We start from the raw sequence: 120061 nt of genomic DNA, 5'->3' as shown, positions 1-120061 counted from the left end.
GAGGAAGATTTCGACCAACGAGATTTAGTGACTTTTTTTTTTATAAGAAAGTATTTGTGTCTCCGTTGCCCAAAGTCTGAGCATTTGAGACACTGAATATTTTGCTATAGTTATTTAAGAGGAGATGGGGAAAGGAGAGGAGAGACGCCACAGAAAGAACTAGGTTGATGTTTTCTCCAACAAGCAGCACCTTAGCCACATCTGGAAATCTTGTAAAGATACCCGTGGCTTCCTTCAGCTTCCTGTGACCTTTTGAACATTCACCTGCCTGGTTCTCTGCTTTCTGTCCCTCTCCACCCCTGCACCCATTGTGTTCCTTGTAGTCTCTGTGGCACCAGAGACTATGTTTCAACTCCACAGGAACCTAGGAAGGACTACTGACCAGTAGCTAACTGGAGAATTTGATTGGACTAGTTTTACCAAAGGATGCATTTCTTGCCCCTCAGTTTCGGCTAGGGTTTGATTCTATGTCCCCCAAATCCAAGGATATCCAAAGCCTCTGTATAAAATGATACATTTGAATACAATCTATATGCATCCTCGTGTGTATTTTAGTCCTCTCTGGATTATAATGTTTAATAAAATGTAAATGTCATGTAAATAACTATTGTGCTGTAAACAAAGGACTATAAGTTCAGTATAGACACCAGGGTGGTGTGTTGTTATGCAAACTCTTTTTTAAAAAAAAAAACTATATTGTTTAGAGAATGACGAAAAGTCAGCAGGGGTCTGGACATGAGTGCCTAACTACACGGTTCATAAACAAGATGGTGTCCAGTACTCAGACACACACACACTGAAGAAAGGCTGGGGGGTCTATGGGATGGTATAAGGCCACCGCAGGGTATGTAGTGTGTTACCATTCTCCTGGGTGTTCAACTGAGTGCTTTTTGTGCACGTTTAAGTCGTTTCTGTCGTTTTTTATCTTTCTGTGCCCTTTTCTGCTAATATTTTCTGCTCACTATTGGTTGAAAAGAACCCAGCAGCTCAAATAAGATGTGCTCAGAAGGCCGTGGTGGAGGTATGTATTTGCTGGGATTGTAGTCTATATCTCTGTGCCCCGAAAGACTTCTGGGTACTTCCCTGGCAACTGCCCAACACTGTATTCCTCTTCATACTCCAGAGCAGAGGTCTGCCTTTTCCTGAGTAACCTGAGTGACATGCTTCTGGCTGACCCATTGCCTCTGGCTAAGTATTTCTGAAAGAAAAAGTCTGTAATCTCTCTGGTCAACCAGTGCTCCTGAAGCATATCCTGGTGGCTGGGATGCTCGCTATATATCAGATAAATGTGGAGGATTTCAGTGGGCCTCCACATTATTATTCATTTATATTCTAGGTGTTTAGAAAGCTGAGCCATTAACCACTCTCTTCTCTTTCCCACCCCCTCTCCTCCTTTTCTTCTTTTTCCTCTCTCAGACCTTGATGTTTTAGATCCCAGCAAAGAAAAACAGTTTATTTTGGCATTCTCTCCAGGATTTCTTCATTATTACAAATATGTGATTTCAGGTCAACTGATGCTTTGAACATTATAAGTAACATTTCAAACATGCATATATATATATACATATATATATATATATATATATATATATCCAAAGGTTTAAATATTCCTGGTTATCCCTATATGATAGGATTTTAGATAATCCAAGATTTAGTTTTCTTTTCACTTCTTTTTTTTTTTTTCAGTTTTTCTACAGACAAAATGTCAAACATAAAATAAATACTTCATATGCCAGCATTTTTTCTGGCTCTTTTTATATGCAAAGTTGTGCTCTGAGTTTGCCTGTAATGCACATAAAGTTCCCTTCTTCGCCATTTCTCACTTCAAGGTTGAGAGCTGCTCCATTCTTTCTTCTATGAAACACGGCATTCACATACAACAGACACTGAAATCAATGATTTTTCAGTGTAAGCTTCATATAAGTACATACTAAAAGACCAGTCAGAAACCAGACCACACACCTTTAATTCCAGCACTCAAGAGGCAGAAGCAACCATATCTCTGTGAGTTCAAGGCCAGCCTGGTCTAAATGGTCATTTCCAAACCATCCAGACTTACAAGGCAAGACTGTCTCAAAAAAAAAACAAGAAACAAGACTGTCTCAAAAAAAAAAAAAAAAACAAAACACAGAAACCTTTCTAACGTCTAGTTTCTCAGGATTTAGCCTTTATGCCTGAGTTGAGTACTTGTCCTTTTGTCTTTATATCCCCTTCCCTAAAGACTACACCATCAGCTCTCTTTTTTTTTTTTTTTTTTTTTTTTTTTTTTTTTTGAGCTGGGGACCGAACCCAGGGCCTTGGCGCTTCCCTAGGCAAGCGCTCTACCACTGAGCTAAATCCCCAACCCGCCTTTTTTTTTTTTTTTTTTTTGAACTCTCACAAACCACACCATCAGCTCTTGCTTTCCTTGTACCATCTCCCCAAAGCTTCCTAAGGCCACAGCCTAAGTTCTGGTCTCTGGAATGTGTTACCTGTTTGTGTGTGATCTGGCTCAAATGGGCTGTGGAAAAGCTGTCTGTCCAACCAACCTCATTTATTGGCTGTCAACGAAACAGCCAAACTAGAGTGCATGTGTGTGCGTGTGCACACACAAACAGTGAATTTATTTGCATGAGAAATTAACTTGCACTGGATTACACCGCTGGGACTGTGAAGGATCCTCTGGATGAGAAGTTAATATCAACACTAACCTTGATGAGCGAGCCACCTCCTAGAAAATGCTGGAAGATGTTTTACCACAGAACGAGTGCAAGACATTCGTGTCCCTGCCGTCAGACAAGCCAAGCATTTTGACCACTACTCCATTTTGTACAAAGTGGCGTTGACCTTTTCAGGCTGTCCAAGAGGCCAAGGAAAATGAAAAACAAGGAAGTTGAGCAGCATCTAAAGATACCAAAAGCACTGGTTGAAAATGAAAAGGTTAGCTAGCGAATGTTGTTGGGTACAGAGAGTCAAACTGGTGAGGACACACTGTAGACAGTGGTCCAAGGGGGCAGGGTCCCCAGAGAAGCAGCTCTGAGAGTCTTGGTCATCGGTCAGGGTGCCAGGAGGAATGGGTTCCATTTGCTGTTAGTCCCTGCCTGAAAGCTGTAAGTGAGGATGTAACTCAAGCAAAAAGGAGGTACACAGACACCAGGTCAAACCCATCCCCACACAGCACCCCACATTTGCCAGAAGCCCTCTAAAAGCTTCACAGCTACCAGGCTGGTAGCATTCTATTTCTGGTAACTCCCCAACCTTGAGGAGAAGCCTTGGAACTCTTTGCTGTTTCCTCATTTTTCTATGTCAGGACTACTTACCTTGAGACCCTTTCTCCTGCCACGTGTGGAGTCAGCTAGGCTAACTGAACTAAGGGGCTTTTGTCCCAGTGACAGAAATCCCATGCAATATTTTTTGGGGATCCCTGTTGCTGTGTGGTAAGATGAATGTGTTTCCTATACCAGACTAACAAGGGTATACTAGACCTCTAGGATGGGTTCTCTTGATATTTAGGCATAATTTCTTACAGAAGGTAGCTCCTGAGTTTTCGCCTCCGACAAATTGAGGCCAATATAGTCAGCTTCTTCTTTTGGAGGTCCCTCCTGAAATTTTTTTTTTTTTGTACACAGGGTTTGTCTTAAGATGGAACTTTTTTTTCCAGATTTGGAAAGAAAGGCAAGCTAGAACATCTAACTAAGCAAATCATGGAGGTTCCAAGGAATGAGGAGGAGACTTAGCTATGATACATTTCCTATGATTAAAAGTCATTAAACATCTACAGTCAAAGTTCAAACGCACATTTATTTATAAATCGATAGCGATTCTTAAGTTAGCGATCTGTTTTCGGTGGCTGTGCTGGCTCGTTTTATGCCCTCTTGACACACAAGCTAGAGTCATTTGAGAGTGAGGGAACCTCATGAAAACCCTCGCTGAGATCAGGCTGTAGGCAAGCCTGTAGAGTATCGTCTTAATTAGTGATCAATAGAGGAGGCCCCAGCCCATTGTGGGTGACGCCAATCCGGGGCTGATGGTCCTGGGTTCTATAAGAAGGCAGACTGAGCAAGCCAGAGGGAGCAAGCCAGTAAGCAGCACACCTCCATGGCCTCTGCATCGGCTCCTGCCTCCTGGTTCCTGCCCTGTTTAGGTTCCTGTCCCGACTTCCCTCAGTGATGGACTATGATGTGGAAGTGTGAGCCAAATAAACTCTTTCCTCTCCAAGTTGCTTTCGGTCATGGTGTCTCACACAGCAATAGTAGCCCGGACTAAGATGGCAGCATTTATAAGGACTGGCTTAACAAACAACAAAATGTATCTCTAGTCAGGATTTATTTTAAAGACTTTGAGTTTTACCTGAGCTTTATCTAAAAGTTACACAACAGTCAAAAGTGCATGGAGCTAGAGATGGTTCAGTGATGTAGACCTTTTTTTTTTTTTAAAGAACTCTGGTTCAATTCCAAGACTCCACATGACAGCTCACAATTATCTATAACTCCAATTCTAAGGGGATTTGACAGCATCTTCTGACTTCTGCAGGTACCAGCCATGCATGTGGTGAATACAAATACACGCAGGGAAAACATTCATACATGTAGAATAAGATAAATCTTTTTTAAAATGGAGAAAAAAGTTAAAAGTACCAGACTGGTGCAACCAACATTCTGGGTGTTCAATAACCATGATTCGCAGTCATGCCAGTAGTTTAAGTAGTCACAGCCAAATAGTTTAGTCTTTGCTTTCCACAATCAACTAGGTAAAGGAGACTATAGGCCAGCTGCCAAAGACTCCTGAAGCTCTGTCACGTCATCCGTGTGATGAGACCAGAGGCAGAAGCTGCACCTCACCAGTGTACATTTTTCAAAGAAGAGAGTCAATGCAGAAGAAAAATGCAGCCCCCATGCTTCCAAAGGGAAGACTACAGTCAGTGAGAACCTGATCCTTCCCCAACAGGTGACACAACTGGAGAGAGGGGTGGGGAAGAAAAGAAATGAAGGAAGGAAGGAAGGAAGGAAGGAAGGAAGGAAGGAAGGGGAAAAAGTTAAAGAGGAGAGAGAGGAAAGAAATTAAGGAAAGGGAAGAAGTTCAGAAAAAAGAAAGAGAGAGAGAGGGAGGGAGGGAAGGAAGGAAGGAAGGAAGGAAGGAAGGAAGGAAGGAAGGAAGGAAGAAAGGAAGGACAAAAATAAGCAAGCAAGGAAGACGGGGGAGGAAGGAAAGAAGGAAAAGTAAAGGAGCCAGGGTTCCTCTGAAGCTCATGTAATTCTTGAGAACCAGAGCCTCAGCTGGCTCTCAAAAGTGGGTCCGTCTCTTCATCTACACGACAGTCAAGAGTCATGGGGAAAGAAGTCCTGGAGCAGAACACAGAGTCATGATGGAGGAATAAAGCCAAGAGCAGTTAATTTTAGTCACCTCATGATCTTAATACCTACCGGGAAAGAATAACCAATATTAGAAAGAATGATTTTTCACAGTGTAAGGAACCATACTCCCCTGACATTAGGCCTACGTTAACCATATGAGATGTTATATGGGTGACCATTTCTCACTAAGGATTTTCTTCTTGATGAGGAAAACTCTGCCCAGATACAGGACATTTGGCCTTGGCTCAACCTCATGATTGCTTCACCTATAGGAGAACCTGGTTCTCTGCCTAGGGCTTGCATATTAAAGGTTTCCATTAACTCACGCCATCTCCTATTGGTATGGAGTCATTTCTTCTTCTCAAGGGCCAATGCTTCTATTTCTATTTTGCAGGCGTGAAAGCAAGAGAACTCTTTTTGTGTGTGTGCTTATGTCTGTGTGAGTATATGCACATATGTATGAGGTGTTCGAAGAGGCTAGAGTCAGGCATTGGGTCCGCTGGAATTGAAGTCATGAGCCATCTACGTGGGTGCTGGGATCTGAACTCTGGTCCTCTGTAAGAGCAGTAAGCAAAGTGGTCTCAAAAGTTGATATACCTTGGTAGCCACAGAGAGGGAACTCCTCCAAACTTATTCTACATATCCAGCATCCCCTTGCTACCAGATTAAACTGTAAGGAAGAGTCCTCTCCTACTTCAAAAGCTTCAAGCCCCCCCCCCCAGCATAGCCTCTGAAGTCCTGTGACTGGGACTCAGTCTACCTTCCTAGGCTCATCTCCACTTGTTCTGTCCGCTATCCTTTTACTGACCCAATCTCACTGCCTGTTGTTTGATGTAGGGCTTTCCTATCCTGACTAGGACCTAATGCATCTAACGATGCTGTGAAGGAAATAGTTACTTGACAAAAGCCCTCCTGAGGGGGAACTTGGGTGCTGTATAGCAGGAATAAGAAAATGTGGGCACCTTACGAGATTGTTTGGGGTGTCAAGTGAATCACCATTATATAAGTGGGCATAACTTTGAATGCTGGCACGAGTTCTTGCCCCTTGGGAAAATGAAGAATTTCTGTTCTTGACCTGAACCCTGCAGCCTCAACCTCTCTCTTCCGTGACTACTGAGATTACTATATTTTAGTGAAGCAGAGCTTTGCATTTATAAACTTAAACGAGACCTACCCATTGTCCTTTAGAAGCCGATCTAAGTGTATCTCAGGATACACTAACAACTGGTATTCATTCTTTTTCATTTCATGTCTTGCGATGTTTTAAGCTTTATTGAGACAGTTAAAAGATTCATCGAGACTTGGAGTCAGCCCTTAAATAGGCAAGCCAACTGGTTCAGAAAATGTTTCATTTGATTTAGGATGTGTGATGGCGTTGCTTGAGGAAATGTACTTAATAGATATTAAAGCTTGATAAAATAAACATTAAACAAAACTTAGTAGCTCTGTGTACTCTGCTCTCTTGCAGCCTCTGAGATGGCGAGGATCCTAGCAACAGAAGACACAGCTCATGTACTGTAGATGTAAGACGCTTCCTCAGAGTTGGAATGAAGCTTGATGCCCAGTTACTATTACTGAAAACAAATCCTGCCTAATATGCTTAGTGGTAGAAGAGCCAGTTAGGGACAACATGGGTCACTTCTGTAGTCATGTCCTTGACAGGCAATCAAAATCTGTGGTTACTTTGCACTTAGACTGCAGCCAAATGTTATTTTTAAAACTATATACCTTTAAGTCTCTTAGTAGTAAACGTCAGTTTTGTTCCCTGAAAGGTTCTAAGACCAAGCTTTCTAAAATGGAGGCCGTTGAGAAGGGAGACTTTTAGGGAAGAGTAGTGAGAACAGCCCAGGGGTTCAAAGGGCTTTCAAGAATCGGGAAGAGTTTTGTGTGTGTGTGCATGTGCGTGTGCGTGTGCGTGTGCATGCGTGCGTGCATGCGTTTGTGCGTGTGTGTGTGTGTGTGTGTGTGTGAATGTGTGTGTTACATGGAAACTAAAACCTTCTGTCTCCCTGACCCATGCTCACTGAAATGGTTAAAGCTGCTATATGCATAGAAACAAAACCCCTAAGTACTTGATGTCTGTACACAAACCACCCCAATAGCTATCACGGAAGAGCAATTTAAAGGCGCTGCCTGCGCTGTTATAAGGTAACCGGTGGAGCAGTGGCGATTCTTCCTGGCTGTGGGCAGAGGCTGAGTTATTCTTCTGGGATAGACACTGCCACCTGACTCCTGCCCGGCTGCTCAAAGAGTCTCTGAGGACTTAGAAGCTAAAAATGTTGAGGATTTTGTGACTTAAAGCACTCCTTAATCCACTGCTTCCTGCCTCCCATAAGCCAAGATCTCGTGCATCCCAGGCAGCTTGGAAGAACTACTAAGCAACCTTCCTGCTTCTCTTTTGGGGATTTAATGCGGCTTCCTTGGTGATTTTTGACCAGGATGTATTTCCTCGTTATGCTGCTCAGGGTATCGCTCTGAGGAACCCTCCGCTCTGGGTAGCAGCAGCAACACAAGCCACAACATGGGGGAGATCAGCCAAGATGCCGTGGAGCGCTACCTGGAGGAGAACCCTTGTTTTGCCAAGGAGTACTTTGACAAGAAGCTGCGGGTGGAGACACCGGGGGCGATCTTCAAAAACAGCCATGCGGGGGTCCAGGCTGGCTTGTCTCTCCCCGGGATGACACAGGTGGAGGAGTCGGCCTTGTGCCTGGAGCTACTACAGCATATGCAGGACGAGACAGGAAGCGCCGAGCAGGTGGCTCACAGGGCCCTGCAGAGGCTGGCTCGGCTTCTACAGGCTGAATGCTGCAGTATGTTCTCGTGCCGATCAAGAAACGGCATACCGGAGGTGGCCTCCAGGCTGCTGAACGTCACCCCAACTTCTAAGTTTGAGGACAACCTCGTGGCCCCTAACAGAGAAGTTGTATTTCCGTTGGACATTGGGATAGTTGGCTGGGTCGCTCATGTGAAGAAAGCCCTTAATGTCTCAGATGTCAAAAAGGTAGGTGGCCCCTCCCTGTAGTGGGGCAGAAGTAGAGGGGCAAGGGGGAACCGAAGGGTAAAGTACCAGTAGAACTGGGATTTCAGAGAAGGCGGATACAGCATTTTGGTGCAAGTGAGTCTTGATGTGAATTTTTGTCAGATATTCCTGACTAGGCCTAGTGTGTTCCTCCATTGCTTCAGAGACTTATCCTGCCAAGACCACCAGTAGTCAGCACAGTGAAGGCTGGCCTAGCACAGGGAGCCTTTCCATGCCTCTAGTCACAACCCTTGGAGATTGTTCTGGAATAAACTGGCTCACAAACAGATTCTTTCATCTATAGGTCCACATTGGGGGGGGAGCATTTCTACTATTCAAATGTTAAAATATTTTATTTGAATCATAACAAATGCGTATTCAGGCGAGTCAGTGTAATTGGCCCCTCCCCCACAACTGTGATGGTCACAAATTCCAATTGTCCTGGATTCCGATCCTTTAAGGAGGCATGTGCACTTCGCTAAAGACCAAGTCTGCACAGTGCTAGGACAAGGCATTGGTGTCTATGCTCCTTGTGAAAACAGGAAATCAACTCTTTCTTCTGACCACCGCGCCTCTCCTGGTCCTTTGGCAGCACGGAGAGATCACACGCCTCGGTTTCTGCCTTCTGTTTTCCTGCCTACACCCCACTCCTGTGATTTACTATTGACAGAAGGGGTCAGCACGGATGGAGAAGATGAGTCAGAGGGCAGCCCCTGAAGTGCTCTGTGCAGAGTCCATAACCTGGCTCGTGACTAAGGGCAGCTGAGAGGTTGGAGCTAATCTCCAAATCCCTCCTGAAGCTGATTACAGAAGGCTCGCACAGACACGGGGGAATCAGTGTGTCAAACATTAGCACCGCTCTGCAAACAACTGCAGGGCGCTCCTCAGGTACAAGGGTTGATGTGTGCTCTGAAGACAGCTTCTCTTGACCCCAGCTAACAGGCTATGTCCGGACACCTGGAATGTTCTAATGAGAACCCGCTTCCTCCCATCTCCACGATTGCAAAGGCTTCAGAATCTGACGTGCACATTTTTTTTCTAAGACCTTTTCCCCCCTAAGGAGAACGGGGTAAAATGATTTCTGGTAGGGAGGAGATAGCAACGAGATGTTGCTGTGTCCCTGAGCTGTCTTGTCTGTCCCCAGAGCCTTGCTTTAAGGATGGTGAGCTCAGGAAGAAAACATCTCCCTTTTCCTTCCCTAGAGGTGCGGAACAGGATGGGGAGGCATGAATGGTAAAGACGGACATACTGAGCTCAGTGGGAGACAGACATCTCATTTGCTGTCCCTGTAGATTATAAGCCCTTCGTCCGCTCGCTAGCGTGATACTTTTCGACTCCGGCTATACATTAAATCCAATTAATAATACGAATGCTTGCGACTCCCAACAGAACGGCTATAGCAGACTCCATTTGGGAAGTGGGCTCCTCAGGTGGTACTAATAGGTAACCAGTGCTGAAAACCACAGGTCTATTGGGTGAGCAGATGCAGGAGGATGAAGAGACCTTCCCGTTAAATGTGGGAGATATGAGATGGCAAGGCTTGGTGACTCTGTAGCTCCACCCTTTCCTGTGTCAGATGGGAAGTTTGAGGTCCTAGAACAGTGTCTCCTCCAGACCAAGGTTCCCAAGGCCTTCCCTCCTCAACACACCACTGACCACAATCACCCGTGTCTACACTGCTACCCAGACGAGAGGCGTGTGTGGTCAGTAGGTAACACCCAGACAAAGATGCAGAGTTGGTTACTCCTGACCGTGGAGGCCCTAAAAGGGGGTAACAGGGAAGCCGTGGCAATGCTCTGAGGTCACTGTAATGGACTGAGTGTCCACCCCTGAGAATGGAGACAATCAAATAAAATGGTTGACTTGCAGTACTCGCTCAGTTAACCACAGCGAACGTATGATTATCTTGATGTGAGCAGGAGTTCGGAGACCTGGCAGGCAAGGTCAAATAAAAGGATCAGTGATTGTCCGTGGTTGAAACTAGGTTAAGAGGGGGAAAACTTTCAACAACAGGAATCTGAGAGATGCTCCCCTTACGCGGCTTCTTTTCCTGTTGGGGAAGCCGGTTATCTGCTTAGGCGCTGCTCCATCAGACTGGTTGGGAGAAGGCTGCACGAGGCTGATGTTTTCAATAATTAACTGGATGTTTATAGACCCATTTCCCCCCTTCTCTCTTCCCCTTCCTGCCTCCTCTTCTGCCTCCTGACCTCAAGAGTTAGCAGTGTTTAAGTAAGTTCTGGCCTTTAGACCCACTGAGTTAGCGGAAGTGGTGTCTTACTGCTCCCGCGTCCTCCAGTTGTTTTCGGGACCTTCTTTGGAAAAACAACTTTGGGAGAATTTGGGAGTCTGTAGAACAAAATAAACTTAAAAAAAGTCTAGAAAGCCTCCCTCCCTACATTGATGGGCAGTTTTCAGATGTGCTAACAAGTTAGCACTAAATTTTGAAAGTTAAAAGTCACCTTTTCAAATGGCCCAAGAGTATTTGGGAGCCCATGCTTGACTTTGGTACCTATATTAAAGTAATGTCAAGTGGGACACGTGTTTGGAAAGACACACTACCTACCTCCGATCGCCGGGCTACGTTTTTGGAGTTCCATTTTTCTCAGTTTGTGCGTGTGACCGCTGCGTAAAAGGAAGCTGATAGAAGCTGTAATGGGTAACAGTGTTGAAGGAAGTAGCATCTAAGCAGCGAATCAAGAGAAAGAACCTAAAGGAGTTTGGAGACATTCTGACCAAGGGTGAGGATGGCGCAGGAGCAGAGGTAATAGGTAAAGGGGCCAGCAGAGCACTGTGGCACCCAGCAGAGCACCGGCTCCTACAGGAAGGGAACCTCGGGCACAGGATGCCTCTACCCTGCTGAGTACCTAACTTCTTCTGTGACTAGAACTGGTGAGAAAAGTGAGGACTAGGAAGCAAAGCAGACACCACGGGGAAAGAACTGCTGCTCCTTCCTGTGAATGGGTGTAGGGGGAGGCTTCTCTTTTCCGTGTTTATCTAGTGCATGCTGGGGGCGGGGCATTCTTCTCTTTTCCGTGTTTATCCAGTGTCTGATGTGCGCAAGACCTTTCTGCCAATGGTGTGTCTCTCCATTTTCACACTGTGAACTCTGGACTTGACGCAGCACCACTTGGCTGTTTTAGATTAGAAAACACGGAATCACGCAATAGTGGTTTGCATCTTTAATCCCAGCTCTCAGAGGCAGAGGCAAGTGGATCTCTGAGTTCAATCTACGGCATGAATTCCAGGACAGCGAGGGCTACACAGAGAAACCCTGTCTTGAAAAGAAAAACAAAAAACAAAAAAGGAAAAGAAAGACAAGACAGACACAGAGGGTAGAATAGGATCACAGAGCTAGGAAAACAGGGAAACCAGAAAGCTTATTCCAGAACCTTCTCTCTCATGCATGCAGCCTGCAAAGGAAATGGTGTTCTCTCAGAAAGATCATACTATATATGGGTGAGGAGAGGCAGCCAATTGCCCAGCACCCCCATTTGTTTCATGAGCAGGCCCATTCCAAAGATCTCCCAAAGCAGCCCTGCGTCCTAGGTTGAGCATGGGAATTACACAGCACATCTAAATACCTAAATCATGTGTGGAATGTAGATGCTTGGATTTTAAAGGTTACAGCAATCTGATCTACCTGATGGGGTCTCCCATGGCACAACTATGAATTGATGCTCTGACTTGAACAGTGAGTGACATTGGCCTTTGAGGCCTTTGTCTGGGTGTGAATTCCAGCCTGTAAACCACACTCCAGTGAACTCTCACATTTTCACTTTGGGAAACTAGACAGAGCAGACTCCAAGGTCTGTGCTGCTTCTAGAAATATAACCAATAAGGAAATGAAAATAATTCCATTTAAAAAAATGAATGGACGAACAAACAAAAACCCCCACGTATTTTGGGCCAGAGTTTCATCGTTCTAGAGAGTGTTCTCTGGAATTACAGAGCATATAAATGCCTCCACAACCCATTTATCTTGATTTTGAGCACTTACATCCCCCAATTTACCTCAACTCTTGTCATGCTAGTCACCAACATTACCTTTGCAGCTCCTATAGGAGGTATATCCAAGATCCAGTTTTTTCCTCTTCTCTCAAAAAAAAAATTATGAAAGGAAAGACTTTAGCTTGAGATGGCCTTTGAGGAACCTGTAAGTATTGACAGAGGTAAGGTGACCTTTTCACACAGTTGAAGGGGTAGGAATTTTTAATGTGCAAGACATGGTGACATATGCCAGTCTGTACTTGGGAGGCCAAGGCAGATGGATCTCAGAGTTCAAGGCCAGCTTGATCTTCATAGCAAATTCCAGACCAACCAGGGCTACATAGTGAGATCCTGTCTTTAAAAAGAAAAGAAAAAAATCAATCACTGAGTGGTGATGGAGCAAGCCTTTAATCCTAGCACCCAGGAAGGCAGAAGCAGGCGGATCTCTGTGAGTTTGAGGTCAGCCTGACCTACAGAATTATTTCCTTCCAGGAAAGCCAGGGCTACACAGAGAAACCGTGTCTCAAACAAACAAACAAATACACAACATACCCAAACTTTCGGGACACAAGGTGACTCTAAGAGGCAAGTTCATAGCACCAAATGCTTACATTAAAAAATTGGAGTGATCTCATTCTAGTAATTAACAGCACTCCTAGAAGTTCTAGATTCTAGATTCTAGATCAGTGGTTCTAAACCTTCCTAATCCTGGGACTCTTTAATACAGTTCTTTATGTTACTGTGACCCCCTAACCATGAAATTATTTCATTGTTACTTTGTAACTATAATTTTGCTACTGTTATAGATCCTAATGTAAATATTTGATATGCAGGATATCTGATATGTGACCCCCAAAAGGGTGGAAACTCATAGGTTGAGAAACACTGTTCTAGAACAAAAGGAATACATCACACCCAAAAGGAGTAGATGACAAGAAATAGTAAAACTATTTATTGAAATAAGATTAAATTAGAAACAAACAAAAAATAGAAAGAACAATGAAAGAGTTGGTTCTTTGGAAAAATCAGCAAAATCAAAACCTTATCCAAATTAACTAAAAGGCAGAGAGAGAAGATCCAATTTAAATCTAGAAATGAAAAGGAGGTGACCACAACAGTCACCAGGGAAATCCAGAGAATCACAAGGACATACTTTAAAAAACTCCACCAAATTGGCAAACCTTTAAAAAATGAAAGTTAAATCAAGGTCAGGAGAGCAATTTAAACAGACCTATAACCCCTCACCCCAGTGAAATAGAAGTTCCCGGTGAATTAAAAGTTTCCAAACCATAAAAGCCCAGGGCCAGATGGTTTTAGTGTAGAATCCTACCAGACTCTCTCAGGAGAGTTAAGGCCAATGCTCCTCAGATTATTCCACAACAGAAACAGAAGGAACCTTGCCCAGGTGATTCTCTGGCCACATCTACCCTGATATCCAACTGCATAAAAACTCAAGAAAGAAAGAATGACAGAACAACCTCAGACAAAGTAGCAGGCTACAGAATGAGAGGGTTAGTATCCAAAATAAATAAAGAACTAAAAAAGAGCTAGATCTCAAGAAAACAATTAACTCAATTTTTAAAATGTGCCAAACAGAGATTTCTCAAAAGAGGAAATGCCAGTGGCTGATCAACACATCAAGAAATGTTGAGCATCCTCAGTTATCAGGAGAAAAGCAAACCAAAACTGCTTTAAGATTTCATCTTACTCTAGTCAGAATGGCAATGATCAATAAAGCAAGTGACAGCTCATGCTGGCGAGGAGGTGGAGTAAGGTGACCTCCATTGCTGCTGGGAGTGCAAACTTGTACAGCCACTGTGGCGATCAGTGTGGCGGTTCCTCAAGATGGGAATAGATCTACCTCAAGACCCAGCTACACCTCTTGAATATCTACCCAAAAGATGCTTCATCCTACCACAAACATGCTTGCTCAACCACGTTCATTGCTGCTCTATTCATAATAGCCACAAACTGGAAACGACCTACACGTCCCTCAGCAGATGATTGGATAAGGAAGCCGCCATACATTTGCACAATAGAGCATTACTCGGCCATTTTAAAAAACTGAAATCATGAAATCCCCAGTTAAATGGATTGAACTAGAAAATGAAATTATTCAGAGTGAGGTATCTCAGACTAGAAAGACACACATGGTATGTATTCACGTATGTACTGATATTAGTTATTAATTCAGTGATAATCAAGCTGCATGCACAGAAGCACAGAGGTTAGGGATAGAGTCAAGGACTAGGGGTGGACAGAGTCGATTTCCACAGGAGGTGGAAATAGGATAGTAGTTATGGGTAGATTGGGGCAGGGGCTGGGACAGAAGGATCAAGCAGAGAGAGAGGGGGGGGAAGGAAGAGGGGGATAAGGGAGGGAATGTGGGGAGAGACAGCTAAAATTAAGGGCCATTTGAGGCGTAGTATGGAAACCTAATTCAATAGAAGCTTATATACATATATGGCGGTGATCTAAATGAGATGGCCAAATAATGGTGGACACAGAGCCCCAGATGGCCCTTTCTTGTCACCAAATGAAGCTTCTAATACTGAGACTGGGTGGCATCTAATTGAGTTCTTGGCTAATGGATCCCATGGGAAGCCCCCAAACAATCAGGTTGTTGCCAAGTCTTTGAGTTGCCCTCCACAAACTGACTTCAAGGGCCCATTGTTTAAGACAACACTGCACAACTTATTAAACATGGAGGTGTTGAGCTGGTGCTTATGTAAAGCCTTCACTCCTATGTTCTAGTATCTTCGGCACAGGAAGGTACTCCGCACCCTACCAAAAGAGAAATGCAAACCCCAACCCAGCCACCAACCCGTTAGTTACAGTGGTGTCCTGCCTGCAAAATACACTAGGGCAATGGTGGCACAAACCTTGTGGGAGTAACCAAGCAATGTTTCGTTTGACTTAAGGCCCACTCCATGAGATGGAACCCATAGCTGACACTGCTTAGGCAACCAAGAACCTGCAAGAAGATGTCCCAGGGACCCAAGATAAAAACCAAAAACCACTGTTCTGAAAACAAAACAAAATCCTAGGAATAAAATGACTCCTAACGACATTCTGCTATACTCATAGATCAATGCCTCGCTCAGCCTTCGTCAGGGAAGCATCCTCCTGTAGCAGATGGGAACAAGTACAGAGATCCACAGCCAGACATTATCCAGACAATGAGAGAGCCTGGAACATTCAGCCCTAAAAATAGGTGTCTCTATCCAATCGTCTCAGGGTGACAAGAGTAGCTGCAGAAAAGGAGATGGAAAAAGTGCAAGTGCTGGAGGGGATGGAGGACACCAAGAAAGCAAGGCTCCCTAACAAGACGAATGCGTATGCACGCACAGACCGAGGCAGCAAGCACACACAGGGCCTCATGGGTCTGCACCAGATGGGGTCCTAGAGCTGAAAGGAGAAATGGACACAGGCCCCCATCCCTCAGAAGCTATCTCCAATTGATAGCCACTTGCAAATGAAAATGTATTTTCCTCCAAAGGAGTCTCACGGGGGAAACAAGCTACTGTAAATGGTAGCCCACATGGCCAGCAGTGGACAGCCAACAAGATGACCTCAGTGCTGTCCTTAAGAAGTTCCTTGACTTATAATGTATCAGGGATTGTCATATATATATACGAGTTTAATGATTTTATGTGATTTGTGTATGAACAAGTGGGTCTCTGTTTCTTGTGCTTTCTGTTTTTTGTTTCATTTTGTTTTGTCCTCTTCTAATGTGTTAGTTTTTGTTTTATCATATCATATCATATCGTATCATATTATTCTCCCTTAGAAGCCTGTTTGTTTTCAAACGAGAGACAGAAAGAGGGCGGATCTGGACTGGAGGCAAAGTGGGGAGGAGCTGGAAGCAACAGAGGAAGGGAAACCATATTCAGGAAACATTACATGAGGGGAAAAATCTATTTTCGATAAAAATAAAAACAGATTGTCTTCAAAAATAAAAAAAATTAACATTTCCAAAACAAATCTGCTTAAATAAAAACTTCATAAGACTTGTTCCTCCAGCCAAAGGGGCCTTCATTCTGAAAATCTCAAAAAATCAAAAGCAGGAATGCCAGGGACAAATTGTTCACAGAGAGAACTGTGGACCGACTGTTCCTTAGAGGACAGCTCAGCCCACACAGGTACAAGCATGGAGTGTCGGCTGAGAATCCAAAAGTGGAGTCCACAGCTACATGCCTCACTGTGGAGGGAAGTCTCTAAGAGACAATGTTAAAGGTTAAGACATCACATAGAGCTAGGAAAATAAACTTACAGGAAACTATAGTAAAGCTGAACTTTTACTAACGTTATGAATCACAGTGTAAATATTTTTGGAGGCAGACGTTTGTCAAAGGGGTTGCGACCCACAGGTTGAGAACCAGTCCTCTTGAAGGCGTGTTGATTTTTTTTTCTCATGTTTTGCTAGAGAGGTTCGTGGTTCCAACTGTACATTTTGCATTTGCAGTTAAATAACGTCCCTATGTCCAGCGAGCTTTCCCTCCCTGCACATACAACTGTAACTCCGCTCCCCCTTTCATCTCCTTTGCACCTCACTTTCTACCAGGTTGTGATACCACCTCTTTCCTCCTGATCCAGATAAGCTTCGTCTTCAGTGGGAAATGCGCATTCCAAAATGGTAGAACCACTGAACTGGAGCCATCTGTTGGTAGGATTTTAAATAGAGCGCGTCTTAGGCTCTACGGTTCCGACCTATTTTGGCAAACACGTGAACTTTCTTTTTTCTCTTCAGAACAGCCATTTTTCTGACTTTATGGACAAGCAAACTGGATATGTCACCAGGAACCTGCTGGCAGTCCCCATCATGACGGGCAAGGAGGTTCTTGCTGTGGTCATGGCAGTGAACAAAATCAACGCTCCCGAGTTTTCCAAACAGGATGAGGAGGTACTGCTAACCTGGTGGTTGGCCAGACACACAGGAAGTGACTTGTACAACCAAAGGAAGGGATCCCAACCGTAACTTGTTCCTCTCTGTGACCTATAGGTCTTTTCCAAGTACCTCAGCTTTGTTGCGGTCGCTCTAAGGCTGCAGCACACCAGTTACCTGTACAGTGTGGAGTCCCGGAGAAGCCAGGTAATGGGACAGTAGCTGTAGTCCTCCCGTGCTCGTGTACTCTAGCAGAGGGAGCCAAAAACAGCAGCAAGCCAGGACCCTCTTATCCCTCGTGGGGCTTAAGTCACCTGGAGTAGATTCTCAAACCGTAGTCCCAGGTGTCCTCTCACAGTCATCCTTCCACCCAGCCGTCCTCCATCTGTATGCACAACCGGCTGGGCTTGTTCAGTCTGTTCTGGGTGCCTGCGGGCTCTTCACCTATGATGCGATGATTACAGTACCCACCTCATACAGTTGGCATAATTATTAAACAGTCATTAGTTCTCATTTAAAGCTTTTAGTTCCTGGGTCACCATCAGAAAAGAATCACTCATTTGTGGTTTATTGTTTCCCTGGGATAGAGGTTAAAAGAGGCATATCAGCAGCCATGATCTTCGGGTCCCTCATTCGTATAATACAGTAGTGGGCCCTAGGATGAATGCATTTAGGTCCCTCCCCATTCCGACTTTCCAGGTTAGGTTAACTCTGAGTAGCTAAGGATGCATGGATGAGTCATGTGACTTCCTTCCCACGAGGGCCAGTGGCAGCCCTCTGATACTGGAACCTTCAAAAAAGATTAAGAACATTTGTCCTTTGTGCTGGCTCCATCCTGTGTCCTCCTTTTCATAATCCCATGGTTTGGAAAACGTCTACCCATCACCCCACTTAGAGAACCCATAATGTTTGTTGGTAGTTCAAACTAGAACTGCAGTTTCTTGTGAGATGTGTTCATTTTTTTTTGATATACTTCATGCTTTCTTTGAACTAATATTCACTTTCTGTCTCTGTCTCTCTCCTTCCTCTTGTTTGTTGTTGTACCTCCTCCTCCTCCTCCTCCTCATCCTCCTCGTCCTCCTCCTCCTCCTTCTCCTCCTCCTCTTCCACCTCTTCTTCTTTGCTCTCTTCCAGATCCTTATGTGGTCAGCCAATAAAGTGTTCGAAGAGCTCACTGACGTTGAGCGACAGTTTCACAAGGCCCTGTACACCGTCAGAACATACCTGAACTGCGAGCGCTACTCCATTGGTCTTCTGGACATGACCAAGGAGAAGGTTTTCATGTTCCATGTGCATCCTCTCCCCTCGGTCACCTAGAAAAGGCATACCCGAATGAAACATGGCCCATGGATATGCTATGTAAAAAACCAGATAGCAGGAAGAAGCGCTGTGAAGGCACAGCGCTAGTGGGGGCAGTAAGGAGCAAAGTGACACAGGCTTAATTTAAAGTTTGTCTTTTCTATTCTGCACCCATATCCATCACCAGCAAGTCTCCTGTTTTGATTAATTAATAGCCTTTCATTTTAGACTAGCTTTATGGTTATAATAAATGGAAGAGAAAATGCAGAATGCCAATATCATCTACCACTCTCAACTCCAGTTTTCCTGTGGTTAAAAATGTTGGGTTGGTGTGGCGCATATAGAGTAGCTCAGCTCTAAGAACCATTGGGATAAAGAAAGGCTATTGGGATCTTTGTGAGTCGCCACTTTGATGGGTATCCTGTCAGCTCTAAGGATTTCCTGGTGGAGCCTTTGAAGCCATTCATGTCATCTGCAAAGTCATGTATGCTGACTTCTTCCTTTCCTGCTTGTGTCCCCTTTCATTCATTCTTTCGTCTTAGTGTCCTAGCTAAGACTTGAAATATTATATTGAACGGGAGTGGAAAGAGTGGACATTCTTGTCTTGTTCTTGAGCTTAGTGGAAATGCTTCTAGATTTTTCCTCATTAAACACAATGTTGGCTGTAGTTTATCCTACATTTTCCTGTATTCCTAGTTTTGTCAGGGCTTTTATTATGAAAGAACGTTGGTTGCATTTTGTCAAAAGTTTTTCTGCTTCTATTAAATGGCCATGCAGTTTCTGTACTTGAATTCATGTGTGAGGCAGATGCATCACAGTTACTGATTTACATGCTTTGAGCCATCTCTACCCTTCAAGCTGACTTGATCACGATGAATGATCATTTAGATGTGTTCTTGAATTCGGTTTGCAAATATTTTTTTTTTGGAGCTGGGGACCGAACCCAGGGCCTTGCGCTTGCTAGGCAAGCGCTCTACCACTGAGCTAAATCCCCAACCCCTAGTTTGCAAATATTTTAATGGGAATTTTATCATCTGTGTTTATTAGAAAAACTGACCAGTATTATGAGAGAGAGAGAGAGACAGAGAGAGAGACAGAGAGACAGAGAGAGAGAAGGACAGAGAAACAGAGACAGACAGAGACAAAGAGATGATATTTTATTAGGATATCAGAGTAATATGGTAATATTGGCTTTGTATAATGAGTTTAGAAACCTTGCTTCCTTTTCTGTTTTATAGAATTATTTGATAGGATTGGTGTTAGTTTTTTGCAGAGGTCTGCTAGAATTCTATAGTGAATCCACCTGAACCTTTACTTTATTGTTATTATTATTATTATTATTATTATTATTATTATTATTATTATTATTATACTGCTTGAATCTTATTACTTTCTATAGACCTATTTAAATTACTGATCTCTCTTGATTTAACTTTGATAAGTAGGTCATACTCATCTAGAAAGTCATCTGTTTCTTTAGGAGATTTTGTTGGTTTTGCTTTTGTTTTTTGTTTTTTTAGTTTAGTGGAATTTAAGTTGTTAAGGTATGTTCTTAACAATTCTCTGAATTTCCTTGGTATCTGTTGTAACCTTCCTCCTTTCTTTGCTAGTTTTATTAACATGCCCTCCTCTTCTCTTCTCTTTCTCTTTCTTCTCTTCTCTTCTCTTCTCTTCTCTTCTCTTTCTTCTCCTCTCCTCTCCTCTCTCTCTCTCTCTCTCTCTCTCTCTCTCTCTCTCTCTCTCTCTCTCTCTCTCTCTCTCTCTTCCCACACACACATCTGGTTGGGTTAGCTAATAATTTGTCACTTTTAGCTTTTGAAAGAACCAACTCTTTGTTTCATTGATTTTGTGTTTTTAATTACTTCTTTCATTAATTTCTTTCATGGTCTTAATTATTTCCTTTTGTGTACCGCTGTTGGGTTTGCCTTGTTCTTTATTTTCTCAAGGCTCTAAGGTGAATCCTTAAGTCATCTGTGCAAGAAATCTCTGACTTTTTAAATGTAGGTACTTACAGCGGTGACCTCCCTCTTAGAACTGCTTTCTTTATGTCTCATAGGTCTGGGTGTGTCTTTATTTTCTTTCAGTTCTGGGAATAATCTAATTTCCTTCTTGATTTCTTTAGTAACCTGCTCATCATTCAATTGTAATCTCCATAAGTCTGTAAATTTTCTGTTCTTTCTCTTGCTGTTGATTTCTTGCTTTACTCCATATGGTCAGATATGACACAAGAAGCTATTTCTATTTTCACATATTTGTTGAGACTTACTGTGGTGGTTTGAATTTTAAAATGTCCCTTACAGGATCGTGTATGTTAACACTTGGTTTCCAGTTTGTAGTAATAAACCTTTAGGAGGTGGAGCCTTACTGGAGGAAGTGTGTCACTGGTGGTATGGGGATGGTTGAAGTTTGTCGTCTGTTCCACTTCTCTTCTCTTCTTTTGCTTCCTGTGTGTGATTGAGTCTTAGTTAGTCTTTCTATTGCTGTGAGGAGACACCATGACCATGGCAACTCTTATATAAGACAACATTTAACTGAGACTGGCTTCGGTTCAGAGGTTTAGTCCATTATCATTGTGAGGAAGCATGGAGCACTCAGGCAGACCTGGTGCTGGAGGGGTAACCAGTTCTATATCTGGATCAGCGAGACAGTGGGCCTGGCTTGAGCATCTGTGCCCTCAGAGTCCACCCCCAGTGATAAACTTCCTCCAACAAAGCCACATCTGTTCCAACAAGGCCACAACTCCTATTAGTGTCACTCCCTATAGGCCTATGGGGGTCATTTCCTTTCAAACCACCATGCAGTGAAAATATAATCAGTCGGATTCCTGCAAGTGCCACCAAGCCATGGCTTCCCTGCCATCATGGACTCTGTCCCTCTGGTTTTGGTCATGATATTTTACATAGTAACCGAAAAGTAATCCACTTGCATTGTGTCCTAATATGTGACCTGACTTCAGAGAAAGTTCCATTGGCTTCCGAGAAAAATGTATCTTCTGTAGTACTTGGATACAGTGTTCTGTAGGCATCTATTAAGTCCATTTTATCTAGGATGTCATATGACTTCTTGATTTCCATGTTTTTTTGGTTAGGATGGCCTCTTTATTGATGAAAGTAGGATACTGAAATCACTTATTATTACTGTGTTAAGGTTTATTTGTGACTTTATGTAGTGTCTTATGAAACTGTGTGTCTCTATGTTTGTTGTGTAAATATTTAGAATTGTAATGTCCTTTTTTTAAAAGAAGGAAAGTTGGTTTGTGGTTTCTGTTATCTAAATTGCTCTTGTCTTACTTTTCCTTATATAATTAATTTACAGAAATGAAATGCCTTTTTGATGGATTATTCCACTGATCAGTGTGTGACCTTCTTGGTCGCCTATGAGTTAATTTGATTTCAAGTCGATTGTATGAAATGTCAAGATACTGACTCCCATTCCGTGGAATATCTTTTTTTCATCCCTTTCCCCTAACCCAGAATCTCTCTTTGAAGGCATAGTGTGTTTCTTGGAGGCAGAAACTAGATAGGTTCTGGTTTGTTTGCTCAATATGCTAGTCTGTGTCTTATGATTCGGAAACTAAGACATCGAAGAGTTATTATTTAAAGGTGTGTAATAATTTATGTCATTTTGTTGATTTTGTAGTGGTTCGTGTTTTCTTGGTCCCCACTTATTTAGCTATGATCATGCCCCCTTTAATTTTTTGTCTCCACTGTCCCTGACTGTGTTTATCGTTTTCTTCAGCTTGAAAAATTCTGCCCAATATTTTCTCCAGAGATGACTTAGCAGTCACAACTTTTTTTGCATGCTTTTTTTTTTTTAAAAAAAAAATCATTAATGTTTTTATTTCTACACCAATTGCAAAGATAATTTTGCAGGGTATGGAAGCCTGGGTTGTCAGCCGAGGTTTTTCAAGACTTAGAATGCGTCTTTCTCTGCCCTTCTGGGTTTGTAAGTTTCTTTTGTGAGTATTGCTTGCAAACCCAACTAAGACCCTTGGGGTGGAGGTAAGAAGGCAAAGAGTCAATGAGCAGACTCGGGAGTCAGGCAAATGGCAAAAGTAGACTCATTTATTGTAAGAACTGGGCAAACCTTTATACCCACCTCCCAGAATCTCATTGGCTCTCAAGTAGTCAGATGTGGTGCTGTCTCTTTCTCATTGGCTCGCTCCATTCCTGATTCCAGCATCAGCTGTTTCTATGCGTGCAGGCAGATTCTAGGCTGGCTCAGGAGGAAATATCAGCTGTGTGTGCCAGCATTGTGGCTGGGCTTGCTTGGCCCACATGCAAGTTTGGCTGTTACACTTATGGGCCTGCCCTTATATGTAACCTATTTTCTCTTGCCACTCTTAATATATGTTCCTTTTCTCTCTTATTTACATTCCTTGTGCTATGTATTTAGTGTTTTAACTGTGATATGATGTAGGGAGTTCCCCCTCCTCCTTGTTTTTCCTATTTGGATTTTTCTTGCCTCTTCTACTCCGACAGACCTCTTGTTCTCTAGGTTCAGGCAAATTTCTGCTGATTGTACTGAAAATACTGTCTATGCTTTCTGCATGGAGTTATTCTTTTTCTATGCCCATAATTAATACATTTTGTTTCATGGTGTCTCAAAGTTCTTGCATACTCTGTATGCCTTTTAATAAATTGACTATTGTTTTCAGCTGAGTGTACCGATCTTGTCTTCAAGGCCCACTGTTCCGCCCTTCCTGTGAGCCACACTATCAGTGAGGCTGTCCATTGAGTTTTTAATTTGAGTTAGTAAAATCTTTATTCCCAGTATCGTTTCAGCTCGTCTTTTCTTCCGTACATTTGTCTCTTTATCAACCTTGTTTCCACATCGTACACTGGCTTCCTTTCTTTTACACAGTCATTTAAGAGTTCTCCTGGAATTGATTCAGGCATTGGTTTTTGTGTTCTTTCATTTCGTTAAACATTTTTATCTTTACTCCTTTGGAAATTTCTTGTCTGGAATTTCATCTAAGTCACTGTCGTTGAGGGGCATTTATGTGAGATTTTGGAGGGGACAAGTGGCCTTGAGTTTTCATGTTGGGTATTGTTTTGAGATCTGTGTATCAGGAATTGGATGTTGATTGCATTGAAAAAAAAAAAAACCTACTTTGAACTTAAGTCACCTTTTCACCTTCGGATGAAAGTGAGTGCAGTGTTCAGAAGAGAACTGGCCATAGTAGGTTGAGGCATCGCTCTCCTATGTAAAACACTCAGACACCAGACTGTATTCCCAGCCCGACCCTGTGCCAACAGTCAATACGCAGAGGGACTATAGGGACTACCTAGGGAAATAGTGACGGTTGGTTGTGCAACAACTGCCCCTTAACTACTCATTATTTTAGGGAGTAAGAGGGTATTGATAACATCGTGTGCGCTAACAGATTAGTCATCATGGGTGTAGTCAGTGGCAGGGAGAAGTAGAAGAAATCCCAGTAAGATGGTTGTACTGGGATGATAGAAGAAAGTGGAAGAGAAAATGCATCAGGCCTTGAAGACAAAATATAGGAAAGGTACCTTCCATTGAAAACAATAATACATTTATTATTTGTAATAAATTGAATTTATTTTTATAAAATGTAAACTTTTTATAATATATCTTATAGAATATAAATTTTTAAATAAAATATATTTTTTATATTTTATAAAATGAAAACATTTTATGTTTCATGAAATATATAATTTTACATTTTTATAAAATATATTTTAAAATATTTTAATATGATATAATTTTTATATAAATATAAAATTTTTATATAAAAATGAAATAAAATTATTTTTAACACATTTATTTTGAAATCCCTCAGGGCGATGAGGGAATTTAGGTGACAGGCAGACTGGAAAGAGAGACAGGCTACAAGGTGGTGTAGATAGCCTTGTCTCTCAGATGACTGAGGCACTAGGACCCTACGGGCTAGGCAGATAATGTTCTTTGGGAAGAGAAAGAAGCCAAGAATAGGAAGAGGCAAATCTGAGAGGAGAAGAAAAGCAGGCAAGCAGGAAGCAAGCAATCTACAGCAAGAAGAGAGCCGAGATGGCCTGCTAAGATGGCCTTGGGTACTAAGCAGGAGGGACAGATGAGGAGGGAGAGAAAGACGGGTGGAGCCAAAGGTTGCAAGACTGATGGTCTGAGGCTGGCTCTCCCTCATGCTCCTGCCTTTTGCCGTCCTTCTGAGGCAGCATCTTAGTATGAATCCCCGACTGGCCTGGTACTATTTAGCCCAGGATAACCTCAAATTCAAACAATGCTCCTACTTCAGCTTTCTGAGTTCTAGAATACAGGCATGGACCACCACGCCTAATTTTTTGGTAACTCACAATTCTTATCTTTTAATTTAAGGAAGTGATGGTTGTACATATTTATGGGGTACAGTGTGATATTTTGATATATGCATATACATAAATTCTGAAATGGTTACACTAATCAACATGGTGATCGCTTTACATAGTGATACCATTTACGTCTAGTCCCATGACAGCTTTGAAATATATAATACATTGTTTTTCTGTAATAAGTCCTGAGAATTTACTGCCTGGCTGGAACACTGTGCTATTTGGACAGCTCCTTCCTGTCCAGTTGACAATGGCTCTACCCATAACCTCTGGTGACGATGTTCTGCCTTCTGCTCCAGTGTTGGATGCTTTCAGATTCCACACGTACATTGCATGTTTGTCTTTTAGTGCCTAGCCATCTCTCTTACCACCAGATTTGCTGACACTGTCAACATCTCTCTCTCTCTCTCTCTCTCTATATATATATATATATATATATCTTCCCTCCCTTCTTCTCTCCCTCTCTCTTTTCCTTCCTTCCTTCTGTCCATCTGTATTTCTATCCTTCCTTCCTTCCTCCTTCCTTCCTTCTTCCTTTTTGAGGCTGGATAGTATTTCATTGAGTACATTCAACGTTGTCTTTGTTCATTCATTGATAGATATGTCAATTCCATGTCTTGGCTAAAGCTCATATATTTTCATTAGAGAGTAATAATCTGCCCTAAGGCGGCCTGATTCTCGGTAGTGAAGGCCATTGTGGTTGCTTCTAGTTTGGGGCACTTATGAATAAGGCTGCTGTATCCACCATGTACAGGTTTGTGTGTACATACACTTTCAACTAGCTTGAGTAAATGCCAAAAAAAAGTCGGATTATTGGATCATCCAGGGAGACTGTTCATCTCTATAAACACTGTTAATCCGTCTTGTCTTCCCAAGTGACTATCATTTTCGCATATCTGCATTCTCACCAGGTCACTCTATTCAGGTTTCATCCATTTCGTGACATGTGGTACTGCGTCACCATTTGGATTTGCAGTTCCAGCCGCAGACAACATTGAACGGTTTTCACCTGCGTAGTTCCCATGGTGTTTCTTGTCTGGTGAAATGTCTGTTCCGGTCTCCTGCTGGTTTATAGGTGGAGCTTTCTGCTTCCAGATGGTTAGATTTCAAAAGATCTTTACAGCCAGAAGTGATAGCACATGTTTACAATCCCAGCACTCCCGAGGCCGAGGCAGGAGGATAACTTAAACTTAAGACAGCCTGAGGAAACTGGAGACTTTGAATACTCTGGATACTAGTCCTGCAATTGCAAATATTTTTCTCCCAGTCCCTTCATTCTTTTCTGAGAAACATTTCTGGAGCAGACATTTTAAATTGCAATAATCCCCAGTACTTTTCTCTCTGTACACTGTGCCCCTGTGCTGTGTCAAAACAAAACAAAACAAGGAACAAAGCCACCTGCAAACTCAAGCTCATCTGGATTTTCTGTGTCCACTTCCAGAATTCTTATAGTTTTGTGCTTTATATTTAGGCCTATAAGTCATTCTGAGCTTTTTTTTTTTAATTAAAGAAATAAGATTTCTTCTCTTAATGGATGCCATGGTTCCAGTACAATTTGTTGAATAAACCAATTTGCCCCTGTGACCTTTGCTCCTATGCTAAAGATCAGTCGTGTGTGTGTGTGTGTGTGTGTGTGTGTGTGTGTGTGTGTGTGTGAGAGAGAGAGAGAGAGAGAGAGAGAGAGAGAGAGAGAGCACACTTCTCTCCAGTCTCTTCTGCTTGCTGATTTCTCTCCCCGCTAGTCGCACACTGCTGTGGTTGCTACAGACCTGACGCAGGGCTTGAAGTCAGGCACTGCCAGTTCTCCGCCTTGATTTCAGCAAGATTTTCCATCCCTCTGGTCCTTGGCTTTCTCACCAGCAAAGTGGGGACATCTCTTTTATCGGCTTTGAAAATCTGATATACACACGGTATTGAGTACATTGTAGGTACGTAAGGTTAGTAACTATTTGACGTTTCGTATCTGAAAAAAAATCTTAAAAGTAGAAAGGAAAGAAATTATCATTATTCGTAGTATGATGCCCTCTCTCATCTTTAATTCTCTTGGAAAGCTGAGATTTCAAAATCCATTTGTCTTTCTTGCTATTCGTGTAATTGGCAGTTGTTTTTCAAGGTCACTGTTCCAAGTGGGCAACATAAGACCCTGCAGCAGAAGAAGAGCAGGGTTCTAACCCCTGCTTTGTGACTGCAGGATGCTTGGGGTGCTTTTGGCCACAAGGGAAACACCGCTTTTATCATTTTTCAAGTGAGAGACACCTTGATCCTGTAGCCCCTCAGCTGACTCCCCCAACCCCATTCACTGGCCCAAACGGAACCACATACCTGCCCTTACATTAGCAGAGTGCTTCACGTAGACCTCCAATAGACTGGGCCACAGACTTTCCTGAACAAATTACCACCTGACATCTAAGCAAAATGAGGATCAACTGTCAAGATGGGGGGGAAAGGGTGTTAATTAAGGCGACTGACACTGCAGGCTGCTGTGAGCGACCTTAACTAAGCTTCTTAACCCACCAGGCTTTAGTGCTTGCCTACAAAGCAGACACTGCACACTGCAGGCATTGTACATAGAGTGCTTTGAACGGCATGCAAGAGTGTGGCATAGGTTGTTTATTTAATCTTGGCTATAGGCGGAAGTTGTGCTGTTCCCATTTAGCAGGTGAATACAAGATAAGCAACTTGTATACAGTCACAGGTTCGTAAGCAATATTGCTGAGAATTACAGGTTATTTTTTCAAGCCTAAAATTGCCAAACTATGTAGAGTAGCATAAAGTATACGAGTGCCTATAACTCATATAAGTCATGGACAGCTTGTTCGATAATGTTTAAATATAATTGTCTCCAGGAATTTTACGACGAGTGGCCAATCAAGCTTGGAGAAGTTGAACCTTATAAAGGACCAAAGACTCCAGATGGCAGGGTAAATGCGAATGTCTTCTGTGCTGTCTGTGTATGATGCCAAGAGACTGAAGTGCACAGAGGAGAGACCCTGCCTGTCCTTCTCTGTCCTGTACAGTTGGGTAGACCTTAATCTCGCAGGAAGCTATCGCTTTCCTTTTCCACAGACCCCAAGCTTTCTGGGTGAGTCTGTGTATCTCTGCGTGGACGGAAGCATCAGAGTCAATGGAACAACATTCTAAGATGTGCTTGGTCCCTTTTCAGCTGGGCAGGATGACTTCCTGGGGGCTGGGTTATATTTACAGCCACACTCAACTGCAAGCTTCATGGGGGAACGGGGAGAGGGAGTGTGTTTGCTTCTGTACCACCATATCCTCAGACCACGAAAACCAGAAATTGACAAGTTTGTCAGGGCCTCAGATTCTTCATCTGCCCCATTCAACTTCCAGCATCAGCAAGGCATCCATTAATCTCTGTTGTGAAGGTGCCTGCTGAGATTAGCCAGTGAGAAGAGATCTGTGTGCTTTCCACATGATAAATGTCTGCTTGCAGTTGATCAAATATGTGATTTCTTTTTCCCTAATGAAGTCATTAATGTCAGCTCCATCTGGACAACGAGAAGTAATCAGTTAAAAGTAAAGACACATTTCTGGGTGGTTTGGTAGTCAGACACACCCAAAAGCTATTTGGGTAAATTTAACTTTTTAAAATGACAGTGGGGTTGGGGATTTAGCTCAGTGGTAGAGCGCTTGCCTAGGAAGCGCAAGGCCCTGGGTTCGGTCCCCAGCTCCGAAAAAAAGAACCAAAAAAAATAAAATAAAATAAAATAAAATGACAGTGAACCCACTCGTGTGTGTGTGTGTGTGTGTGTGTGTGTGTGTGTGCAGTCAATACTGTTTCTTATCTGATTTTAGGACTGTAACTTATATATGAAGAGTTTAGTAATTTACATTATACAGAAAACTGTGGCTAGGAAATTAGATGCTATTTATAAGACTTGTAAAGCACACATTCTTCGGTGAAGACTATTTTGGGGGGGTGGAATAATGTTGTGCCCACAATCTCCTTCCTTCCTAGGAAATCATCTTTTATAAAATCATCGATTACATTTTACATGGAAAAGAAGAGATCAGCGTGATTCCGTGCGTGTTTCCCTGAAGTAGTCATGGGAGTTGCCACTGGGGTTTCGTACCCGATCAGTATGTTCCAATGACTTTTCTAATCTTCTCCAAGGTCACCTCCAGCAGATCACTGGACGCTTGTTAGTGGATTGCCAACATACGTTGCTGAAAATGGATTTGTAAGTCATTAGACAAACTTAAAGGCTACAGTGCATTATGATGTGCAAAACACTTACTAGTTACAAAATAAATACAGCCACTGAATCACAAACGAACGAGGCAAGGGTAGATGGCTTTCTTGGCATAGGAGAAAGGGAAGAGGAATCTAGGGAGGGAAATGTTGGTTAATCAGGATGTTGAAATTATATCAAAATATTCAGTTAACTTGAGAAAGATTCATCCATTTCTCCACTTTCTACTCTGAAGCCATACGCCTTTCAGACATCTGCTTTAAAGCCAGGGATATTAAAAGTCAGTGGCTGTGACTCATGATAGTTTCAATTCCATTTCAATGCTCAGTGGTCTTAATATGATCGTGAATGTTTTCTGTGAGGTCTCAGGTAAAGGCTGGAAAACACGTGTCCATGTCAGAAAGGCTAGGGGAAAAAATGAAAAAAGAATTGATTGGTTTGTATCTTTAAACCACATTTGGGGGATCCACAGTTCAAGAAATAACATTAAATATTCAAGTTAGATCATGAAATTAAGGATGGCACCAAAGAGTCCTCGGGTTCTTAACTTATGACTGCTCACGGGAACAGCAAGATTCTATAATCCCAACAGTGCAGGGGCTGAGCAAGAAGACTGCTAATGCTATGCCATGCAAAGCTACGTAGGGCAATCCAGACTCAAAGAAAGAAGCAAGGCGAGCAAACAAGCAAAAACCCCCAAAGGAAATACCCACAAATAAAGAAACCAAAGCTTCAGAAGGGTTCCACGTTTTCTTTGTAAGGCTAGAGGACAAAGAGTAGACATGTTTCATCCACTCCTAGAAGACACTTAACATCAGCTCACAGAGCTTGGAGGGCTGGGTAAGATACACTTCGACCTCAACACAAACTGTCAGGTTTTTTTCCCCAGAATTTCGTGAGTGGGTAAATGCTGGTAGAAGTATTTACACCAGAAGTAGTCTCCATGGTAGGGGTATTTGCACTAGGGTTTCCCCTGACCCTTAGTCAGGAGAGCCCATCCCATCAGCCCATCCTGTCAACCTCTCTTTGGAGTTTCCAAATCATGATTCAAGTTTCACCCAGTGGATCTGAACAGAGCACTAAACCTTTTTGGACTTCAAAGCCCTCATCTTTTAAAGGAGACAATGACTCAACCATTACCACCCAGACTTGAAATGCTATCATTTTAAGTGGAACTCTGCTAGAAGGGAGAATAGAGTCTTGCATTAAGACCCACCTGTGCATACGACCCAGGGAGACAATTCAGAGCAACTCAAGATGGGTATGAGAAACAGTCTCCGAATTCTGTCAGTAAGCGCAGTATTTCATACGGAATTCTTACTTTAGAGCGGGTGAAACATCGCCTGGCCTTTTCCCCTTGCCCCTCAAGCCACCTGACTTTTTTCCCCTCCATCTTTATTAACTTGGGTATTTCTTATTTACATTTCAATTGTTATTCCCTTTCCTGGTTTCCTGGCCAACATCCCCCAACCCCTCACCCTCCCCTTCTATATCTATATGGGTGTTCCCCTTCCCATCCTCCCCCCATTACCGCCCTCCCCCCAACAATCACGTTCACTGGGGGCTCAGCCTTGGCAGGACCAAGGGCTTCCCCCTCCACTGGTGCTCTTATTAGGCTATTCATTGCTACCTATGAGGTTGGAGCCCAGGGTCAGTCCATGTATAGTCCTTGGGTAGTGGCTTAGTCCCTGGAAGCCCTGGTTGGTTGGCATTGTTGTTCATATGGGGTCTCGAGCCCCTTCAAACTCTTCCAGTCCTTTCTCTGATTCCTTCAACGGGGGTCCCGTTCTCAGTTCAGTGGTTTGCTCAAGCCACCTTACTTTATAAACGAATAAAGCAAGATCAGCCCCCACGCTCAAACCTGCCTCAGCAGGGCAGTCTTTCTCTTTTGCTTGGGCTGAGGAGTTGTTTGGTAGTCGAAGGGCATCACTTGGATGATGACATCACTTGGAAGTGGGAGAGTGGGGAGGAGCAAAGATAGCAGGAAATGCCACTCAATGGCATAGCAGAAGAGGAGGTCACTTCAGTTAGCAAATATGGCCTAATGTATGGAGCATGCCTTACTGTGTTTACCAAGCAGCCAAGAGCTTCGTGGGAAACTCACCCCCAACATGCCTTCTCTCACCCTCCTCCGTGGGCTTTCGTGGTCTTAACCTCACCATGTTTCAGAGTGACTCTGTCTCTTACTTCACAGATCTGTAACATGATGAACGCCCCTGCAGATGAGTACTTCACATTCCAGGTAAGGGTGGCCATAGCCCTGCCTCATCCCTCAGGACCGGGAGCTGGGTGGGTGCTCCCTCTTTCTCCTCATCCGTGGAGTCTAGCTTATGTGTGCCTTAGGTGTAGTCAGCTGCCACGCACGGGGCCCAAGCTCCAAATCTCTAGCTTGGCCAATGACCATCAAGACGATTCAAAGAAGGGGTCTGAGAGAAGAAAGATAAGAGAAAAGCGGAGGTGTGTATGTGTGTGTGTGTGTGTGTGTGTGTGTGTGTGTGTATAACTGTGTGTGTCTATGTGTATGTATGTGTATGTGTCTGTGTGTGTCTATGTATATGTGTATCTGTGTATCTCTGTATGTGTGTATATGTATTTCTGTGTATATATATATATATGTGTGTGTTTGTGTACGTGTGTGTATAACTGTGTGTATGTGTGTCTGGATGTGTATGTGTCTGTGTGTGTCTCTGTATGTGTGTGTGTGTAAGTGTGTGTGTGTCTGAGTGTGTGTATGTATGTGTGTCTGGATGTGTATGTGTCTGTGTGTGTCTCTGTATGTGTGTGTGTAAGTGTGTGTGTGTCTGAGTGTGTGTATGTGTGTGTGTCTGAGTGTGTGCGTGTGTGTGTATGTATTCTGTATACATGTGTGTCTGCGTGTGTGTGTGTGTGTGTGTGTGTGTGTGTGTGTGTGTGTGTGTGTGTGTGAGCACATGCATGCACACTGCCATACCTCCATCCCCTCCTACTCTTGGTTCTGTAGGGGCAACAGCTGAGCCTGGTGCATGGCTGGTGCTCTTAGCCCTAATTTGCATGACTGATTGGCTGGAGACATTGTATGGCCCAAATCCAGCCTTGTGGCGCCTTTCTCGGCAGCCCTTCCTACAGTATATCGTGACCGTGATCTGAAAAAGAAAAAAATTCTTAGCGGGTCCCTGGATTTTATCTCCTTTCATCGCCACCCAGGAGCCCACTTCCTGGAGAGGAGAGCCCCCAACCAGCCCCTCTGTACTCACCGCTTGGCTAACCCACCGCGGCCCACCGTCACAGCTGTGGCTTGCGTGTGACCCCTTAGGGTTCACGTGTTGAAAGCTAAATCCCCCAGTGCTTGTACACATTCTTTCTTCATGGCTATACTGAGGCACAACAGAGCAGATGAGGGTGGAGCCCGAGGCACGGGAGGGACATCGCTAGAAAAGGAAGAGGACTCAAGTTGGCACCTCCAGCCCCTCTTGTCCACTGATGCTCTCTAACATGTTATGATGCAGGGAGCAGCCTCTCTGAGACGACGGGGCCATACTCTTACACCTCTCGCTCTCTCAAACTGCAGGAGACTTAAATTCACTTCTTCTCCTTAATAAACCACCCAGCCCATGCTCGTCTATGACGGCAACAGCAAAGCGATCGTAGCGTCGACTAGGAGCTCGTCTTCTTCAGAGCTTCGTCTAAGTCTCCGTAACGACCCGGCCACTATCTCTGCTTCCTGGTCCCTTTGAGAACTAGATGAAGTTGCTGTGCCAGCGTGCCGCAGTCTCTCCTCTCTGCACGCTGGCACTCCCTGTCCTGCATTTCATAAACATTAAATCCCCGATCGGGGTCAGAAGTACAGACTTCCCTCCCAAGGGCACCACTAATGTCTGTCTTTCTCTGTGCTGTTTAGACCTGCAGAATCCCATCAATGCTTAAATGGAAGAGATAGCTTCCTCTGGGTGTGGGTGATCCCTCCCCAGCAGCGACTAAACCCTGCCTTGGGGAAACCCAGACACAGCTGTTAGGATAAACAGAGGCTTCCCCCGGCTCTGCCTGCCCATCCCTTTGCTTACTGATGCGGAAACACACAAACACCATATGGTCCTGCTGTTTCTTGTACCTCCCTTCCTACAACCAGAACTTGCTTGTGGTTATGTTGTACCCAGCGGTGGCCCCTAAATCTATAGCAATTGTGTGCCAGGGTAGACTGCACTGATAAGAAAGGTGAACGGTGAATTTTTAAGTATCTGGACCTGGAGCAGCTGCTGTGGAAGCCGAGGGTGAGGGTTGAGTTCATTCAGCATAAGTAGGTGCGCACTGAGGCTTGAGGAAGCCTGGAGCAACACTATGAAAAGGATGGGGGCCCCTCACTGTGGTTTCACGAGTCCCTGAAATGGAACAGATCTCCAGTCTACAGTGATTTCCCCCAGAATCCCAGCACATTTCAGTATGGTACCCCTGGAAGCATGCTTATCAGAACAGGGCTACTGTGTTCTGCACTCACGTTTGCTCCAAGGCCCTGCCTCCCAGATAGTTACTGAACATGACATGCCCATCCCAGGAGGCAGCCAGACTCCTCAGATGGGAAACATTGGCCTAGGAAAACCCAGCAGCTGTACAGATTGCTCCAGAGCTGGGCTGAGGTGACTTTACTCATGCTGTGTCCGGCATTTTCGTCATAGTCTGGGTAAGACTCTTGTCTATCAAATAGTCTCTAGCTCTCTCCTCAAATCCCACCTCCCAAGAATGGACTAATACAGCCAGAGAAGGCTTCATGGTGAGCTGAGACTCAGCCTAAACCTCTGTGGAGGGCTAAATCAACCATGAAATGTTTGAAATACCCTCATTGTGGGGTGCTGAGTCTTTGGATCCACTTGCCTTAGCCATATACTTATAAATATACTCCGTGGATCTCTTACTTGAGAGGGCATTAGAATTGCTGAGAGAGGAGATATACCCAGATTCCTGAGACTACATAGGCTTAAAAGGAATCTGTTGTGGAGGCTGGAGAGAGAGCTCGGTGGTTGAGTTTGTTCTTTTCTTTCAGAGGACTAGAAATGGATTCCCAGAATCCATGTTGGGCAGTTTACAGCTCCCTGTAACATCAGTGAATCTGGTGCCCCCTTCTGGTACCTGTGTGCACTTACACACACACACACACACACACATACACACACACATACACATGCACACCTACCCACTTTCCACCCCACATGTATAAACATAATTTAAAATTTTAAGTATATATAAAAAGAGAACATTTTTTAAAAAAAGACTCTGTCGCCTTCAGCCACACTTTGAGAAACACTTCTGAAGGAATTGGTCCTCATCTCTCACCAACGTGGGAGCATCTTGACGTAGGGCCTGTGGTTGACTCTCACTTGCCCTAGCAACAACACTAGCAACATGGCTTGGTTTTGGCTTGTCAGCAGGCCTCACAGGTTTTTACTATAACCACAACCTACCATAAACTAAAAGATTATTTGATGGATTAGACAAAAATTATACTAAGTTCTTCACTAGAGAGATCCTAATGTCAGAAGTTAACTTCATTGGCATTGCAAGATGTTAAAGAGCAAAGGGAACAAAGAGGTCATGTAGAGATAAGAAGCTCTTTCCATCCCCAGAGCTGGGGAGGGGGGTCAAAGGAGAAAGAGTCAGAACGCAGATGCCCTTGTTCTGGTTTGTTTGAATGGATGGCTTAGAAACTTGTCCTAACCGTGTTCTGACCCCGAGACTTTAAAATAAGCCAAGCAGTGGGTGGGACGGGGTGGTTGTAGGTGTAGTGGAAAGGTACCTTGTGCTGGTTGATTCAGTTGATTCTAATAATAGTGAGACCGGAATAAGGTCTATGGGTTGTATATTGTCTGTTCCATGCTTTTGGTACTGTACCGAAGTTACATGAAATGTTTTCATTGGTGAGAACCGGATGAAGGGTCCATGGACTTCTCTGTACATTTCTTTCTTTTTTTAAAGATTTATGTATTTATTTTATGTATACGAGTACACTGTAGCTGTCTTCAGACACACCAGAAGAGAGCATTGGATCCCATTGCAGATGGTTGTGAGCTGGGAATTGAACTCAGGACCTCTGGAAAAGCAGTCAGTGCTCCCAACCACTAAGCCATCTCTCCAGCCCTCTACATTTCTTTTGAAACATCCTGTAAATCTATACTTATTTCAAAAATAAAAAGTGAAAATGTTAAAGTAACAATTTCCCTTATTGTTTATAGAAAGGACCAGTCGACGAAACTGGCTGGGTCATTAAAAATGTCTTGTCCCTGCCTATTGTCAACAAGAAAGAAGACATCGTGGGTGTGGCTACGTTTTACAACCGGAAGGATGGGAAACCCTTTGATGAGCATGACGAACACATCACTGAGGTAAGCGTGGGAAAGAACGGCAGATGTATCTGATCATATCACAAAATGATGCCAGCCGTGGAGCTACTCCTGAGTCTGCAGGGATATTGTGAAGAACATGTAAGACACGAGTCTCATAATTGTAATCAGGATATCGTTACTGTGCCATTTCTGTTTCCAGATTGCTATATACTGCAACATTTTGTTTGATTTCACCCAAAGTCTTTCCAATCCTATAAAAACATTGAAGAGTACTTTTTATTCCTCCCTTTCTTTTTATAATCTCTCTCCTTCTCAGCCTCAAACTTCTGTCTAATTTTTAGCTCCTACTTTATTTTATTCTGTTCGGCATTCCTTTCCTGCAGGAGAACATCCTTGAGGCTTGGCACTTTGAAAAGCAAAGCTTAGTTAATTTTACTGTCTGGGCAATAAATTCAGTTTTTTCCCCCTTAGGTTGATACAAAGAACTGGGTTGGCATTGTGAGAGAAGGAGGGCTCCTGAGTCCCAACCCTTAGCTGAGGAGCCATCGTTAATTGATGGCTGCTGGAGAAGGGTCAGTTTTCTTTAGGAAAGAGCCCCTGAGAAGCTACTTATGCTCCAGTAGCTGGTTCCACACCCACGCACATACAGGCAGCCCTGAGTGGATCTGAACACACAGGTCATGAAGTCAGGAAGTCATCCTTGATAGGGGAGGAACTAGAAAGAAGAGAACAGAGGTGAATTTGATTAAAGAGATTATATGCACATATTCATTTCTCAAGCAATAATAATTTTTTAAAGGCAAGAACTGGGTTGGTGGTGGTGGAAGGAAGATCAGTATAGCAAAGTATGCGGGGTTTTGTCCACAAAGCAATTTTTATTTAACGTTAGAGGATCTGAGTCACCGTTCTTCCACTTCAGACTTTAACCCAGTTTCTTGGATGGTCTCTTTTAAACACCGATACCTATGAGCGAGTGAACAAGCTGGAAAGCCGAAAGGACATTGCTCAGGAAATGATTATGAACCTCACCAAAGCCACCCCTAGTGAAATAAGCTCTATTTTGGTAAGTGGGGAATCCAGGCCTGTGAACAGCAGGTGGCATTGGACTTCAGTTTCTGCAAACCACCGGTGAGCAGAGGCTTGCTTCTGGGGTCAAGAGATGAAGATGGAGGAGAGGTCGGGGAGGAAGGAGCCCTGTCAGCTGGTAAGCTTTTCTTCCTGGAATTCCAGACCACAGTGTTACATTAGCACTTTGTGAAAAACAGCTCCTGAGTTTGTAGGAGCAGAAACAATGTATCTGGATTCATGTATATCAGTGAGGAAAAGAATATTGTGAAGAAGAACAACATGTCAACCATTATCCTAGCAGGCTGTGTAACAACCAGTGTTTCATCTCAGTGGCCTTCGTTAATAAGCATCTATCTTCTCCTTACTAGCTGTGGGTTGAGCGGGCTCTAATTGACCTTGGTGACCCAGCTGTGAGTCTCGTTTGCCCTATGGCCTCTTATCTTTTGTGGACCAGCAGCAACCTGGTGATTTTAAAGTCTTTGCTCACATGACAGTCTCTAAAATTCTCACTGGCTAAAGCCAAGTCAGGCGATCGAGTCCAATATCATTTTCTGATGAGGAAGCCGGTGGATTTTTGCTGAAAATGTTCTAATTACCACAAAAGTAAGGGGAAAACACCCCACAATCACTTTTTTTCTTTTTTGCTCTTTTTCCTAATTTTTAGAGTGTGTATTTAGATGTAGTCTGGTGTTGTTGTCTGGTTTGGGTTTGCTGGGGCCATTAAAAGTTAAAAAGATTTTTGACTAAAGTATTTGAGATGATAAAGATGAGGTCATTGGCGGGAATCCTTGAAACTGCTATTGGCAATCAAAAACAAAACAAAAATCCAACCAATCAACCAACCAACCAACAACCAAACAAACAAACAAAAAACCCTTTTCCTTTTTTGCCTACCTATAGCCCATAGCTTGGTTTTAAGACAGCTACTGCTACATTTTGGAGAGTGAGAGAACTCAATTGTTTTAGGGTATTTCTTGGAAACAATTCTTCCTAATCACTTGCTATCAGTCTTTCCTCATGCAAAAGGTCTTCATTTGTAACAGATGGGTGGCCTATTTTAGATATAGCTCGACTGGTTTTAGCAATAGAGCCATCAGACAGAAATCTCTGTAGGAATTCCATACTTCCATTGTGTTTCCATTTTAGAAATTTAAAGAGAAGTTAAACGTAGATGTAATTGAAGAATGTGAGGAGAGACAGCTCCTGGCCATATTGGTAAGTGTTTCCTTCTGATCCTGGTGCCCTTTTAATAAAACCTGTTTTGAACACAGACTCTCATTTTTCAAGCAAATGTTGATTTTCTTCTTCTTCAACATTATCCAAGACTAAAAAGAAAGTTCTTCTGTTGACTGACTGTTTTAGTCAGGGTTTTTTTTTTTTTTTTTTCTACTCCTATACAAAACATCATGACCAAGAAGCAAGTTGGGGAGGAAAGGGTTTATTCTGCTTACACTTCCACATTGCTGTTCATCACCAAAGAAGTCAGGACTGAAACTCAAGCAGGTCAGGAAGCAGGAGCTGATGCAGAGGCCATGGAGGGATGTTACTTATTGGCTTGCTTATCCTGGCTTGCTTTCTTATAGAATCCAAGACCACCAGCCCAGGGATGGCACCACCCATAGTGGGTCCTCCCACCCTTGATCACTAATTGAGAAAATGCCTGACAGTTGGATCTCATGGAGGCATTTCCTCAAGGGAGGCTCCTTTCTCTGTAATAACTCCAGCCTGTGTCAAGTTGACACACAAAATCAGTCAATACACTGGCCTTTTGGTTTCCTGCTTTTTCTTCATCATGGTTCGATATAGTTCATCCCACAAAGACCCTTTACAATTGCAGCTAAACTAGATGGCTGCAAGAGTTACCTCAGGATCTAGGGAGACTGGCTATGTTTATCGTCTTAGTAGCTTTGGGTTGCAGAATGGCCATCCCAGAGGGCCTGCCTGCCAGGGTGACAGAGCAAAGCCTTTCTCAGGCCAATGACCATGACAGGAGAGAAAGCACGAAGAAGGAGGAGTTGGCAGCAGCTGTGTGGTCTACCTCAGACCTACAGGGGAACTCATCTCAGTGACAGTTGGCCAGGTGCACTTTTTACCCTCAATACCGTGAAAGTACAGGAAAGCAGGTCACTTCCCTCCATGAGTGAAGGTTCCCCTGAGCTCAGTTTCCATACATTTGAGCACCAAATGGCAGGCATATGCTTGCTTTAAGTAACACTGGTTTCCGAGGGCTGGGCTGCTCCTTGTTCTCTGCTCCCTCCTGATAGTCCCAGTGACCTCCTGTGTCCCCCTCCTCACCACTATTTCCTCTATGACTTGTCTCCTGCCCTGGCAAGTCCTATCTCCTTCTCCCTTCATCCCCTCCTCTGTTCCTTTTTTCCTCCTAGTAGCTCAGCTTTGGAGATGTCCCTTCAGCATCTCCCTCATTCGATTGATGGAAACCTGTTCCCAACCATTGTTTCTCCCATAGCACCGAGAGCATGGTACCGTTCTCTAATAATCCTGAGCCGGCCTTCCTTGGCCCGAGTTTATAAATCATTTCACTACACTAAACTCCTTGTTGAAAAGATACGACTTTTTGTCTCCCAAGTCACAGCCATGACTATGTACCTCCTTTACCTCTCACCCCCACGTATCCCTAAGCCCTTTGAACCCACGACAGGAATCCCCACTGTAGAAAGAAAAGAGCCCCTGGGATTAGATTGGAGTCAAACCCACTGAGAAAATTTTAAACGTGGCTCTAAATTGCAGCTTTACTGGTTATCGGGTGCTAGTGTACACGGAGCTGGTATAAGCAAGAAGGGGAGTAGAGACAGAAGAGGGAACGGAGGAGAGAAAGAGGTTCCCACGTGCGTGCGTGCGCGTTCGTGTGTGTATGATATAGGTATGGATCATGTATCCTGGTGCACATGTGGAGGTCAGAGAATAACTCATGGAGTCAGTGTGGGTTCCAGGGATTGAACTCCAGTCATCAGGCCTGGGGACAGATACCTTGAGCTGCTGAACCACTTCCGCATCCCCTCCTATCAACCCTTTACCATTGATAATGGGTGTTCCGCATGGCGGGCTCTAGGCTGGATGTATTATGAAACAATCTGTCCTTCCAACAGAAGGAGGAGCTGCCGGACCCAAGAGCAGCAGACCTGTACGAGTTCCGTTTCAGTGACTTCTCCGTTACCGAGCACGAGTTGGTTAAATGCGGGCTGCGGCTGTTTTTGGAGATAAATGTGGTGGAGAAATTCAAAGTACCTGTCGAGGTCAGGTGGCATTCTCAAAAGCTGACTCAGTTGCTGGGCTTCCGTGATGTTTTCTGCGGTTCCAAAGATTAGCTCAAGTTAGGATTTCAAACTATCATTAACTTTGTGACTACACTGGCTTAAACTCTGTCAACAGCGCCAGCATACCATCTTAGATAAGTGTGCCCCGGGCCACCTACCCTTTAGAGTTCTGTTCTAAAGTCTGAATGGTGTTGTTGCCTTTGGGTAACAGGTTCTTACACGGTGGATGTACACAGTTCGGAAAGGGTACCGCCCTGTCACCTACCACAACTGGCGACACGGATTCAACGTGGGGCAGACCATGTTCACTTTGTTAATGGTAGGTACGGATGCTGGAAGCCACTGAAAGTCCTTGCAACTGTGAATAGTTCTCCTCTTGAGAAATAACAAGAAAAGGATATGTCCTGTTGTGTCGCCACCCCTCAGACTCTAACCCTTCTGCAGTTGGCTAGATTATCGACCAGAAACTCATAGGCTTACCATTGTAAAGGAAAAATGCAGGTACCTGCTGGGTTCTGAAACTTCCCTGGGATGCCACGAGACTCACTAAATAAAAACCTAATCTTTGGTAGAAACATGGTGACCGCCCCTTTCCTTGCAGGCCAACTGGGCTATACCTGGAGTAGCACGTATTGGCCGCTATAAATGTGTTCGTACATCTTTCTAGACTGGGAGACTAAAGAAATACTACACAGACCTCGAAGCTTTTGCCATGCTTGCTGCTGCCTTCTGCCATGACATTGACCACAGAGGAACCAATAACTTGTACCAAATGAAGTAAGTGAGGGTGCGTGCTGTGCTGACGGAGGCTGGAAGATGCTGGGGAGGGATGGACGCTCCCCCTCCTGTCCTCTGTGACCTGCAGCCCAGTCACTTCCTCTGCTGCTTTTAGTCTCAGGAGTGTTGTATCCCTCCCTGAGCTTCAAGCTCGGGATATCTGCTTTTTTCCCATGGTGTCTGCCCCCCCCCTCTCTCTCTTCCTCTCTCTCTCTCTGTCTCTCTCTTTGTCTCTCTCTCTGTCTCTCTCTCTGTCTCTCTCTCTGTCTCTCTCTCTTCTCTCTCTCTCTCTCCCTCTTTGTCTCTCTCTCTGTCTGTCTCTCTGTCTGTCTCTCTCTCTCTCTCTCTCTCTCTGTCTCTCTCTCTTTCTCTCTCTCTGTGTCTCTCTCTTTATCTCTCTCTCTGTCTCTGTCTCTCTGTCTCTCTGTCTCTGTCTCTCTCTGTCTCTCTCCCTGTCTCTCTGTCTCTGTCTCTGTCTCTGTCTCTGTCTCTGTCTCTCTCTCTCTCTCTCTCTCTCTCTGTCTCTCTCTCTCTCTCTCTCTCTGTCTCTCTCTCTCTCTCTCTCTCTCTCTCTCTCTCTCTCTCTCTCTCTCTCTCTCTCTCTCTCTGCTTCCACTTCTCAGGTTCCCAACTTTGTTCACATAACTTTAATCAGGGAATCGCATTCAGTTTTCCTAGTGGATTAAATCTCCCTTGCTCAGGTTAGAAAACACATCTTCTGGGGCTCCTAATCCTTCACTTCCTGGTCCTTTGGTTCCTCCACTCCCTCTCTCAGCTGGTTTTCTAGGCTACCGTCCTGCCACCTCCTTCTCTTGTCCCGAGGAAGGAAGTGTAAAGATACAGGTGCGGACTGTGTCGGGCGGATTCAGATTCACAAGTCATTTATTTCCCGAACCCTGAGTTCCTCCTCTGGGCGATAGGAGTTACACTAATGATCTGCAGCTGCTAAGATTGGATGGCATCAAGCATCTGAAATCCCCAGCCACACGTCAGCCTCAGCTCTACCACGTGACCATCCTCCAGCAGTAGTGAAGTGTTCCAGAGACCATAGGCTTGGGTCTGTGGGTTCATGGGTTCCGACTATTTCCTGGTTGAAACGTAGGCGACTCACTTATTCCCAGACTCAGTTTCTTAACTTTAAAATGGCTCTAACCTTGGCCTTTCAGAGATTGTTGTGGGGGTCAGGTGAGATTACGTCCATGAAACCTGTGTGTCAGGGACTCGAGATAAAGGCCAGTGAATGAAAAGCACGTTCTAAATCTGAACGGTCTCTTTGCACTTTGAACAACTGGGCTGTCAGCCTTCATCTTGAAAGCAGCATCTCTACTGAGACTTGATCCCAGGACATCATGCCTGAGCTGGCCATTCTGTCCTTACTAAGGCAAGGGTCATGGGGCCAATGGAGTCCTCTCTCATTCTGTTCTCATTCTGTGCCAAACAAACAAACAAACAAACAACCCTAAGACTTATTGGGTATCTTATCGGATATCTCTTTTTCACTTAATTTTTTTCTTTTATTCTTTCTGTCTTTCTCTTTCCAAGATCATGTTGCCATCTAGAATAGGCTAACCTTAACCTTATAATCGTCCCACTTCAGTTGGGATCACAAATGAGTCCCACCATGCCAGCAGTGTGGAACACCTAAGTCTTTGTAGACCTTGTCTGGTTCCACCTCCTGCTGCCTCACGTTATTCTCCTTTCAAGGATGAGTAAACAGACTCAGAAAGATGATGTCAGGCCTGCTTTAGGTTACAGTCAGCAGCAGAGCTGGATGAGGCCCCTTCTTGCTTGTGGGTTTTTGAGATGGATGAGGCCACATCCTGGCCTCATATTGCCCTGGTATCTAAGCTGTTGGTGCTTCCCAGATATTTCTGCAAATTTGGCAGAAGGAATGTGTGGTGGCAGAAGAGTTTCTTGACATCAAGACCAGGGACAAGCCATCTTCTTCAGCCTTAGCACAAGTGACACCCTCTGGCAGATTCATTAAGTTCCTCAATCAAATGCAGCCTTTAACTACCTGTTTTTAAAAAAGGCCACAGCGAGCCCCTTTATGTAGCCCTGGAGGGATTACTCAGAATTCCCCAGAGAGACTGCTACATTGGCAAATATAGTCATTGGAAAGGCTGACTAAGACTGGATTGTTCTTCTCGCTTTGATGGTAGCGGGAAGACCACCTGCAGAGTGCCCAGAAGCTATTGGGACACAGGGGACACCTCAGGCTTGACCCTGTGCCTTTGGTCTGATCACTTGCCTCCAGGATGTCTGACTGCCTTATCTCACAGACTATGCCCTCTGACAACACCCAAAAGCTCCTTTTTTTTTTTTCCACATTTTTATTGCCCCTCTGAGTTCCTGTGGACTCTGCTCACTTGTTTCTGCAGCCAGTTGGTTTTGTTTCATTCTTTATATTTTTAGACTTCTTTTCCCTCTCATCCCCTTTGCTGTTTTGTTTGGGTCTCTGACATGTCCATCTCCTTGGACAAATGCAGCGATAAGAAAAGTATTAAGAATTATGAATGCCCCCTCTATACCTTCCTGTATTTTGTAGTCTCCACTTGACTGTTTTGCATAATGGAGAAGACATCTGCTCACACAGCACAGCCCTCTCTCTATTCTTGGATGATTCTAATCACATCTAATGATGGTGTGTACTCCATGATATGGAACTGGAATTGATCTCTCTATATGCATTTTCTGCTTCTCCTGGTTTGGGTCTTTGGATCTGCAGGAATAAACATAGTCTCTCACCCATTGGCCCGTTCTCTATATATTAGAGAGAATTAAAACATCTTTATCCATTCTTCCTAAAGTATTTCCTTCTCAGGTTAAATACACTAAGTTTTGAAAACTTCGAGGGGTATGCTGCATAGTGCAAACTGACTCAAACTTATAACCCTCCTGCCTCAGCTTCCTGCATGCTGGGATTATAGGTATGCACCACACCAGCTAGCGTGAGCTGCTCTGTGAACATTAAAGTTCCCACCACAGAGTTTGTTTACCATGATTTCCCCCACTCACTTCAGCGTTTTTAATGTCATTTCCAAAGTGTGAATCCCAAAGTTTGACATGGTAATCCAGACATGTCTTGAAATACTTTATATTTAATCCTACTGAAATGGAATCTCCTAAAAGTCTTCAAAAATGTTAAAATTACATTTATTGAATGTGTGTGTGAGTGTCTGTGAGGGGGGGGTGAGCACCACAGTACACATGTGGAGGTCAGAGGGCACCTTTGGGGAGTCAGTTCTCTCCTACCTTGTGAGTCCTGTGGATATCAAACTCAGGTTTGGTGGCAAGCACCTTTACTCACTGAACCATCTTCCCAGCGCTTAATTCTTTAATGTCTTCTTAATTGAAATGTCCATTTAAGCCACACTTGTCAGACCACCACTTAAGTTTTTCCCCCCAGTTATTTTGTCATGTGGAGATCAGATAGTCATGTTTCATTTGAGTCTGGGTAACATCGTGCTTCAGAACAGAGCAAGGACACATGACTGGAGAGATGTTTCAGGGAATCCACCGTGAAAGCGTAATGAAGCCACACTCTTGGCTGTTTCATCCCAGCCATTTGAGTAAAAGCTGAGTGACCACAATCCCTATCCCAACACTCGTGGGAGAGTCCGTGAGGTGCCTTCCCACCTGACTGGCAGAAATCCCCACCCAGCCATCCCTAGGCTTCCGCAGAAGGACATCTCCTGCTGCCTTGGCCTGGCTTTCTCTCCTCAAGTCTTCTCTGAAGGTCTCAGTGACTGCTTATAGACCACCTGTTTAAACAATTACAGAACCAATCTACTTCTTGAATTTTAAGACAAATTTGGTTTGTGTCCAGCCTTTGGTCACCAAACTATCACCTCAGAATCTCCTAGGGAATATTGTAGATGGTCTCCTAACAGCACACATAGCTTCAAAGATCTGTGGAATGATTGGAAGTCAGTCATTTGGGCAGAAGCATCAGCCCTGTTGGAATTTTAACCTTCAAGGATTAGTCTCTAGAAGATAAGGAAAACCAGAGGGTTAAATGATCAAACTGCACACATCACTTCTGTGGTTCAAGCTTCTCTCTGGTTATTTTTGCCTGCCCAGTTATACAACATCAGTCTGAAATAGTTGGTTTGAACCTGTCAAGCTCACTGTGGCCAGACGTTCTAAAAATAGAAAACTATTATTGAATCTTACATTTTTTCTGAATCCTTAAGATATCTTCAAAATCCCCAGTAACTTCTCCAAAAATCCCCATTCTTGAAAATTACCATGTCAAGTTATTTTTCTTCCATAAATACACATATATGATATATACGGATATGTATCAATTCTTTTCTGTTACTGGAGTATTTGTGAGTTGTCTGCAAATGCCCAGGCATCGTGTTCCTAATTATTTCAACAAGTGCTTTCCAAGCATAAGAGGGGTAAACACAGAGAAACATAGCAGCCCCACCCCCACCCCAAGGAAAATTTCCAGTTGAGCTGTGTCCTATTAAGGTGGTACAGACTAATTGTCTGGGCTTTTTGCAGTTATCTTAAAGCTGTCCCGCACTGTGCATACCCCATCAGTTGACTTGAGATATAATCACAAGTCCTTTGTGCCATATCATTGTTGAATATCTCTCGTCTCCTTTAGTCTAGGGTAGCTTCTTTTTGTCTCTCAGGATGTTGTTTTTGAAGAGCCTAAGCTAGTTATTCCCAGTATCCCTTTCCAACTGCTGTACACAATTGCTTCCTGATCACTATAAATATTTTTATCAGTTCTTTGTATCTAAGAGCCCAGGTATCAGTGTGCCCGTTTTCTGAGCTTTTAAACTGCGTATAGTTTAGATGGACATGCTGCTCTCTGTCGTCTGGCAATCTCTCTGTGAGGTGAAACATTCCCCAACTCTGTAGCAGTAATATGTCAACAGTTATTTAACTCCCTGATAACAAATTTGACCAATTAAAAGTTTTACAATTTGTTACTAGTTCTCTGAGGATTGTGTCCACATTTTAATCATATTTAACCCCTCTTCTTCCAGCTCTTCCCAGATCTACCCCTCTCCCTATCCACCCAACTTTATGTCTTTTTTTCTCATCAAAACCAATTTGTACTGCCCAAATATTCCTCAGTGTGGTCTTCTACTAGAACCTGATCAGGGTTTGCACACTGAGAAAACTGACCATGATTTCCCAGCAGCTGACAGCTGCCAATATTTCTACACTTAGGAGTGGGATTGGATGCTCAACTTTCACTCCATGCTGGGAGTTGGTCTGGCTTGGGCTTACACGGTTCAAATGTGCAGTTGCCCTGCTGTGTCTAGAAGTCAGTATTTCCTGGTAGGAATCTACTGTCTCTGGTTCTTAGACTCTTCCTGACCTCTGCCTTTAGATATCTGTTTCATTTTGCATAGTTATCCCTGAGCAGTGGGAGGAGAGGGTACAGAATGTTCACCCTATTTAAAGATGAGAAATCTGCAATCTCTTAAAAGATTTAAACATTTCATTCTTTTCTAACTGAAACTAAACTTAAAAAGAAATCTCTGGTGCAGACATAGTGTAGATACTGACGAGTTTGTTTTAAATGATCAGTTCTAATATTGGTTTACTGCACCTGTTGGTGATGTAGCAATCCATCCTCCCCAGCAAAGTTCTGTTCTTTGTGAAGCAAAATGAAAGTTCTCGAAGGCAGCCAGCCATGCTTCTGACATCTTTCTTAAAAATGTTTATTTGTATATCCATGGAAAATTTTTCCATGACCTGCAGAATTTTGGTCTTAGCCTCTTGTCACTTTTTCTTCCCTTTATCTTTTTATGTTCATTGTATCTTCTCCATCTAGCACAGGGTCACTAAAGACAAATGGTACTAGGAGTGGGGTCCTCGCTCCCAAAGAGCTCTCCTTAGCTCTTAACAAATGGAGATTGTTAGATGTCCATTAGTGTCTTAGGGAGGAAAGAAAGGACACTTTACACTGATTTTCATTTTTTTTTTTTATTTTGTATATTTATTCGTTTGCTTTAAATTAATTTATTGTTTTTTTGAGACAAAACATCTCAAAAAAAAAAAAAAAAAAAAGAGCGGCTATATCCTTCTGTCTTTTGGTTACAGATTTGTGATGCCCCCTCCCCGCCACATCAGGCCTTGCTTGGAAACTCTTTTTTTTTTTTTTTTTTTTTTTTTTTAACTTAACTTGAGTATTTCTTATTTACATTTTGAATGTTATTCTCTTTCCCGGTTTCCGGGCAAACATCCCCCTAATCCCTCCCCTTCCCCTTCTTTATGGGTGTTCCCCTCCCCACCCTCCCGCTTGGAAACTCTTAATGGAAACTTTCTATGCAGAGAGCTTGGTGACTGCCACAGTTACTAGGTTATATAATTATAGAACACACATCACAATCACAAGCTCAGAGAACCTATAGATTGTATATCCATGAGATACACCACACTTAACAGTTTAAATCATTCAATAACTTATACATTGGAGTCCCACTACCTTTTTACTATTTATTATTTTGGAAATGGTTTTACTATGTAGATCTGATTGTCCTGAAACTCTTTATGTAGACCAGGCTGGCTTTGAACTCACCAAGGTCAATCTGCCAGCTTCCCAAGTGCTAGGATTAAAGGTGTGTGCCATCATGTGACACATTCTTATTTTCTAAGCTAAAATGTTTTTCCCAATATTTGGCTATTTTATCCACATTGAGTAGGGAAGGAGACCAGACATGAACATTCTAAAAGAGTAAAGACACTGCTTTGTATGGATTTCTGTGTAATCTCCGAGCCAATGAAACTCTGCCGTATCCTCTTCTTCCTAGGTCCACATCTCCACTGGCAAGGCTTCATGGGACTTCCATTTTAGAGCGACATCACCTGGAATATAGCAAGACTCTCTTGCAGGATGAGGTACGAGAGTTCTTCTCTAAGGAAACTTTCAGGTTCTGGATCTAAGATTACCTCAAGTACGTGAGAAGACTTCAGTTATGACACTGGCAATGTGTATCCTTGTACCAGGATAGTTCCCATTTCCCTGATTCAGGCCATTGACAGAGTTGCTATACTGCATTTGAAATGCCAAGGTGTAGGTAGGAGAAGAAAGAAAGAGGCACGGAAAGTCATGGAATCTCTGGACCCATAGATAAAGAATGTTTCCGGGCTGTGTGAGCCTTGAAGCATGTATTTATAAATGTGAAGGGGGGACAACAGCTATGCAGCCACTGCTATTCTTACTCGTGGGGCACACCTTGCAGAGTGGGTTTGGACCTTGGAGAAAATCAAATTTTGGTAATAGATGTAGGTTCGGATCAAGATAAACTGCTTCTGCAAGAGAGGCCCTGTATCAGGGTCCATTTGTAGGAGGAAAGGGGGAGGGGTCATGGATGGCTTAGGCAGGATGAACGGACTTGAACCCATTAGGGCTGCCACTCACTGTATATCACTAACTTTCCATAGGGAGAGGCCTGGTGCTGCCCTTTCTTAACTTTGTTCCAAGGGTTTATGGGCATGTGGAAAGTCATGGACATGATCAAAAACACTTTATTAAGACAGCTCCAGACCAACAACAGCTCAAAGGACTCGTTTTTAGAATGAAGGAAGTGGTGTTTTGCGTAGACAGAGAATTTGCTTAGAGTCACAGGTTCATTTTTCTCAGCTTCTGTAATAAGGTCTTATTAAAGGCTTATTAAAGGAGCCAAATAAACAGACCCAGTCTAATCTAGAAATAGAACCCAAGTCTTTTAAGTGATGAAGGCCATGAAAGCCAAGTGGAGACATTTTGTAAGAAACAATGATTGGACATAAATGTAGAAAAAAGGAGAAAAAAATGACATGACTGGTTCTAATAATCAAGGATCAATACTGCACCAAATACCTTGTCTACCCTACACCTGCCATGATAATGCTTTAGCTACAGTGCTGGTGTGATGCACTAATGTTATATCTATTTTCTTTTTCTATAACAAAATATCAGAGTCTGGGTCATTTACGTGGAACAGAAGTTTATGTTGGCTCATGGTCCTGAAGTCCGGAAACTTCAAGATCAGACAGCCACGACTCCTTGGCCTCTGTTAAGGACCTTGTGAGGGAAGGTCAGGCGGATACACACAAGGGAGACAAAACACAAGAATCCATCCTTTTCTAACAGCTTCATGCTTTGGTGACAACAAACCCAGGCCCACAAGAAAGACAGCAATTCTTCCTAATGATACAGTTACTTCTTAAATACCCCAAGTCTCCTCCTAACACTGTGACACCAAGAATCAAATGTCAGTGTGGGCTTGGGAAGGGCTAAACTATCCCAGCCATTGATTCTTTGTGAGTATAGATGGTGGGTCTCAGAGAAGGGCGCCTGACCCTGCTGCTCCAGGATCGTCTATTTAACAGGGTCAGTGAGTAAGAGCACAGACCCAGGCCTCTCTCCCACTTACTGACCAGACTCTCCTGAGTTGGAGCCCAGATTCTATGTTTCAACCACTCACTGTTGTCCTGATGTGCAGAGAGACTTTCTCTCCACACAAAATTCAGGCCACAGATGACACCTGTTTTAGGGTAACGGAAAGAAGGAGCAGATGAAAAAGATTCAGGGAGGTGAGACTCAACTGTCAATGTCTTCATGGGAGCTCTGGAGAAAGTATTTTCTGTGCATTCCTCTCTATACCATAGTGAGGCAGTGTCAGTTATAACCCATAAGCCAGACTGTGCTCCTTCTTTTTATTAAACTTTTTTTAATGATTTTATTTTTTATGTGTTTTCCCTGCATATATGCCTGTGTGAGGGTGCCAGATTCCCTGGAACTGGACACAGTTATGAGCTGCCATGGGGGTGCTGGGAATTGGAACCCAGGTCTTGCAGAAGAGCAGCCAGTGCTCTTAACCTCTGAGGCAACTCTCCAGCCCCTAGAGAGCTAGTGTGGCTTGTTGTTGTTTGGTTTTGTTTTGTTTTTTGAGACAGGGTTTCTCTGTGTAGCCCTGGCTGTCCTGGAACTCACTCTGTAGACCAGACTGGCCTCAGACTCAGAGATCTGCCTGTCTCTTCCTCTGCCTTCTGAGTGCTGGGACTAAAGGCATGTGCCGCCACTGCCCCGTTCACACTGTGTTTCTTGAGGCAAATAATATTTAAAGACCTTCCGCCAAGGAACTTAGAAGGCTCCTTGTAGCTTACATGTTTTGCCCTCTGGGGTTTGACAGTTTATAACAGAAATGCACTTTTCTATCTCTGTTTTTTTTTTATTATTTATGTTATTTATTTTACTGTCTCACCTGGTGTGATGGCTACTCTTGGCCCACCTCAGGGCTGTGAACCTCAGTTGAGGAATCACCTCCATGAATTTCGCCCATGTGCCTGTTTACGAGCCATTTTCCTGATTGATAATTGTTGTAGGAGAGTCCAAGCCACTGCGGGCTGTGCCACTCCTGGGTAGGTGGTTTTGAGTTATACAAGAGAGTTTGCTGAGAATGAGGCTGAGGAACAAACCAGGAAGAAGTGTTCCTCTGTCAGTGCCCACCTCCAGTTCGTGCCCCAGGGATGAACTGGGATCTGCAAGCTAAAACAAACCCCTTCCTCTACATATCGCTTTTGGTTAAGGTGTGGATCAGCTTCGGAGACGCAAACTGGCACACCTGGCTTTGATGGCTACGTAAATGATTATTATTCTTTCTGAAAAGGAATATTGCCTCTCAGTAGTGTACACCGTCTTTTCAAGGACCTGTCGACAATGCTATTTAGCCTCTAATTGCAAATGCTTAAAGCTCTGTCAACATGGTTGCTAGACAACACGATCCCACAGCCCGTTTATGAGCAGTCAAGTTGACCACAAAAAATTGACACTTTAGTTAATAATGCATGCCTCCTTTTATTATCCTGTAAAGAAATAAGCTCACTAAAAGCTTGCTTATGTTTAACATAAGAAATTCTTGGAATTTATTCAGCAATCTTGGCTCTTATGGGCGAGATTCACTCAGACATTTTGTTTCTCGTATTATAATACACTGAACTGAAATGTCCTCATTTTTCGTAGAGTTTGATGAACAGGATTTCCTGTGTTCCAAACCAGACAGGAATCAGCTTGTGATCTGAGCAAATAGGTGGAGACATTGTTAGTCAAATCTGTAGGAACACACACACATGCACATACTCAAACACATACATACACACACATATACACACACATATACACTCACATACACACACATATACACACACACTCATACACACACACACACACTCACACACAGATTCATACATACACATGCACACACACTTTCATACACACTCAAACACAGGCACACATAGACAGACAGACAGACAGACCCACAGCAGCAAAGCAACAGCTAATTAGGGGTTGGTCTAGCTAAACCTGGGCTGGAGACCAGAACTCTTGGTTTGTTTTGGCACACCTGCCTCTCTCTACCTAATGTTTCCAGAACAATGTGCAGGGATAGGGAGATGAAATGTTGCATGTTTATATATTTTAAGAATGAATTGCCTAGGACTTTAAAAAACACACCTATGTCCACTATAAATATTCAAGTAATAGGTAAAATGTAGAAGAAAAATATGAATGGAAATTGATGGCCTTCATACCACCCAGAAATGGCCATTCCATTAACACTGGATGAACTTCGCTGACATAGCAGTCTGTTGGCATAGTGCTGGATGGCATGCCTAGCATCCCAACACTTGGAAGGTAGAGGCAAGAGCATCAGGAATACAAAGTTATTCTTGGCTACATGACCTGAGCTACATGAAACCATGCCTCAAAAGAAAACAAACAAACAAAAAAGCAAAAAACAAAAGCTAGGGACTGGAGAGATGGCTCAGCGGTTAAGAGCACTGACTGCTCTTCCAGAGGTCCTGAGTTCAATTCCCCGCAACCACATGGTGGCTCACAACCATCTGTAATGGGATCCAATGTCCTTTTTTGTCATGCAAGCATGCGTGTAGAGCACTCATACACATAAATAAATAAATCTTTAAAAATAATAAAATCATTTTTAAAAAAAAAAGAAAATAGTCAAAACCCACATTGGACTGGACTGAAATGTCTTGTGGCGCCATTGTGAACAGTTCCGAGTAAGAATAGTTTTTTCCCCTTTAATCTGGAAATTTGCTGGCCATTGCTCAATTCTACCCATCTAAAACCATTGACTATTGTTGCAACAATGAACACAGTGGGTTTTTGTTTGGTTGGTTGGTTGGCTGGTTGGTTTTTCGAGACAGCGTTTCTCTGTGTAAGCCTAGCTGTCCTGGAACTCTCTCGGTAGGCCCTGACCTTGAACTCAGGGATTTGCCTGCTCAAGTGCTGGGATTACAGGTGTCACCACTGCCCAGCTTGAACTCAACATTTTACCAGAACAAATGCTAGATTCCTGTCCGCCAGTCACACATGCCCTGTGAATTACCAGTTCTTGTTCCAAATGATATGAAATGATGGCCTTTGTGAAAACTTAGTTTGTCTAGAACTTGAGTTCTTGGGCAAAAACTCAAGTCTTTGGGAATGACTGACAGCCAGATTTGGATTTTGGTTTAAAAATTTGTTTACTTTTATTTTAACCTGGAGCTGGTCTCAGAACTCTATCTAATACTATTATCAGATCCAACAGTGAGTTAGTTTGCAGAACTTTTAGTTTCTGAGGGATTCCCCAGGTTTGCCTCATGGAAGTGACCTTGTACAGGTCTTTATTGAGCACAGACTAAGTAAGTGTTAGGCAGTTGGAAGGACAAGTTTACCCAACTGAGAAAACAAAGGCAGATGTTAGAGTTGTGTCCAGGAACACAGCTATCAATACTGGGGCTGGGACCTGGTCCTGAGCATCTTGCCAAAAGGCATTGTGGGTAAAAGACTGAGACCACCCACTGTGTGGACAGGTCACATTGGTTCAGATACCAGGTCTGCCGTGTTCTGGCTGTTTAACCCAAGGCAAATTGCTTAATGTCTCTGTGCTACGGTTCGCCATAGATTAAGAGCATTCACGAAGCTCGTAGAAGCTGGGAGTGGGTAAGAAATACTCACGTCCCTTATTACTCTGGAATTCTGTTCAGTATTCCTTTCTACAGCATATTCCTCTTGCCTCTCCCACAGGCCTACAGGCTGTTGAATAGTCCTGTGCCTTGATCACTACAACCTTCATTTAGCAACACCATTGCACATCTGGCCACTGCCCTGCATAACTAAAATGCTCTGTCCAGAATACCATGGCTTTTAATACCCAGTCCGAGTTTTATATTCTAGTCATCTAGAAAATGAAAAACGAAACAGATTCATATATGAAGAGATTATTAATGAGAAGTTCAGGGGGAAAAATCTACTAATTCTTGTAAACTATTGTAAGAAAACAGTTTAAGGACCAGGGGAGAGGTTTACTATTTTTCCCTGCATACATAATTATTAGTGTAGTTGGCGGTTTCTGAAAAATGGGTGGTTTCGTGGTTACTCTAGAGTTAGCTGGTCAGCGATACCCCATGCCTAACCATTGGGCATCCCCAGAAATCCTTTATTTCTGTGCCTCAATTAGTAAAAGTAAGCTTTGATTCTGTTGTTTTCGTTTTTTCACACGGTCCTGAAAGAGAACAATTTATTTATTCCAAAGAGGTAGACGTGGAGTTTCTGAGGCTATTCTTAGATTTTGAATGACCTTGCTCAAAGTAAAATAGAGAAATTTACTCAAATCAGGAGATTAAAAACAACAACAACAACAAAAAGACCAGATGTCGGGCTGGAGAGATGGCTCCATGACCGCTCTTTCAATTCCCAGCACCCACATGGCAGCTCGCTCCAGGGCATCTAACACCCTTACAGACATACACGCAGGCAAAACACCAATGGGCCTGAAAATAAAAATAAAGAAACTATTAAAAGAAAAACTCAGACATTAAAAAAGGTAGACAGGCTATTATCTCATTAAGGATAGTTTGTGTTGTTTCTTTGTTTGTTGACCCAAAGGCCAAGTGGCGGCTGCATTTCATTGTGGATTGTTTGTCTTACAGAGTTTAAACATCTTCCAGAATCTAAGCAAGCGGCAGTTTGAAACGGTGATCCACTTGTTCGAGGTTGCGATAATAGCAACTGACCTGGCGCTCTATTTCAAGTAAGTACGAGGCTGGGTGTCAGGCCCTGTGTTCTGCCTGCTGGGAACTATACTGAAAGTCCAAGGTCGTGGAGAAACCGCTCATTACTTAAGAGCACTTGATATTCTTGCAGAGGGCTGGGGTTGGGCTTTCAAGATCCATGCTGGGTGGCTCACGATGGCCTGTAACTTCAGCGTGAGGGGTATGATGTCCCATCTGACCTCTGTAGTCACACACACACACACACACACACACACACACACACACACACACAATTTTAGAACAGGCGCACAAATCTGTTTTCTTTTTGGAATGCCAGTTTCCCCCCAAGATAGTTGACTGCCAGTGAACTTACTCTGTTTTTGGAGATGTAGTTTTGAAAACGCCAGCCTCTCCTGTTAAATAACCTGTGACCCAAAGAAGCTCAAACAGAAGGAATCAGTGTGCATTGCTTAAAGAACGATATCACAAAATTGCACCCGTGGCTTTGTATCCCTGTGACTCACCATGGTTCGGAATCTAGTATTTAACTGGACTTGTTCAGTGCTTGCCCAGATTGTTCAGTGGTAGAATGCTTGCCCGGAATCTGGTATGTGGTATTTCAGGCTCAGAAATTTGATCCTGTGAGAGTTTTGGGTTGAACAATCTTGATGATTCTACCACACAAACTAAATTCACAAGACGTGAGCTTTGCACAGCAGAGGGCCAAGGAGACTAGACCTGCCAAGTGTCTGCACACTTTCTTCTAAGTAAAATACTAAGTTTCGTGGCGACCATTGATTAGAAAGAGGTGGGCTATTTACAGGATCTAAATATTAGGCGACATTTTGGCTCTGTCAAAGTTTGCCTTGCTAATCCTCCTTTTAAAAAAAATCTAACTATTAAACAGAATACATATTTAATAGTTTTCAGATAGTATACAAGCTAGCCAAGATATAACATATAGATGTTAAGTCTTTCTTAAGCTAGGATAGATAACAGAATGTACTATTTAATTGACAAAAAATGATAGACTGGGTATTGGTGCATTTTATACTTTATAAATCACAGAATGGTAATAGCTGTGCTCAGCTTACATTTGAGAGAGAAGTTCTCTTTTAAATAAGACAGAAAGGGTGAAATGTGGGTTGATGTCTGTATGCAGGTGAGGGCAGGCACAAGATAAGGCAAGGCCTGTGAGTGGGCAGTGAAAAAGTAGGGCGGGGACAGAGTTTTGGAGAGAGGAGAGAGGAAGAAGGAGAGGAAGGAAGAACCAAGATGGAGGAGGAGAAGGACGACCCAGATCTGTGTGGCCTTTAAGGGCCACAGGTAGTTATGAATATTTCATAAAGGATGGATTTAATAGGACAATTTGTCTTATCTAGGTGGGCAGTTTGTATTAATATTAATTGGTTCAGAGTTTGTTGTGTGGACGTTTTGTGCGGTGAGGATTTACTGATATAAATCCGACGGATAAATAAAAGCAACGACGATGACAACAAAGACAACAAAACCAGTCCAGCTGTGACAAGTGCTTAGAATAACATGGTTTCCAGATACCCAGAGCTCACCTTCCCCCAGCGGTGACCCACAGTGTCTCATGTGCTTCAGAGTTCTGTTTTTAAGGACAGAGAGGAAAGTCGTGATGCAGTTGGGGTGCTCCACCCCCGTTTTATCATGAAAAGTCCTCTCAGCTTCCCAAGAGAGCCTCTGATACTGATACACCCCTTCCTTTCCACTCCTGTTCCTATGTGTGTTGAGTGTGTTTCAGTATTTTCCCACGTATGACACTGGACTGACACCGGACTGTTTGCAAATACCTTTCTGCAACTCACTTTCCCCACACAGCGTTGTGGAAGGATTTGCCTTTGGTGACACGACTCTTCTAGATTAAAATATTCCTGATGAGGAACTACCACTGGTTTATAAGGCATTCGCTAGCACATCAGATTCAAGATGTAACCTTGATGAAGCCAAACAAAAATGCAATTAAGAGCTAATTAAAGGGCGGGCCAGAGGCTCAGTAAATGCTGTATAAGCATGAAGTTCTGAGTTTGGATCCCCTAGCACCCATGCACAAAGCTGAATGTGGCGAGGAAGTACCTTTAACTCTAGCATGGAAGGAAATGGTAGAGAAGGTGGCTGGGTAGTGACCCATCCAGCAAAGACATCTGATGCCCAGCTTGGCTTTTACACACAGAAGTGTACTCACCTGCCTCCCATCCCTACACACGTACACACACACACACACACAGACATACACACACACACACACACATACACACACACACACACACACACACACAGACACATACACACACACACACACACACACACACACACACACACACACACACACACACACACACACACACACACACATACACACACAGACACACACACACACACACACACACACACACACACACACACACACACACACACACACACACACACACACACACACACACACACACACACAGACACACACACACACACATACACACACACACACACACACACACACACACATACACACACACACACATACACACACAGACACATACACACAAACACACACACACACACACAAATACACACACTCACACACAGACACACTCACACACACAGATACACACACAGACACACACACATACACACACACAGACACACACACACACACACACACACACATACACACACACACACACACACACACACACACACACACACACACACACAGACACACACATTTACACACGTACACACACACACGCACACACACACACACACACACACACACACACACACACACACACACACACACACATACGCCCCTTCGCAGCATCAGGTCCCACCACTGACATCCCACCTGCACTATGCCAGTGTGTGCTCTGGATCAGGGCACATCTGGATTTTCATTTGCTAACCGTTTGAGTATGAGATGATACCCTCTTCCTTAGATCTGTATTTACCTAATTGCCAGTGAGGTCGGCCATCCATGAAGATCGGCTTCTGTGTTTCTGTTGGGCGTGTGTGCGATGCTGGTACAGCTTGTGGCCTCTGAGTCTCTTTTGCTCTTTTCTCGTCTGAACTTTTTGGTTTTTATTGTACTCAAATGTCCGTGGGTTCTCCCCAGTCTGTGGTTTGCACTTTTTCTGCCTCCAGCCCTTTCTATGCCAGGGATAGTCAGAATTGCCTGCTCTCTACCCTGGCTCTTGGCCCGTGCTCGGCAGACAGCCTGAGACAGAGTGGGAACATAGAATATGAAAGGCAAGCGTTTAAGATCATTTTCTGGGGTAAAATTGTTGCATAGCTGTATGTTTTCCAGGAAGAGAACCATGTTTCAAAAGATTGTTGATACCTGTGAACAGATGCAGAGCGAAGAAGAAACCATCAAATATGTAACTGCCGACCCGACCAAAAAGGAGGTCATCATGTGAGCAGACGGAATGTTTCTTCCTTTGGGGCAAAACAGCACATTTTGTGTTTTTTAGCATTTCATATTTACAGTTTAGTCATTTTTCTTTTCTTCATAAGGGCCATGATGATGACTGCCTGCGACCTGTCTGCCATCACCAAGCCCTGGGAGGTGCAGAGTCAGGCAAGTCCCACAGCATTTCCTTCCCTGTTACACACCTGTGACCTGTCAGTTACACACCTGTGACCCATCACACACCTGTGATATGTCAGCCACACAATCTTCCAGTTACATACCTGTGACCTGCAACACACCTGTGACCTGCCACACACCTGTGAACCATCACACACCTGTGATATGTCAGCCACACAATCTTCCAGTTACATACCTGTGACCTGCAACACACCTGTGACCTGCCACACACCTGTGATCTGTCACACACCTGTGACCCATCACACACCTGTGACCCACCATACATCTGTGACCTGTTAGTTACACATCTGTGACCTGTCACACACCTGTGACCTGCCACACACCTGTGATCTGTCACACACCTGTGACCCACCACACATCTGTAACCTGTTAGTTACACATCTGTGACCTGCCACACACCTGTGACCCATCACACACCTGTGATCGGTCACACACTTGTGACCCATTACACACCTGTGACCCATCACACACCTGTGACCTGCCATACACCTTTGATCTGTCACACACCTGTGACCTGTCAGTTACACACCTGTGACCCATCACACACCTGTGACCCATCACACACCTGTGACCCACCACACATCTGTAACCTGTTAGTTACACATCTGTAACCTGTTAGTTACACATCTGTGACCTGCCACACACCTGTGACCTGCCACACACCTGTGACCTGCCACGCACCTGTGATCTGTCACACACCTGTGACCTGTCAGTTACACACCTGTGACCTACCACACACCTGTGACTTGTCTGCCATCACCAAGCCCTGTGAGGTACAGAGTCAGGTAAGTCCTATGGCATTTCTTTTCCTGTCACACATTAGGTGCTACCTAAATCCTATGAAAGGCCACACAGTGAACGCTGACAACTCCAGAGTCCTATTCTGATGTTCACAAACAGCAGCAGGCCATCAGGTCACTGGATCATGTCCCAGAACAAGGAAAGACACAGACGACTTTGGGGGGTAGCAGAATTTGTTATTATTGGACAAGCTATAAACTTTTTATTTAGAATTCACCAGACATGATATCTCAGTCCTATAATCTGACTACTTGTGAGGAGGCTGAGGCAGGAGGATTCAGGATTTGGTGATAGCCTGGGTTACTTAATAAGACCTATTAAATGAACTCGCTGTGTGATCTTCTCAGAATGGGAGATAATCAGAAGAGGCCACAGTAGAATGGATGGTTCATTCTACTTAGCTGGCCTTGCTCCCATGGTCTCTTTACTGAACCTGGAACTTGCTGTTTGAGCTAGACTCATTGGCCAGTGAGCTTCAGGGATTCACGTGAATCCCGATATAACCACTGTGTGGGGGTTATTCCTAGGTTTTTACGTGGATGCTGGGGATTTGAACTCAGATTCTCAGGATTCTGTTGCAGGATTTTGCCCGCTGAGCCATTGCTCCAGCGTGTGTGTGTGTGTGTGTGTGTGTGTGTGTGTGTGTGTGTGCTTAAACCAGACATCCAGGATCTCCCTTGAGCTCATCATTTCTAAATCTTTTCTGTCTGTCACACCTAATATGGCCTCTGTTAAGACTATGTCGGGGGGAGGAGAATGAAGGGAGGATGGGGAGGGGAACACCCATACAGAAGGGGAGGGGGAGGGTTTAGGGGGATGTTGGCCATGAAACCGGGAAGGGGAATAACAATTGAAATGTAAATAAGAAATACTCAAGTTAATAAAGATGGAAAAAAAAAAAAAGACTATGTCCAGGACTAAGGATGTGTCCTCAGTCGGGAGAGTGCTTGTCTAGAATGCAGATTCCAGTGCCTCATAAATTGGACATATTGGTAGGTGCCTCTAATCTCACTACTTGAGAGGTGAAGAGAATCAAAAGTTCAAGGACATCCTTGGCTACCTACTCAATTTGAGGCCAACCTGGGCTACATGAGATCACATCTTAAAAAGGAAAAAAAATTGTATCCAGACTTTGACGGGAAGTCTGGTGTTGGCCTCCCAGCTGATCTTCATCTGTGACTCCCTGTCCTCTTCTGTCCTCTGACCAGAATTATCTAGAGAGCTCTTCTGACTGCTCCATGGCTGGAAAGGGTTGTCAGTGATGCACTGCAGAAATTTCCAAATGCATGCACTCATTTGTTCTTAAGAAATGCATTTTTTGAGCTGGGCACGATGATGCACACCTCTAAGACCAGAACCTGAGACACTGAGACAGGATGACTGTGAGTTCAAGCTGCACGGGTTAACATAGCAAGACACGGTCTCAACACACACACACACACACACACACACACACACACACACACACACACACACACGAAGTCTCCTTTCTTCTCATAACACTTGTACAGAAAAAACCTAACCATTTGATAAAGAAGGAAGCTTTGACCTGGAGATCTGAGTTCAACCTCCCCAATAAAGTACCTGCCTGCCATTTATTACCTGTCCCTACCTCACACTCCTAGGGTCATCCCCATCACCCCAAGCTGTCACCGCACGCTCTAAACTCTTGGATAAGCCTCAGGCCGTCTGTTTCTCCTGGGGCATCGCCTTCTCCACCTTTATAATCTAAAGACCTATTACTAGCAGAAACACTGCCACCCTCCCTCTGGCGTGAAGTGCCACTTCCTTCCCCCTCCTTCATCGGTAGCAGTACACCTATTAGTGTTGGAGTATGTTCACACTGAGGGCAAACTGTCCTCACTGCACCCTGAGCATCAGAAAGACAACACCTCATCTCGTCCTTCTTGGCAAGCCTGGTTTACGTCGCTGTTGGTCAGCAAACCAATGTCCATCATTAGGGTGTATTCATTTTTCATTATATGAATTAACCTCTCACTGCTATCAAAATGTGTGTATCTCCTCCTCTCTCTCTCTCTCTCTCTCTCTCTCTCTCTCTCTCTCTCTCTGTGTGTGTGTGTGTGTGTGTGTGTGTGTGTTCAACATATGCAGACCTATGCCAGATGGCCACAGCAGATTAAAACAGGATTGGAAACCATGAAAGCCCAAGGCAGTTTGGTTTAAGAAACTCAACATCCTCCCATCCCCCTCTTCACTGAGAAGTGATGGAAACGACTTCAAGAGTCCTCAGAGTTGGTCCAAAACCCTCCAGTAGACATCTTTTTATAACTCCAGAGGAGATGGTTTGACGACAGCTCAAACATTGGCTGGAAAATCCTACCCTCAGATATCACTCATGCTAACATGTTGGGAGTTCTTGGCTAGCAGGGGTTATCACAAGCCATGCCTCTTGTCTTTTGCAGGTAGCACTTCTGGTTGCAAATGAATTTTGGGAACAAGGAGATCTGGAAAGGACAGTGCTGCAGCAGCAACCAATTGTAAAGACCATTTCGTAACTTGTTACTTATTAGAAACCACCCCTAAGGCCCTGGAAAACGACTAAAAAGGATTCACTTCTCTTTCTAGCCTATGATGGACAGAAACAAAAAGGGTGAACTACCAAAACTTCAAGTGGGATTCATTGATTTTGTTTGTACTTTTGTATATAAGGTATGTAAATGAATTATTTGAATGGACTGTATAATCGTTTCATTGAGAAGTTTGTTTTCCGACTATAATTAAAGTGAGCTAGGTGTGGTGGTGCACACCTGCGATCCCAGCCAGCACTCGGGAGGCAGGAGTCAAGATTTCAGAGTCACCTTGGACTACATGCTAAGTTTCAAGCCAGCCTGGGCTACATAGCAAGACCTTATCTAATAAATCAATCAATCAATCAATCAATCAATCTAACCAAAGTAAAAAAAAAGTCAGCAATGAAGAAAAGCCATTAGGTTATTCCTCCCCTAGTAGTCTGAGTACTCACGTTTATTTATTCAGAGTGGAGTAAAATGTACAAGAACATATGAGCCATCCACAGACCTTCTTGACAGACCTCAAAGAGCACCCATCTTTCCCAAGCTTCAGACACAGCCAGGCTCACCCCAGCAGCTCCAAACACTGCTCCCCTCACAGCTTCTCTTTTACACAAGAACACTACTGAAAGTCAAACATCTGACTAGCCAGTCTCCCACCTCAACTTCTCTGCAGGAGTTCTCTCGCTTTCACGGGGAGATCACCCCCATGCTGACGGGCCTTCAGAATAACAGAGTGGAATGGAAATCACTGGCGGAGGAGTATGAGGCGAAGGTGAAGGTGACTGAAGAGGAGGTGGGAAAGCAGGAAGAAGTGACCTCAGATGGAAAAGGTTAGCTGTGGATTCATCGGTTGGTATGTGTGAGTGTGGGGGCGGGCAGGGGGGTGGCGCTTGACAAAAACACAGACCGTATGTACTAACAGGAAACTGCTTTGCTGATGCAAGCAGGTAAGGTAAGAAGTTTGTGGTTATCAGGGTTGTTTTGCTCCCCAGACAAGATCTTATGCATAATTCTGGGTGGTGTTAACTGTTCCAGACTGGTCCACCTACAGCAGAGGCTACAACTGGACACTAGCGCCCCTCTCAAAGGAGGCTCTAGGGTTTCTCAATAAAACATAGGGCCAAGAGTCAGGAATAGAGAACACAGTGCAAGTCTGACAGCCTCATCTGCTGTGACACTCTGGACAGCTTGTCTGGGAGTCTGGAAACTCTAGGTTATACAAGGGGTCTTACAGATTGACATTTTAAGGAAGTCCTACAGGTAAAGTTAAAGTTGGCCAACCACTTGGGGTGGCTTGAAGGAAACTCCAAGTCTTTGCTCGTCTCCCAAATACCTTCACTGGCTTGAAATTCCTACTCCTGCAGTCATTTCTGGGGTTTATTGCTGCTTTCAAAAGGCCTGTTAAAATGCTTACAGTGAATTAATTATTAGTTGTTCTACTGAGTGTTCATATTCACAGTGGGATGCTGGGCTGAGGCTGTAGTCAATGGTAGAATATTTCCTAGCATGTGCAAAAGCCCCAGTTTTGATTCCCAGCATGTCAGAAAGCAGAATGCTAATTTGATGGTAGTGGTAGGTTGCTCGTGTGTGTGTGTGTGTGTGTGTGTGTGTGTGTGTGTGTGTGTGTGCGTGTGCGCACTGAGGTTGGGGCCTGAGGAGCTGTGCACTTTGCCATGTAAGATAGCTTTTGTAACTGGCCTGGAGCCAGCATAGTCTCACACCTGTCTCTACCCTACAACCTGACACCTGAGTACTGGGACTTCAAGCATGTACCATCATGCCCAGCCATTTCACATGGATTCTGGGACTCAAATTTGGGTCCTTGTGCCTGAGTGGCAAGCTCTTTTCCTACTGAGCTATTTCCTCAGCCCGGGATGTTAATGTCCGTCTGCAAAGCTTGGCACCATAAGCAATTCCTATTGGCAAAGAAACCATCTATGTGTTGAAGGCCGTGAAAGACGAAGCCTCTATACAATTCTACCGCATGGTCAGATTTTACTGTTCATCGGGGGTAGGAAAACCAAAGTTATGGAGGTCCCTCAACAGAATAAAGGCAGGACTGACTGATGCCCCTGTGCCCACTCATTAAAGCATTCGAGGGTGTGTTCCTACAGCTCCGTGTCAGATAGGCCTTGGGGAAAGACAGGGACCTTCTCTCCAAGCTCTTAACCTCTGAAGGGAGAGCTGGGCATTAAGGAACCAATACAAAACCCAGTAGTGAGCCTTGGCGTGTGCATGGGGTATGTACTAGGAAGGCTCCCCAGAAAACAGGGTGTCTCTGCTAAGGTCTGAAGAAACTAAGTCCCAACTCATGCAAAGGAGCAGAGGTGGGTGAAGAAAATGATAGGATACGTAAAACAGCTATTGAAGCGGGAGTAAGCTGGGTGTGGCAGAATAATTGAAAAGTATGTCCATGTGTAGTCAAGAGGGGACAGAAACTGAAGTACCAGATGAAGCTGGTAGAGTGGGTGTCTGGCCAACAGCACGCAGACTGCAGCCAATGCATTACAGTCAATGAGGGGTCGGTGCGGGGAGGCGTGACTTGCACCCCGAGGACACGGGAGAAGGGGATTTTGATTAATGTTATGCTGTCTTACACATGAGAATGGGAGTCCATAGGGAGATATTTCTTAGGACTAGGAAATTTGGTGACACTGACACCTTTTGACTCCTGATGTTTATGTATTAAGTTTATTGGAGGCAGGCCTTCATTCTTTAATACAGTATTTTTTATCAATTCTTTGAGAATTTCATGCATGAACACCTTTACTTTGACTATTTTGATTCCAACCTCTCCCCTAATTCCCCCCCAGATTGCACACGGGTCTCCTGTGCTTCATCTGCATACATTTACTTCTAATTTTTGTCCATTACTTGGAGAATTCATTAGGAATTAAGAGCACTGTGCTAGCCGCAGGCCTCAGGGCTCGTGCGTCTGGCTCCGACTCTAGCTTGTTTAATCTCGCTGAGGCGGACGCTGAGATGGTGAGTGTGTAACTGCTAAGCAAATGTACCTTTATTTTGTATTTGAGACAGAGTCTCGCTATGGAGCCTTGGCTAGCCAGACAGAACTCACAGAGATCTGCCTGACTCTGCCTTCTGACTGCTGGGGTTCCAGGTGTGTCCACACCGGGCTTCTTTTTTTTTTTTTGAGACAAAGGCTCACTATGTAGCTTTACTGTCCTGGAATCCACTATGGCCTCAAACTCACAGAGATCCACCTGCCTCTGCCTCCCAAGTGTTGGGATTAAAGACATGTGTCACCACACCTGGCTCTTGAATTTTATTTTTCAAATTTTTCCCAATGTCTGTGTATGAGGAGTACCCTGCCTGCATGTGTATGTGCACCATGTGTGTGTCTGGGGCACAAAGAGGGCAGAAGAGGGCATCAGATCCCTTGGAACTGGAGTCACCCTTTTAAGGGAGCCCATTGTGAGTAAATGATTGTTAAACAGTCAAACCTTTGGAGTTGTTCGAAGCGACCGTTGTTACAGCTGTGACACAAATACCATGGAGATGTAAGAGTACAAGCCCTGTGTCACGCTGACTCCTGATGATGCTTTTTCTGGTCTTTCACTAGCTGCCACAGATTTAGGAAGCAGCACAGACGACAAAAAGTCCAAAACGTGCTTAATGTTATAATCTAACCCGTCTGTATTTCAAGTATCATCTTAGTTCCCATGGGAAAATAAAAATGTCCAAAAGAACCTCCTTGAGTTCTTTCAGTGACCATGAAGTGACGGAAGAAAAGGAGCCCCAGAGACTCTGCTATGGGACTATGCCCAGATCATCAATTGCTGACCCGGAAACCCTGCGAGCTAAATAAAGTTCAGTCAGAAAACAAAAACTGCTATCTTGGAATGAGTCGCAGGTTTTATGTACTGTGTGTCTCTATTAGGATTGATTTTTATGTGTGTCTTCTTTGAGTCTGTGTGACATATGTGCCAGTGCAGGCGAAGGCCAGAAGAGGGCTGGCTTCAGATCCGCAGGAGCCTGAGTTCCAGGTAACTGAGCAGTCTGACGTGGGTTTGGGATCCCAAGTGCTCGCGACTGCCGAGCCATCTCTCAGACTGAGACTCTCAATCACTGGTTGTGGTCATTTTTAAAACTGTCATAACAAGTACCACATGTGAGGTGGCTCAGAAGCACAGCCGTTTATTTCCTCGTAACTACTGGGCTGGAACCTGTAGGTTTAAGACCAGGGTGCTGGCATGCTCGGTTTTAAGTGAGGCCCCCTGGGTTTTAGAAGGCCATTTACCCCGAGTTGTCACATGGACGTCTCTGTCCTTTGCTTATAAGGACGCCAGTTCTACTGGACTAGGACTCACTCCCAAGACTTCATTTCAGCCATACTTTCTTCATCAATGACCTTATCTTCAACGTGTTGTACTATAGATTAGGATTGGTAAGGGGAAGGGACTCAGCCTGTAACACTCACACTTGTGATCCATACTTCTGCTTTCCAAACTAAAAATCATTCATCAGCATGTTCAGAGAAGAGGCAGGATAGAATGAGCCATGCATATAAATACAGTATGGAAAACAGATGAAAACACAATGTCGGAAGAAATCCACACACTCTCTCCTCTCTATTTTTGTCCTTTGATAATGGCACAATGTCCAAAATATCTTTAACAGTTTATTAAAATCTGTTTTTCCCTATGCTTTCTCCCTTTCAAACTCTAAAATAATTTCTTCATTATGTATACTAAGAAGACTTTTAACACGCATGATTACTCTTATTGAAAGAATTTTGGTAAGACACCATTGGATAACTTTATAGTTAAGTCAGTTAATAAATATTCAGAATTAAGTATTTAATTGAGCAAGGACCTATTATCAGAAGATGTCTGGAAAGACCAGTTAAGATTACTTTGGGGCTTGTGTTTATGGTTGGAAGGCTGTTTGTCCCAAAACCTAGCCTGTGGAGGTGGATCCCCAGAGCAAGCAGGCTTGCCAGCTCTGCATTTGATGAAGAGACCTTGCCTCAGGGACTAAGGCAGAAGAGTGACTGAGAATGATTTGCAACACCAACCTCGGGTTCTACATGCATGTCACAACATACACAAACATCCACACATACACACACACACACACACACACACACAGACACACGAAAATTGGCAAAAAAAAAATACATAAAATAGAAATAATAAATTGTCAAGAGAAACTAAAGACTAACAGTTAGTTCCAGGACATGATATACGCCTGGTTGTATATCAGGAAAATTTAAGATGTCTTCTCTTATATATGTAATCACAGGCGAAAGTAGAAACAGAATAAACACCATATATCTGGCCAAGCTTTTGCAGGAAAAAAAGATATATTACGGGTTGGGGATTTAGCTCAGTGGTAGAGCGCTTGCCTAGGAAGCGCAAGGCCCTGGGTTCGGTCCCCAGCTCCGAAAAAAAGAAAAAAAAAAAAAAGATATATTACATTGAAGATTAATGTACCTCAAGTACATTACATATAAAATAAGACTCAGGGATTTTTATAAGTTATTTCCTATTGCATTGGTGTTTATGCCTACATGTGTATGTCTGTGTGAGGGTGTTGGATCCCCTGGAACTATGCTGGGAATTGAACCCATGTCTTCTAGAATAGCAGCCAATGCTCTTAACTGCCGAGCCATCTCTCTAGCCTTGGTAAGATTCAGGTTTTTAAAGCAATGCATTTTGGATGGGTGGAACCATGTGGCCTGTGTCCTTTCCTTTGTGTCTGCCACCTCCTCCTGGTCCTCACTAGGCCTGTGTTCCCCTGCTGACTCTTAGTGACAGTACCACTCCGTGCTCTAAGGGAACCTGGACCAGGACTCTACAGCCAACCTCAGTGGCAGTGCAGGTGCCACATATCTCTGCACAGCCAGTGTAGTAATCAATGTGCCTACTTTGGTGTTCAAAGTAATCAAGAATCAAGTTTTTTGTCTTGAAGCTCCATGGCAAGACTGATCTAGAAATGCTCTCTGTAAATTCATGTTTATAAAGATCTGGGCTTAGGCAGTTTGGGGTAAATAGAGATTACTATGGTCATGGAATATGAACTTGGGTTTGAAATCTCTGATATCGATGCAGAAAAGTTAATGCATCCATGAGAAGTTGAAGATTGCATGTAAGTGAGAAGGATGGATATGATAACACACCAGGGCCCTCTCCTCCCTGAGAGGCCTCGGCTAACTCTGGTGAGCAGCTGGAAGTGAGAATATATCGTGGCATCATGGCTGGCTGCCAGTAACAGTCAGAACTGAATTTAAATTGTCTGAGAGCTCTGCCTTTGAAAATGAATTATAATAAAGCAAACAAACAAATAAGATTTAGTTTTAAACAGACAAGAAATCAAGTACCACCTGCTTTGCTTTTATAAGCCAGGTGCTTCGTCTCTCATGTTAGTGACATAAAGACCAGGAAGGAGTTTTTGCCAGGTTTGCTCCAAGCTCCATCTTGGCATCTACAGTAGTGCCCGGCACATGGTTGGCACTCAGTCCATAGAGTGAATGATACTCCAAATGTCATTATGTGGAAACAGCTATGAGGAGACTGAAGCATACACACTGCCTTTTCCCTTTACTTCATTTAAGGCTCTTCTGGAGTCACTGCTATTTCAGCTACCAAATAAGAAACTATTCCTATAGTTTTTATGTGATCTTTTTTTTTTCTTAACTCCAAACTATCAGTCAGCTCAAGTAACTTCTCCTCCCTTAGTTATTAGCACTTGAATTGAGGCTAGTGCTATGTCTGATGAAGGTCTCTAATATGCATTTGGCTTCAGAGTCTGATAATTTGAAAACAGAACCCCACAGTCTCCTAGCCAAGGGCCTGATCAAGTCACCATCACTGATTGAACTGAGCCATAGCACGAAGCGGCTATAGAGGTGATGTTAGACTTGCAGAGACTCCGTAAAAATGACTCCCATTATTGGCCACTGCCCTAGATTGTTGTGATTTTATATAATTATCTAAATTCATACATGAACTTGATATTATAGACTGCATTGCCATTCCAAAATACATTGTTCTACTGTAAAATGGTACGTACTGGTCCCAGTGACCATTTAGTCTTGCGGAACTCTATTTTCTGATGACCACTGAATGATCAATACATTTTCATAGTGAGAATGCTTAGCTATAGAAATCCCACTACTATACAAACTCCAACTTTGATGTTGGCTGTTTCCCTCAGAAATCAAGGTTGGTTTCTTTTTACTCAAAATAAGTACTAATATAAAGAAATATCACCTTCAAGCAATAAGGAGACTTACACAACATTTAACCCTGGTGCACTGACACTAATTCTGCTACTTTCTGATAGCTCAGAAAGGATTGTAAAATGACTTCCAAAGCAGGGCTCAACATAGCAGTTCATACACAGCAGAAGCCTGGTAAACACTCACACAGTGAGTTAATAACAATTATTCAACAAAAGGAAAAACTGACATTTTAGAATAAGAAGCTAAGCAATTTATTTACAGCTTAAAGCAAATCACTCCGCATTCAATGACACTTGAAACAAGTTTGTCATATGCCAGAGAGCTAGAGCCCAAACAGGTGTTAGATGAGCAACTGAGAAGCCACACCAGGGAAGGAGAAAATGTCTGAAACGTCCCGTGCTCTGAAGTATCTGTCCCAGTGCTGTCCGGACTCAACAGCATGGACACGGTCACTGAGTGTCTGCGTACGTTTCCTCACCAAGGAATAAATAAGGTTCTCTCTCCCAGGTCACAGAAACAAATCCTGAAAATAATCATCAAATTCTTCTTCCCTATTAAAAAAAGTACGAATATTGATTATAAGCAAGAGTACTCAATAAAAATTAAAAAAATCAAGAGTAAAAATTAAGTGATATAAAAACTAATACAAATATTTTCATCTAGTATACTAGCTATCATTCTGTATACCAGCGTGCTTTCAGAATTCAAACAATTCTTAGTCTCTAAACAATCACATCTATGCTCAAAATGGTTAAAATTGAATACTTCACATGCTGGTACCTCTCTCCAAACCCCTCAGTTTTCTCTGAAGTCCTTTGTGAAAAATCTTTGCCTCTCTTTGCTTCTCTGTTGACTTTATACCTTCTCTGTTCACTACCTCAAATTACGATCTGCTTAAGAAATGCCTGAAACAGAAACTATGTCTAATAAAACAAACCACGTCTCACTCCCAGGAATGTGAGGACATCTGTTTGGGCCACAGTGCTCTATTAGTCTGAGAACAGTGGATACGTATTTAGTTAGTAGAGGTTACATCTAAACGACGAACAGAGCTTTGAAGGGACACTACATTCATCGTAACACGTCACATACAATGAGAAGTACCGAGTGCTAAATATCTTTCGTGTTTGCAGCCAGCTACAGCTCAGGCTTTGGAGTCAACAGCGGCAGAGAACAAGTGCGCTGAGTTATCTGTGGGTGGGAGGCTCAGACAGCTGCTGGCAAGGAATCCTCTACACCTGTGTAAATCTTCGAGGGGCTCCTCAGCATGGGTTATGAGAATCCTAACACCATGGGACAGGCTGTCCTAAATCCAACTGAACAGCGTCTCAGAAAGAATCCAAGCAAGAACAGAGGGCTGTCTGTTAAAGTGAACTGACGCTGGACCCACAGGCTGTTTGCATCCCAAAACAATGACTGGTAATAAACTTTCACCTTACAGGGACAGGGAGACTTAGACACTAAATAGACACTCACAGCACTCAATATTTCATTAACTGCTATCAAGAACGGCAGAACCCACAGCCTCCTAAGCTATGACGGGATGGAGCATCTACGAATCAACACTTACTGTGACTTTTCATCTGTCTCTGGCAGTGGACCCTTCCAGAGCTCAGAGTCTGAAGCACTGTCTTCCTCATCAGCGTTTCCTGCTCATTTAGAAGGAAATGTTGTCATTGTTTTTAACAGAACACATTTTGAATTATTTACCAGTGCAATTAAATTAACTATGAATATAACAGGAATTTAGCTTCAACTTCTACGATTCCATAAAGTTTAACATATTCCTCCAGATACAGTAAATTTTAAAAATTAAACAATATGAAAAACACCACAGCCTCAGCAAAAAGGGCGGGCAACGAATATCTTATGAACAATGTCACAGTAAAGTAGCAGCTGACTTAGTGACTTCCTTGATCACACAACAGAAATGAAATGGAGATTTCTGTAGAGAACACAGATGTACAAGGACCTAACTCAAGAACAGCTCCTTAGGCTATGGGTTGTCACTGGAGAGGAGTCACTTACTGTTGTAACTGCATCATGGGATAGTTTGTCTACCTGACACTACATAGCCAATACTGAATAAATTTTAGTTGAGCATTAGATGATTCATGTGAGGCCTATTTTGTTATATTTCAAAAATAGAAATATATTATCTTTATTGATTTTAGAGGTGATACACAATGTCACTGTCTCAAATAAAAGCAATTTGGAAATGTTTGAAGTCCTAAGGAAAAGTTATCCCAAGCCACAAGTAATACAATCACTTTTGTAGTTTTGTTGGCCTTTATAGACTTATGATACCTAAGTTTACATGTATGTATATAACATATACCTTTTTAGATTAATTGGATTATATTGCGTATAATTTTGTAACTATGAAATATTTAAGATAGCACAGGCAGTTTTCCTTGACAATACATATAAATATGTCAAAGTTTTTATAATGAGATTTTTTTTCTAGAATTTATTTTATTTTTAATGATGCATATGTTATGTACAGGTGTTTGCAGAGGGCTGAGGTGTCAGATCTCCTAATGAAGGTGCCCGCAACTGAACTTGGATTCTCTCGAAGACCAATATGTGCTGTGACCACAGAGCCATCTTAGCCCCATGAAAACTTTAAAAAAACAAACAAAACAAAACAAATACAGTTGTATAGAATTTGATTAACTGATCGTTAACTCCTGATTGGTGGGGATGTAGGCTGTTTCCTACTTTTATTTTTATTGGGGTGAGGGTGCGGAGCAGTCTGGTGGTTAAACCCAGGGTCTTAAACTTGCTGCCAAGAGCTCCACGGTGGGTGCACCGTCCAGCCTGGCTGTTCTTCTTGTTGCAAAGTGTGCATTTCTGTCCATGTTTGTCTGAGGTGCTTATCTATTCCAAATAAAATATCAAATTCCAAAAGCAGCATCACTGGCCACCACACGTGTTCTAAACTCAGTAACAAGGTCAGGTTTTCCTCCAGAAGAAAGGTTACACAGTTTCTATTCTTCTGAACAGTGTCTGAGAAAGCCTCTTCTTCTCAGAGTAAGTTTCTCTAATTAAAGTAATAAGCATTATTTCTACAAAATGTCTGACAAATACTTTTTCAAATGTAACAGCACAGTCTCACACAGCTTAGTTCTTGATGTGTTCATCCTAGCATAGTGTACTCTTTACAAACCTTAACTTACACAACTTCCATATGATTAAAGGAAAGATGCTAAATCTAGAATGACGTAATAAGAGGTAATTCCCCTATAGAGTTCTGACTTAACTCAGATTTGGCCTGCCAGAACAGAATGTCCCTCAGTTCAGCAGAGAACAAAAATAAAGCCACATTGATCTGCCACGGTGGTTCTAGCCTTTTACCTGCTGGACTCTGACCCTTGATCAATGTGGACGCCTGCACGTTGATCCTAACTGAGCCTGTTGTGCACCGACTTTAACAAACATCGGGGGAGGCGGTGTCTAATGAGCTATGTACACACGATGATGAAACGATAAAGTCTTGGAGGAAGAGTCCTGCTCTGTGACAACCACCCACAGCTCCCAGGGTCCTGAACTAATAACAAAAGAAAGAATAAAATCTTCCACTCCCTGAGATAAGAATGAACAGAAAACCCAATTATGCCTAATGAAGTTATCTGTGCAGCATTCTGTACAGATGTCAGAGAGCAGAGCCTACATGGCCTTCGAAACAAGCAGCTAGTTGTAAAGTCACACACTGCAAACGGCTCTGGCGTTCACTCTCTTCCCTCTGAAGAATACTTTCCACAAGTCAGCTTTCCTACACTACTTTCCTCTCTCTGTATAAGTGTATTTGACTATGTGTGTGGTATGCACAGGCACAGTGTTTGCATGTCTACACGGAGGCCAAAGGTTCTAGTGTTATTCCTTGGGTATTGTCCACAGAAGGGGTCCTTGAACTCACTAAATAGGGCTTCCTGATAAGGCCCCAAAGATCTGCCTCCCTCCCCAGCTCTAGGATTGAAAATATCTGCTACCATACTTGGACCATTTATTGTACACTTATTTTTATATATGTGCATGCAGGGGTGCAATGCAGGACACGGTATGGAGGCTAGACAAGTTATGGAAGTCAGTTCTATTCCACTGCCACATAGATTCCAGGGATTAAAATGTCAAATTTGGTGGCAAGCACCTTCACCCACTGAGCTGACCTTGGCCCAGTTTTTAAAGTGGCCTCTGAGGGCTAAATTCAGTACCTCTTGCTTTCATGGAAGCACTGTACCAAATGGACTATTGCCCCAGCCCATTGTTTATCAATTTTCTATTACCAGATAATGCAATTTTACTTTTAAATAGTTAAATCATCTTAAAATAAATTCCTTTGGGGAAGTATCCATTAGAAAAGCGGCTGTTACCTAAGAAAATCAAATCTATAGGAATAGACTAAATGATAAGTTCCTTCCAACCTGAGTCTAAAACTTCCCGATTCCCTGAGGGTGAAAGTCAGTACAAACAGTTACAACTACAACCATCCATCTGCCAAGGTGAGCAAAGGGTACTGCTAAGGAATGACAGGTAGAGCGGTCAATACACAACGGCTTCTTACAGCCTCACTGCCAAGTCTGCAGTAAGTATGGGCAAGAATTAGTTCTTTCCTTCTCTTCACTTTCATGTGTGTGATATAATGTGAACACCTAATGCATGTGTGCAGGTCAGAGGACACGTGAGTCCCAAGGATCAAATTAGGTCATCCGGCTTGGCAGCAACAGCCTGTATCTGCTGGTCTCTGTGGGTCTGCTCACCCAACTCTGCCTGCGAAGTGAACCCAGCCACTGTAACACTTCCAATAATAAGTAGCATCCAAGCTGTCTCCTGAGACAGGCCACTTCCATTTGCCAGAGAATTCCAAGGGGCAGTTTTCCTTAAATTGAGGCCAAAATGTGTTTTCAAGCTCTTTTCATCTACAGACTCAAGTTTTATGGACCAATCAACAGAAATACACCTCCCATCTAGTGACAGCCTCCAAACACCTCCAAGTTTTATGTCCTCCCTCCCTCGTGCTTGCCTCCTCCTAGTCCTTCACCTTTCTCCAAACTAAATATCCACAGTTCGCCAACATTCTTCCCACGGCACAACTGCAGTTCTCGTAACATACTGGCGCTCTGTGTCTGATCTGCTTCAGCCTTCAAAGATCTCCTCAGTGTATGGTGCTTAAATGCTTTGGATTTTCCCAGATGCTTGCATTTGGTGGATACTATATGAAAACTAAAACTCACTCGACTGAGGGTGGTAAATGTCTCTAATAACCATAATAAATGGTCAGGTATTAACTTTCCATCTGATCAATTCAGAGAGCAAATACAGACTGTTTAGTGTCTGGCATTTTTCTTCTTGTTGGCATTGCAACAGTTACAGGTTATCAAGGATTTCCTTTGTGTATAACTGACTTTTTGTGTATATCTTCTCTTTTGACAATAATTCAATAAGACTGACCTGTTTATACCCATTCTACAAAAGAAGCAAGACATGGACAAATCAATCATTTAAGATGGATCTATCTATCTATCTATCTATCTATCTATCTATCTATCTATCTATCTATCTATCTACCTACCTACCTACCTACCTACCTACCTACCTACCTACCTACCTACCTATTACAATGTAAGCAATATGCTTCCATTTGACTCCTGACAGTGAACAGTTATTGACAGTAAGGGTAAGGAAGCACTGAGTTGGGGACTATAAGCTTGTATCTAACCCATCTTTGACATTAACTATTTAGCCTTGAATAATTTCCGTGAGCGCTCTCTTCTCAGGGCATCTACTGAGTAACTGAGAGAGAGCCTGAAGACATTTGCCTGTAATTCTAGAAATTTGGGAGAGTGAGACACAAAGATTAGAAAGCCAAGAATAGCTTGAACTTGTCTCAAAATAAATTTGTACATTAAAATGTTTAAATAATAAAAATAGTATCTTTTAAAGACGGAGGGAGGCGAGCAGTGGAGAGGCGGCACAGCATGCGAAGCAGATGCTGCTCTGGATGCTGCTCATAGCGGATGCAGCTCATGCCGAGAGCCTGGGTTGGCTTCCAGCAGCCGCACGCCCTCGCCATTCTATATTCCGGCTCCAGGGAGCCACTGCCCATTTCTGCGCTTCAAGCTAGAGCAGATAGACGCACATATACAATGTAAAAAATAATAAAAATAAACCTTTACAACTTAAAAATAAAAGTTTTTTTTCTATCACAGACAAAAGTTGAAAACGATGTCTCTAATCCCGCAGGAGACTCCTCTCTCTTTCTTTTTTTTGGAGCTGGGGACCGAACCCAGGGCCTTGCGCTTCCTAGGCAAATCCCACTGAGCTAAATCCCCAACCCCGAGACTCCTCTCTCAAAGTCGCCAGGGGAGGTAAATAAGCGCCAGTCTGCACATCTCAGAAGGGCTTCAGCCGCTCTGCTCCCGCTGTGGGGAGACAGCCAGAGCTGTGCTCTGCCTTTGCAGTCTGGGACGAGCTTTGGTAAAGGAGTACAGTCTTGCTTTTCCCTCTATACTGCGATTCCCTTGTTTCCCAGTACTCCCATATCATTAATTTTAAAACAACTCTGTGTACTTTTATGTCATTGTGAAAACTCTGGAAAGCAGTTCATGGGAAATAGAGAATTTGCAGCAATCCTTCGGTTTTGAAAGAAGTGGTGATTGCAAGACTAAAAAGCACCATTCACAGCAAGAACTTCTCACAGGAGAACCACACTCCATGTGTCCAATCCAAAGCACCACAGCGCCTCAGACTCCTGCACAGGGAGCTGCTTTCTTTAAATCATATCCGCCTTTCCTTCCCCATCCCTACCTCACCCTCTTCTCTTCCTGCACATCGTAGTGTGAAATGCACACTCCTCATGCTTACTAAAAATGCTTCTGATGCTTCCTATAATTGAAATAAGAGACTTTTAATTGTAAAAAAGTAAATAGTTTACGAAAAATTATAAAAAAGTAAGTAAACATTTTCTTTTTGTCCTTTATGATTCTTCTCATGTTATACAAAAATAAATATAATTTACATCACAGCAGGATACAAATAAAAAAACCCAAATTACAAATGCTTTGAATCTATATAATTCTATTGATAAAGAAATGTTTGGTACTTACTGTTTCTAGAATCTTCTGACCTTTTCGAGGATGAATGTCCTGAAAGAAAACAACATTGTTTTACCAACCTTCTCTGGGTGGTGTTGATAGTTATAGCTAACAAACTGTCCTATGCTCTCACAGACAAAAGCCTTTTACTCTTTCAGGAGTCTTAGTCTTATCTCCTCAATTAAAATATTAGGTCCTTTTAGGTAATGTTCATAGAGCCTGGGACGGCTGATACTAACAAAACTTAAAAACTGAAAGCCTATGAAAACTCTTAGATGGCTTAAATAACACTTTATATGTTGCAAATAATAATGATGATGACAGTGACAACAGCGACAATAATAAATTTCCTTTACTTTGTAGAGATGCTGCCCTCTTCCACTTGCACGGAAACTCATTTTCTAGACTTTCTTCAAGGTCATATACAAGTAGAAATGGAGATGGTGAGGAGTGAGGGCTTCTTCCTTCCATATAGCATGCTAAACAAGTGTTCTACCACTGAGCAGCATCCCCAGCCATGCTTGCCCACAATCATATGCAGCTGTTAAGGCATCATTTTGTCAAAAAAATTAAAAATCTCATCTCTGCAGTAATTACTGAGGAAGGCAAGAAGGAAAAAATACAGAACACCTATGGGTATATATATAGAATAATATATTACATATTTTATACATATTTATATGTATATATTACACATATTATATTTATATAATTAAATAATATGTTTATGTTTAATTATACTATGTTAAGTAAACTATATATAATTTAATGTTATAAATTTTTATAACTAAATAATCTACGATAGGCATATATATATACATATATATATACATATATATATATAATAGGACATATAAATAAAGTGGTTTTAGAGATAGGATTTCAGGGTTTCTTGTGTAGCACTGGCTATCTTGGACCTTGCTTTATAGAACACGCTGGCCTCAAACTCACGGAGATCTGCCTGCCAGTACCTCCCAAGTGCTGAGATTAAAGGCTCCCACCCAACTATACATGTATAAAGTACTACTCCACAGAACCCTCCGGAACAAGCCCTCAGGAGAGGGATTCCTGGAGGGTGATAAAATAAAGCACAGGTGACAAAACAGCACCTCAATAAAACTGGATGAGAGGCCAAGAAGACTAAGTTTGAGTCTCTTAGAGGCCAAAGGAGATTCAATAAGTGCGGGTGTTCAATGGGCTCTTAAAGAGATAGCTCAGCAGTTAAGAGCACTGACTGCTCTTTCAGAGGTCCTGAGTTAAATCCCACTAACTACATGGTAGCTCACAACCATCTGTATTGGGATCTGATGCCCTCTTCTGGTGTGTCTGAAGATAAATAAAATAAATACATCTTTAAAAAAAAATAGGTGGAAAGGTTAGGGTTATTTTGCAAATCCAAGCAGAACCAAAGTGGGAAGGCATAGGTTGTCAAGGGAAACCTGCCAGCACCATCTGACACGTGAAGATTAAGAGTGGGTTCCTCCTCCCTGAGATGCTAAAGCAGACAGAACCACCACATGCCACAGGGCAGAGCCTCCTGCACACTTGTCTGGTGTGTGAGGACCCCCAAAACACAGGGGCCTCTGACAGTAACTTCAGACCAAGTTACAGCTGATCACAACACTGCTGGCCAGAGCACCATAGTTTGAAAAGCAAAACACTACAACGTTTTTATTACTGAGTTTAGGACGGATTTCTGGAGTTTCTTCAACTGTGAGAAAAATGAGTGAATTCATTGATTCCATCACTAATATCTAAATAAATGCCTACGGTGTTAGGAATTGGGGTTGAGTTAAACAACTACATAATCTGTAATCCCTTTTCTCACAGAAATAAACTTTTTTTAAGGATCCTGTGCATCTCTAAATAAGTACAGAGTGCTCTTAGAATGTATCTAGGGATCTAATCTGGGTTGAGGAAGTGAGGCTGACGTTGTTAAGAAGGGCCTTTCCAATTGAGCTGAAGTGAAACGTGAAGGGTGCGGCTGCTCCAGGGGACATGGAGAGAGAAGATATTGAAGACTGGTCCAAGAGAGAGTATTTGTAGCCAAGTATTTAGTTCTTCCTTTCTTGCAAAAGCAAATAGCTCTTCAAACACAAGCTATTGATTTCTCTTCGTTTTCTCTCAACACATTCATTCTGTCACTCGGACTCAGTTGTCCACTCAGCCATTCACTGACGTAGCCCCTCTATGGTGGTAACAGTGAAGTTATAGAGTACACAGTCTCACATGAGGGGGCAAGGGATGTCTAGAGATAAAACCAGGAGCTCCAACTGTCCAGATGCTTAGTCGTTGTTAAAGATTATTCCAAATTAAGAAGGTCTAGGTAGAGATAAGCTCTTCCTTAATTTATAATAAGCCATGATTACATGTTATGATTACAGTAAGAAGATAACAATATTATTAATTCAAAAGTGGATATAACTGAATTTTCGAATGCCATATTACTATTTGAGCATATTAGAATACAAAATTTTAAACTCAGGTGAGATTTCACACTTATTAATTAAGACTTATTTTGGAGTTAGGAAATAAGATAGACATGAGAAGGCTTTCAGCTTCAATTGCCAGCTCTCGGTAAAGAACAGAATGACACGTCTACTAACCCCCATTCCGACTCAGTGACACTTTATCTGTATGCTGTAACTGATGGAAACTGTGATACACAAGAGGGAAACTGAAAGCATCTGAGACAGCTACCTTCGCATCTAGAGCAAGGGGGCCCTCTCCTGCCCAGATCTTACATTAACATTGAGTTAACTTCAGTAGACGTTACAGCAAAAAATCAACTAGAAATAACCTTCCTACCACCTAACGTGGTGGGTATTCATCAAATTGCTAATAAACTATCTCAATTTTTCCCATAATCCTATAAGACAGCTACTATAATCAAGATTTTTAGATTGAATGACAGACTGTAAAACTGCTTTACAGTTCTCTGAAAGCCTTCAAGTTCTCATCTGTCTCTTGACGAACATGCAGGCAGGTGTTCACATTACCCCGGCAGACATTACCCCGGCAGACATTACCCCGGCAGACATGGAGAATGTAAGCTCAGAGAGTCGGTGTCTTTCTTATCCAAGTCACAAGGCTTGGATATAGCCAGGAATTGACCACTATTTGCAGTACTATATAATTCTATAGTATATGCCCAAAAGGAACCAAAACCATTTCTGTTTTTAAAACTGCTGTAAGTGACTGTAAATTCACATCTGAATTCCTGACCACTTTCAGTTACTCTAAAGCAGAGCTCTAAGCACCCCGGCTGGATGCTGAGTGGCACTGCAGCTGACTGGATCTCAGACCGGGGAGCTCTGAGTCCCTTACCTTTATCCTTCCCCTGGGAGGCCTCCTCTGAAGATGATGATCTGGAGTTCTTATGAGGTGACTCGTCAGACTCAGTCTTGGTTTTAGACCTTTTTTTTGTGGACTTGATTTCTTTTCTCCTTTATGTTAAACAGCATAATATTGAAGTTAATTTTTTTCAACTGATTTTATAAAAAATAACATCTGAATTAAAGAAAACAGTAAAAGTAGATATAATTTATATAATAAGGAACTTTGAAAGATTATGTACATTTTTTAGTTTAGTGGGGGTTTTTTTGGGTTTTTCTTGTTGTTGTTGTTTTGTTTTTTGAGATACAGTATCTCCATGCAACCTTAGTTGTACTGAAACTTACTCTGTAGACCAGGCTAGACTCAAACTCACAGACATCCGCCTGTGTCTGTCTCCAGAGTGCTGGGAGTTAAGGTGAGTGTCACCACTGCCAGGCTAGAGTATGTAAATATTTTAGGTCACTATATAAATTAAGATAATTCTGTAAGATGATAAAGCCTAAACAGAGACAAAGAATTATTTTGTAAATTCTCTACACAAACAGTGCACTTTTAATGTCCATTCCCTTTCCCAGCATGCAACTCATATCCACTGAGCACTGAGTGCTGTGATGGATCTAGTCCACAGTGAGAGGATGCTCTTTTCTCAGAATAAAGACTATAGTAAACATGTCTAGGAATGGAGATAAAATGCTTACACTTAACTCAGGGTCATCATTAAAGAACTTCTAATTTACCTTCTCATTGCTCTGGCTTTACCTCTTCTAGGCCAGGTTTACAACAGTACATTCTTGGTCAGTATGACAAGTGAGAAGCAATTAATTTTAATTGCTTAAGAAAAGAAGCATGGGAAAACAGCCCTCAAGTATTTGCTTGATAGACTTCTGCCTAAGATACCCATGCTGATGTTATCATGCTGGCACAGCAGTTAATCACACTTGGTCTTTTATCAAAGTCATTTTAATTTTGAAATGACACTCAAAAGGGAAAGTCACAAATACCTTCAGCCTCTCAGCATCACTGACAGAAAGAGGAAATTAAGGTTTGGGCTGGCCAATCAAGTATCATAAAAAATCCTGCTGGTTTTAAAAATGTATTGTTTATTTGTAGCAGCTAAAACACAATGTAGACATGCTTACACTAAAACTTTATAAGCCACGTGCTAGCATATACTTAGAACCCCAGCACTCAAGAGGCTGAGACACAGGAATCACAAATTTGAGGCTAGCCTCATATGCATTCTGAATTAAAGGCCAGTCTTCCTCAAAAATGAAACAAAATAACAAAACAAAAAATAAGCAAATAACAAGATAAAACCGAGACAAATCTTCCCCACATGAAGGGTGTGGTGCAGGCCAGTGGTACTCCTAACTCACTCGACGCAGCAGACACATCCAGATGACCTGACTTTATCAATGTCTCTCTTGTCATTGAGAAACTCTAGCTAAAAGTCTATTTGACCCAGCACTAGGGAGGCAGAGGCAGGCATATCTCTGTGAGTTAGAGGCCAGCCTGGCCTACAGAGTGAGTTCCAGGACAGCCAGGGATACACAGAGAAACCCTGACTTGAAAAACAAAACGACAGGGCTGGAGAGATGGCTCAGTGGTTAAGAGCACTGACTGCTCTTCCAGAGGTCCTGAGTTCAATTCCCAGCAACCACATGGTGGCTCACAACCATCTGTAATGAGATCTGATGCCCTCTTCTGGTGTGTCTGAAGACAGCAACAGTGTACATATATAATAAATAAATATTATAATAATAAATATTAAATATAAATTTTTAAGTTTGTTTAAAAGTCACAAGAAGGACTGGAAAGATGGTTTAGTAGGTAAGAGAGTCTGCAATGCAAACACAAGGAATTGAATCTGCATCCCAAGAATCCACATAAATGTCAGGTGTGACCATGTTTACTGATAATCTCGGTGCTTGGAGCAGGAAGGTGGAGACAGGAGCATCGCTGTGGCTCACCAATTAGACTAGTCAAAAACGGCAAGCTCCAGGTTTAGTGAGAGACCTTGTCTTAAGTGAGTAATGGCAAGAAAGTCAGAGAGCACAACACTCAGTGTCCTCCTTTAGCTTCCCAGGAAACACGTGGGCACACAGGTACACAGGCACTTGGGCATGCAGGTACACAGGTATGCACACATGCTCCATTTATGCAGCCAGATTTATAACATCACTTCTAGGGCTGTTACAGTGTCTGGCCACTGGCTCCAAATTAACCACAGGCACCTACTGCCCCACATAGACCTTCGCATATAAACTTGCTTGAGTGATGCTCTCTATTCTCTAAACAAATCCACTTTCCAAACTGAGATTTACACACTCAGTGTGATATGGCCTAGGTTACTAAACATGAAAAATGGCATTTTAAAAGAAAAATTACCTGTGATGAAAATTTAATTTAAAGGAACATTCTTGGCATAATCCTAAAAGAGAAAAAAATACCACTGAACTTCTGAATCCATGTAATTGTATTGCTACTCTATTTTAATTATAACTTCTCATGTTCTTATATCCCTTACTATACACTTAAAATAATACAAAGAAAATAATCTAATAATATTAAATCTCAAAATTATATTACAACGTTTGAGGATTGAAAATATTTTAACAATGCTTTGTTTTAAATTTTTTTCATACATTTAATCATATTCTTTCCCCTCCCTCAGTTCCTCTAAGATCCCACCTCCCTACCCACCCCACTTCATATTTTCTCTCTCTTTTGAAAAGAAAGTATTACTCAACTAAAGAAAGCTTATTTTCCCCTTTCCCAGCAGCTACCAATCACAAACAGCTTCCTGGTTAGGGGTAGGACTTTGTTCCCATTTCCCCATGTCAGTGCTGGGATTCTAACTGGTTTGTCTTTGTGAGTTCATATGCGCATCAGCCCTGTTAAATCTGGAAGTGCCGTTTTAAAGGTGCTTTAAAAAGTCTTACCCATTGTGTCATAGGGAAAATTAGTATCTGACATCAAAGATCTCTCTTAATATAACAACATGATGTAATAATATGCACATATCAATGATAATGATTATTGTTATTATTTGGGTATAGCATCTCTAATGTGTTCAAGTAAACAGAGAATCTTCAAATACTTCCAGTACAAATACTTCTCCTTTTCCCTAGTCTCATCCAAACTAGTTGACTTTTCCAGACAGGTGCTTCTAAGAGGAACTCACACAAACCAGTCTGTACTAACAGGAGTAGATTGAAAACTCTGAAGATTTATTACAGAGCCAGAAAAGCTGATGGTCATAAAAGTAAGGAAGCAACTGAAAGATAAAAACGAATTAAAAAACAAACAAAACAGTATAACACTGCAAACCACAGTTATGGGAAACTGTTGTCTGCTGGCGAGCTCCAAGAGACCTGGTCTTAAGTGAGCAGTGCTGAGAAACTCAGAGAGAACAACACTCAAAGTAACATTTATCTCTAAACTTGTTCTTTCTTTTTAAAAGTTATATGTATGAGTGTTTTGTGTACATACATGCCCCATGCATATATGCTGCCTGTGTAGGCCAGAAGAGGGCACTGGACCCCCGGAACTGGAGTTACAGAGGGTTGTGAATCATCATATAGCTACTGGGGATCAAACCTGGTTCATCTGGAAGAGCACCAATGCTCTTGAGCTCTGAGCCATCTCTCCAGTCCCTCTACACTGTTTCCCAATTACATTTCATTTATTTTGTGGAAAGGGGATGTGCATGCACCACAGTGAGTGTATGGAGGTCTGTGGACAGCTTACAGAGTCAGTTGTCTCCTTCCACCATGTGGGTTCCAGGGAATAAACACAAGTTGTCAAGCTGGGCCGTCTCACTAGCCCATCTCTATACTAAAGAATACTGACTAGTGCTGCTGCTCCTCATTGCCCATCACAACCAGAAGGGAAGGCTCTATTGAAGATGCCATATGCTTTGCTTGTGTGAAAAAGAAAGCTGAAGTGGAGCTGGAAGCTTCCTCTCCACAGGTGAGCTTTCATAGTGCTGGAAGGTACTGTGCAGGTTGCTCTGGGAGGATTGTCATCAATGGCCTTACTCAGCTATGAATCCTTCATGTTACACAACCCAACTCCCTGGCATGACATGCCACTGGTGTTACAGTGGCATGACCGTCATGGGGTAAGCAGCTGATTTTGGATGTTATTTAAGCTTCACTCTACAGGAGAAAAGTCACATGAAGTGCTAGAAACCTTACTCTAAATCTGGTCACGAGCATGTGGCAGGTTCTAGTAGAGAAGCTATTGCTATTGCTTTCCTGAATGGTCTGGTGTGCTTCTCCAATCATCTCCTAATTACTCAGAATGGTGCTAGGGTCAACTTTTTGGCAGTGGGAGACAATTATGAGTGCAGTTAGGGTGCAGAGATTCATAACTGGTCAAAGGACTGAGAATAACTGGCTCAGCTCTTAATAGGGCACCGATATTAGAACTCCCAAGGCCCAAAGCAGAAGGGAAAAAAAGAAGATCCAGAGGTTGCACAGTATGTCTTATAACTCTGTCCTCTGAGCATGACATAACTACTACACCCTTGAACTCTGGGCAGCCGTGATTACTTGTACAAAACCTGCAGACTACTAAATGCATGAACATTCCACCATTGTGGAGTTGGGGGAGACTCATGAGTCTGTACTCCTGGCCCCTGGTAAGTAGGGTCCTGTAAATAATCCCTCACCATGTAAGTAGCCCTAACTACACATACTGGGTCACACACACATGTACATACACATATACACACGCATACACACACGCACACAGGAGGGCTAATGAGTAAGAAAAAGGGGATCAGTCAGTGTGTGAGGATGAGAGAGTAAATGGGCAAATATATATGGATATATAGGCATGTGTATATATGTGTATGTGTGTGTGTATATATATGTGTGTGTGTGTGTGTGTATATAGGCATGAAAATGTCATAGTGAAACCCATTATTAAGTAAAATTAATATATTATATAAGTTACTTAAGTAAAAACTTTTTTAAAAGGATACTTTCCCAAAATTTTCACTCTCTATCAAAGAGGAAATTTATTTATTGCTGATACCACATTATGGCTACAGAATCAGACGTAAGGTCTACACTGCCTTTTCTGACACTGTTACTTAGACTCCTAATCTAGTGCCATCCTCAAGGTTGTGGCAGCTCACTCTACAAGCTACCAGCTGAAGTCTGACATTAGAACTGTCTTATCAAGGTGCTTCCACAATGCTAAAGACTTTGGGTTCAAAATGTATTTGAGGTTTGGAGAAACTACAAGGGAAAAGAATACTTTCAGGAAAACATATTGAATTTTTTTAAATTAAATTATAAATAGTACACACATTTTTCAATTCTAAATTCAAGGTAAACTGGGAAGAAATCAACTGCATCTCCACTGAACACAACTTACTTAATTTAACAAGCGCATTTCTCTTTTCACCATGCTCAGTATAACCAAAGTTGACTTCCCAGCTCTTCAAACCTTCTTTTTCATCACAACACTTATTCCCACAAAAAAACTGGCCTGCAAAAGAAAGGACTGTCACCCACAGTGCACAACAGGATTTGCCTACAAACCTATCCCTCTCAAATTTTCATTAAAAAAATGTAAATAAATTTAATACAAATTCAGCATGAAAAATAATTGACCACAATAATTATAGCATGCATATACAAAATATGAAATCAAAGAGATGCTTTTTTTTCTTTTGCAATGGGAACTGAACCCAGGATCTTGTGCATGCAAAATATTTGCTTTACATTAAACCACATCCCAGGTCTTTAAAAAACAAAAAATCCAAAAACTATTATTCTTTCTTGCTTGCTAGAGTTGAGCTCTTAAAATAAAAACTGCGACAGTTTTTATTTCCTGTTGGTAAACTGTTTAAGTAGAATTTTAGTGAGCCTATATTAGAGAATCTTACACTTTGCAAAATGAAAATATTAAGTGTATTAACTATAACCCTGAAAAAGATCATTTCCCAAAATACATGCTCTTACGCATGACATGAATCCTTTCAGTATTTAACTAAATGTTAAAATCAATGTTTTCAAGTATACCATTTACTTAAAATTCTAGCTAAAAACTTCTAAGGACAAAAAAAAAAAAAGAGACAAGAAAGGACAACTCGAAACTCTATTTTGGCAGAAAAAGAGAAAGCACAAAATGATTTATACAAAGAACAATCTCCACCACAGTAATTTGTAACAAGAGTAACAAATAGAAACCATGAATGCCTTTTAATAAAATGCAAGACTGCCAAAATGAAATTCTAACATCAGCATCCAAAAGGCTAATTTGTAACTAAGTCTTTTGAAACAGGATCTATCACATGTACCCAGACTAACCTCACACTTACCATGTGGCAGAGGATGACTCCAACTTCAAACACATTTTTTGCATGTATGTAAGTAAGTATGTATGTGTATATGTACGTATGTGTGTGTCTGGGTATCTATCTATCTAGTGTGTGTGTATACAAACATGTCATGCCATGAACTGTGTAAGGAAGTCACAGAATGGCTGCACACGCCATCCCAGATGAAGAGCTAATTAAATCAGCACGCGTTTAGCGTGTTCAGTGATGTCTGTTAAACCGCAACCCCAACCTTGTTCTAACAGAGCAACGGCCTGTTCCCGCTTCCCCACTACTCCTACATTCACGTAAGAGCTTAGAGGACGCCTGTCATTTGTTAAAGGTAGTTTCATATACTCTCCTAAAAATTTTACTAGACAAAATTAATAGATATTTTTATTATTGACATTTCAGATCTCTCACAATTTTAAGTAAAGATATAAAATAAAACATGACCTTAAGACAACTTTTGAATTGCCTTATTTTTTAAAATGTTTACTTAGCTGGAGGTTGGGAGAGTAGAGGGGAAGGGGGACCTGGGGATGGTGGTGGCAGTGGTGCCCACCTTTAATTCCAGCAACCAGGAAGCAGAGGCAGGAGGATCTCAAGTTCCTGGCCAGCTTCATTCACAGAGCAAGTTCCAGGGCAGCCAGGGCTACACAGAAAAACTCTGTCTTGAAAAAAGGAAAAGCCAGAGAAGTGTATTTAGCATTGTGTGTGCATGGCATGCCTGTGGAGACAGAGGACAAGTCTGCTGAGTGTTCTCTCCTTCAACTCTAGCCTCCAGGGATTGAAATGAGGTTGTGAGGCGGGTGTGGCAAGTGTCCTTATCCACAGGCCACCTCACGGACCTGAGGGCTGCTTTACTTCATTCTCTTCCCTTCTCTGCAGCGCCTTCATCACTCACAGACAACATCCCTGCCATTTACATAAGTGCACGTCAGGCCTGGTGCTGGGAGAGGTAAGAAGGCTCCAGATCCCCTGGAACTGGGGGCCTTTGACCACCCTGAATGTTTGATGTTTTGATATTGGACTAAATATTTGAGTTCAACCTAGAAGTAGTCTGTATAAAACTTCTACTGGGTTCATGTATGATATTTAACTTCTACTTCCAAAATATTGATTTCTGTTGGAATATGGTACTACCAATATTTTATTATAATTGTTAATCAAGCACTCACTGTTCCTTGTTATTAAATCTTTAATTCTATAACACTGTCCACATATCTTCAAATATTCTAAGGACCAAATTCTAAAGAAGTCATGAAAGCATTAAATTCTGATCTTTGCTAATAATATATTTATCAGAAATAAATTTTCCCAAACTTTATTTTAGATAATAATTTATTGTTTACAAGCAGGAAAAATCTCACCTAGTGATTTTAATTCATAACAAAAAAAGCTATATTCTATTAGAAAGTAAAATTTTTTAAAAAGTTACCTTTTCCTGAAATTACTTCTTTTTCTATTCGCCACCTAAATCCAAACTGGCAAAAAAAAAAGTATATTTATATAAAAATAAATGCAAATACAAAATTTAAATTAATATATGTACATATCTAAACACGAAGTCAAGGATGATGACATTTTCAGCCTGAAAAATAACCTTATTGATTATTGTGATGGCTTTTTCTCTTAAGAAACTTAAGAATATCTCCCAACAATTACCAACCTCTGTTAAAAACGACTGTTCAAATGCCTAGCCGCTGCAGGAGTTGAGGGTAACAACTGTACTTAGAATCTATGCGGAGTATGCAGTACTAACAAGAACGGGGTGCTGTGGTTAGAGCCAAGGGTATTACCTGAGAACCAGTATTCTAAGAAAAAATTCAGGGGGCAGAGAGATGGCTCAGAGTGTGAGAGCACTGGCTGCTACTGCAGACAACCAGGCTCAACTCCCAGCACCCGTGTAGTGGCTCGTAACTGCCTCCCACTCCAGCCCAAAGGAGCTGACATCTCCCTGCCTCCACGGGCACTGCACACATGTGGTATACAAACATACATGCAGGCGAAACAGACATACACATAAATATAAATAATTCAGATAAAACATTCAATTTCTTGTTACCATTCAGCTTAAGTTTTTAATCATTTATTTCTTAATTTGCCAAATTTATGTATCTTAAATTCATATTAAGATTAAAAAAAAATGTCAAAACATTATTGTTAAAATGTAAATAAAAATGAAATTCTCCAGGTCTGTAGGGAAAAAAGTAGAATAAATAAGTATCAAAAAAGAGGTAAAAACTTTAAAATTACTCCCTTTCATTTTATGCTCAAGCTTACACCTGTGTGTAGATTACATACATTCAACACTGTCTCGGAGCGTCTATGAAGTACTAGCAGGAGTTTCCCTTTTCTTTCATTCAGTAATCTATTTAACAGATCTGGTTGTTAAGCGACTACTTACTAGACTTGTATTTCCAATGAGAATGACAGGTAATTATTAACCATGGGACTGAGGAAGTGGCTCCGCCGAGAGTGCTTAGTGCTACTGCAGAAGACCAGGGTCCGGGTGCCAATCTCCACAGATGGATCACAACCATCTATACCTCCAGTACTCGGGCATCTGACACTTCTGGTCTCCACAGGCACAATACACCCATGTAGTACACATATACGCATGCAGGCAAACATTCATACATATACAACAAAAATAAATAAATCTTTACCAGGCAATATCCATCAGGAGGAAAGTTATAATCTTACGGGGAATAAGAAGCTACCCTGTGTCACCTCCGTAACCTCTGTATCCTTATAACCTTTCCCAGTTCTTCCCACTGGATTCAAGCTGCAGCTACTCAAGGGTTGGTCGGTCCTGAACCCTGCTTCCTGCAACACAGATCCTGTCTACTTGGACTTTTTGTAAAAGAAAAATAGTTTTTGACTCATTTTTTTAAAGATTTATTTATATGTAAGTACACTGTAGCTGTCTTCAGACACACCCAAAGAGGGCATCAGATCCCATTACAGATGGTTGTGAGCCACCATGTGGTTGCTGGGAATTGAACCCAGGACCTCTGGAAGAGCAGTCAGTGCTCTTAACCACTGAGCCATCTCTCCAGGCCCTGCTTTTGGCTCATTTAAGGAGGTGTTTTTCCTTTTCTTCTCACCCCATTTCCATTTCCTTATGGCTGAATCTAATTCTAGTTGAAAGATGAACTCAAACCAAAAGTGCCAAATATTAAAAGTTTTCAGAGAAAATAACAGGAATGCAGAGTAAAAAAAGAGTCATTAGACGTGCCTTAAGTATCTACTCTGTAGAGCTGCAACAAATATATCCCCTCCAAACTTCCTATTCTCTCATTTCCACACGCAAACCCAAGTCATAATTTATTATCAATTGTCTTCATTTCACATGCAGTTACCACGTTCTAGTAAAATACAATTTCTATCTAAATTATTCTCCTAAAAAAAAAAATTATTCTCCTTAAGGTAGTCACACGAGTGCATGCACACACGTGTATGGGGCAAGAAGAGAGGCAGAAGAGTGGCTTAGATGCCTTACTCACCCTTACCTATTCCTTTGAAGCAGGGTCTCTCTTCTTGACCCTCAGGCTTGCAATTTTGCTGGAAATGGGGGATAGGATGGAAGCTAGCAAGCCCCAGAGATCTTCCTATCTCTGACTACATCCAGGCTGGTACTGCAGGGTGCATGTGGGTGCATGTGGGGCGTGTGTGTGTGTGTGTGTGTGTGTGTGTGTGTGTGTGTGTGTGTGTATGTGTGTGTGTTACATGTGTTTACATATGTGTGGTTGCCTGCCTTGTTACATGGGTGTTGAAGTCCAAACTCTGGTCCTCAGGTCCTTAATACTCCCCAGCAAGCACTCTTAACTACTGAGCCACCTTTCCAGCTCCCTGATTCTAGTAACAGTTCTAAAGCAGAGACTTCAAACACCTGGTGTATCATCTCTTCTCCTCAGCTACACTACAACACTGTTTTTGACAGTATCTCCCTCAAACTTGCTGGCTCCTGCCACTACCTCTTGAGTGCTGGGTCTACAGCTGTACACCACACCCATCTGGACTGCAGCTTTTTCTAAAGAACAGTCACTACATAGAGTGTCCAGTCCAATTTCAATAAATACTGGAATGTGTCATAAAAAATCCATGGCTTAAAAATCTACGTTGCCACATGACCCTAGAAAGGTCTTTCAGACTTGGCTGACAATCTAGTAACTGCAAGTAGCCCGGGTTGCTGTGCTGGCCCCAGGTTAGTTACTGTGGTGATTAGCTGGTACAGACAAGCGCTATGCCACAGCACTCACAACTCACTTGTCAGGAACTGAGAAGCCTTTGGTCCACCACAACCACACAGATTTGTATCAGGAAAATGCAAAGTAATTATTTCTACTGTCTGTACAGAACCAGAAAACAACTCACAAACTAAAGACACTAAAGAAATTAAAATAAAAAAAATCCTTAGAATTTCTTTTAAGATAGTTGTTTATAAATGGATTTTTTTCTTAATAGACTACAAATATTCACTCATTCCTTTTGGTATTTCCAATTGATATCATCAATTCTTGGATTACCTTCTCTAGTTCCTACAGAAGTTGAGCTAGGAATAAAATTTGCTTTAATATAAACTAAAGATATAATGTGAAAAAGGGAATCTGTCACTACTAATTAGCACTGACTGAAAGTTAATTTTACCAAAATAGAAATATTTATGTAGCAAAATTGCATCTGCCACTCCATAAATGGCAATCAATCAAAAAGCTGTTGATTTAAAATCTGATCTATAAATGAGACATCATTCTGAAGTGTTTAATCACTAGAGGCTCAAGATGAGAGCCGGATGGAATCCAGTGCCAACTGTAATTTTGGACTTACATACACAAAGCGCCTATCCTTCATAAATCCCACAGACCCTTTAAACCCAAGAGCACAGAGGCTAAGCGGTCAAAATGATATTCCAAAGTGCAAGATAACAGATTCAAATCAGTGCCACGAAAGAATAATGTGGGTCATGGTAGTTAATAAGAATCAATGCTATAGTTGAACAAGAGCTCTAGCCATAAATATTCATAGGGCATACCTTATTTTCTTTGTATCTACTGAGATCAGCTATGCAATATTCCTTGAATAATTTATCATAGTATTTCTTTGCAAGTCTCTTCTCCCTAAATCCATAAAAAGTATGTATTATACATTTAGAAATCCAACCATAGTTTGCTACTTGGAAGAAATATCAAATAGATGATGCATATATGATATAAATATTAATGCTCAAAGAGGCCTAGTACAGACAAATATGACGACTGTCTGGAGATGAACTGCTGTGGCTCTCAGAGAATGAGCTGGAGAATTACTCTTCATTTATTATCCTCAGTGATGTCTGACCTTGAAAACCACTTTCATGTATTTTACTTTCCCAAATTATTCAAACCATTTTATAAGGAACATATAATAGCTTATTATAAGACAACAGACAATAGCATAATTATTTTGGAAGACTAGGTCAAACAATTACAATTGAAATTAAAATTGCCAAAGATTACAAACCAGAATCAAGAGTCCTAAATGTAGATTTCTCTCCTTGATTCAGAAACTTTCCACGAAAGAGCAGAACACCTTGATAAATGATGATTCAGACAACATGTATTGGGACTGGAGAGAGGGCTCAGTGGTTAAGAACATGTGTTGTACTTCAAAAGACCTTAGTTCAGTTCCCAGCACCCATGGTAAGCTGCTCACAACCTCTTATAATTCTAGATCTGGACAATCGGATGGCTTCCTCTGGCCTCTATGGGTTCCCACAAACATATGTGCATAAAGGCATGCACCTGCTCACACACAGACACACACACACACACACACACACACACACACACACACACACATAATAAAAGAGAAAACAGAGTAAGAAAGATAAGACTATAACACTTGTTCCATTAGATTCTAATGGCAAAAATCGCCAAGCCTTCAGACTGGCAAGCCAGTCTAATTAGGAAAGGCTCTGTCACGAATCCTGATGATCTGAGTTTAAGCCTGAGAAGCACATGGTGAAAGAACTCTTCTCAGTTGTCCTCTGCCCTACACACACACACACACACACACACACACACACACACACACACAAAATAGAGTAAAATTACCAAGTCATGTCTGCTTCATCCTCCTCATTCCATAGGAATCTGTGATTTTCTCGTATAACATCCAGATCTGTCTTATCATTCTCCCTAGAAAATAAAAACTTTAATTTAGCATAAAAATAAAATTAGACAGATTTAGGCTAAACAGTGACGGAATTTTTGAAAATTTGAATACAAATATAAAAAATATACTTCTATTTGGAAATTTTTATATAAAACAAATATTTCAATATTTTTAGAAAGTACTTAAAAAATGAAAGGAGTGAGTTCTATAGAGAAGCAAATCTGACCAACTCTACAGTGGGTTAGTTACACAAATGCGCTTTGCCACCAAAGCAAGGACACAAAAGCTCACATGGACACTGAGTGAGGAAATGTGAATAAAAACAAGTTTCAGAACAGAGCTCTCAGTAGGACGCAATGTTACATCACTTTACTAGGTTCCTGGAAAGACCAATAAAGGAAGAAAAGTAAAGAGGCCTGGCTTGCAAGCAGAATAAACATTTGAGCGGTGTGGGCTCAGAGGACAGGGAAGATAAAAGTGGGGTGACTGAGACAGTGTTAACGTCTTTAGGACTACCTACTCAGATGTCAAGTCAGAGGGAGTCCATGCAAGACCCAGAGCTCAACAAAGGAAGCATCTTCTTGGGTGGGAATCCCGAGTGAAGTTTCCTGACTGCCTTATTTTTTAAATAATACTTTTACTTTTGTGAGATTATAAATGTTATTACATCATTTCCATCCTACCTTTTCTTCCTCCAACTCCTCTCACATACCCTCCCCACTGCTCTCCAATTCATGGCCACATTTTCAATTGTACCATGAAAGCTAGTCCTTAGGAAGGAGGCTTTCAGATCAGAATCATCTCGGGTCATCTGAACCCTGTGTCTAAGTGTCTGGTGTCCTCAGCAGTAGGGACTTCTTGGACCTCTGGGAGAGACCAAAGGCAACAGCAACAGACTGTGTTTGGGGAGTCTTTTGGACACTGCCTTATTTTTGCAAAAGCAATCCTGGACACTACTGTCTAAATGTGTCACTGCTTCAGAGGTCCCATCAACAAGACACAAGAGCAATTCTCACATGCACTGTTATTTCCAGCATCATTCTTGTTCAGTCATGAGGACACTCCTGAGGCCTGTTGCCAAGTAATTTACAATAGAGGGCCTCGAAGATCATCTGCACTTGCCCTATCATCCTCTGTAAACTTCCCAATACTTACCCCAACCGCTTAAAGTCCTCTCTTTTGCCACCATAGTACAAAATATAGTCATTTACAAACTTTGTGTGTCTTTGATACTGAAATGCAAAACATTAAGGATTTTTGTAACTGTTCAGAAGTTGTTCCATTGTAATATATTACTAAATAAAAAGAAAACATGGCATGAGTCTATCTAGCATTTTTAAATGTGCAAATCATGAGGGACACCTGCACAGCAGACTTCCGCTTTCTGCTGAAAACATCTCAAGCATGTATACCTGTAATGTTTGGAACCTTTTTCATGCATGCATTATTCTGTGGTAAAATCGTATAGACTGAGGGGAAAGGGGGAGCCTTCTGCTCTGCTTCTAGACCGCACACAGCTTTATTCTCTCACCCAGTCTAATAATCATAATATGACAAATATGGAAATTGGAGCTTCTAAATTAATGGTAAAAATTAGAATTTATCTTCCATTATTACACAATGTAATAATTAATGATAAAGTATATAAATATAGGATAGGTTTATAAAATTAAATCTCACGAACATTAAGGTTTCAAGAACGAACACAAGCATAAGCAGTCAGGAGGGGGGGTAATGCTGGCTCCCACTTCGCATACCAGCATTCAAGACGCAGAGGCAGGGGGAGCAACTAGAGTTCCTGGCCAGCCTGGGCCTCAGGGTGAGAGAGTGTCTCAAACAGAAAAGAAATCACAGTAATATTTTTCTTCTCTTTTTAATATTCAGAGAATCCACAAAACCATATCTATTTTTCATGTGAAATAACAAGACATATAGACATTTAATGTTCACTTAAAAACCTTGGCAGCACTCTCCATACTCAGGCACGGGCAAACTGAGCTGTCTCAGCTTCAGGGATGACATCCTTCAGACACAGTGATGTCCCTGACCACAGTGTATTCTAATAGAGTACTTAATAAGGACATGAAACTGAGGGGGAGGCAGCCCAAACACCTCAAGGCCTGGGTTCAAACTCTCCAACTACCACAAATGGGCATGCTATTTGAACTCTTAATTTTTTCTGTTAGGAGCTAGATGACAAATTTTGCAGGCTTTGCAGTAGTGGTTTCTGCAGTCACTGCTCAGCTAGGCTAATGTAACATGAGGCAGTCATAGGCAACTGGGAGGGCTGTGGTCAATACAACTGCTTCTTGAGCAAAAACATGGTGGTGGGAGACAGAGTAAACAAAGAACTATTCCTCCTCCCTACCCCTGAAACTAACAAGTCCCACTTTGGGCATTATTATAAAAGGCACACCAGGGACTGCCCTTGTATTGAACTAATTCATTCCCATTCCCGAGGCTTGTTTTTTGTTTTGTTTTGTTTGGGGGGGTGGTGCCTCATCTATCCAGTGAGACTAGCAACTTGAAAACACCAAAAGACACAGACTGAAACAATTACAACAAACAGCCTGCTCTCCCTCACTGAAAAGCCAAGAGTAACTCTAGGAAGACTACTGTGGTGGATTGAATAGGTTGGCCCCTATATACCCATGTGTTTGAATGCTTGATCACAGGAAGTGGCACTATTAGGAGGTATGGCCTTGTTGGAGGAGTGTGGCCTTGTTGGAAAAGATTTGTCACTATGCAGGTGGGCTTTGAAGTCTCCTATGCCCAAGCTCAGCCCAATCTGGGAGATATTCTCTTCCTGGTTGCTTGTGGGGGATGGGGGGGTCAGTACCCTTCTGTTGACGACAGATCAAGATGCAGAACTCTCACCTCCTCCAGCACCATGTCTGTCTGGATGCTGTCATGCTTCCTGCCATGATGATAATGGACTGAACCTCTGAACTGTAAGCCAGCCCCAGTTAAATGTTTTCCTTTCTAAGAGTTGCCTTGGTCAGGTCCCTTCATTATGAAACCTTAACTAAGACGGCCACTAACTTTTTGGTTTTTTGTTTGTTTTATTTTTGTTTTTGAGACAAGGTCAAACTATGTAGTTTTGGCTGGCTTAGAGCTTACTATGTAAACCATGCTAGCCTCAAATTCAGAGATCTGCCAGCCTCTGCCTTCTGAATGCTGGGATTGAAGGAGTACCTAGCAAAATCACTGACTTTTAACATAGTGACTATTCCACTATAGTTAAACACCCCCCCCCAAAACTGAGGTCCTCTACAATCCATGCCAGAAAAATAGCACCTATATTTTTATTCACACGAAGTGCCCTAACGCCCTCAATGAAATGTTAGATAAGGGATAACATGTTTAACTAAGCTAAGCTTCCAAAGAAAGGGTAAGAGAGATTAAAAGAAAAATCTAGAACACAGTAATTTAACAACTCTAGTGTGGTGTTCCTTTCTGCAGTCCTGACCTGGGAGCGAACACTCAGGTCTTGCCTGGCCTCCCCTGTTCTCTAACAACCCGCAGTGGCACGACGTCAGGGTAGCAGTGCATGACACAGCCCGACTTACAGCTTAAGTCTCCAGTCACCCCTGAGGAACGGGCAACAGCAGGCCTAGAGGTGGCACTCAGACAGATTTAAAATAACCAAGAAGCAGGTAGAAAGGGAATAAATTAAAATGATACCAAAGAAGACGAGAATAGAAAAGGGAGATGCTGGGAGCCTGACAAGAACGGGCTGGAACACATGTCAGTTCCTGGACTTTTTAAGTCTATTTGTAGACCACAACTACTATTTTTTCATTAAAAATGAATTTTTTCTTCTAATTTTTTCTATATATTAGCAAAAGAGAATTACATCTGAAAATATAAATGGTAAACTTCTATATCAATAATCACTAACCTGTAAAAATAAAACTAGTCTACTTGACAAGATTTTGATGTTTAAAAGTTAGAAAACATGGCTAACAAGCAAAATACTCTATTAGTCATAAAAATAGGGCTATAAAAAGGATACAGCATCCATAGCTATGAGATGAAACCTTCTATTTCTTGCTTCTTCCCTGTTTAAAAGAGAAAAGTTTAAGTAAATTCAAATGTCCATATTTTATTAACATAACCAAACCCACAGGTTCTGAGACTATAAAACAGCTTAAACTGAAGACCGTCGTAACAGCAGAACACCACACCTGTCCAGCAAGTCTGCAGCAACTTGTTTATGGGCCACCTTTCCATATTTTTCTTTTTGAAATGGTTTTGTAAGCAGCAACTCATCTTCAACTGTCCTAGATAGTAAAAAGAAAAAGTGTTAAGAGCTAATTTTTCTTGAAGGATTCTGCCTGATTCCATGTTTGTGACTGCACAGCAGGTATTCTAACAGCGACCTCCACCTCAGCTCTTAGGACAGTGACCCTTGCTAAAGGAAGTGGATCGCTGCAGATGCATAGACATTCTATAACCCAGCCTCACTTTGTATCTGCTCTTGGCTTCCTGACTGCAGATACAATGTGTCCAGCTACTTCATGCTCCTGCCTCCACATGTTACTCCTTCTCACTGAACCCCTTCTTAAATCTTGACCCAAAACAAATTTTTCAGTTTCTTTTTGTCAGGTACAGGTTCACATCAAGGAAAGTAACTAACACAAAGTAAGGGCTTAACTTTAAAAGAGTTTCTGATCTTTAATGAAACATTTTGTTTCTTAATTTTATTTAATACTTATAAAATAGAAAAGATTAAATAAAATGGCTAGTTCTAATCAGCAGGTTCCTAGTTCAGTTCCTGACTCAATCATTTACCACCCTAAGTTATTTATCTATAAAGTAGGGATAAAGAAAATTCAAGAGTTAAAAAATATGGAAAGGAAAGTTTGACTATAGAAGACAAATGATCGGCCTTACTGTTATAAATAAACAGAATCCTAGACCATAGCACCCAACTAAACCTGCTCAAATTCTATTCATAAGCCATTTCTTTTGAGGGAGGATCCTTAGTATCCCAGGATGGCCCAGAAATCACTATGTAACCAAGGACAAACCTGAACTGATGATCCTTAATCTACCTCTCAAGAGCATGTACCACTTTCCTTTGTTTAACACAGCACTGGGGACATCCTAGACAAGCATTCTACCAACTTAGTTATATCCTCAGACCAGAAAGTAACATTTCTTAGTGAAAATCTACAAAAAAAAAAAAAAAAGAAAAAGAAAAAGAAAAAAGAAAGAAAAAAAGAAAAGAAAGAAAAGAAAGGAAAAGAAAAGAGAACAGGGCTGGAGAGATGGCTCAGTGGTTAAGGGCACCATCTGCTCTTACAGAGATTCTGAGTTCAAATCTCAGCAACCACATGGTGGCTCATAACCATCTTAATGGGTTCCAATGACCTCTTCTGGTGTGTCTGAAGATAGCTACAGTGTACTCATATAAATAACATAAGTAAATCTTTTTTTAAAAAGAAATAAATCTAAAAAACATACATTGTTATAATAATTCATAATTTTACTATTGTTATTGATAAAGACTGACGATCTTCTAAAACATTCAGTCCTAGTTAGTGATAACATATTAGTCTCACTATAGAATAATAAACCAAATTCTCTAAGTTCTGCTACTATGAATCAAGCACTCCTATGTTATTACATAACATGAGATGTCTAAGTCCTGATAGCTAAGAACAATGCTCCCAAACACAACAATCTGGTGAAGATGTAGCCTCTGGCTGGGCATGGCAGTCCATACCTGGAATCCCAGCATTTTTGAAGCTAACCAAGATTGTGTCGTAGGACAGCCTGGATTAAATAGGGAATTCCAGGTCAGCCTGAACATAATACAACCTTCTCAGGAAACAAAAATGACAACAAAAGCCTGGGTAAGGCCCAGGCTTTGATGCTAGAGGATCTTGGTCCCCCCAATTCTAACCTGTTCATTCAAGTAAACATCATAACTGTTCTGAATTACAGTTCACCCTCCACATGGACCTCACTGGGAAGACAAGCACTAGCAAATAGGCCTCCTTTAAGCTGTGACATTTGCAGGCACACACTCTTAACAAATGAAAAAACAAACAAAACAAAAAACCATGTAATAGAGGAATCTTTCCTTTTCCCTCTATCCCTTTCAATAAACTCCTTCACAACAAAGCTTCATTTCCCCCACAACTACTTCCAAATTGAAATCCATTTATTACAGTGTAATGAATAAAACCTCACTTGCTACAGCACTTGTTCCCATACAAAGTCAATCCAAAACCTTTCCATATTATTTATTTATACTTCATGACCGTCTAGAAAGAATGCAAACTATGGATCAATAGACTTACTTCTTCCTCTTTTTGCTGGATCCTCCACCTTGCTCATCATCACTAAAATCAGAGTCATAGCCCCCATGCCCATGCATCTGCAAAAGAATGCGAAGTCAGCTGTGTGGACCTGAGAAGTCAAACACTCAGGATACACAAGAGTGAAGATTGAGTGATCTTAAACGACCACAAGCTTTACAAGTTACGGTAGGCAGAGCGCAGTCTGTGGGCTAACAGCCACCTAACACTTTCACTCCCTTTGAAATACGTGGACAGATACTTGAGAAACGCACAAATGTTGTCTACCTTTAATTGCTGCCAAGGGAACAAGGATATTAATCATGCTGTGGAGCAACTGCATGCAAGGGACGGCACTGCATCACTTTCATCTGTGTTACACACACCCTAGAGATGTTTCAGCCATTGACAGACCACCGGAAAAAAGTCGACGTTATTGCCTAGTACTTCCAACTATGTCTTTTACATGTGCAGTTATGCCTGGCTGTGCAAACACCATTTTAATTTTCTACAGTAATAATTAAAATAACATGCTCTATAGGTTCATAGCCTAGAAAGCTACTCATTTGGGGGCTGTCTGTAGTATAGGTGTTTGATGGCTGCGCCACTGTAAGCATACTTGTACTGACTTGATGCTTGAATAATGAAAAGTTGCAAGAAGGTATTTCAGTGTCTCTCTTGTTAAGCAATGAATGGCTACATCCTTACTTTGTCATAAACACAGTGATAAGCACTCTATAAACCATGTTGATGATTTTTCAAGTTAAAAACAAGCGCTTGCATTTTAGGAAGGAAAATGTAGCTAAACTGATCTCCTTGACTCTTAAGGCCACAGTTTCGACAATCTCTTGGGAATACTAGGCACACCTTGCCAGAACTAGTATTTGTAAACAGTATATTATCAACTGATTAAACATTTCCCTTTAAATTTTAAGCATGAGTTCTGTCTTAGGTCTCTTTAAAATAAGTTTCCTTACCCCTGGGCTTAGTCAGTTTTATTATTTTCAGACTGACATTCTTGGAATTGCTGAAAAGCTTCAGCTGTCAGTCAGTCAGCCGTGTCTGAAAAGGCATCTGATTCCAGCATCACACAGAGCTTGGAAAACACACACGAGCAAAGGTATAGATGATTACACCATTGTATCAAGGTATCAATATTCAACTCCTACAGCTGAAAGGAGCCAGTCCAGGTCAAGTAATACTATTTTCTAGCTTTGGTATTTGTGTCAGCAAGTACATGTAATTTGTAACACACATTAATAGGAATAAGGGTGGGCTGCAATCGCTACAGCTGAAAGGAACCAGTCCAGGTAAAGTGACATTAACTTTAGCATTTGTGTTGGCGAGTACAGCTAGGACAGCCAGTGTTTCCATTCTTGACTACCTTCCTTATGTCATTCCATCTGTTAAAAGAGATATGTCAAATCAGTAAATTCTGTGAGTCTCTGTATCTCCATTTTCAAACTTGGGTGTGTGAGTATATACCTCTCTTCCCTATCCCACCAAATGCTAAAGAGAAAAGGACAGCCAAGCTTGACGGCACAGGTGTGCAGGCCCAGTTCCCACCTTCCCTGACTGACATCTGTCATTGCCTTATACACTTAGACTTCACCTCTATCCTCACTTGCTTCATAGCTGATGGAGGAAAACCCGCAGTGTGGGGCCTGGAGCTTTGCAGAATCTTCTCGGCTTCCCCGCTTATGTAAAGTTTACCATAAAGGTTATGTAAAGAAGTCCGGACGTCGCACGAGTAAGACGTCAAGCTTAAAGAGTTTGGGTACGGTATCTAGTACAGTAAAACCTGTAAATCGAACTAGCAGATCATCTTGACCCCCTCATCCGGGATCCACTTCCCTGCTCCGAATGCCCATTTCTTTTTCCTCTGGCAGCTTCATCCATCCCATGACCTATCCTAACTCAGTAGCTTCACTAAAAAGCTCTCACTCAAATCATGCTACCAATCGACTGGAGTTAAGGAAAGCTCGAGAATGGGGCATCTGCTGCCTCCCGAATCTGTCAAAATAAAAATTAGAATCAACTCCTAGAAGGAACCAGTTTCAAAGTCCTCTCTGATACCAAATACGCCCACGGCTCTCCTTACACACCCCTTCCCTTCCGCTCCTCTCTGTCTGGCAAGTTCGCCCCAAGAGTCCTGACAGCTGCAGCGACGACCCACGGCCTCAGCGAGCCGCTGCAGGTCCGCGCCGGTCCTCCAGAGCCACGCAGCGTCGCCGCCCGCGCCACAGCCACCGCCCGCTGTACGCCTGTCCCTACGGGTACCGGCTGGGAACCGCTTCCGGCCCGGCTCAGAGGCGTGTCACATCTACAAGACACCTTCTCCGGCGTGCCGACGGTGTGCTGCAGCTAGAACGGCTCGGGGTAAACAAGGAGGGCGGAAGAAAAGGGCCGGAAGAGGAAGCAGAGGCTCCCTGCTTTGGTCCTTCATTTTTCCTTTGAGCCATCTTCTTTTCCCTTTAGGGAGTCCAACATGTAGTACAATGTGGCACTGCCCAGTCCACATCCTTCTTTGGAAAATGTATCTTGCTATAGAAAAACAGCAACAACAACAAACCAGAAAAACAAAAAACACCCCTGTCTGTCACCTGCGATCCTCTCTCTAGTAACCTTAGTAACGCCTCCACGGAGCATCCTCGCCCAGCAAGCGGCTCAGCCTCAGATCTGCCTTATAACCCCCTCCTTTTCCCCTACGAAAACAGTGCTCATAATTAGAACAAAAATAGCTTCTCCGCGTTCCGCCACCCACACAATAGATACTGTTCCAAATGCAGTACTGGCTGTTGAAGAGATCGAGTTGGCGAGGAAGAGAAGCAATGGGGAATGAGAAAGATTTCACAGGGTCGCGGATTCTATGCCAATAAGCGACCTAGCACACGCGGAAAGGGCATGCAATATAGAATTAAAAAAAAAAAAAGACTAAGGCAGGCAAAATTAAATTATTTTAAGCTCCACTCGGTTCTTCCTGCATCCTGCTTATCCTACACAGTGATGTCCCATTCCTCTTTTCACTGGGTTCAGATCTTGTTTCCCTCTAGTACCAGCGGTTTTTCATCTCACCCTAGGCCGCCAACACTGTGCCTTTGAAATCACAGGAGCTACTAAAACATTTGCTGAATAAAACTGGCATGCTTCTCGCTTTTACAACGGACCCATTTTAAAGAAAAACTCTAAATCTTAATACACGTTCGTTTTAAATCTTTTACCCTAAACAGTATATTGACAATAGCCCTGTCAATCAGTTCAGGACTATTTTTATTCCTCGCAGCAAATTATAGATATATCCTGATTTATGCAGAGCAGTGAATGTGGTCTTGTTAATTACATGATTATAAATCCATGTATTTCAAGATGCATTTGAACTATACTACAATAAAAATGTTTCCTTAAAAATGTAAACAGGAGGTTGGGGATTTAGCTCAGTGGTAGAGCGCTTGCCTAGCAAGAGCAAGGCCCTGGGTTCGGTCCCCAGCTCCGAAAAAAAGAAAAAACAAAACAAAACAAAAATGTAAACAGGAAGCCTTGTAAGTTATTACAGCATTGAGTTATTTTGTCAAGCAGCCATTTTTTATAGATCTCTAAAAACTAAATCTTTGCCCTTTTATTACTAATAAGAACACTAGTAGCCTATATCCAACTCTTTTATACCAATATTTGACATGCCTTAGCATTTCTGCTCCTTTTTAGCATTTTATGTTAACTTCATTTTAGTTTTCCAACAACCCTGTGCTGCCTTTGTAGTCCTTACATTTGAATTTTTTGAACTTTTTGCTTATGTGTAATGTGTGTACCTGCTTCTCCATGTTACATTACTTGTGGAGGACAGAAGATGGTGTTGTAAGCCCTGGAACAGGAGTTACAGAGTGGTGTGAGCCATCTGTTGTGGGTACTGGGGAGCCAAACCCTGGTCCTCTGAAAGAGCATCAAGCCTCCCAATGGCTTTGCCAACTATGGTGGTTTGAATGAGAATAAGACATATATATATATATATATATATATATATATATATATATATATATATGAAAGGTGTGTGTGTGTGTGTATATCCATACCCTAGTACTCTATCCTGTAACTTCTGGATCAGCATGTGTGCTCTCAGCTACTGGTCCAGCACCATGCCTGTCTGCTGCCAAGCTTGCAAACCATGATGGTCATGAACCCACCCTCCAAAACCGCAAGCAGGCCCCCAATTAAATGCTTTCTTTTATAAATTGCCTTGCTCATGGTGTCCCCTCACAGCCACAGAACTGTAACACACCATCCCTTCTATCTGTGGTTTTGTTTTACACATGAGAGAGCTAGGCATGGGCCTTGACCCTGTAAGTCCATGAGGGTTTGGGGCTGGGCAGCACTTCCTTTTTCCACGATTCAGGTCCTATCCCTCAGTTCATGATTCCATGGGGAGTAGTTTCTGACTTGATATGTGTTTCTATTTTCCATTCAATCAAAGGTTTCCGTTTTTTGCTTTGAGGTGAGCAGCTACTGGAGACGTTAAATACAAAATATATGCTATAGGTAGATCTTATAATCTGAATTTGAATCAACACGGGACAAAAAACTTACCTGATTAAAAAAAAAATCTCAAGTAAGCAATTACAGATCAATATTAAAAGACACAAACGCCCATTAAGAACTTGCTTTGGGTGGAGCAGTCATTGTGATTACAGATATGTAAAAAACCACCTCTTTATCTCAAAGACAAACTAGTTTGAAAGACAGAGCATATAACATAGCAAAATCAATGTATTCTATCATATACCATAAGTATATGGCATATGGAAGCCTATGGGTCCCAACTTTAAGATACATTATCAATGATTAAAAAAGGAACAATATATTGATGCTATCAATATCACAAAGCAACAAAATGCTACGGAAGGTATGATAATGGCCAGAGATGGAAGGTGGTGGCCATAAAATATAAAGCCATGCTTTTAATATATGCTCTGTTGATTTATGTCTGAACACACTTTATTTTCCAAAAATGATCACATGAATATTTTTTCATTAAGGTTGATGCGGCATTGATACTTCTCCATGGTAACCTGATATCTGCAGTCTCTGCCCCAGATGTCAAGGCACTACAGAAATAATGCTGAGTCTCGTGAAGATGAATTGTAATGATGATGCAGCTTCTGCCTGACCCCCTTCTGTTTCCTTGCCCGCAAGACAGACCCGAGCCATCTTCACTGAGTCTGACCCACATTGCAGATTCATGCAAATTAAAGGTTGCTTCAAGCAACCAGCTCTTGGGGTGGTTTGCTATTTGCTGTGAATTGGGATTCCCAGAAAAACAAAAAACAGCCACCCACCTTAATCATTCTACAAAGTCAACTGACCGATTACAATTTCAATTTGTGGAAAGTCAAAATGTTTGCAGATCCAGTAACAAATACCTTGCACTATCTTTAACCCTTAAATAACCATGTATTACTCAAGATCTAAGATTCTTGACAAGATAGGTAAATCCTTTCGGAAAGCACAAACATCTCCTACCTTTCCCACCCCTTGGTGAAGAATGTAATCAGATGACCTATAACAAAGATTCTCCAACTTGGTTATAACCCACCTACTTCATATTGTCATCTGCATTAGTCAGGGTTCTCTAGAGAAACAATACACACACATACACATACACCACACAAACACCACACCACACACACACACACACCACACACACACACCACACCACACACACCACACACACAAAACACACACACACACACACCACACACACACTACACATCACATATCACACACACACACACACACACACCACACCACACACCACACACACACACACACACACACACACACACACACACACACACACATACCACACACACACACACACACACACACACCACACACACACACACACACACACACACACACACACACACACACACGATTGCAAGGTCCAAGAATCCAGTAGTAGTTCAGTCCATGAGGCTAGATATCTTAGCTGGTTTTCAGTATACACTGGAATCCCAAAGAGATAGGCTCCAATGCCAGCGAAAGAATGGACTTGCAAAAGCAATCAGGCAAAGAAAGCAAGCATTTTCCTTCCTTGTGCTTTATATAGGCTGCCAGCAGAGGGTGTGGCCCAGATTAAAGGTGGGTCTTCCTACCTCAAGAGACCTAGATTAAAAGTGGATTTTTCCACTTCCAGTGATTTAAGAAAAATATCCCTCACAGATGTACTCAGCTATTGGGTTCTCATTAATTCTAGATGTAGTCAAGTTGACAACCAAGAATGTCCATCACATCACTAGTATATCCAAAAGCTCCTTGATTTATGATTTCTTTACTATAAAGCTTCATGAAATTGTGCCCACATTGCAACACCGTATTTGAGATAACCTAAATCTGTCTTCCCTGGCCATGGTTGGCCTTATTTGGCTCTAGAATAAACTCTGTTACTCCCTTTGAAGTCAGAGCTATGTTTATGTCAGCAACCCCAACAGAAAACCAGAACTATCTGCTCTCTCAGTCCCCACTGCATTGGATGAGAATCACTTCTTCCTCTATCTGGAATCTCCTTCCTGTTTACCTGCATAACCCCTCCTTATCCTCCCAACTTCAGCATAGATAAAAGGAAAGCTTTTCATAACCAAACTGGCTTAGACTGGGTGAGATTACCATAACCCACACCTCCCTTTCAATACCAACCACCAACAAATATGGCAATGGAAATTTACAGCTAATGGTTTATCCGGTAATGATTTACCACTAATGGATAAACATTAATGGTTTATCCCATTCTCCATCACTGAGATATTTGCTCCACTAGAATAGGGACCATGGCTCTCTTGCAACCCTCAGTCAGTCCTTAGCACAATGGCAGATAAGCAATCATCCTAAATACTTGAGGAAGGGCCGGAGATGAGTTGATGGCTTGAGTGCTTGCCTTTCTAGCGCTGGAACCTGAATTTGAATCTTCAGATTCCACATAAAAAGATGAACCTGTTAGTGAGCCCCTGTGATCTCAGTGATGGTGAAAAAGAGGCTAAAGAGGTGATTCCCGGAAGTTCATGGACCAATTAGACTAACTACCTGTCAGAGTCCAGAGCCAAGAGAAGCACTGTCTCAAACAAAAGGTGGAAAACCTCTGAGGACCAATATCTGGGGTGTCCTCTGACCTCCACATACATGCTGAAATACCCACAGGTTCATACCCACAAAAATGCACACGTGTAAACATCATTAAACAGGACAAAGTAGTATCATCCCTGTTTTACAGACCAGGAAGCAGATTTAGAGAAATTGTCTTCACCGAAGTCGTGATGATGTGAATGGGCCCAAATGCTACCGGCTCTGAATTCCAGGTTTGTGTTTAATAGATCTATTGCCTTTCATTGGTGTTTTGTCTGCTTGTGTGTCTGTGTGTGACAGATCCCTGGAAACTGAAGTTACAGGCACCTGTGAGCTGCCAGGTGGGTGCTGGGTATTGAACTTGGATCCTCTGGAAGAGCAACCAGTGCTCTTAACCACTGAGCCATCTCCCCAGCCCCAATCTATTGCCTTTCAATGAGGCCGATGGCAGTTGTGATACTTGGGCAAATTGGGAGCTATTTTTGTGGAGAAAAGTGACCAAATAACTTGAGAAAGAGATTAGTAAAATGTGGGAAAGATTTTAGAAGAAATGAGACTTGAGCTATAATTTAAATGCAGATCTTAAATACTAAAGGATATGGGGGATAATAGTCAAGACAGTGCACTTTCAGGAAAAAAACTGGAGGTGGAAATATCTATGACTTGTCTAGGGGAGCATGAGGTGTGTGACCTCATTGAGAGCAGAATTTAAAGGAGTAGTGAGGGTAATGCCACAGAGGGAACTTGAGGCAGATTTAGAATGTTCTCAAATACTAAATGTTGGCATTTGGTCCATGATAAAGGAGAGTTGTGAAATAGAGGTGTCGTTTTGGATGGACAAGGATGGGAAAATCAGCTTAGATGTTGCATTTATAGGGTTCCGCTTTGTAAAGGAGACACTATGGGTAGTGCTGTAGTCGTATATTATCTCTTTAATAGCATGCAGAATAGTCTATTACCCATTTAATAGAATGGCCAGAGGCAGGAGGGACCGTGGGAGTTCATCAGGACAGATGGCAGTCAGTGTTGGGAACTGAAAGAAATAATTTAATAATTGAAAGAATACGTGGTAGAAGTTGTCGCTGATAAGCTAATAAGGACGAGGGACAGAGAAATGAAAGGTGCTTCTAAAGCTGAAAAGATTGAAGGGTTGTAAGCATCCCAGTGGAACCCAAGAGGATAACTTCAAAAAATTAAAACATTTTCCTGGAGAGATAATACATTTGCTTTAGAGGGAATTTGAAACTCTAACAAAGCTCACAGAAGATTAAAAATATCTCTTCTGTAAAACAAAAACCTTGATATCTGTGTACTTCAGTTAAGACTTTTTTTTAACCTCTTTATTCTTTTCTGAGGATTTTTAAATCATTTTTATTTTGTGTACATGGGGTCTTTTGTTTTGTTTTTGTTGTTTGTTTTTGTCTTTGTTTTGTTTTTGCCTGCATGTATGTGTGAATGTCAAATGCATGCAGTGACCACAGAGGCCAGAAGAGGGCATCAGAACCCCTGTAACGGGAGTTACAGCTGGAATCTGCCATTCAAGTACTGGGAACCAAACCCAGATCCACTCAATGCTCTTTACTACAGAGCCACCTCTCCAGCCTGGTTTTTTTGTTGTTGTTGTTGTTGTCGTTGTCATTGTTTGTTTGTTTGTTTGTTTGTTTGTTTTAATAGCTCTTCTATCTCTCTCCTAAGAACATAATATCATCATTGTCTTCTATCAAAAGCATCTCGGATATCCAAGTCAACCAGAATTTCCCCGAAGTCGTGTTTCTGCCATTCACAAGCCAGAGAACTCCAGGGAAATCATTTCCTTACTTGTAAAATAGGATAATACAAGTATCTATATTACAGTGACTGATGAAGTTTAAAATGAAGTGATTCTGGTGAGATGATGCCTTGTTCATAGTGACTATAGTAAGTGCTACTTGTGAAAAGAATCTAATAACAACAGAATAAATCAACTATTAACTGCTTCTCAAGTATGCCCAAGATCAACACATACACAGCCCTGTGGTTAACAGCATAGGATTAAATATGGTCTGGCTAATACATAGTTCTGGGTCAACTGAATAGAAAAATATTGTATGAGACTTTTTCTGGGGAAACATGATACTCATCCCTGCTACTCATTCCAGGTAGGAGACCAAAGGAACAATACCACCAAAGTCCAACTCAGTGAATCAGTGAGTTTATTGGAGTCACTTAGAGCAGCATGGTGAGGGTTACTAACAGGAGCACAGACAATCCACAGGCAGCAGCATCTACAAAAGCTTACCGGTATGGGTGAAAACTCATAAAAAGCAAGCACCCTGGAGCTCTCTGCATACTCTTTCAGCTCAAGAGGTTAGAATTCCCTCTCCTCAGTTGTAACAACCTTGAGGAGAGAGAGGCCTTGTGAGCCTGATAAGTTTCAGGGACTTCTTGAGACTTGGGAGTTGATTGCTGCCTGAATCTTAGCAAGCCTTCCTTTGGACCTTACAGAGACTTAGGAGCTTCCCTCCAGAATGTAATATTTTAATTTGGAGGAAATTGGAGCTGAGAGATGGCTCAGTGGTTAAGAATGCATACATACTGCTCTTACAAGAGCTAAGTTCAATTCCTAGCAGCTACATCATGCTACTGTAATCTGCCAGTAACCACAGTTCCAAGCATTCCAGTGCCCCATTCTGGTCTCTTTGAACACCTGCTCCCAAGTGTGTACATGTATAAAGACAAGAAGAAAATAAAACTTTAAAAAAATTAAAAGAAGTTGTTCAATTTGGAAGAGATTGCAGCACAACATATGGTTTAAAAAGTGAAGCTTGATTCCTACCTTACACCATATACAAGTGAGTTTTAAATAAAAGAGAAAAACAACTTTATGGTATTTTTAAATATTTTTTTTTCTTAGAGCCAGAAAGACTTAAATAGAGTGCACAAGGAAGCATAAATAAGTTAAGACTTCTGTTCATTTAAAAGATTTTATTAAGGAAATAAAAAGTTAAGTTACATACATATATACATACATATATATAAATACATACATATATATATTTGCACAAATGCATGCATATACACAGACATATATATATATATATATATGAGTGTTTATACATAGCCAATACATTAAAGAATGATATTTAAAACTATTATTCTAGGGTCTATAGAGATGGTATAGAAGCTAAACACACTTGCTTATCATGCAGAGAATCCAAGTTTGATTCCCAGCTCCCACATGTCAGTTCACAAACATCTGTGACTCCAGTTCTAGGAGATCCAATGTCTTCTGCCTTTGTGGGCATTTCACATATGTGATATACAGATATACATGCAGGGAAAACTCTGTATAGATAACAATTTAAAACTTTCTTTTAAAAGCATCAGAAAAATGTATTACACTAGAAGAAGAATCCCAGTGGGGGAAAAATGGCAAAAGACTTGAAGGGTTCCTCCACTGAAGATGACAAAAGCCAGTGCACATGCATCAAGGCACTTGCATTTGCTGTTATTGGACAGAGGCAGACTGTGAACACAGAACACAGGAATGCACACCAGCGTGGATAAAGAAGCAGCAGCTGATCCAGCGACGGCGAGGATGTACTCTGACCTTCACTTGTACACACCGGTGCTGAGACTCGGGAGGAGCGCTGAATAACACTGACTAATGCTGAGTAAGTTTGACCCTTTAACAGCAAAGTGTTCATATTCACTGAAAGACCTGAACTAGAACATTTATAACAAACCTATTCGTAAGGAAGAAAGCCAGAAGCAACCCAAGTTAAAGTAGTTGAACAGGCTTGGTTTAAGTGCACAGTGGACCACTGTACATCAAAATACTTGAACAAACTACAACTGAACACCGCAGTCTGGATAAATCTTAAGAGCAGAAGCAAACAAATGTGGTGCTCATGTAAAGAATGAATATGTTAATTAACTACACCTAATCGTTGTAAGTACACCTCAAAGCAATATGCTGTGAGGGTAAGTGGGTATAAATTTTATCCAGCAATTTGTAAAAACAAACAAACAAACAAACAAAAACAAATGGATGTGCCAATCCTGCTGTCAGTCAATGGTGGAGTCCAAGGACTAAAACTAGAAAGGGAAGAAGCCGTGAGGTGAATGCTCTGGGAATGTGAATGGTCTATGCGACCCTGGTGTTCATGGTGTGAGTGGCTCTTTTATTGCTATGATTTATATACTTCCACGTATATATGTTGTAGTTGGTGGAAATTGATTATTAAATTATTAATTAAATGTTAATTTAATTGAAAGGCCATTAATTAATTATTTAATAATTAATTAGAGCTATTAGTGTGCATTAATAATATTGCTGTACTGTATATGTATGTGTGTGTGTGTGTGTGTGTGTGTGTGTGTGTGTGTGTATCTCTGTGTTTATGGCTATTAAAAACTTTAACCAGAAATGAAAATTTTGTTAAAGCAATTTCAAGCATGAGCAAACAGGGTTGGAGAGTGGATAGGTAGAATGTAGTGTGCCCTCAGAAATCACATCACACAAATGCTCACATAGTCAAAACCAAACATCCTGTAGGCAGCAGGGGCAGAGGCTCTGGGAATGTCAAGAAGACGGGACTAGCACCCAGAGGACCTTGAATTTGGCACAATCGGCTTGTACTTCACGAGCCCAGATCTTGACGGTAGCTAGGGAACAGCCTCAGTAAAGCGCAGCCTTTGGATAGAGAGAAAGGACTCAACCAGCTGGCCAAGGGTCATGCACTCACCTGTGTAAAAGCCTGGAGGGTGCTGCCAGATGGGGCTGGGGGAAGTAAACACTGCAATTTGAATGTGCACTGGGAGAGGATACAGAGGGAGCTGTGTACCAACCAACTCACTAAATGAATTGATTGTTGTTTTTTTACATCTGTTCCCGAGAGACGACGGTAGAGACACGCTGTCTATAAAACCCTCTGCAAGGCAGTAGTGGTTGAGAAACCTTGTGATCAAGAGATAGGGGGCTACTTAGTGGTACAGATGAGATAGAGAGCAGAGCTCAGGAACACTAAATGTCACTGGAAAATTGATGTGCTGAGTTTTGTCATATGATATCCACGGCTATTAAGGTTTCAAGCCGCACCCAGGAATTGCTCTGGGGAAAAGCTGCTGTGGGGATGAAAAGGGGGGGGTGTACGGTGTCCTTGGATCAAAGGTTGACTAGACCTGGGGCTCTGGTCATGGCTCTCAGTAACAGGCTATACAATACCCTATGGTGAGCAAGAACAAGAGCAGACCCAGGAAGCTATGGAAACACCAGGGAAAAGCCCCTAACTCAAGAGAAGGGAAACCAGAGACACTTCAGACATCAAAGACTTCAGAGATCAAAGGCTTTATGTTTGAAATGTTTTAAACTACAGGAACTAAGCCCATGCCCCAAATTAAGTTAAGCTTTGTATCCAAAAGAAAAGGAATATGGGAATGTTTCCCCAGGATTCCCTCACCCACCAATGACATCCAACAGCCTCTCCTGGTGTATAAAAGAGGTCAAGAAGTAAGAGGTGACCAAAGCATGCAACGTCACATTTAAGGAGATGTTAGTTGGTCATGAGGCACATACGATGTCCAGGTAAGCATTTAAGGACACAGAAGACCTTACATCCATGACACCAAGTCTTAGTGAGATGAGTCAGCATAAATTTGGTGGCATTGATTGCATACAATTTCCCCCAACTGCTATCTTGACTAACAAAGTCTCTAAAAGCAAGTTCCCTTTGCCACCCTGTGCTGCTACTAGAGGAAAATAGGTGCCTGCAGGAAATGGAGACAGAAAACAGAGTGACTGAAAAGGTCAGGTGACTATTGATGAGTGGAAAGAAGACAGTGAGCCTTCTTCACTTTGACTACATCATAGCAACAGCATCCAAAGTAATAGCTGTTTTCATAAATAAGTATTCAACTTAATACTTCACTGTCTAGGATATTAACTAGTTTAGAAGGCAAAAAGTATATATACATAGCCAGAATTGCTGGATTTTTAGATTCAATATCCTTGATATTGTATATCCTTGATATCAACATTCTTGATATGAGCTTTTAAACACAAGTTTAAAAAACAAAGCCAAGCCCTCTGGGAACAAAACACCAATGTGCCTTGAGTTCTATCCATAGGATGCATCCCTTCCTCAAAATGATGAATCCGTTGTCATCAGTCCAAGAGTGGGCCTTTAGGGTATACTTCGAAACAGAGTATAAGACAGGATCTTGGTAAGTCAAATGTGAGAACCCATTCAAGGGGGAGTCAAAAGTCTTGGGCTTCGAGAACACTGGCTGCTCTTCCAGAGGACCCAGGTTCGATTCCCTGCACCCACGTGGCAGCTCACAGCTAGAACTCTAGTTCAAGGGGATCTGATAACTTTTCTTCCTAGACATGGATATGCTACACAGATATCTGTATAGGCAAAATACCTTATATATAAAATTTTTTAAAAAGTTAAGGTTTTAAGCATTCAAGAAAAAAAAAAGGGTGCTCCTCAAGCCCTGGACTGAAGCCTGTGGTGCCTCAGAAGACAAAGCTGTCACCCAGATGGAAGGGGTGCAGTTCCCATCTCAGGGAATGTTGGCAAGGTTAGGGTTTAGCTGAGTCTTCTGACACTGGAAAACAGTGTAAGAGTTAAAGGGATTCTTCTCTTCCTTACCTCACCTTTTCTTGCGTTCTGGAAAATAGCTTTCTATAATGAACTTCTCTTTCCCATTTGACTTCAATAAGACAACAGAAAGGCTGTGAGAGTTAATCTTGATTGTCAGATTGGCTGGATTAAAAGTGATGTGTTTGGGTGTCAATTGGACAAGGGATGGTCAAGTGATGGCTAACCTTCATTGGCAGTTTGACCTAGGAGACAAACCTGGGCATATTTATGTCTGTCAGAGCCTTTCCAGAGAGGTTCAGCTACAGCAGAGGGAAGATCCACCTTGAATGTGGATGGTACCAGGCCATGAGCTGGGAATCCCAGAGCAAGCAAAACAGAGAAAGTGAATGCATCTCAGCTCTTCTCCGCTTCCTGATTGTGGATGCAATGTGACCAGCCTCCTGCCCCATGCCCTCCCTGCCTGGATGAACTAACTACACCCTCCAACTTTTGAACCAAAACAAAGCCTTCCTTCCTTAAATTAATTTCTATCAGGCATTTGTCACAGCGGCGAGAAAAAAAACAATACAAAAGCAAATCTGCCCAAACTCAGCAAATTCCCACTCTTGGTCTCATAAGCGATGAGTGGGACTGCACAACCCCACCACTCCACTGACAAACCGCTCACTAGCCCAACTCTGGTTAGCAGTCTCCTGAGTGAGACATTCTGATGTGCCATGCCATTAAGTCACCTTTTGTCATATTTCTCCACACGCTTACTCTTTCCAGCTGTGTTTATCCATCTCTATAAGAGAAACGACTTTCTGCCTAACTCCTCATAGAGCCCACGGTCCCGGGGTTCTCTCTATTGCAATAGCGCACCTCCCCTTTGCACCATCCCTTCCTTCCTAGATGTATTTTGAATTAAGTCTTCCCCTGTTCAGTCAGACTGATTTATCACTTATCGGTGTGTTCTTATGCAGGTTAGCCTGTCCAGCAAAGTGTCTGACATGTAGTGTGTTGCTTGGAAAGGTTCTGTTTAAGAACGCAAATCTTGGCTAAGAGTATCGACTCTCTGGGAAGGAACTAAGCAGCCACTGAACTGACCCCACTAGAGTTTCTAGCAGTCGAGAGTAAGATCATTGCTCTCCCCTGTGTAGCGGAGGCTCCCATTAACTAACCACACCAAGTTTCCTCTCTTCCTTGGAGTCTCTGCCATTTGGGGATCCTGTTTCTCGGGGTTGGGGGTAGATATTTTTCCTATCTTACTCTTACCAACTACTCCTATAGCCAAAAAGGCGATCAGCACGCTGGTGTGTCTCTCCGGCCCAGAACTGGGGCTGAAGAGTAGCTCCAGACTCACACATTCACCTCTACACTTAACGTCTCTGCAACTACTCCAGCTTCCTGTCAAGACAGAAAGTGGCCCCAAGAATACGATGGATTGCTGTGACAGACTGACCATGTTGTTTGTGGGAGGATTGGTGGGAGACGTTGGGATTTTGATATAGGAAAACCATTCAGTGTTCAAAGTTGGGGGAGCTGTTCTGTGGGAGCTTGGAAGATAAGACTGTTGGGAAAAATACAGATGCCGGAAGCCCGGCTGTGAAGTTTCGGAGGAACATTTGAGAGTCATTCACATACTTAATCATGAGCACTGCATGTCTGAGTCAAGAGTGTATGGTTCTGGTTTGCTGGGGCTGAAGAATAGGTACCAGAACCACTCAAGGGAAGTCTTTTTGCTTTGTTTGACACAAGCCATGGTCATTTGAGAGGAGAGAAAGCCCAGTTAAGAAAATGACTCCCTAAGATCTAGCAAGTGAGTCTTATTTAGTGATTGATGGAGGAAGGCCAAGCCCACTGTGGGTGGTTCCACCTCTGGGCTTGTGGTCTTAGGTGATAAAAGAAAGCAGCCTAAGCAAGCCATGAGGAACAAGCCAGTAAGAAGCCCCCCTTCATGGCCTCTGCATCAGCTCCTGCGCCTTCGGCATCTGCCCTTAAGGTACTTCCCGGACTTCCATTAGTGATGGACTGTTACCTGGAAGTGTAAACGGAATAAACCCTTCCCACCTCAAGCTGGTTTTGGTCATGATGTTCCATCACAGAATGGAAACCCGAATTAACACAAAGTCCATTCATTTGTAGCATATATTGGCATTTTATTCCTCTAAGTGGTTGAATAGCATCCCCCACTGTATTTATATGCAACATTTCATTCATTCATTCATTATCTGCTGGTTGATTCTCTCTATCATGTGCGCCCCCCCCCGTGTGTGTGTGTGTGTGTGTGTGTGTGTGTGTGTGTGACAGGATCTCTAGGCTGGCCTTGACTCTTGATAGTCCTACCTCAGCTTCCTGAGTAATAAGATCATAGATATCTACCTGGCTTACCTGGCTTCAGATTACTTCAACATTGGCTGCTGTTACTAATGCTGCTATGGCCATGCTCAAACATCTGGTCAAATCCCTGCTTTCAGTCTCCTGTATTTACATCTAGGAGTAGAATTATCAAGGACGGATGGAGGAGTAGGGGAGGGAGGAATAGGGGGGAAGGGGGAGAGGGGAGGAGAGAGAGAGAGAGAGAGAGAGAGAGAGAGAGAGAGAGAGAGAGAGAGAGAGTGTGTTTTCATGCCAGACTGTAGATCTGAGTTCCAAGGGCACCCAATTCCAGGCTTTTGTTTTGTGTCAAAGGAATCCACTGGGGACACATGGTTAGAGACAGAATCAGACTGGAGGGAAAATGCTCCTTCGCATAGGTGTGGCTAGAGTACTGAGGGGGAAACAAATCAAACCAAAGCACGGGGTCACAAGGTGAGTAACCTTTATGGTTACACAGCAACCATCTACCTGGCTCCTATGTCAAGGGCTTTTCTGCAGCCTGATGTTAGTTATGTGAAGTTACATGGGGACAGTCTTTGTCTATCCTCTGCCAGCTTGCCTTTGTCCTGTGGTCTTTCCGCTATGCCAGGAGAGCTCGGGCTTTGACCTAACAACTTTGGTGACATTCACATGTGCTTTTGTATTTTCTTTAGAGAGCTGCCTAATTGAAGCCTTTGACCATTTTTAATTGTTTTTGTTATTGTTGTTGTTTTGTTTGTGTTTGTTTGTCACTGCTCCTGTCGGTATTGCTGAAGTTTAGTTCTTTATTCTCTAGACGTGGTTTGTGTGTGGGTTGGGTTTTTTTCCTCTATTTGTAGGGGGACTTTTCATTTTCCTGATAGTATCTTTTGATGCACAAAATACTTGGTTTCCATGAAGTTCGAATGAAAAAAATATTTTTACGAAGCTAAATATTTGACTCAGGTACAAATATGAAACTAATATGTCAGAGATTGTCAGAGATATTATTTTACCAACTAATGAGGCAGTCAGTAAGATGTTCTGACTGGCTCAAAGGAGAATTCTAAGAGCACACAGGACCTCAGGAAAACTATGGCGCATTCAGATCTTGATAGTCGCAGGAAAAGCGCCAATTGCCCCCTCTACTGGGCAAACATCTACTGGCAGTTTTACATACAAGAATCATTTATATTACTGTCAGTTTTCTACAATATGTCTGCCTTTCTGCACCACATGCCTATTGAGGACAGTTTGCTTCAGCTCGGGGACTGCAGGGTGGTAGGGCTTGTTCATGCTGCCCTTCCGGCTTCCTGTTGATCTCTGTTTTGAACCAGCATAGAAGGGGTGTGAGGCAGCCTGGTCTCACCCGCCTGGAGCCTTACTTAACTCCAGAAGGAGACAGGAAGAAGGAAATCAAATAATTACAACCTGTGATAAATACAACAAAGGCAAGCGGTTGCTAACACAGGATCACAAAAAGGGACCACAACCTGGCGGCCAGGTCAGGCTATTTATTCCCAAGAGAGAACTTTTAAGATGAGACCTGACCAGTGAAGAGGAGCTCTTAGAAGTATATGGGTAGGAGTGGCTATGGGTAGGCGTGGCCATGGGTAGGCGTGGCAGGAAGTAAGCCCAATTGCAGCTCTGTAGTCTGTCCTTATCCTCCGTGCTTCTAGGGTCTGGCCTATTGTGACTGCAGTTATTGCTTATCCTTGCCCAAGACCTAGAAGGTCCAAGTCCTGCCCTCCCAGCCGTTTGACAGGCTAGTTTTCAGTCTACGCTCCTAGAAATGTCGAAGAAGAGAAGAGCCAGCCTTTCTCAAATCAGCTCGCCCTATCCCTTGGTCGTGCCCTTCTGAATCACCCTATCTGCTAAGGGAAGCCTGAAATAACAGGGTTGAAACCACAAAGACGGAAAAAGGCTTTGCAAATGCCAGTGACTGGGAGAGTTGGCACATTAGTGTGACCGTGTAAACAGATCAGCTCTTCCCTCGGAACTAATTTGATTAGAAAACTGCAAAGCAGGAGATCTTAATGGAAGAGGAAAGGCCCAGAGCAGGGTGGGGGTGATTGGAGCAGCAGCGTCAATATCACCTTCTTCACAGCTAAGTCCTGGACCCAGGCTGAATGAAGTACAACTCTGTTCCAAAATCCACAGATCTCACCAGGAGGCTGGCACTCACCAGGGCAAGGTTGAAACCATCTGCCCAAGTTGGAGCCATGCCCCCGGGGACAGACAGCGGAGGAAGGAGCAGAGAGTCTGGGGACAGTGGTACAGGCTGGAGAGGAAGTGGGAGATGGAGAACAGAATTAGAGAGCCCACAGAACTTGGGGAGGAGGGGGTGTATCATAGCAACCAAAGGGAAGTGTTTAAAGGAAGGATGCTGCCAATTATGTCAATACGGAGGACTGTTTCTCAAAATGTGGTTCTGAGAACACCCACGTTAGAGTCGCTCGGAGCTGGTAAGAATTCAGTAGGTGCTGGCAGTGCCCACTTCAGAACCTCCGCCACTGGAACCAGAACCAAGTCATTTAATAGGCACTCAGGAGTTCTCCTGCTGCAGCCTCCGGAGTTCTGTTGTCCATGATTTACTTACCTACACAACTTGCTGCGCAAAATGTTAAATGGAAAAATCCCAGACATGAATAATTGATGAGTTCTAAATTGTTCATCATGGTGAGTAGTGTAATAAAACCTCAGCCTACCTGGCTGTCAGGTCCCAGAGAAACTCAGGGACAAATGGCTAGCTGAGGTGCCTATCAGCAAACCAAAGCACATGCTGACCTCTAGGTTCTCTCAGTATTGTAAGTCCCAGTTACAGAGTCTTGGCTCTTCTCAGCTCTTCTCACTATACCGCTACCCTAAACCTCTATAGTCCTGGGACTTGGCTCTCTTTCCCTGCCAGCTTCTCTTGCCTATAGAACCCTGGCATTTCAGCCCCTCTTGGGCTGGTTGCAGGATATGTCCCTCCTGGTTGTAGGATATGTCCCTCCATCCAACGTGTGCACACTGTATATGTTACTTGCCCGTCAGTCACTGAGTGGAGCGCGCACCCCCACTATCAGATAAAACGCTGTGTCAGAGTGTTTGCGTTCAAGCAACCTTTGTTTTACTTTCCAAGTCTCCAGAGTGCTAGAGTATTGACGTTGGCGGTCCAGGCCTGCCAAAGGGAAGCAGAGAGGTGGCTCCTTTAAGTAAAAAGGTAAAAATTCTTGCTAAGGAAAAGGGGGTGGGGGGGTGGGGGGAGGTCCAAACCTCAAGTCAGAAAGATCCAGAGGGGCTTTCGAGGGTGAGAGACCATGTTCACATTGTCAGACCCAAGTTTTTGACATTAAACAAAGCCAACATTCCTCAGGAATTTGTGGAGCCAGTTCTCCTCTACCAAAGAAACTGTTTCCCTTACCTCCGGCAGAAGGGCTACTCACGGTGCCTATTAGCACACCAAAGTGCGTGCTGGCCTCTGGTACCCTCAGTATCACTAGTAGCTGTTAGATATTTCAGAGTGCCTGCTGGCCTGTTGGCTTGTCTCTTACCACCCCTTACCCTGACCTTCTCCAGCTCATGGGCTTCCCTCCCCCAGCTCCTCATCTCTCCTCACAACCCTGCTATTTCACCTTTGTCCTCTGTCCACACTTTCTCTGTCTTCCTTTCTCCCCTCCTGCTTCCCTCTCTCTCTCTCTCTCTCTCTCTCTCTCTCTCTCTCTCTCTCTCTCTGGCTCTGGCCATGGTTAATGTGCTAATTTCTTTCTCTGCTGTGGACTCTTCCAGATACCTCTGGCTGTACTCTCCCTCCTTTCTACAATAAAAACCTTCCCCTTAACCATAATTCAGCGTGGTCAGGTCCTCAGTTTATACATCGAGTGCTGAAACCCTCAGTTTCTAAACATATCATGTCTTTCGCAGTACAGTTATGGTGGCTCTATTTTATTATTTATCGTACGAGGCAAAAGCACAGCAAACAAACGTAAGGATGTGTGTTACATGCAGTTTTAGTCAGCCTCCAAGGGCTTGGCATCTATCCTCCATGGATATGGGAAATTCCTGCGATTGAAGTGTTTAAAATGTGGGGTTATTAGGCAAATTACTTATTTTCTCCGAGCCTGTTTTCATTCATAAAGCAATACTTAATTCATTCACAAGGTTGACTTAGGATAACCTTCACATAAGATATCTCTGTATGCTACGTAGTGTTTAGCATCGGCCTGCAAACAATTAGATCAGAGGACTAACAGTCAGAAGGAAATTCATCGGGGGGCCAATGAGATGGCTCAATGAGTTAGCATGCTTGCTGTGCAAGCTTTACGGCCTGAGTTTGATCCCTGGAACCCAGGTAAAGGTAGAAGGAGGGGAGCAGGAGAAAACTGTCTCCATAAAATTGTCCTCTGACAAAGATTAAGTGTCTCACTCTAAGTCACAGAACTGTGTACAGTAGGATCGGCTTCCGAAACAGGCCTGCTTGTGTTAGTAAACATCAGTGGTTGGCTGTTTTCTACTCTACCCACATGAGAGATATATAAGTCTGACATAAGAAAGATTTCACTGTTGGTGGTAGAAATATGTAAGAATCACCTTAACATTTTTTCCTGAAGACCAGAAACTCTATATAACTCTATAAATGGTTTCCCCCTCCAAAACGGAACATTTCCTTGCTTCGTAAACAGCCATGAAATGTCTTTAACTATTAATTCCATATATGTTAAAGAATACTTAATAAAATAAAATGTTTCAAAAGGAAGCAGTTAAAACTATTAACGGGCTAAGTAAGCTACTGCATGAACATGGTCTAAAGGGAGTGAAATGAATCAGTGTAAAAATCATGAAGCCATAAACATGAGTATTCTTTCCATTGAGAAGATATCACAGAATGTCTTTCAATGTGGGAACGGGATTTATAGGGAGGAGGGGATGTTGACAGAGTGGGAGATGGGGACAATTAGAATGCATTTGATACATGCATATATATATGTAATGTCCACAGATTTAATTAGTAAAAATTTTTAAAAAGGAAAAAAATTGTTCTCTGACATTTGCACATATGCCGTGGCTTTACATCTGACTCCTCTCTCTCTCTCTTTCTCTCTCTCTCTCTCTCTCGCTCATATACACACATGCACAAGCGTGCCTGCGTACATGCGTGCCTGCGTGTGTGTGTGTGTGTGTGTGTGTGTGTGTGTTTGTGTGTGTGTTTCTTAAACGAAAAAAGAAACACCATTGGGTATGAGAAGAAGAGGAGATTTCCTAGGAATTAAAATGGAAATAAGATGGATAAAGACTCAACAGAGCACGTGAAGATCAGAAATTCAAGTTCAGGAAAACTTGCAACACAAGGAAAGGTGGTCAGATGACAGAGAGTGGTCACACTGGATGTTTAATGCAGCAACAACAACTAGAGGCTGATTGGAAGAAGGTACTGGTAAAGTTTCCATGGTGCAGACACCAGAAGGAAGCGAACAGGACTTAGGAGAAGCTAGTTCCTCTGTCCTTGAACTTCCAGGAAGGAGTTATTGCAACAGCCACCAGTGTGGCCCCAGAACAAACAACCATCCTGGAGCTCGTTAGATACGCACTTGGAGGCAACACCCTAGTCTTACTGCATTGGAATCTCCGGAGGGCACGTCTAGCCATTTGTGTCTGGGGTGGGGGGACTGTTTTGGTTTCACGTGTATGTATATGTTAACGTGTGTACACATACATAGGCACATCTGTAGTGTCTAGAAGTCTCATCTCATTTTTTGAGACAGGGTCTCTCGATAGACCCAGAGCTCACTGGCAAGACTTTCTGGCCAGCGAGCTCTGGGAATCTGCCTGCTTCTGGCTTGCTTCTCCCCGCTCAGCACTAGGGTCGCTGGTGTACACTTTCCTGACCACGTGGATGCCGAGGATCTGAACTCACAGCCACACGCCTCTGCAGCAAGCACTTGATCCGGTGAGTCGTGGCCCAGCCCCCAGTCTGTGTTTAGACAAATCCTTCAGGTGATTCTTGTCTGCTGTAGGCCTAAGACCCACTGAGTTGGAGGCAGCACTTGACTCCTACGTCTCGAGATCTTATGGTATCGTGACTAGTTATAGTGCATTGCGTATTGAAAATCGGGTAAGAATACAGATTTTTTTAAGGTGCTTTCTACATATGTGTACATGTGGAGCCACACACATAAAAATATAACTGAAGGGAGTGAACGTGCTACTTTTCTTAATTTTGGGAATCACAACAAAGCATCATGCTGTAATTATATATATATATATACATATATATACACACACACACACACACACACACACACACACACACACACACGATAAAAATAGTTGTGATTAACTGTGGCAGGTGGCAAAGATACACGGTAAATGACCACCTGGGGAGCCTACAAGGTGAAAGGGTCCACGGGAGAGGCAAGACCGTCACCTGGGCGGGAAGGGTCAGAAGGGAGGTGGACTCCTTGGAGACCAGCTGCACCATATGGGTTCGTGTTTAATCAGGGCTTGGGTCACGGCTGCCTATGATATTGAACATGGAGAGAAACAAGCCCTCCTCCCTCCACACCCTGTGCCACTTCCTTCTGTAGGAACAGAAGTGTTATAGCTCACTCACCTTCAGGCTTACGGTTCAGCACAGACTTGAACCAGCTTTGATGTTTTTGACACCTGTGGGATTTTCATGTTTTGTTTGTTTGCTTGTTTTTTTGTTCTGTTTTGGTTTTGTCCAGATCACGCTTTAATACTCTTAAAGGCCAATGCAACACCCACTGGGAATTAGAAGGAAATCAGACTTATTCAAACCTGGCTGGCTTTGACCTCCAGGCTTTCTACAGAGTTTGGGATTTAAAGTTGAGAACTCAGAAGCCCAAAGACTCCTCCATCTGTCTTTCTGGTGCCTGGTACAGTTCCTCGGGCCTTGGGTTTCCTTTGCTCTTTGTGAGGGACACTAGACCCACCCAGGATAAAGTTTAAGACATCACACTCAAATCATTCACACTGATGGGAACCTAATTCAGGCTAAGGCATGAGGAACCAAAGCCCTAAGCGGCTGATGTGAAAATAAACCGAGACCCCTGGTCTCCTAACTTCCTCATGACACCAAGTTCCTCTTCCCTCTTCTTGGAATACAACAACGAAAGTCCAAAACGAAAATA

At 42.5% G+C, this 120061-nt stretch overlaps 2 protein-coding genes across 10 annotated transcripts; one reads left to right on the top strand and one right to left on the bottom strand.

Moving 5' to 3' along the window:
* The first annotated feature begins 7854 nt into the window (after positions 1 to 7854).
* On the top strand, positions 7855 to 64289 carry Pde6c (phosphodiesterase 6C). Of its 3 annotated transcripts, none has more exons than XM_032895485.1 (22): positions 7855 to 8334; positions 17090 to 17242; positions 17342 to 17431; positions 18359 to 18499; positions 27705 to 27779; positions 28835 to 28899; positions 28991 to 29057; positions 31264 to 31311; positions 35270 to 35419; positions 36300 to 36443; positions 37595 to 37663; positions 39556 to 39702; positions 39935 to 40042; positions 40391 to 40500; positions 47283 to 47370; positions 53449 to 53549; positions 56840 to 56947; positions 57049 to 57112; positions 60367 to 60441; positions 60530 to 60613; positions 61151 to 61307; positions 64058 to 64289. In XM_032895485.1, exons 1-22 carry the CDS (start codon positions 7855 to 7857, stop codon positions 64117 to 64119), a joined length of 2586 nt encoding a protein of 861 aa, XP_032751376.1. In that variant the 3' UTR covers positions 64120 to 64289. The 3 variants fall into 3 exon arrangements, with proteins under 3 accessions (XP_032751376.1, XP_032751377.1, XP_032751378.1); XM_032895486.1 differs by having other exon boundaries at positions 57049 to 57116; positions 60371 to 60441; XM_032895487.1 differs by lacking the exon at positions 60367 to 60441.
* Positions 64290 to 67903: 3614 nt separating this feature from the next.
* LOC116891122 (protein FRA10AC1 homolog) lies at positions 67904 to 99538 on the bottom strand. Of its 7 annotated transcripts, none has more exons than XM_032891843.1 (14): positions 99519 to 99538; positions 96919 to 96995; positions 94795 to 94890; positions 94623 to 94668; positions 91763 to 91839; positions 90547 to 90630; positions 89487 to 89571; positions 85887 to 85932; positions 83500 to 83613; positions 80500 to 80542; positions 78103 to 78221; positions 74788 to 74826; positions 69252 to 69333; positions 67904 to 68232 (listed from the first exon to the last, which is right to left on the bottom strand). In XM_032891843.1, the coding sequence occupies exons 2-14, from the start codon at positions 96993 to 96995 to the stop codon at positions 68190 to 68192; spliced, it is 951 nt and encodes a 316-aa protein (XP_032747734.1). In that variant the 5' UTR covers positions 99519 to 99538; the 3' UTR covers positions 67904 to 68189. The 7 variants fall into 7 exon arrangements, with proteins under 7 accessions (XP_032747734.1, XP_032747733.1, XP_032747729.1 ...); XM_032891842.1 differs by lacking the exon at positions 99519 to 99538 and adding an exon at positions 99021 to 99232; XM_032891838.1 differs by lacking the exon at positions 99519 to 99538 and adding an exon at positions 98528 to 99009.
* Positions 99539 to 120061: the final 20523 nt, after the last annotated feature.

The sequence above is a fragment of the Rattus rattus genome, chromosome 2 (genome assembly GCF_011064425.1).
Source record: "Rattus rattus isolate New Zealand chromosome 2, Rrattus_CSIRO_v1, whole genome shotgun sequence".
NCBI lineage: Eukaryota > Metazoa > Chordata > Mammalia > Rodentia > Muridae > Rattus > Rattus rattus.
Note: the sequence above shows the minus strand (reverse complement) of the source record. Positions and strands in the feature narration are given on the sequence as shown.

Bases quoted from the DNA above. Each gene is read 5' to 3' on its own strand.
- Pde6c (XM_032895485.1), top strand. From the start codon at position 7,855: ATGGGGGAGATCAGCCAAGATGCCGTGGAGCGCTACCTGGAGGAGAAC. The intron at 31,312-35,269 runs GTAAGGGTGGCC...TATTGTTTATAG, and splicing joins ATGAGTACTTCACATTCCAG to AAAGGACCAGTCGACGAAAC. The intron at 40,043-40,390 runs GTAGGTACGGAT...ACATCTTTCTAG, and splicing joins CCATGTTCACTTTGTTAATG to ACTGGGAGACTAAAGAAATA.
- LOC116891122 (XM_032891838.1), bottom strand. From the start codon at position 98,548: ATGAAGCAAGTGAGGATAGAG. The intron at 91,840-94,622 runs GTATCCTTTTTA...TTTGCATTTCAG, and splicing joins ATCTCATAGCTATGGATGCT to TATCAAAGACACACAAAGTT. The intron at 90,631-91,762 runs GTAAGTATTGGG...TTTATTTTCTAG, and splicing joins GAGGACTTTAAGCGGTTGGG to GGAGAATGATAAGACAGATC.